Consider the following 144,179-nt stretch of genomic DNA (forward strand, 5'->3'; position numbering starts at 1 on the left):
CGATCTTCTGTTTCCTTCATTTGCTTAACTAGCTAGCGTGTCTAGTCCTCTCTATACGTATAGTACGTAGCGTCGACCAAGCACGGAGATAAGAAAGGACACTTCTCTCTATTAATTAGCATGCTAACACAATATATGAAACACCTAAATTAACCCCCCAAATCTCCCCCCTTTCAAAAAAACAAAAACTCCAGCACCTGAGATGCCGACGCGTGGATGTCTATTGGTCCCGGTTGGTGCCACCAACCGGGACCAAAGGGCCTCCTGCCTGGGCTCGCCGCACCGTCCACGTGGAGGCCCATCTGTCCCGGTTTATGCAAGAACCGGGACTAAAGGTTTAGGGCATTAGTACCGACACTTTAGTCCCGGTTCAAAAACCGGGAAAAATGGCCCTCACGAACCGGGACAATAGGTCCTTTTTCTACTAGTGATCGACGAGGTCCGTGCCTATTATATGGACATGGCACGAGATGAGTAGTTCCGGGAGGCATAGACCAACGCGGTCGACACCCTCCAACTCCTCAAGAAGCACCGACACACGTAGGACCAGCTCGATGCATGTAGGGCGATCGCGCAGACGTGGATGTGGTAGAGCAGGACATCGCTATCTCCGCCAAGGCTGCGCCCCGCCGCCACGACCACGAAGACGTCGCGTTTGCGGACGCCACCGAAAGCGAGGAAGAGTAATGCATGATAGATCGCCACAGCTCGGGTCGTAGGAAGGCCACTACTCTTTCCCTCCGCCTAAAGCCAAGCTTGGCAGGCTGAAAATCATCGTCCGATTAGCCGCTCAAGCTGCGGTGGCGGAGGCTACGGAGACGCATCTGGAGAGCACAGAGGCAGAATTGGAGAAGGCCAAGGCAACTGACGGAGGTTCATTTCTTGGGGCTCATGGCCGGACACGAGGAACAGACGCCGACAATCACTTAGATTAGGAAATTATACCTTCACATTCGGACGAGTTTCTCTTTTAGTTGAAGTATGTCCAAAATGTAATGAATTTTGTCCAGTTCACACGAAATACGTCGTGTTTGCATGAATCGCTTCTGATTTATATGATAAGATGTCTTGTTTGCATGAATTTTATCTAATTTATTAAAAAAGTGTTTGAAATGTATGCATATATCATTGGATGTCACCCTCCGGCATTGTTGTCCGTGGAATAGCCCCTTTTGCCCGTCTGCAGATGCCGAAGCCAACTGGCGGGTCAGGTTGAAGATGCCCTTACTCTGCCAATAATATTATATGGAACATTAATAATAATAATAGACCATTCTGTTTTTTTAGTGGAACGTCTCATGTACTACAGGGTCCAATGGTGATGTTTTGGTGGCCGCCGCTGTTGTCTATTACTCCATCCAGTGTTGCTTTTAAGCGTTCCCTAAAGAAGAGCTTTTGGACAGTTTATTAATACCCAGCACAAAGGCTTTAAAGCGAAGCACGATGCCGAGCCAGTCTTGTTTCCATTACCTCACATGTCCTTTCTCTGTTTTCTAGAGAGTTTTCTTTGACTTGAAAATTAACAGCACCTGACGGGATCATGTGTCACGCACGGCTCATTTCTCCTGGTGTATCGATTCCTTGCGCAAAACATAGTGGAACTGTGATCAACCTCATTACTTATGAAATTTTGATCACCGGTGTCAGAACTGTGATCACATGTATTAGTAGTAATTCCACAAGTTATCCATGTCATTTTCATGTACAAGTTACAACATAAAATATATTAATTCTAATAAATAATTCATGACTATAATAAAAATTAACATGCAACAATCTAGCATATTGGCTGAATAGAGAAACGCGCAGAAAAGCATTACACATAAAACATAAAGTTCTCCGTCACAGTTTAGAAGACAGAGTTTAATTTACATGCATTTCCACAATAGATAAGTTTTAGGGCGCATTGCATTTACTCCTAGCAGCTAATTATTACTCCATTGTACTATTTCTATATGCATGTTTAGTGTGAATGTTATTTTTCAGCCCAACTCACAGCCAATCAATAACCACCTATGTTTTGGAGAATTTTCAAACACGCCTTTTAAACCGTGACGGAGCGAGTACAGTAGAGGTAGTGGTGGAGCTACACTATTAAAGGTGGGCGGGCCAGCTTAAGGGAAATTCATTATCTTTTTGCTCAAAGCCCAATCTACTATGATTACTTCACTGCATTTGCTACAGGTTGGGTGGGCAGTGGCCTATTTTTGTTACACGTAGCCCCGCGAGTGGATAGAGGCATGAACGCATCCTTATGGATGTAATGTTCGTTAGTTGTTGCTGGAGTGACGGTGTTGATGATGAAGTTGATGATGATCTGTTGTTGATGGCGATGAAGACGACGATGAGTAGCGCCACTCGACTTGGATGGAAGACGACCCGTGATGATGAACTTGAGCAGTCGTGCAGAGCGCTTCCCAAAAACCTAATCCATCCTCCCCTGTTGCAGGATGGCAAGGACGAACGTTTCCAAAGACCTTCTCTCCCGGAAGCCGCTGCACGCCGCTGTTCGGGATAGATTAGACTGCGGTGGTGACGCAAGTTGCGAGATGAGGCAGAACCTTAGGTGTTTTTGATGTGATGTTGGCCCATTGCCGGTGAGTAGTATATATAAGAGAACCAGATGAGGTATCGTGTCGCGATCATGAATTCAAACCGACTTGGTTTCAGAGTAAAACTTATTGAACAAGAAAACAGTGAACTTATCCATCAAAACACCCTAAAAATAAGACAACAAAAAGAAAGGTGCGCCCCTGCATGGCAACATACCCAATTTCGACGGACCATTCACGAAGCGAGCGCGTCCAGTATTCTATTTCTATCCTTTACACATCACTAAGTGTGGTGCACAGAACTCGCTATATAAAAAGGTCCAACACTTTCTCAATTTTGGGGTGGGAGTAAACTTAGACCCACCACTTGATATTTTATTCATGTGCCACTATTTGAGATTTCTGAAATTGTTATGGGCCTCGCCCGTTTATTTCTAACAACCCCCACCAGATCTCAAATACCCATTTAAAGATTTACCTTTTCTTACCACTTGTTTAATATACGAGTGTTTCACGAGAATGTTAAGTTAAACCTTCGCCTAGAACTTTAAACTACACTAATCCACAACTTGACAATGGACTATGCCTTCAATTCTAGTTATGTGTGAACATGTTTCATTCAAGGTCTTAACCAGTATCTGGATGCTAGTAGGCTACCCCATAGTTTGGAGCATACACGTCGTACTTACTGGTCTCTTCGTGAGCTTACTTAGAGATCACCCAAGTCTCATAGACAACAATGTTTACAATCAGATTTCATATATGTGCGTTCTTTCAAGACTGCTCTGTAGGACAACAACTTTGCTAATCATAGACAATAGAATCACATTAAGGCATATTGCCAACCTTCCTTATAGCTCCGAGCCTTACAACTCTTAGAGTTTTGCATCTTTACCTAAAGACAATCATGTATACTCTCCTCAGTAAACCAATAGCATGTTCTTTCAAGGTCCTAATTCACGGGATATCCGATCACAAAGGTTGGGTTACTACTATGATGTAACATCTATTGGTATCATACCCACCCCTCGATGCAATATCTATCACATTTTGTGATAGTCCCTTTGTCAAGGGATCTACCAGGTTCTGTGTGTTTGAATATAGGTAACAACTACTATTCTGGAGTTTCTCAACTTCCTCATAGATTTCAAACGTCTATTCACGTGTCTTGATGACTTTGCATTGTCCTTAGAATTGTTCACTTTAGCGATAATCGTTTGGTTGTCACAATTCATAAGAATAAGCTCTATAAGTCTTTTAACCACATGCAAGTCTACCGAGAGGTCTCACAACCATTCCTCCTCAACAATGGATGTGTCTAAAACAATAGTTCTGCTTTCATAGTTGACCTCGTCAACATGGTGTGTTTGGAAGACCTCCATGAGCAAAATACATACCCACTTGTGGTGTAGAGTACATCAACATTAGAGATCCTGTTCGAATCACTATAACCTTTTAGCACATCAGGATGCCTTGAATCGTGAATTTCGTAACTCATACTACCTCTAAGATAATGCAACACCATTTCTAGCACATGCCAATAATCATCACTCGGGTTGTACATGAACGTACTCAGTTTGCTCAGAGCAAACGAGATATCTCGCCTTGTTACGCTTGCATAGTACATGAGTGAACCGACAATTTGAGTGTATCTTAATTGACCTCTTGATTCTTTCTTGTTATTTCTAGGTGTCACACTAGGGTGATAAGGTGTTGTAGATGGCTTTATATTCATAAAGCTAAGCCATCTCAAAACCTACTCAATATAGTGAAATTGCGTTAGAATCACAATGGCTTCTCCGAGACCTTTCATGTCACAACTCTTTGATAGAAAAGACTTGACCTCATTGATCGCATCAATGCTTGTACCAAAGATCAGTATTTCATTAATGTCTACTACACACCTTTATTCTTGAAGACTTGGTTGGGCCTCCAAGGCAGAGTTTTGTAGGACGAAGCAAATTTCCCTCAAGTGGATGGCATAAGGCTTATCAACCCACGAGGGATGTAGGATGAAGATCATCGCTCTAAAACAACCCTGCGATTAAATACAAATAATCTCTTGTCTCCCCAACACACCCAATACAATGGTAAGGTGTATAGGTGCACCAGGACGATAGAGATATGGTGATACAAGTGTAATAAGGATCGTATATATATATATATATATATATATATAGGTTTTCGTACATAAAATAATACAAACATCAAGGTAGCAAGCAATAAAAAGTGAGCACAAATGGTGTTGCAATGTTTGAAAACAAGGCCTAGGGTTCATAATTTCACTAGTGCAATATATCAACATCACTAACATAATTGTATCGTAAGACAATCCCTCAACATGCGATAAAGAATCACTTCATATTCCTATCTATAACAGAGAAGATAAGATGAAATTGTTAGGTAGCAAAAGCACCTCAAAGTTATCTTTCCAATTAATCTATTGAACCACCCCAAAGTGTGAGAATAATTCTATAAATCGTACAATGATAAGACCATGTGATACACATAAACAACTCTAATATCACCTAGATGCCCTAATGTCACCACTAGAGTATCTATGAGTTAATTATTCGATATGCATCAAACAATTTCAGATTCGTAATATTCAATCCAACACAAAGAACTTCAAAGAGCGGCACTCTATTCATCACAACAAAGATATAGAGGGAAGAACACCACATGATCCGACTACATTACTAAAGCTCATGGTACATCAAGTTCGTGCCCTATCAAGATCGCAAGAGAGATAGATAAATAGATATATAATAGATAGATAGATAGAGAGAGGGATCAAATACATAGCTATTGGTACATAAACCTAGCCCTGAGGGTAAACTACTTCCTCCTCGTGATGGAGGTGGCGAGGACGATGAAGATGGCCTCCAGTGATGGATTTTCCCCTCTGCCAGGGTGCCGGAACAGGGCTCCAAATAAGATCGCTTCAGTACAGAGGCTTCCAACGGTGGAATAAAAGTTCTAGCTTTAGTTTTGGTTGTTTCTCAATTCATTGAATTTTTCGGCTTTCGAATCACGCCAATTGGAGTTATGATGGACCCACAAGCATAAATGGCACGCCCGGACCCGTAGGGCATGGCATGCAAACTTGTGGCATCCTCGTGGGGCTTCTGATCCTTCCCCAAAGCTTCATGGGTCTCTTATGTTCCAAAAAGAACACCGTATTTTTTATCGCGTTTGGACTTCATTTGGTATGGTTTTTCTCCAAAACAAAGAAATAAGAAAAAAAATAGGAAATCAGTCATGGAACTAAATTAATAGGTTAGTCCATAAAAATAATATAAAAGTGCACCAAAACCATGTAGAAATCATCTAAATAGAGCATGAATACTTCATAAATTATAGATACGTTGGCGATGTATGAGCATCCCCAAGCTTAATTAGTGCTCGTTCATGGGTAGTTACATCATAAAAGGAATAATTTATGAAGTGCGAGTGCTAGAATAAAATAGTGTTTGATCACATAGGGAATGATAATCTATTAACAAGTAGCATCACTCTAATAAGTTCAACATATCATAAAGTGGCAATGAAGTATCTTGCAACCTTTCAATATTATGTAGTGAACATAAAGCAATCGATGAATTAAAGATGACGACTAGGTACCCAAATTTGAAGATAAACATCATGCTTATAAAATGCTCAACTCATTTCTATAATAAAAATGCACACAAAGCTAAGAGTGACCCCCATGCTCAGTACGTGGTGCCAAAAGAAAGAAAGATGGAATTGACTCAACATAAAAAAGCAAATTGATAGTCTCTTCATAGAGGGAAGCAAGGATGCTCTTATGTGCCAGATCTCATTGCTTAAAAGAGATATAATTTCGTTTGAGTGGTGTACTTTTCCTATCAATGGTTTAACTACAAAGTTTCTAATATCTTCCATGCTAAACATGTTAATGGTGGTTCCCATGTTTTTACACCCCACCTCCATCATACTAACACAAACCATGGCTTGGCAAATCCATGGGCGCGTGCCAACTTTCAACTTTTTCAGGGTAGTGTACTTTATATATTTTTTTGTTTGGATGAGGCATCCCTTTTTCCAGCCTCTTTCATAATTGACGAGTGAATAAACTCTTGTCACGAGTAAAACACACTTAGCATGGAACATATTAACTACCCCACCACTTCCAAATAGTGCTTGTTCATTTGACGGTTTTAGAGATGGCACATGCAAGTCTACTTGGAACCGGAACATAATACCGTATATAGGCAGATATGATGGACTCTTTTGGCATAATTTGTTTTCAATATTTGGATGCACAAGCACTATTTTCGTTTAGTACAGGATAAGGGTAGCAAAAGACTAGGGCAACCACTTTAGTGAGCATAAAAACCACAATAATGCATTCCTTAACAGTAACATAATGGGTAAAATATAAACATGATGATAACCTACAAATCATTAACACCATCAAGGATGAATTTGGAATTTATCAAACATGTGTAAACATGTGCCAAGTCAAGCATTTTTTCCTTCATTGGGAGATATTTATGAAAACAACACAATAGGTTCAACTCTATAAAACTAATGCTCATTGTCATTATAATATAACTCCCTTACCCGATTAAACATATATACTATCATAGTATGACTTCTACTTTATATGTCTAAATGGAGGATGCATATGTACTTCTCAATATACATATAATGAATGAAGCACATGACATTCATTTCATTCATAAATTTCTTTAATTAAAGATATAAGTGAAGCAGACGAGTAAGCAATAAACTAATCAGAAAGATATAAGTGAAGGTAAAAGAGTACTTAAGTAAATAGGTACTTATGTAAATATTCTCTCCAAATTAAAAGTTTCGGATCAACAAAAATACGCTCCAAGAAAAACACACATTATGTGATGAATTAAAATATAGTTCCGAGTAAGATATACCGATAGTTTTGAAGACGAAGGAGGGGTGCCTTTTGGGCATCCCCAATCTTAGACGCTTGAGTATTCCTTGAATATTACCTTGGGGTGCCTTGGGCATCCCCATGCTTAGGGTCTTGCCTCTCCTTATTCTCCTTCTCTTCTCATCTCACCGAAAATTGAGAACTACATTCACACAAAACTTAACGGAACTCATGAGATGGGTTAGTACAATAAAAATAAATCATTCGCTTAGGAACTTTTAAAAAAGATCCATAATTATTCTCACAAAATGCTTATTGTATTATATCATTCCCAGAGATTATATCACTCAATATAAGCTATTTACCCTTCAAAACAAGCAAACTAAGAAAACAAAACACAAACTGTCAAAAACAGAACAATCTGTAAAGATCTAGTTAATTATAATACTTATGTAACTCAAAAAATCTGAAAATTACCGCATAACACATAACTCATATATGCTTACTTTGTAAACTGTGTAATAATTTATCATGCTCCAGTAAAGAAAAAACAATTCATGTACTGGACGTAAAAGTTTCTGTTTTCAAACAACAACTCATGAACTTGCAAACTAAGCATGGTAAAGGGTAAACTTTGTATTTTATTGAAATAAAAGACACAAAACATGATTACTATAGTAGCATAAATCATGTAAACACACAAAAAGAGAAAGTATAAATATTGGGTTGCCTTCCAACAAGCTATTTTCTTTAATGCGTTTTTAGCTAGGCATGCTAATTTTAATGATGCTCACACTAGTGGAGAAACGGCTAGCTAGAACTCTTGTTGGTGGCGCATCATTTCCAACCAATGCCAGCACTATATTTTTCAAATAGCGCTCGCATCGCCCATTTTCATACAACATAGATAATTACATAGTGCCAACGTTGAAATTTCGCGGAACGCCACTTGTATGTGGGCTCAAACTTTGTTTGTAGGCGTAACTTACTATTGCCGTAGCAGATCTATGCCACGCTAGCAATATTCCCTACATCGACGATGTTGCTTTCTTCCAAACGCTAGCAGTATGTTTTGTGGGTCCATATTTATCAGTTCACTTTGTGGCCCATGTAACACCAGCGTTGCCTAATATGACACGCTAGGAATATACATTGTAGTGCTGTTGTGGCCCTGGTTTGCAACATGAGCAATAAAGTCACATCACTATTAACATGTGATAACACTTGTGTATCCACCTAGTATATTCCCTTCTTTTGCTTCCTCTTACTCTTCCTCTTCCTCCTCTCTCTCCCCTCTTTATCTTGAGAAACCCAATTATTTTATAAGCTTGATTCATAATTAGGTAGTTAGATCTAGCTAAGTGATGCATTAATTAAGTTTTTTAGACTCCACACATCCATTCTCTAAGCTATCTAGCTAGATCTCCTCTCCACCCACTTGCATTATTTTTTTCTCCATCGTCCATTAATGGCACCCTCCAACCTACGCATGATCGATCAGCTTATCGCGCGATCAATCGAGGATAGCTCGACTCATGTCTCTTCTCTTTGAGGTAATTACCACAAACTATTTCTTTTTATTTAATTATGTGTGTATGATTGCTACATATAAATGGTGAAACATGGATGCAAAAAATTTGTAGAGAGTGATCGTCCTCGTCACGTCCGACCACTCACTCCCTCTGTCGTCCTGTCCAACCGCTCTGTCCGACCTGTCAACTCTGCACCCCAACCCATCGCGGAGTCTTCATGGGCACCCCTATCAATCCGGAAGGTACAAAACTTACTCTACCATTTGATGAAATGCATTATATATTTATTTGTGAATTGGTGAAATGCATTATATATGTGTTGCATCGTGTGTTCTTCGAATTGTATTGCACTATGCTTCTATTTGCAAGGAAATTTGAGATAGTTGCCAATGTTTTGGCAAAACATGGATTCATTTCCATTTCATAAATTTTTAGCACTCAATATGTCCATTTTTTACCAACGGTCATGTCGTTTTTTCCGTTGATTTTTTGTTCTATGAATGCAGCAGAAAACGGAAGAATGTTTGTATTGTTCCGACACAACGAGTATATGCGACGATCCTCACCTTGACAACAATAAATGTTTCTCCATCATGATACGATGTGACTACAAATATTATACGGTAAACAATATTAACATTACTGGTAAATATAGTTTTCTGTTTTTCCTTCGCAGTGTAATTTATGCTTCTTATTTTTCAATTAGTGTGTCTCTTCCTATGCATGACCTTTTCTCCTAGACATGTTTTTTGTCCGCGACATGGAGGAGGTGACTCAGATGTAACTGCTTGCCTCAAGAAGAAGGATGGTTTCAATTTCAAATGTATGATCTATAATGAGGTGGATAACTGGCTCCTCCCTCATTGCGTTGGTTTCCCTCCAAGCTTAAAGGGTGATGTAGCACAACGACAAAAAGTATTTCCCTTAGTTAGGAAACCAAGGTATCAATCCAGTAGGAAGATCCACAAGACTATGTAACTGGTACCTGCACACAAATAACAAATCCTCGCAACCAAACGTGTTTAGGGGTTGTCAATCCCTCATGCGTAAAGTTAAAGGATAGATTGATAGATGTAAATAAAGTGATGGCAAATAAAATCGTGCAAGGTATTTTTGGTTTTTTTATAATACGCATCTGAAAATTAAAGAGAAAATAAAATGGAAACCCGAATAGCAAAATAGAGATTGCAAAAAGATGATATGAAATAGACACGGGGGTCGTAGGTCTCACTAGTGGCTTCTCTCGAGAAAATAGCAAACGGCGGGTAGAAAAATTACTGTTGGGCAATTGATAGGAAAACAAATAATTATGACGATATCCAAGACAATGATCATCTATATAGGCATCACGTCCAAGACAAGTAGACCAACTTCTACCTGCATCTACTTCTATTACTCCACACATCGACCGCTATCCAGCATGCATCTAGTGTATTAAGTTCACGGAGAAATGGAGTAATGCTTTAAGAACGATGACATGATGTAGACAAGATCTATTCATGTAGGAATAGACCCCATCATTTTATCCTTAATAGCAATCATACATGCGTGTCATGTCTCCTTGTGTCACTGAGATTGAGCACTGCAAGATCGAACCCATCACAAAGCACCTCTTCCCATTGCAAGATAAAAGATCAAGTTGGCTAGACAAAAATGAATTATCTAAGAAGAAATACGAGGCTATAATAATCAAGAATGCATATAATTTCATAGATCTGATCATAAACTCACAATTCATCGGATTCCAACAAACACACCGCAAAAGATAGAGTTACATCAAATAGATCTCCAAGAGACAATTGTATTGAGAAGCGAAACGAGAGAGAGAGCCATCTAGCTATTGCTTATGGAACCGTAGGTCTAATATGAACTGCTCACGCATCATCGGAGGAGAACCAATGAGGATGATGAACACCTCCATTATCGTGTTCCTCTCCGAAACGGGTTCTAGATTGGATTTCGTGGCTTTTGGAACTTGCGGCAGCTGAAATGATGTTTTGTTGACTCCCCTAGGGTTTATGTAATATTGGGGTATTTCTAGATCTCACAAGCAGTGGAGGAGGCTCCCGAGGCCCCCACTAGACGTTAGGCCGCGCAAGGGTCCGTGGGCACGTCTTGCTGCCTAGTGGGCCGCCTGGGCCTCCTGTGGCGATCATGCTTGGTCCCCAAGTTTCCTTCTAGTCCAAAAAAAATCTGCAAAAAGTTTCATGGCATTTGGACTTCATCTAGTTTTGATTTTCTATGAAGGAAAAAACAACAAAAAACAACAACTAGCACTAGGCACTGTGTCAATAGGTTAGTACCAAAAAATGATATAAAGTTGCTATAAAATGATCATAAAACATCCAAGAATGATAATATAACGACATGGAACAATCAAAAATTATAGATACGTTGGAGACGTATCAATCACACATATTTCCGTTGTGCTAATTGGAAAGGATTTAACAAAGCTTACGGTTTTGAGCCTGGTATGAAAATAACATTTGATATCGACACCTATTCTCTAAGAGAACAAGACATATGGGTGGATTTAGAATTGATGCACATTCTTTCTCCATATAAGTTTCGTAAATAGAGTTGTTAAATAACATTTAGATTACACTCCTAAATAGATGTTATTCAAGCATAACTTATCCTTTTTATCTTAAAATTGAAGCTTATTTCTATCTCCAAGAGACATATGGAACATAGTAGACGACGCCTACTACACTGCCCGCAGTATGCTTCCTTGACATGAAAAATGTTACCTTATGTTCTTTGTTGCTGACACTGAGTCCCTTAAGGGCATTTATCAGGATGGTCCAAATGATGCACGCTACGTGCCACTTGTCCATACCTTGAACAAAGGCAACATTTGTAGAAAATTCTTGGTAAGAGTTTCGACTATAACATGTCTTTCACATATATCCAGTCTTCTTAGACAAGTCAAGTGTGGGTTACTATATATTGCACACTATGTTACTATTTTGTTTAAGGACAGTAGCTCCCAATATGTGTTGTGCCTCCGGTGATGGATGACCACTAGAGTGATATGACAATTATTTTCGCCGACAAGATCTATTTCAGAGGTACATACTTGAATGCACGACATGTACACTGATACGTCCATTTTGCATCATGTTTTGTCATTGTTATTTACAATGTTTTTATGAATTTTGCCACTTGGTGGAGTAATTCTAATGCATTTTCTCTCAAAATATGCAAGGTTTACATCAAGTGGGAGAATGCCCGTGGATGGAATTCTGGAGATGAAAAAAGCTGCGCCAGAGATACCTATTCTTCACATCTCCAATTAGAGTGAACCTTTACGGAGATTTCTTTTATAATAAATAAAAAATACTGGAGCAAAAAAGTACTGGAGGGGGGCTACCAGGTGCCCACTAGACACCAGGGCACGCCAGGCCCCTTAGTGCAGCATGATGTTTAGTGCCCCCTGGCCCACCTCTGGCGATCATCTTCTCGTATAAATTCCCTTTTACCCTAAGAAATTAAGAGGAGGACTTTCATGACGAAGTGCCTCCATCTCGAGGAAGAACCTGAGTAGGAGCACTTTTGCCCTCCGATGGAGGGATTCCACGGGAGCTACTTCCCTCGCGAAGGGGGAAATCAAGGCCATTGCCATCACCAACAATCCTCTCATCTTGGGGAGGCCAATATTCATCAACATCTTCATCAGCACCAACTCCTCATAACCCTACTTCATCTCTTGTGCTCAATCTTGTACCGGAACCTCACATTGGTATGTGGGGTGTGACTAGTAGTGTTGATTACATCTTGTAGTTGATGCTTTATGGTTTATTTGGTGGTAGATCATATGTTCAGATCCATTATGCTATTTAATACCTCTCTTATCATGAACATGTTTATGACTTGTGAGTAGTTACTTTTATTCTTGAGGCCAAGGGAGAAATCATATTGCAAGTAGTCATGTGAAGTTAATATTCGTTCGATATTTTGATGATAAGAATGTTGTGATTCCCTTAGTAGTGTTATGTGAACGTCGACTACATAACACTTTGCCATATTTGGACTTAAGGGAATGCATTGTGGAGTAGTAATTAGAGGGTGGGTTGTGAGAGTGACAAGAACTTAAACCCTAGTCTAGGCACTACTCCGTAAGGGGCTGATTTGGATCCCTATGTTTGATACTATGGCTAGAATTTATTCTTAATACTTTTCTCGTAGTTGCAGATGCTTGCAGGAGGGTTAATCATAAGTGGGAGGTTTGTTCAAGTACGAAAAACACCCAAGCACCGGTCCACCCACATATTAAATTATCAAAATACCGAATGCGAATTAACCAAACATGACGAAAGTGACTAGATGAAATCCCTGTGTGCCCTTAAGAACACTTTTCCTACTATAAGAATCTATTTCAGCCTGTCCTTTGCCACATAAGAATTTGTCTACATTGTTGTACCTATTTTTACTATTGCTACATGTCACTTGTTACAATTATCTTGCTATCAAACAAATTGTTACCACTATTCCAGTGCTTGCAGAAATTACCTTGCTGAAAACTGCTTGTCATTTCGTTTCGCTCCTCGTTGGGTTCGACACTCTTACCTATAGAAAGGAGTACGATTGACCCCTATACTTTTGGGTCATCAAGACTCTTTTCTGGGTCCATTTCCAGGGATTGAAGCGCCTTTGGTAAGCGGAATTTGGTAAGGGATAATTTATATTACGTGCATAAATTTACTGTTACTTGTTGCTACTTCTCAAACAACAGTGCCAGAATTGACACGCCGACGAAGATTGGGCTTGCGTTGGTTTTTCCCTTGAAGAGGAAAGGGTGATGCAGCAAAGGAGCAATAAGTATGTCCCTCAGTTTGAGAACCAAGGTATCGATCCAGAAGGAGGGTCTCGTCAAGTCCAGAGTACCTGCGCAAACACAAACAAGCTTGCACCCAACGCTTCAAAGGGGTTGTCAATCCCTTCAAGATTGTTTGCAAAGTGAGATATGAAGGTGGAAAGTGCAACGAAGTAAAAGTGTAAGGCTGAAAATATGGTGTGGAGTAGACCCTGGGGGCCATAGTGTTCACTAGAGGCTTCTCTCAAAATAGCAAATATCACGGTGGGTGAACAAATTACTGTCGAGCAATTGATAGAACCGCGCAAAGTCATGACGATATCTAAGGCAATGATCTAGCATATAGGCATCCGAGACAAGTAGACCGATACTTTGTGCATCTACTACTATAACTCCACACATCAACCGCTATCCAGCATGCATCTAGTGTATTGAGTTCATGACGAACAGAGTAACGCTTTAAGCAAGATGACATGATGTAGAGGGATAATCTCAAACCAATGATGAAAACCCCATCTTTTTACCCTTGATGGCAACAACATGATACGTGCCTCGCTACCCCTTCTGTCACTGGGTGAGGTCACCCCACGGTATGAACCCAAAACCAAGCACTTCTCCCATGGCAAGAATCATAGATCTAGTTGGCCAAACAAAACCCACAACTCGAAGAGAATTACAAGGATATGAAATCATGCATAAGAGAGATCAGAAGAAACTTAAATAAGATTGATAGATAATGTGATCATAAATCCACAATTCATCGGATCTCGACAAACACACTTCAAAAGAAGATTACATTGGATAGATCTCCATGAAGATCATGGAGAACTTTGTATTGAAGATCCAAGAGAGAGAAGAAGCCATCTAGTTACTAGCTATGGACCCGTAGGTCTATGGTGAACTACTCACGCATCATCGGAGAGGTCATGGTGTTGATGGAGAAGCCTTCCGTGTCCGAATCCCCCCTCCGGCAGGGCACGTGGACGTGCCCCAGATGGGATCTTGCGGAGACAGAAGCTTGCGGCGGCGGAAAAGTGATTACGATGCTCCCTTGATTTTTTGGGAATATTTGGGAATTTATAGGCGCAAGATCTAGGTCAGGAGACCTCCAGGGGGCCCACAAGCCTGGATGGTGCGACCCTCCTGGCCGCAGGGTGGGGGCTTGTGGGGCCCCTGGGCTCTTTTGGCTTGGCTCCCAAGTCCCCCGATCTTCTTCCGTTCCAAAAAAAATCTTTTCGGGGATTTTCTTCCGTTTGGACTCCGTTTAAATATCTCCTCTAAAAGGGGTCAAAACATGGAAAAAACAGGAACGGGCACTTGGCACTGAATTAATAAGTTAGTCCCAGAAAATAAATAAAAGGCATGCAAAACATCCCAAGTTTGACAAGATAATAGCATGAAACCATAAAAAATTATAGATACGTTGGAGACGTATCAAGCATCCCCAAGCTTAACTCCTGCTCGTCCTCGAGTAGGGAAGTGTAAAAGAATGAATTTTTGATGTGGAATGCTACCTAGCATAGTTGTCCTTTGCAACTTCTTTCAAGTGGCATGAATGTTCAGATCCATAAGATTCAAAACAATAGTTTGATGTTGACATGAAAACAGTAATACTTCTAGCAAACTAGCAAAGTAATCATGAACTTTCAAAATAACAAGGCCAAAGAAAGTTATCCCAACAAAATCATAAAGTTTGGCTATGCTCCATCATCCTCACACAACTAATGTAAATCATGCACAACCCCGGAATTGGCCAAGTAATTGTTTTCACACTCTTACTTTCTCAAACTTTTTATAACTATATCACAATACATGAGCGCGAGCCATGGATATAGCACTATAGGTGGAATAGAGTGTGGTGGCGGCTGTGAGACAAAAAAGGAGGAGATGGTCACACTGACTCGGCGTATCAATAGTATGGAGATGCCCATTAATAGATATCAATGTGAATGAGTAGGGATTGCCATACAAGAGATGCACTAGAGCTATAAGTATGTGAAAGCTCAAGAGGAAAACTAGTGGGTGTGCATCCAACTTGCTTGCTCACGAAGACCTAGAGCAATTTTGAGGAAGCCCATCATTGGAATATACAAGCCAAGTTATAAAACGAAGATTCCCACTAGCATATGGTAGTGACAAAGCAAGAAGCTCTCAATCATGAAGAACATGGTGCTACATGAAGCACAAGTGTGGAAAAAGATAGTAGCATTGTCGCTTCTATCTTTTTCTCTCTTTTTTTGTTTTTTATTTGGGCTCTTAGGCCTCTTTTTTTTCTCTTCTCTTTTTTTTGGGGCTCTTTGGCCTCTTTTTTTATTTCCTCACATGGGACAATGCTCTAATAATGATGATCATCACACTTTTTAGTTACTCACAGCTCAAAGATCACAATGATGATGACTCCATAGGAAATGCCTCCTGCAGTGTACCGGGATGTGCAAAGATCTAGTATGATCATGCAATGGGAATATGAGAGTGACAACACAAGTCATGAGATGGAACGGTGGTAGTTGCATGGCAATATATCTCAGAATGGCTATGAAAATGCCATGGTAGGTAGGTATGGTGGCTGTTTTGAGGAAGGAATTTGGTGGGTTTGAGTACCGGCGAGAATTGCGCGACACTAGAGAGGCTAGCAAGGGTGGCAGGTGAATGTGCATCTATACCATGGGCTCACATTAGTCATGAAGGACTCACATACTTATTGCGAAAGTTTTTATTAGAAATCGAAACAAAGTGCTAAACGCATACTCCGAGGGGAAGGGTTGGTAGGTGTAAACCATCGCGCGATCCCGACCTCAACACAAAGGATGACAATCAATAGATCAATTATGCTCCAACTTCCTAACATAGCGGTTCACCATACGTGCATGCTACGGGAATCACTAACTTCAACACAAGTATTTCTAGATTCACAACACCCTACTAACATAACTTTTAATATTACCAAATCCACGTCTCAAAACTAATTGAGAGGAATCAAAACTTCTCTTTCTACTCAATGCACATGAAGATGGAGGTTTTTGCATCCTCTTTGGGTACCTAGCATATTTGGGACTACTTTCATAGCATAAGCCAACTACGAAATCACGCACCGCCGTGCTCTAAAGATATAAGTGAAGCACAAGAGCAAAAAGTATCTAGCTCAAAAGATATAAGTGAAGCACTAGATCAAAAGTATCTAGCTCAAAAGATATAAGTGAAGCACAATGAGCATTCTAGCAAAATCACGATGACTGCATGTCTCTCTCTCTCAAAAAAGGTGTGCAGCAAGGATGATTGTGACACAACAAAAAGAAAAGACTCCTAATATACAAGACGCTCCAAGCAAAACACATATCATGTGGTGAATAAAAATATAGCTCCAAGTAATGTTACCGATGGATTGAAGATGAAAGAGGGGATGCCTTCCCGGGGCATCCCCAAGCTTAGGCTTTTTGGTGTCCTTGAATTTGGCTTGGGGTGCCTTTGGCATCCCCAAGCTTGAGATCTTTCCACTCCTTATCTCTTTGTCCATGAGAACGTCACCCAAAACTTGAAAACTTCACAACACAAAACTTAAACAGAAACTTGTGATAACATTAGTACAAGAAAACAAACTACCACTTCTTTTGGTACTGTAGCAAACTTGAATTCCATCTATATTGATGATGGGCTACTGTATTCTCACTTTTCCATGGCTAGTACCCCCCGATACTAACCATAGTTTCATCAAAACAAGCAACCAATCCAACAAAAACAGAATCTGTCAAAAACAGACCAGTTTGTAGCAATCTGTATACTTCGTATACTTCTCGTACCTCAAAACATCTGAAAATTTACGAGGGTCTAGGAAGAAGGCATATCAATCAGCAGCAAAAAGAATCAACTCAAAATATCTTTTTGAATAAAAATGAAAAATCATCTCGTGAGCGAAAAGTTTCTATATTTTTCCAGCAAGATCGAACAACCATCACCAAGACTAATCATAAAGGTTTTGCATGGCTCAAACACAAAAAACACAATCACAATAGAATTATGAAAGTGTGGACGCAACAAAATAGAAAGAAAAAGATAAATTCATTTGGTTGCCTCCCAACAAGCGCTATTGTTTAACGCCCTTAGCTAGGCATAAGGATTTCAATGATGCTCACATAAAAGACAAGAATTGAAGCACAACGAGAGCATCATAAAGCATGTGAAAATCACTTCTAAGTCTAACATACTTCCTATGCATACGCATTTTATAGGAGAACAAATTGGCAAGAGAACCAATAGTTACCAATTGCAAGTTAGAAGACAGAGACAATAGCAATGTCAACATAACGAGAGGTAATTTGGTAACATGAAAGTTTCTACCACAATATTTTCCTCTCTCATAGCAATTACATGAGGGATCATAATCAAATTCAACAATATAGATATCACAAAGGATATTCTTTTCATGATCCACATGCATGCAAAGTTGACGCTCTTCAAAAATAGTGGGATAATCATCAACTAAAGTCATGACTTCTCCAAACCCACTTTCAATATTATTGCAAATATCGTAATCATCATGAGGATTGAACATAATTTCAAGATCATAAGAAAGATCATCACCCCAATCATGATTATTGCAACAAGTAGGGGACATAGCAAAACTAGCATCCCCAAGCTTAGGGTTTTGCATATTTTTAGCATGGTTGTCACTAATAGGATTTATAGTGAAACCATTACAATCATGCTTTTCATTCAAGGAGCCCTCGTGAATCACTTCATGAATTTCTTCATCACGATTTTCAGATTCACACATCTCAAGCAAAAGTCCATAGAGAAAGTCAAGTGCACTCAACTCACTATCAATTGGTTCCACATAAGTGGATCTCTTAAAGAGATTGGATGAGGATCCAGATCAATAGATTTTCAGCAAGCGAAGATGCAAGCATATTGAAGGCACATGGCAACACAAGCAAATAGAAAGCAAGCGAAAGAAAGGGAAAACGAAAAAGGAAAATGAAAAAGGCAAACGAAGAAACGGGCAAATTGGTGAAGTGGGGGAGAGGAAAACGAGAGGCAACTCGCAAACAAAGTAAATGCAAGAGATGAGTTTGCGACACCTACTTGGATGAGTTCTTGACTTGATCTTCCTCCCCGACAACGGCGCTTGAAATCCTTCTGCTACTTCTCAAACAACAGTGCCAGAATTGACACGTCGACGAAGATTGGGCTTGCGTTGGTTTTTCCCTTGAAGAGGAAAGGGTGATGCAGCACATGAGTAGTAAGTATTTCCCTCAATTTGAGAACCAAGGTATCGATCCAGAAGGAGGGTCTCGTCAAGTCCAGAGTACCTGCGCAAACACAAACAAGCTTGCACCCAACGCTTCAAAGGGGTTGTCAATCCCTTCAAGATTGTTTGCAAAGTGAGATCTGAAGGCGGAAAGTGCAACGAAGTAAAACGTGTAAGACTAAAAATATGGTGTGTAGTAGACCCTGGGGCCATAGTGTTCACTAGAGGCTTCTCTCAAAATAGCAAATATCATGGTGGGTGAATAAATTACTGTCGAGCAATTGATAGAACCGCGCAAAGTCATGACGATATCTAAGGCAATGATCTAGCATATAGGCATCACGTCCGAGATAAGTAGGCCGATACTTTGTGCATCTACTACTATTACTCCACACATCGACCGCTATCCAGCATGCATCTAGTGTGTTGAGTTCATGACGAATAGAGTAACGCTTTAAGCAAGATGACATGATGTAGAGGGATAATCTCAAACCAATGATGAAAACCCCATCTTTTTACCCTTGATGGCAACAACACGATACGTGCCTCGCTACCCCTTCTGTCACTGGGTGAGGTCACAGCACGGTATGAACCCAAAACCAAGCACTTCTCCCATGGCAAGAATCATAGATCTAGTTGGCCAAGCAAAACCCACAACTCGAAGAGAATTACAAGGATATGAAATCATGCATAAGAGAGATCATAAGAAACTCAAATAAGATTCATAGATAATCTGATCATAAATCCACAATTCATCGGATCTCGACAAACACACCACAAAAGAAGATTACATCGGATAGATCTCCATGAAGATCATGGAAGACTTCGTATTGAAGATCCAAGAGAGAGAAGAAGCCATCTAGTTACTAGCTATGGACCCGTAGGTCTATGGTGAACTACTCACGCATCATCGTAGAGGTCATGGTGTTGATGGAGAAGCCTTCCGTGTCCGAATCCCCCCTCCGGTAGGGCACCAGGACGTGCCCCAGATGGGATCTTGCGGAGACAGAAGCTTGCGGCGGCGGAAAAGTGATTACGATGCTCCCCTGATTGTTTTGGGAATATTTGGGAATTTATAGGCGCATGATCTAGGTTAGGAGACCTCCAGGGGGCCCACAAGCCTGGATGGCGCGCCCCCCCTGGATGCGGGGTGGGGGCTTGTGGGGCCCCTGGGGCTCTTCTGGCTTGGCTCCCAAGTCCCCCGATCTTCTTTCGTTCCAGAAAAAATCTTTTCGGGGATTTTCTTCCGTTTGGACTCCGTTTCAAAATCTCCTCTAAAAGGGGTAAAAAACATGGAAAAATAGGAACTGGCACTTGGCACTGAATTAATAAGTTAGTCCCAGAATATAAATAAAAGGCATGCAAAACATCCCAAGGTTGACAAGAGAATAGTATGAAACCATAAAAAATTATATATACGTTGGAGACGTATCACTTGTCACTATGGAAAGTAATCCTTTGAGGGTTTTTTCGGGGTATCTTCACCTTGACCGGAAACACCAAGAGTTGTCCCTCAACTTGCTGAATCTACTAAAAATGTTTACTATGATATTCCTTCGGGTATGATAGAGAAATTGCTAACTAATCCTTATGTAGGAGATGGAACAAAACATCCCGATATGCACCTAATATATATGGATGAAGTTTGTGGATTATTTAAGCTTGAGGTCTATACGGAGATGAAGTCAGGAAGAAGGTTTTCCCTTTATCTATGGGGAGGGGATCATTGACATGGTATAGGATGTGTGATGATACAAGATCTTGGAACTCGAATCGAATGCAATTGGAGTTTCACCATAAATTCTATCATATGCATCTTGTTCATCTTGATTGGAATTTTATCTAAAATTTTTGGCCTCATGATGGAGAAAGTATCTCTCTAGATTGGTGGAGTCTAAAGTCAATGTTACATTCATGCCCCAATCATGAGCTCCCAAGGGAAATTATTATTTATAATTTTATGCTCGGCTTTCTCTAATGATCAAACCATGCTCGATACTTCTTACTTTGATTATTTTCTGAAGAAGACTATTGAATTCAGGTGGGATCTTTTAGAAAGAATTAAACACAACTCTAAATATTAGGAACTCGACGAAGGTATAGAGTTACATACAAAACTTAAGTTTGATTGTGTTAAATATTTTATGAATACCGATGCTTTCAATGATTTTAGCACTAAGTGTGGACTTGACTCTCAGAAAGTAGACCCATTCTATGAAACTTTTGCTGCACATGTTGGTATCCCTAAAGATAAAGGGTTTAAATATCATCCACATATTAAAGAAAAAGTTGAAGAACCAATTAACGTTGAGGATGAAACTATCATTTATAATGTTGATCCAGTTGTGCCTACTTCTTATATTGAGAAACCACATTTCCGTGTTAGGATAAAGGAACATGCTAAAGCTTCAACTGTGGTTAACAGAAGTTATGTTAGAACAACCAAAACCTCTGAGAAAATCAAGGTGGAACCTATTAATGCTATGGTTAAAGATCTCTTGGTAGACAATATTGATGGGCGTGTTATTTATTTCTGTAATGAAGCTGCTAGAATTACCAAACGTGGTACTAAAGATAAGAATAGACCCGTTGTTGGCATGTGTGTCGTTTCAATCAAAATAGGAGATCATTGCTATCATGGTTTATGTGATATGGGTACAAGTTTTAGTGCTATTACTTTTACCTTATATCAAGAAATTATGCATGAGATAGCACCCACTGAGATAGAAGACATAGATGTTACTATCAAACTTGCTAATAGAGACACCATCACACCACTTGGGATTGTTAGAGATGTTGAAGACTTGTGTGTAAAATTAAAATACCCTACTGATTTTCTAGTACTTGGCTCACCACAAGATAATTTTTGTCCCATAATATTTGGTAGACCCTTCTTGAGTCAATGTTCAAATAGATTGCAAAAAGGAAACTGTCAGTGTTAATTCTGTTGGTATGTCTCATGAGTTTCATTTCTCCAAGTTTAGTAAGCAACCCCATGATAAAGAATTGCCTAGTAAAGATGAAGTAATTGGTCTTGATTCTATTTACATTCCTCCTAGTGATAAATTAGAACAGTATTGCCTAGACCATGAAAATTTAATGCATATGCGTGAAAGAAATGAACTAGATAATATGTTCTTTGAGCAAAAGCGTACCCTTAAAAACAACTTGCCTATTGAAACTCTAGGAGGTCCTCCTCCACCCAAGGGTGATCATATGTTTGAATTAAATAAATTACCTAACACTTTGACATATGCTTATCTTGATGAAAATAAGATATATCCTGTTATTATCAGTGCTAACCTTGCAGAGCATGAAGAATAAAGATTGTTAAAAACTTTAAGGAAGCACCGAGATGCTATTGGACATACTCCTCATGATCTTGAGGGCATTAGTCCCACTCTATGTGAGCACAAGATTAATATGGAACCTGACACTAAACCCGTTGTTGATCACCAATAAAGACAGAATCCCAAAATGAAAGAAGTGGTAAGAAATGAAATATTAAAACTTCTGGAAGCACGTATAATTTATCCCATAGATGATAGTAGATGGGTAACTCATGTTCATCCTAAGAAACTAGGTATTACTATCGTTCCAAATGATAAAAATGAACTCATTCCAGAAAGAATTGTGACTGGTTATAGAGTGGTAATTGATTTTAGAAAATTATAAAAAGCTAATAGAAAATATCATTATCCTTTACCTTTCATAGACAAATGCTAGAAATATTATCGAAGCACACACACTTTTGCTTTCTAGATGGTTATTGTGGTTTCTCTCAAGTACGTGTTCACAACCTGATCAAGAGAAAACCACTTTTACTTGTCCTTTTGGAACCTATGCTTATAGACGTATGCCTTTTGGATTATGCAATGCACCTGCTAGCTTTCAAAAATGTATGACTATTATATTCTATTATTTTTGTTAAAAGATTGTTGAGGTCTTCATGGATGATTTTTCCGTTTATGGTACTTCCTTTGCTGATAGCTTGAACAACCTTGATCGAGTTTTGCAGAGATGTGAGCAAACTAACCTTGTCTTGAATTGGGAGAAGTGACAGTTTATGGTAAATAAAGGTATTGTATTGGGCCATAAAATTTCCAAACGAGGTATTGAGGTGGATAAGGCCAAAGTTGATGCAATTGAGAAGATGCCATGTCCTAAAGATATTAAAGGTATCTGTAGTTTCCTTGGTCATGCTGGTTTGTATAGGAGTTTTATTAAGGACTTCTCTAAAATTTCTAGGCCTCTTACTAATTTATTACAAAAGGATGTTCCTTTAATTTTTTATGATGATTGTGTAGAAGCCTTTGAAACACTTAAGAAAGCCTTAACTTCTGCACCTATTGTTCAACCACCTGATTGAAACTTGCCTTTTGAAATTATGTGTGATGCTAGTGATTATGCTTTTGGTGCTGTTCTAGGACAAAGAGTTGATATGAAACCAAATGTTATTCATTGTGCAAGTAAAACTCTAGAAAGTGTCCACAGAAAATATGCTACCACTGAAAAAGAATTCTTAGTAGTTGTATTTGCTTGTGATAAATTCAGATCTTATATTGTTGATTCTAAAGTAATTGTTCACACTGATCATGTTCATATTAAATATCTTATGGAAAATAAAGATACTAATCCTAGATTTATTAGGTGGATTCTTTTGGTACAAGAATTTGATTTGCATATTATTGCTAGGAAAAGAGCTGAGAACCCCGTAGTTGATATCTTGTCTAGGTTAGAAGATGTTCTTGATGACCCACTACCTATTGATGATAGCTTTCGTGATGAACAACTAGCTGTGGTCAATGTTTCTCATAACACATCATGGTTTCCTCATTATGCTAATTACATTTTTGCTAAATACATACCACCTACTTTCACCTATCAACAAATGAAAAAAAATCTTCTTTGATTTAAGACATTACTGTTGGGATGACCCACATCTTTATAAAGAGGGAGTAGATGGTATTATTAGATGTTGTATACCATAGCATGAACAGGAAAAAAAATCCTTTGGAAGTGTCACGCCGAGGCCTATGGAGGACACCATGCGGGAAAAATAACTGCACACAAGGTATTACAGTCTGTATTTTATTGGCCTACTCTTTTCAAAGATGCTCGTAAGTTTGTCCTCTCTTGTGATCAATGTCAAAGAATTGGTAATATAAGTAGAAGTTAGGAAACACCTATGAATTATTCACTTTTTATTGAACCATTTTATGTTTGGGGATTTGATTATATGGGGCCTTTTCCTTCCTCTAATATGTATACACATATTTTGGTTGGCGTTGATTATGTCAGTAAATGGGTTAAAGCTATTCCAACCAATGGTGCTGATCATAACACCTCTATTAAAATGCTTAAGGAAGTTATTTTCCCATGATTTGGAGTCCCTAGATACTTAAGGACTGATGGTGGTTCACACTTTATTCATGGTGCTTTTCGTAAGTTGCTTGCTAGATATGATGTTAACCATCGAATTGCATCTCCGTATCATCCTCAGTCTAGTGGTCAAGTAGAATTAACCAATAGAGAAATAAAATTAATATTGCATAGGTCCCGAAAGAAGTGGCCTAAGAAAGTAGATGATGCACTGTGGTCCTATAAAACAACTTATAAAACCCTATGGGTACGTCTCCTTATAAAATGGTTTATGGGAAAGCATGTCATTTACCTCTTGAGTTAGAACATAAAGCTTATTGGGCAATTAAAGAACTCAACTACGATTTCCAACTTGCTGGTGAAAAGAGGTTATTTGATATTAGCTCCCTAGATGAATGGAGAACCCAAGAATCGTGGGAATGACCCTGACAATAGTACCTAGGGGTATGAATGAAGGGGCGAAGTCTAACTAGGCTCAGCGGATACACTCGGGTGTATGAGTTCAGGCCCCACTCGGAAGTGATAATAACCCTACGCCTCGAGCCGTGAGGCTAATGTTTTCTTATGGGGTATGAAATATTACAAGGTGTTGAACCCTTGAGCTAGAGCCTCGGAGTGTATTATATAGTTGCTGCCACGACCGGTCGAGCTTCATTACAAGGTAATTAATGCTAATAAATAGGGAAGTTACTAGAAACGACACCTATAACTCCCCGCATTACTGGCAACACGGGCCTTCACTGCGCTTCATTTGATGGATTAAGTCCTTAGCCGTTGCCGCCTCTTCGGTGCCTTCACCTTGCTATGGTTCGTGTTCCAGGATGCGTCTGACTGACACAAGGTGATCCGAGTGACTCCACGCGGGCCGAGTGACGGTTGCTGAACCGAGTGAGGTCGAGGATACAACAGTGACTTTAAGGACACTGATGTCCGTCAGCTGTCCTAGGTGGGCCTAGGGAAGCAGGTTCATAGGTCTACCCCTAATGTACAACCCCATTAGTAGCCTCTGAATCGGTTGAGGTTTTAAAAACCGAGTGAATGACTTACTTCGATGTCTGCAGTGTTTTGGAAATTCTAGGGTTGTAGCTCGGTACTGCGTCATTCAGACTCTCGGAAAACCTCCAGGTATTTAAGAGTGATGAATTCCGAATGCGCGGTCATACAGGTATGGCCGTAGTCAGTAGTGATCGACTATCTTTCGGGAAGATAGATGCCACAAGTTGGGACGATGAGAGCTTTGAACTCTGTGTGCTCAATCGGCGATTTGAGACACATCCCCACTCGCATTGAGGCAAGGACGATCAGGTCGCCCTCACCGATTTCCCAAATGATCGGGGTCCCGCGGGGAGACGAGGGAAAAGAACATTAGGCTCACCTTGTCACACGTCGTGGATACGAAATGCGGTTGGGGAATGAGGCAGGATGGGATTTTTCGCAGCTTTTAAATTGAGGGAGCGCGCGCAGGTGACGGTTTCAGCGAAGACACAAGTAGTGGATCTAGTGGGGTGACACCCCGATTTCCGTGTGTGTGATGTCATGTTCATGCTATAGTGTGTGCCATCCTCGGGATACTATAGATCTTCTTCGGGCCGGTGATGTACTTGATGGGGAATATTCCCGTCCAGTATTTAAGACGCGAGGGGAGAGGAGGCCGCGCCTCAGAATCGGGTCCTTTCCATCTCCACTTCCTCCTCTTGCCACCAAGAACTAGAAGTGCCTTCTGACCCCATCAATTCTTGGCTCCGACCTCTCTGCCGCCCAGCATGGTGAAGGGAGCGGTCTCGAAGTCTGAGCGGGCAAAGGAAGGGTCGCGTGGATCTTCCTCGGGCTCCGGAGTGCTCCAGCGAGGGTGGATCCAGGGCGACTCGATGCCGTTCCGAGTCTCGAAGTGGCAGCTGCTAGAGCTGGAGGGCGAACACCTGATCGCCCAAGGGAGTTGGTAATTGCCTAGGGACAACAAGATAGAGCCAGCACCCCAGAACGACGAGCTAGTGCTCTTGGTCACCCACATCAAGGGAGGTTTTTCTCTGCCTCCCCACCCCTTTTTTCGAGTGTTTCTTGCTTTCTTCGGAGCTGAGCTCCATCACCTACCTCCCAATGTTGTCTCATATCTAGCTGCATTCGTGTCTCTGTGGGCGCCAACTTTCGTGGGAATGATCCTGACAATAGTACCTAGGGCTACGAATGAAGGGTATAAGTCTAACTAGGCGCAACGGATACACTCGGATGTATGAGTTCAGGCCCCACTCGGAAGTGGTAACAACCCTACGTCTTGAGCCCTGAGGCTGATGTCTTCTTATGGGTTATGAAAGATTATGAGGTGCCGAACCCTTGAGAGGGAGCCCAGGAGTGGCTTATATAGTTGCTGCCATGATCGGTCGAGCTTTATTACAAGGTAATTAATGCCAATAAACAGGGAAGTTACTAGAAACAACATCTATAACTCCCCGCGTTACTAGTAACGCGAGCCTTCACAACACTTCTTGTGATGGATTAAGTCCTTAGCCGTTACAGCCTCTTCGGTGCCTTCACCTTGCTGTGATCCGTTGTCACATCGTGTGTTTGTACCACCTTGTCACGAGTGTTTTACTTTTCAAAATATGGACTCAATAAAAACTTTTTTAGTGAGTGCTATGATTGTCTTGATTGCCATGGCTTGCATGTTTGCTTGTAGCTCACCCAAAACAATTTTTCCTCTAAGGAACTTGCACCTTGACTCCAAACTCCTGCCCTATAGTCATGCCATGGGATTAGCACCAGGAACCAGTTTTTTGTAAAATATTAATCCAACGAAACCCTTTTTCTCATTTTATAATTTCCATAACCCCCGGACTGGGATTTGTTCTACAAGTCCCTAATCTAAGGGAGCTAATTGGCCCAAAGGTTCAATTATGTTCATAAATCCTCAAATCATTATGTTCATAAATCCTCAAATCATTATGTTCATAAATCCTCAAATCAGTTCTCTGCATATTCATATGAGTACTTTAATCCCCCTAGTGTTAAGAGAAGTGCATTAGCTTCAATGCCACCTTTCTCATATGATGCTCGCGGGATGATGAACGCTTTGCCACCCCTTCAGATGTGGGTGGTGAAGAAATCAAACTAATCACTTCTGCAGGACAGGTCTCCAGATGAAAATCATCATCTGAAGAATTTGCTGGAGACCCGAAGAAATGCTTGATAGGACGCAAGCTAATGATTGTTGAAATAGAAATATTTCACACGTCCTTACATTTCTGTTATGATGAAATTACTGATCTGATGAAATTAGTATCATATTCTTCAAATCTGAAGCATATGAGATGGTAAGCTGTACTAATTCATCTGCAGGATGACAAACCCAAAAATACTGAGTGGGTTCTCGATAGTGGCTGCACACATCACATGACTCGTGATCTTGATATGATTGTTATCTTTGGTAGATATAGTGGCTGCACACATCACATGACACATCACATGCTTACTGATGAATATGCCACTAACTTCATCACCTCTGAAGCAAATCACATATGCTGATAAAGGTAAAAGCAAGGTATCGGGACTTGGAAAAGTGGCTATTTCCAAGGATAGGCATATGGACAAAGTGATGCTTGTTGAATCCCTTGGTTTTAACCTTATGTCAGTCTCAATGCTTTGTGATCTTGATATGATTGTTATCTTTGGTAGATATAGATGTGTAGTCATCATGGAATCTGACAGATCCAAAGTCTTCGAAGGTGTAAGAAGAGGGGATTTGTACATTGTTGATTTCTCTACAGGTCCTCAACCAGCCACTTGCTTACTAGCAAAAACCTCAGAAGGATGGCTGTGGCACCGAAGACTAGGTCATGCAGGCATGAGGAATTTGCACACGCTCGCGAAGAAGAAGCATGTCATTGGCATCGAATCAGTCAAATACCTCAAGGATCATCTCTGCGGTGCTTGTCAATGTGGGAAGATGACCAGATCCAAGCATCCCTCCAAAACCATCATGACCACTACACGACCAGTCGAATTACTTCATATGGATTTGTTTGGAACTACTCACTATGCCACACTAACCAATGCAGCATCTCTATATGGCTTTGTCATAGTTGATGATTATTCCAGATACACTTGGGTGCATATTATAGTGTATAAAACTGAAGTGCAGGAAATCTTCAAACGATTTTCTTCAAGGGCCTCGACGAACTTTGGCATCAAGATCAAACATATCAGGAGTGATAATGGAACCGAGTTCAAAAACACGGGTCTTGATGATTATCTTGATGAACTTGGTATTACTCACGAATTGTCTGCTCCTTATACTCCTCAGCAGAATGGTGTCGTCGAAAGGAAGAACATGACTCTGGTTGAAATGGCGAGAACCATGCTTAAAGAATATCAGACTCCTCGTCGCTTTTGGCCTGAAGCAATCAACACTGCATGCCATATCATCAACAGGGTATATCTTCACAGATTCCTCAAGAAAACCTCATATGAACTCCTCACTGACAAGAAACCCAATGTAAGTTATTTCAAAGTCTTCGGTGCAAAATGCTGGATTTGAGATCCTCACCACAGCTCAAAATTTGCACCTAAGGCACATGAAGGTTTTATGCTTGGTTATGGAAAGGACTCGCACACTTACAGAGTCTTCAACAACTATCACAACAAAGTTGTTGAGACTGTAGATGTGCAGTTCGATGAAACTAATGGCTCGCAAAGAGAGCAATTGCCTTCTGATCCAGATAAGCTGTCTCCTGAGGAAGCAATAAAGCTCAAGCCTACTAAAGACATCGTTCCATCTGAGGAAATTGATGAAGAAACTATCCCCATCACTGATAAAAATCAAGAAGATGTTCCTGAGGAAATTGCATCAGCACCACTTCCTCAGCCCAGACAAAATCCTCAACCAGCTCATCCGAGGATTGCAAACGAAGTTGAACTTGACAAAATCCTCAACGACATCAACGCGTCAGGTTCTCTCACTCGCTCAAAAGCTTCACACTTAGTTAACTTTTGTGGGCATTTCTCCTTTGTATCCATCACAGAACCCTCAAAAGTTGCTGAGGCTTTTCTGGAACCGGAGTGGATCCAAGCTATGCAAGACGAACTTCTTCAATTCAAGCTGAATGACGTATGGGAGCTCATTAAACGACCAGATCCTCGCAAGCACAACATCATCGGCACCAAGTGGATTTTCCGAAACAAGCAAGATGAGGACGGTCAAGTGGTGAGGAACAAGGCACGACTTGTAGCCCAAGGCTACACCCAGGTTGAAGGAATAGATTTAGATGGAACTTTTGCACCTGTTGCTAGACTTGAAGCTATTCGAATACTACTTGCTTATGCTAATCATCATAACATCACCTTATATCAAATGGATGTGAAAAGTGTATTCCTCAATGGTAAGCTTGAGGAAGAAGTATATGTTGCTCAGCCCCCAGGTTTTGAGGATCCAAAGAATCCAGACAAAGTCTTCAGACTCAAAAAGGCTCTGTATGGCCTCAAGCAAGCCCCTCGGGCATGGTATGATACATTGAAGGAATTCCTCATGAAGAAAGGCTTCAAACCTGGTTCACTCGATCCAACTCTTTTCACTAAATCCTATGATAATGAGCTATTTGTGTGTCAAATATATGTCGATGATATTATATTTGGTTGTACTGACAAAAGATACAGTGATGAATTTGCCTACATGATGAGTGACGAATATCAGATGTCCATGATGGGGGAGCTGAAATTCTTCTTAGGTCTTCAAATTCGTCAACAAAGCAATGGAATCTTCATATCACAGGAGAAATAGCTCAAGGATGTTCCGAGGAAATTCGACATGCACGAATGCAAAGGTGCCAAGACTCCGATGCCTACCAACGGCCACCTCGGCACTGATGAAAATGGTAAAGATTTCGATCAGCAGGTATACCGTTCTATGATTGGCTCTTTATTGTATCTATGTGCATCTAGGCCAGATATAATGCTTAGTGTTTGCATGTGTGCACGTTTTCAAGCAAAACCGAAGGAATCACACCATAAGGCTGTGAAACATATTCTTCGATACTTAGCTCACACACCAACACTAGGATTATGGTATCCCAAGGGCTCCAATCTTCATCTGGTAGGGTATTCTGACTCAGACTATGCTGGTGACCGTGTGGATCGCAAGTCAACATCTGGCACATGCCATTTCCTCGGAAGATCACTAGTTTGCTGGTCCTCAAAGAAGCAGAACTGCGTATCACTCTCCACTGCCGAAGCTGAGTACATTGCTGCTGGTTCTTGCTGTGCTCAATTGCTATGGATGAAGCAAACCCTCAAGGATTACGGCATCAACATGAAGAATGTACCTCTCTACTCTGACAATGAGAGTGCTATCAAGATTGCATACAACCCAGTACAGCACTCGAAGACCAAGCACATCCAGATTCGTCATCATTTTCTTCGGGACCATGTCCTCAAGGGCAATATCCTCATCGACCATGTGAAGACTGATGATCAACTGGCAGATATCTTCACAAAGCCCTTGGATGAGAAAAGGTTTTGCAAGTTGCGGTGTGAGCTAAATATCTTAGAGTCTTCAAATGTTTTGTAAAAACATGCACACATCCTAACACTTATGCAAAGTTGATGACTTAGATGTGCAACACATGATGAAACAATTTTCTTGAACTCATGAAGAAAGTCACTCTGAATGTGAAGAAATTAACGAAGAAATTGATTCTCAGGGCCCTACGACAATTGTACGCGGCGCCTGTAATCAACATTCTTATATGATGGGTAACGCCACCGCCCAATGTGAAATTCCTCAAGTTGATTTTCTTCAATTGATCAATTTCCTCACAATGCATTTTTCTTCAATAGCTGTTCTTCATTGTGATGATCTATTAAAAAATCTTCAAAAACACTTGATGACTTTCATTTGCCTAGGTAGAATATGATTTCTAGTCCTCAACAGCATTCACTTATTGCTATTTCTTCAAGTTGATGTTTTTGCTAAGTGAATGTGATCGGACCCCACTTTCCCTCTATGCTATACTTATCCAGTCTATTCAATTCTTCATATGCGTTCTATTTGAAACTTTGTTCAAAATCCTCACTTCATCCTTGTCAGCTGATGATTTTGTAACGAAAATCCTCAAATCTTCAAAAATTGTTTTCTTTAAAGGCACAGTAACTGAACCCCCACTTCCCACGATCGGATAACCACGATCTCCACTATCTCCACCGCATCGTACGGGAGCTACACGTGTCCTGCGGAGACGTAGAGGCAGGGGCTATTTGGTCCAAAACTTTCGCGCCAAACAATAACTTTCAGGCTATAAATATGTCCTTATCCCCCTCGGTATCCTCTTCTTCGCCTCATCGCTCTCCTGCCACAGCACACTCCACCGAACCCTAGCGCCACCGCTGGTAGTCTTGTCGCCGGTAAGGAAGAGCTTCACTGCCTCGACCTTTTCGTCGCCAGGATCACGCCGGAGTCGGACCATCTTCGTCCCCCACCGCCGTAGACGTCCTCTGCCGCCAAGTTAGGGTGCATTGGACACTCGAACGAAGAGCCTCTCCAGCACTACTTTCTGTGTTCTTCGTACGAACCTTCCAGGGTAAATACATCCCATTTTTACAGCAGATTAGATCTGAAATTTTACATCTTCTATGTGAAATCTGTTTTTCCTCAATATACGATGCGCACATGATTCCTCAAACACTACCTATCACCACAATCATTGATGAACTAGCTAAGCATCTAAGATTTTCACGAGATTCCTCAATTGTGCGAATTTTCGGATCTGTACAATTCTGGAACCCAAGAACAGTATGCTTAGGCAAATTCCTCAACCACTCGTTATATTCCTCAAACTGTCAAACTTTTTCATTTTCTTCAAATCTGAGAACGCATATGACCTCTCCAAATTCCTCGCAACTATACTCTGTTCACAGGTACACACATGTCAGCTGATGAATCTCTCGGTTCTCATCACATTAACTCATTTGCAGCGTTTCTGGAAGAAACTCTTCAAGGCTCATCAGAATCCTCAAGAGTTCAAAATCATCAGCAAAGTCCTCAACTGAAGAAAATGGAGGAAGAGAGAAAAAAGAAGGGAGGGAAGAAACTGGAGCAAAACACAGCTGCTGATATCCTTGAGGACATATACTTGGACTACTATACGCCTGATGAAGAACATGAGACAATGGCCAAGAGAAAGATAAGGCTGCAGAAGATTGAACGCAGATGGGCGAAGGAATGGAAGGAGTACAGGTTTGTGACTCCAAAATATGCGAAGAAATTCGCTTTGAAGCCTCCTGACAGAAGGGCCCCACTTGAGGATCATCAAGAAGCACATCCCTCTAGTCTTATGACAATTGATGACTACCCAGATGAGAAAGAAAAGCATCTGGCCAAGCTCAAGAAGCAAGCAGAAGCTGCAGTGAGGAAATTTAATGAATCCTCAGCTGCTGCCTCCGGTGCTGCTAATTCCTCAGCGGCAGAAACCTCAGGCTCAGAAATTCCTCACACGCAGTCTGTGCCAACAAAGCAAAGGGCTTCAAAGCCTCAAGAGAAGTCTGCTCAGGCTTCTGTCACAAAACCCTCAGCTACAAAACCCTCAGCTCCAAAACCCTCAGCTCCAAAACCCTCAGTTCCAAAACCTTCAACACCAAAACCATCAGCGCCTAAACCCTCAGCACCAATCTCCTCTGCACCAAAATCGTCAGCTCCACCTCCAAAGCCTCAAGAAAAACCAGTACAGAAGCATGTCGTGAAGCCTACGACTGCCAGCTCCAGCTCCTCACTCCCAGCTGCAACTAGCTCGGAGACAAAGTCTTCAACACCAATTGTGAAGACTTTGGCAACTACTGAACGTGCGCCTCTGCCCTGCCCCAGCAAAGTCATCGCAGTCCCGTCTACATCAGAGGGAAGTGATGAGTATGATGATGAAACCCTGCAAGCCATCATCAGAAACAAGCAAGAACGGGTAGCACGAGCATCAGGCAGTGCTATTCCTCTGGCCATGGACCCCAAGGTCCTCCTCGACTACATCAATATATGGTATGAGGACCCAAACACACCCATTGATGATTTGAAACTTCCTCCTGGCATCAGCCACATGGTGGCCACCTTCATAAATGAAGACAAGTGGAAAGAACAGCAGGCCCGGCAGGCAAAGGTTGCAAAGGCCAAAAAGGAGAAATTCCTCAGGCAGAATCTCCTCAAGCTGACTCCTGATGCACTGGTGTCAACCCAGGCAGAGCTGCAAGTATTGACTGACAAGTATGACAAGCTGTCAGATCGCAAAAGCATCAAGCGCAATTTCATCAAGCTAGCCACTAGTGCTGTTGATGATTACAACAAAAGAAACCCACCACCAGCACCAACTCCTCAGCCCCTGGTTGAACAACCAGCAGATGCATCTCCTGATGAGGAGGAAACTCCTCAAGCTGAGGAAGAACACCAGGAGCGTTGTGCTGACGAACCGGCCATTGAAGAAATCATCACGGAAACTGCAACTGATGGAATTGCAACCACTGATGAGTCTGCTCCTGATCCAGCTCCTTCATCAAAGCAGGCTGATGACTCTGTTCTAGCTGGTTCCTCACTACCAGCTGAAGAATCTGCAGAAAGAACACCTTCACCAAAAGCTTCAAAGGTGAAGAAGATAATCGCGTCTGCATCAGACGCGAAGAAGACAAGGGCTGCTAAAAAGGAAGCAAAGAAGAGAAAAGCCTCCTCAGCAGTAGAAATGACCGAGGCAAAGCGCCTCAAAGAAACTGAAGAAACTGCTCCTCTGGATCCAGTACCTCTAAATGTCGCCCCCTCATATGAGATGGTCGTCATTGATGACCCAGCTACAAGGGCCGATGAGGAAATGAAGGATGTCGCCTCTGAGGAACACACTGATGAGGAAATCCAGATTGATGACAGTCCTCAACCCCTCATTCCTCAGACAGAGACCACTCAAGCATCAGCTGCAGCAGCTGATGAGACTCCTTCCGCCAGAAAGCCAGCTGAAGAAAAACAAGCTGAGGAAAATGTACATTCTGAGCAGACTCCTCAAGATGAGGAACAGGCTGACCCAATTCCTCAAGCTGAGAAAGAAGAAGAAATTCCTCAGCATGAAGTTCAGCCAGAACAAGCATCATCTCCCCCGCAAGAACTACCAGCTGATGAAATTCCTCAACTTGAGGAAATTGCTGAAGAAAATGTACCCGCCCAAGACAATGAATTCATTGTGCTCAACCCAGAGACTGCCATGGTTGTCTCCCCTCTCATTCCTCAGCAGAATCTTAAGCCAGTTCAGCGCCAGCCCTTCTCCAAGCGTCCAAAGTTTCAGAAAGAAAATTTCTTTGAGGAACGCATGTATTTCATCGGAGAGAACCTTTATGACAAGCCTCAAATGAAGCATCTGAAGTTTTGGACAAGGACTCAGATGAACTACTATGCCAATGTGCTCTGTGGACGCAACAAGATATTCCAGCACCGGCACATTCCGCATGTTGAGCTTGAAGAAATACCTTGCATGGAACCAGTCCTCAGTGTACTCCACGATGCAGGTTTGCTTCCTATGTGCTCTGACATATCAGACTGGAATAGTGAGCTTATTCCTCAGTTCTATGCCACTCTTCATATATCTAGCAACCCTGAAGACATCAACACTTGGGTGTTTGATTGGATGACCCAAAACACTCACTACAAGGCTCCTGCTTCTGAACTCCTCAGAGAACTGCCCGTACCAATTCCTTCAGATGGGGCAGTGAAGCTTTATGGTGAGCGTGAGCTGCCAAATGGAATGATGGAAGTCCTCATGAAGCCTTTGGCTGCAGGAAAACCCTCAAGAACCACATTCCTCATCCATGAGCTCAAGTACACACCCTAGTCTGTCTACAGAATCCTCTGCAGTGTGCTCGCGCCAATGAAAGGGCATGACGATGAAGAAGATGTGGTAGGCCTCATGAAGAATATCCTCTTCAACATCATTCACGGTATTCCTATCAATATTCATGACTTCTTCTTGAGGACTTTGGCTGACAATGCCATGTGCGCCTATGATCACAAGATATATGCCCCGTGGATCATGAGATTCATCAGGACAAGGACACGCATCAACTTCCATGCTGATTTCCAAAACCATGTTGGTTATATGCCTTGTATCCGGGTCAACAAGAAGACTTTTGAGCCCATTGAGGGAAAAGGAAAATTTGTGATTGAAGAAGGCAACACGCCCCTTGATGGCCAGTTTAAAGAACCAGAAGCTTATTCCTCATGGGACGATACTGAGACTCGTCCAGCAAGCCCAGTTCCTCCTCGCGTGCTGAATACCAGAGAGCTCCTCCTCAGTCTTCACCAGAAGGTGGATCGCAACCACAAATGGGTCAAACGCCAGTTTGGTGCCATTGTGAAAACCCTCACTGAGACTCAGAACTCTGTGAAGCTTAATCATCACTATCTGCATGAGGTTTTCGATCGCACCTGGGCTACACTTGCACATCTGAAGACTCAGACTGAGCTTGAAGAAATGAACTTTGAGCAGAACTTTGACTGGTCGTGGCCTCCCAAAAGGAAGTTCAGGCCCATTCCAGTGCCAGACCTTGAAGACAGCTCCTTTTCTTCATTCCGCACTGCTGAATCTGACGAGGAACAACTCGACACTGCAACCGGCCCCAGGAAGAAGACTACTCCCAATAAGCATCACGGCTCTTCCTCGACCGCCAAGAAATGAAGTCTTCACGGGCGTTAGTCCTCAGTTTGTCCCTTTTTGTCACTTGATGACAAAGGGGAGAAACTCGAGAGTTAGTCTTCAAGCGGGATATTTTTGGGGCTTATAAACTATATTAAGTTACAAACTCTTGGCTCTTCTGAAGTTTTTATGTAATGAGTTGTAACTTAAGCCCGATGGTACTCTGACGCTTTTGAACGTTTTTCTTCGCATGCTTATTCCTCAAGTTTTAATGCACGCATGCTGAAATTCGTCAGATACCATTTGCCATCATGCATCTTCATTTTCTTCATATGATATGTTATATGTATGCATGATTTACAAGACTCAGGGGGAGATCTCCATGATATAAATCATCAATGTGCATTTGTTGTAAAAGCAAAATCCTCAAGATATGCACATCTTCAGGGGGAGCCTCTCTGAATCTTGCTTTCAAATTCCTCAAATGAGTATTTACACTTCATATTTTTGATCCCTGTTGAAGACTTAACCTAATTGTCATCAACCACCAAAAAGGGGGAGATTATAAGTGCATCTAGTGCCCCTTAGTGATTTTGGTGGTTTGAAGACTTATAGGTTAAGTATCTAATGTGTTTGTGAGTGTACACAGGATCTATAAGTCATTGAGGAGTTTGAGATATTTGAAGAATATCGACCCCGAAAAATATATGTCTTCAGTTCAAGAAATTGGTCTGAAACTGAAGAAATGAATCGCGAGGAATCTGCGATGAAATTGATATTCCTCATGAAGATATTGATATTGAGAAGATCGGTGGTTCCTGAAGAAAATCGTTCTGAAGAAATTGAAGCATGAAGATTTACGTTTTCTGTTTTACTTTCTTCGCATTTGATGAATAGGAACACCGTACTGTTAAAGGGGGTCGAAGTTACACTATGGAATGAATTTCCTCATGATGCTCAACCCAAGCCTAATCCTACCAAAAGCCTCAAGTGAGGAATATGAGTGACATGAGGACTCTTACAGTTGAGGGTTCCGACCGTTTCGATAACCATGCCAAGTCATTGGTCTTATCCACTCCAACGGTCATATTATTTAAGGGCATTAGTGTAAAATCATGTCGGGATGCTCCCAGGCTATAAATAGCCACCCCCCACAACCACTAGCTGGTTGGCTGCTCCGTTAGAAACTGACACTTGTCATGAGAGCAACCCAAATTCCTCAAAGCTTTCGAGAGTAATTCATGAGTGAGGAAATACCCCATACAACGAAACCACAAACCAAACCTAGTGATTGAGCATCACTGAAGAAGTTGTTCTTGTGTGGGACTGAAGCCTTTTACCTTTGAGGACTGTGCATCCTCCAGACGGTTAGGCGTCATGGTCTAGAGCAATCCAGCAGTCAATTGTGGATCGCCGGGTGACCAAGTTTGTGAGGGTTTGGAAGTCTGCCCTGAAGACTTACCACGAGTGTTGGGCGAGGACTGTGTGTCCTTAGCTCAAGGAGAAAACGGTAGGGACTGTGTGTCCCAGGACTGGGTGTCCTTTGGTTTCAATACCAAGCCGCTCCAAACCAGATGTACAACTATCACAGCAGTTGGAACTGGGTCATCAACAACAGTCTTCACTGAGAAACGGGTTCTAATTCCTCAACTCTTTACTTTTCCTGTATTGTGTGTTCATGCTTTCACTGTGACTGTTTGAAGAATTTGCTGAAGATTTTCTCTGAATTTCCTCAACCCCAAATTCTTCAAGATAGGTAATCATCATCTGTATTCTGCGTGCCTGCTTACTGTGCAATCTGTTTTCACATTCTTCACTCTGTAATACTGCTGTTGTGAACGTTTGCACGTCTGATCCTTAACTGTTTCCGCTATAAGTTAGTCATCAGTGAGGAATTTCCTCAAAAAGAATTTCCTCAGTGATGAAATTCTAAAAATCTCCTATTCACCCCCTCTAGTCGATATAACGCACTTTCAAAGCTGCCTTGCAGGAAATATACAACTTTGCTCAACTCCAAGAAGAGAGTCTTCCACAAGCTTGGGGGAGGCTCGTCCAGCTACAGAATGCTTTGCCTGATCACCCTCTTAAGAAGAACGAGATACTTGATATCCTGTATAACGGACTTACCGATGCTTCTAGAGACCACCTAGATAGTTGTGCGAATTGTGTTTTTAGGGAACAGACTGTAGAACAAGCTGAGACCCTACTGAATAACCTCTTGATCAACGATAATGCTTGGACTATTCCCGAACCACCTCCTAAGCCAACTCCTAAGAAAAGATGTATTCTATTCCCGAGTCCCGAAGATATGCAAGAAGCCAAGAAATCTATGCAAGAGAAAGGCATTAGATCTGAAGAAGTCAAAAATCTACCACCTATCGAAGAGATCCACGGTCTCGATAACCCGATACACGTAGTAGAAGTGAATTCTCTGCGTAGGTTTGACGAGAGTGATATTCCTTTTGATAAACCTGCTAGCCTATGCTTTGATGAGTTTGACAACTTTGTTGCCAAACAACAGAGTTTCAATGATTATGTTAGCAGACATTTGGAACAAAGTACTCGTATGCTTAGCCGTCTAAGTGCTTGTGTAGATAGAAATGTCAATGCTGTGAAGCTTCTGAGTAAACATGCCTCTATGATTACTACTCAGGTAGAACAAGTACTTAAAGCTCAGAATGACTTGGTCAATGAACTAAATGACAACTCTGTCAGTCATTACTAGAGGAGGCAAAATGACTCAGGAACCTTTGTATCCTGAAGGTCATCCTAAGAGAATTGATCAAAATTCTCAAGGAATCAATGCTGATACACCTAGTCATCCTAAGGAGAAGAAGAAGGATGATAGAAACCTGCACGCCAGTTCACCAAATACTGTCACACCTGAAGAACCTAATGATATTTCTGCTTCTGATGCAGAAACACAATCTGGTGATGAACATGAACCTGGTGAAAATGTGGACAGCGATGTTCATAATAATGCTCAACCTAGCCATGACAAGGATGTGGAGATTGAACCTACGGTTAATCCTGATAATCCACAACCTAAGAGATACGACAAGAATGACTTCACTGCTAGGAAGCATGGTAAAGAAAGAGAGCCATGGGTTCAGAAACCTATGCCCTTTCCTCCTAAGCCATCCAAGAAAAAGGATGATGAGGATTTTGAGCGCTTCGTTGAGATGATAAGACCCGTCTTTCTGCAGATGCGGTTAACTGATATGCTCAAGATGTCTCCGCATGCCAAGTACATGAACGATATCGTGACTAATAAACAGAAGATACCAGATCTTGAGATCTCCACCATGCTTGCCAATTACACTTTCAAAGGTGGAACTCCTAAGAAACTTGGTGATCCCGGAGTGCCCACTATACCTTGCTCCATTAAAGGAAACTACGTAAGAACTGCCTTATGTGACCTTGGAGCCGGTGTTAGTGTTATGCCACTCTCTCTTTAACGTAGACTTGAGTTGGATAAGTTGACACCCACTGAAATTTCTCTACAAATGGCCGACAAATCAACTGCTTTCCCTATCGGCATTTGCGAGGATGTGCCTGTTATGGTTGCTAACACCACTATCTTAACAGACTTTGTTATGTTGGATATTCCCGAGGACGATGCCATGGCTATCATCCTCGGAAGACCCTTTTTAAACACTGCAGGGGCTGTTATAGATTGCAACAAAGGCAATGTCACTTTCCATGTCAACGGTAATGAGCACACAGTGCACTTTCTGAAGAAACGATATCCAGTACATTGCATCAATGCTATCGAAAAGACTTCATCGATTCTTATTGGGAGCTTTGAATGCCCTATTCCTCGTGTCAAGATGAAGTATGATTTGCTTGTTGGGGAGATACATATCCCCATTGAGGTTACTAAGTGGCTATTCGAAAATTCTCCGTTCTCTCTTGCGATTCGAGAAGGTTTTGTTATAAGGACTTGATCAATCCCATTGACGGATTTCTTTCGATGACCATGAAACGGATAAATCAGAGAGTCACATACCTCTGTTTTGAGTTTTCCTTTTCTGTTGCTTAGAAGAAAAATGATAGAATTAGTTTAGCTTTTCCTATTTTCTGTTTTAGCGTCCCGAAGAAAAATACCTCGAAAATAAAAGTTCTCCGATGGTCTTGAAAATTTAGTATGATTTTTTCTGGAATTTTTGAAAATTTCTGGGCCTGAGAGCTGGCCTGGGGGCCTGACCAGTGGGCCACAAGCCCTTGCTCCGCCACCACCCCCCTGGTGGCACGGTGCAAGATTGTGGGGCCCACAGGCACCCCTCCACTCATTCCAGCTCCCAGCCTCTTCTTCCACCTCCAGAAAAAATTGTTTCGCAGCTCAAACCCGTGTTCTTGCTCATTTGGCTGTGATTTTCGATCTCCTTGCTCAAAGCACCATTCTCCAAACTGTTTTGGGGAAATTACTCCTTGGTAAGTGACTCCTCCATTAGTCCAATTAGTTTTTGCTCTAGTGCTTTATCCTTCGCGTATTCTTGCTACCTTGATGACCCTGTTCTTGAGCTATAAATGTTGATTTTAGCTGGTCCCAAGTAGTTTTAGCGCGTGATACGGTCTCTAGGCACTAGTAGGAGTAGTTTCTACAAGCTGGGTTAATCCTTATTCACTTTTCTTCCGAAGTTTCTAAAGATTTCAGAATTTTTCAGAGCTAAAAAAAGGAAAAGATGAGGAGGTTCTTGAGCGGCTCTTCAAGCCGTAACACCAAGGAGGATGAGAAGAATCACCCCAAGTACATAGTCCCTCGAGTCACAGAAGTTCGAGCGTGCGAGTGGCCAAGTGATGAATTTTTGCGTGCTGTCGGACTTTTTGAAGACTTTTATTACTTGGTGGAGAACGCAGGTCTTACTGCGTTCGTTGAATATAAGTGCCCACAATATCTCCTCCTCACCAATATTTTCGTTCAAAGCTTCAACTTTTATTCGAGGAAGAATCCTCCCATGGTTGAGTTCATGATATAGGATGTTCGCTAGTGCATGACGCTGCACGACTTTTGCAATGTATGCAAATTACCTTATGTTGGGGATATCCGTGACCCTCGTCCACGGGACTTGGAGGATTTCATTGGTTCTATTGCTGTTGGAGAGGAGAGAGGAGTGTCTCCCGCTAGAATTGCTAGCATACATTTTCCTGCGCTCCAGTACTTCTCACTATTTGTGTGAAAATCTTTGATTAGCCGTCGGGAGGCTGGATCACTTAGTTCTCCAAACCTTGCGGTTCTGCGCGAAGGCCTTTATAACGATAAGACTTATAGCTTGGGCGCTATAGTAGCTCAACGGTTGAACCTGAACCGTTCTAAAGGTGTTGTCTATGGAGGTATCTATGCTACCCGTCTTGCCAGACACTTTGAGATACCGATTAGACTGGGAGAGGAAGGAGAGATGCTTCTCCCTGAGAGATATCTGGATTATGACAGCATGGTTCGCCATGATTTTCTGGATAGAGATGCTAGTAGACGGATGATTTATAACCCGGTGTTTAGTCAGGGTAGTCGAGAGACTATTACTTTGCCTGCTCCTTCTTTGTTTGATCTTCATGCAGGAAGGTACACTATTATGCCCGCAGACATCTACGCATATTGGGGCTTGGCCCAACCACAGGCGCCCGTGCCCGAGCCGCCAGTCGAGTACCAGATGCCAGTTTATCAGTGGGAGCCAGAGGAGCTCACACAGCAGTGGCATCCACAGTCTACTCTGGAGTATCCTGGAGCTGGTTATTTCCCACCATGGGAGTCGACCAAGCTAGGCCAAAAGCCTAAGCTTGGGGGAGTACGTGTTCTCACCGACTTTACATTCATGCTTATGCTTTCACTCTGTTAGCCGGTGTTTACACTTTGCCACTGTATTATCCATGCTAGTTTCTTTTCGTTTTCTTGTTTTCTTGTTTTGTGTCCTTTTGAGAAAACCCAAAAAGATTTTTCTTTCTTCTTTTGCTTGTTGGGAGCTTTCCCATGTAAATAGTTTTCTTTTTCTTTGGGTCAAGGTAGAAGATATTGGTTACAATGTTCATTGGTTCTTACATGCTTACCTCTTTAGCTTTCAAAGAGCCATATTATTTTGTCTTCTCCTTTGTGTTTGCCTGCAGATTCAGCTTAGTCCAATGCACTTATTTGCGGCAGGTAGATAGCGCAAATAGGTAGATATATGATGAAGTGACTGAGACTGAAAAGTTGGTATGAACTCTATCTATTTCGTTTTTGTAAATATGACTAGCTTGTCGACCCAGATTTAGCTTTGTTGTGAGAGAACCATGTTTGCAATGACAACTTAGACATCTTAGTTTCTGATGCCATGCTTATTTAGCTGAGAGCTTATAATGGTTTGTCTTGAATGCCAGCATAGATTTTGAGATGACTGTGATGTAGTATGATAGGATGGTATTCTCATTTGAATGTTTCAAGTGGCCTGACTCGGCGCATGTTCATGCATGTAGTTGAAAAAAAATCAACATAGCCTCTATGATGTTCGTGTTCATGGTGATTTATATCCTGTTCATGCTTGCATTTAATGTTAGTCAAACTCATTGCATCTTGATGACTGTTGTCGCTCTCTAGTTGGTCGCTTCCCAGTCTTTTTCTAGCCTTCACTTGTACTAAGCGGGAATACTGCTTGTGCATCCACTTCCATAAACCCAAAAGTTTTTCCATGAGAGTCCACCATACCTACCTATTTGCGGTATCTACCTGCCGTTCCAAGTAAATTTGCATGTGCCATTCTCTAAACCTTCAAGAAATAATCTGTTTTGCATGCCCAAACCGCTCATCTGGTGACAGAGGGCTATTGGTATCTTCCATGTTAGGAGTGTTATCCTCGACATGTGTTTATTCACAGTCATTCACGAGAAAGGGGCCGGTATTTGGAATGCCCAGTTCCACGCTTAAATCGAAAACATAACTGTAAAACAAGACTCCCCCCGGATTGATGTTAGTATGGACGGTACCTGAGGATTCGGCTAGCCGTGGAGTGTGATTGATTGGTGGTGGGGGAGTTAAAACTTTACTTTTATGTTTGGGAACCGCCTATAGCATGAGTAGCATGGAAGATATTGAGAACTCTTGGTCATTGCGTTGACAATGAAAGCATGCCACCCAAAATTATTATCTCTGTTTTCAAAGCTTGAGCTCTGGCACCTCTGCAAATCAATGCTTCCCTCTGCGAAAGGCCTGTCTATTTATTTTCCTGTCGAGTCATCCTCCTCTTACATAAGCACCAATTAGAGAGCACTTCTGTCATTTTTATGCTTTTCTTTTGATTGATATTGAGTATGAATATGACTGAATCTTCGTTGCTATGAATTACAATGTTTAGTCAGCCCTTGATCTTTGAAAGTGCTCTGCATTTATGTTTTACGGTCTCAGAAAGAGCTAGCGAGATACCACCTATTCATATTGCTTCATGCTTGTTTTGATTGAAGTGTCGGTATTTGAAACTCATTATTATTTGCTCGTTAGCTGATTATGCCATTGATATTAGTTTACCGTGAGACCTTTGTGTCATTTGCTTATGTGGTTAACTTGTGATCTTGCTGAAATTCTGGTTATCAGTTAGACATAGTTGCAACAACAAGATCAAACATATTTTGTCAAAGTTTTTCTTTCTCTCTCAGTTTGTCAACTGAGTTACTTGAGGACAAGCAAGGTTTTAAGCTTGGGGGAGTTGATACGTCTCCATCGTATCTACTTTTCCAAACTCTTTTGCCCTTGTTTTGGACTCTAATTTGCATGATTTGAATGGAACTAGCCCGGACTGACGCTGTTCTCAGCAGAATTGCCTTGGTGTTATTTTTGTGCAGAAATCAAAGTTCTCCAAACGTCCTAAAAATTTATGGGGAGCAGTTTTGGAAAATATCAAAAATATGTGCGTCAAGTTCCACCTTAGGGGGTGGGCCAGTGGGCCACAAGCCCTTGCTCCGCCACCACCCCCTTGGTGGCGTGGTGTAGGCTTGTGGGGCCCACACGGCTCTGCCGCCCCCAACTCCAGCTCTATAAGATCCCTTTCGTCCCAGAAAAAATAAAAAAGAGAAGTTTTCGTCGCGTTTGCGATATGGAGGCGCCGCCACAACCCGTTCTTCATCTGGAGGGCAGATCTGGAGTCCGTCTTGGGCTCCGGAGAGGGGAAATCGTCGCCATCGTCATCATCAACCTTCTTCCCTCTCCAATTCCATGAAGCTCTTCGTCGTTCGTGATTAATATATTCGTAGGCTCGCTGGGCGGTGATGAGTAGGATGAGATCTATCATGTAATCGAGTTAGTTTTGATGGGGATTGATCCCTAGTATCCACTATGTTCTGAGATTGATGTTGCTACTACTTTGCCATGCTTAATGCTTGTCACTAGGGCCCGAGTGCCATGATTACAGATATGGAATTGTTATGTTGTCACCAATATATGTGTGTTTTAGATCCGATCTTGCAAGTTGTAGTTACCTACTATGTGTTATGATCCGGCAACCTTGGAGTGACAATAACCGGAACCACTCCCGGTGATGATCATAGTTTGAGGAGTTCAGGTGTTCACCAAGTGCTAATGCATTGGTCCGGTTCTTTATTAAAAGGAGAACGTTAATATTTCATAGTTTCCTTTTGGACCCCGCTGCCACGGGAGGTATGGACAATAGATGTCATGCAAGTTCTTTTCCCTAAGCACGTATGACGACACACGGAATGCATGCCTACATCACATTGACGAACGGGAGCTAGCCACATATCTCTCCGTGTTATAGCTGTTGCATGATGAATATCATCCAAACAAATCACAGACCCATTGCCTACGAGTTTGTCCTACTGCTGTTACTTGTCTTGCTCTGCTCTTGCTGCTACTACTGTTGCTACTTGTGTTACTTGTTTTGCTCTGCTGCTACTGTTGCTACTGCTGTTACTTGCTACTGCTGTCACTACTCGCCTTTCCTTGCCGCTGCTACTGCTCGTTACACTACCGTTACTCGCTACTTTGCTGTTACTACTTTGCTTGCATATACTAATCTTTCAGGTGTGGTTGAATCTGACAAATTCAGCTCCTAATACTCGAGAGTATTCTCTCACCTCCTGTCGTGCGAACCAACAAATTTGGGTTGAATACTCTACCCTCGAAAACTGCTGCGAACCCACGCGCTAGTGGGCCATCAACAACATTCTTCTAGTTTCATTGCCGGGGAGTGCTAGGAGCATTCTTCTGGTGCCGTTGCAGGAGAAGGTTTGTTGTCATCAGCATTCGTCTAGCTAGCGCCAGAGATTGCAAATCAGCCGCAGGGCCCCGCGTGTGAGGTTTAAACCTGACGGCGTGCGCTCGCCTAGGCTGGTTGGCTGGCCAGCCAGTTGGGCCAGCCCAGCTTTTGGTTGGCTCAGGCGTGGCCACTTGGCATTTCCCCTTTTTCTTTTTAGGATTTAATTAGTTAAATACCACAAGGTTTTTAATATTGCAATTCAAATAATTTTTCCACCATAATTCTTGTTTAAATGTAGATAATTTAATAAAACTATTTTTGTAATTTTTAGAGAAACTTTTGTGTATAGGTTTATTTTAAAACCTAGTTTAAAGTTATATCAACCTATGTTAAAAAGGTTTATTTAAATATTTTCATCTCCAAGGTATGAAACAAATATTTTTATAAGTGAAGTTGGTATTTAAAAAAATTGGATAACATTTTAGAAATGGATTGTGTGCTTTGTTTTTTATGTGCTCCTTATTATTTTATATTTTACCGTGATGATAGATCACGTGATTAACGAATGAATTGGACCCGAAGACCTTGAAGACCGAGGAGACTTTGCTAACCAAGGCAAGAAGCCCTTTGACCATGTACGAGGAAATATTTTATGCATGCCATGTTTAATATTCCATTCCGATGCATATCGTCATGATGGATTTGGTAAACCCCTCGGTAGGGGTTTCCGATGGATTTTCGATAATACTTGCACGAGAAGCATGACCCTACCATCTATGAGGGTCATGCTGATAAAAAAGTTGATAAGTAGATAGTGATGTTACGCTTAGGATGAGCATATGCATGGTGATGGTAACACAGAGGTGATTTCAAAAGCTTCTCGAAAACCCCGTCGGGTGCCACTAATGACCGAGGGTGATGGTGTGAGGTGGTGACCACTTGAGGATAAGTGGTGTACGAGGAAGGATTTGGTGTGTGTGGTTTCTGAGATGGGATTAGATGTAAGATTTGTTGACCATCCCAACTTTACATGTGCGACCATGATACCACTTATGGGTGAGGGCTTTGTTGATTACTCTAGTCGGTGCTATCTAAGAGCCCACATTACTAGTGACGGGAGTGACATGGTCACTCTCAGGACGGGGTCGTGCCAGGTAGGACGACTATGCTGTTTTCACAGGTTCCAGGCACATCGTTGGTCCCCGCATGGATGATACGATCTAGAGTTGGTGCTCGTAAGATGTACACCATGTGGGCTAGATACTAGTCGAGTGGACTATTTGTCTAGTGTCCCTAGGGGAAAGGCATTGATCGGGTACTTACCTCGGGTATGGCAAATACCACGAGTCGTGGGTGGCACAGAAGTTTCCTGAATCTCGTGGGTACAACGCGCAACCTCTGCAGAGTGTAAAACTATTCAAATAGCCATGTCAACGGTCAAGGACGGTTGGGTGGTGCTGCTTAAAGTACGTCTAGTGGTTTCCGCATAAAGCAAGTGTGCGTGTGTGTTAAAGGTGTGACACGAGAAAGAGGTTACTTGAGTAAAGTCGGGTGACTTGGCATGGAGGGTGAACATGAGGTGTTCATCCCTTAGAATAAATGTTGATATATGTAACCTGTTCAGGTGATTACCATTTACCTTATGATGCATAACCATACAAGTAGTTGACTGTGTTGTTGCATTTAAGGAAAAACTTGCTTTCCGCAAAGGGTGTAGTCAACAATTATATCATGCTTCATTCTGCATTGTCCGCATCATGGGTTTCTTGAAGTACATTCAATGTACTCATTATTGGCTTGCCACATGTTATTTAATTGGCCAGGTTTGGAAGAACCGGAGTACGGAGAAGAGTTCATCTTTGGACACGAACACGCGGTCTAGGACGCATCCCAGTCAGAATGTCTCTAGATTGGCAGATGGCATGGGTTCACATTATCAACCAAGTTATCCGCAGCTAGTAGTATCTTGTTGTGTCTGCTTGATAAGCCGTATTTATGTAATGACTTGGCCATAATGGCCCTATGTGTATCAGACGTTAATTATGGATGTAAGACGTTTGTTATTCAGTATCTATTTGTTCAGTGAGCATTGATCTCTGGGATCACTGTACATGTGCATTTCGGCGACCTACGCCTACAAGTCGGGGTCCCCACAGAGCTGGTATTAGAGCCATCATGACTGTAGGAAGCCATAGGTAGCATGGATGTCACACGAGACGAATAATATTCCCACCCATCACACATAGGGTTATATACACCCTCACCAATACCTTGTAGATGGCTGATACGTCCATTTTGCATCATGCTTTTATATTGATATTTATCACATAATGGCATGTTATTACACATTATGGTACAATACTTATGCCTTTTCTCTCTTATTTTATAAGGTTTACATGAAGAGGGAGAATGCCGGCAGCTGGAATTCTGGGCTGGCAAAGGAGCAAGTTTGAGATACCTATTCTGCGCAACTCCAAAAGTTGTGAAAATCAGCGAGGAATTATTTTGGAATATATAAAAAATACTGGGCGGAAGAAATACTAGAGGGGAGCCACCAGGAGGTCACGATCCTGCCAGTCGCGCCCCCCCCATTGGGCGCGCCTGGGCTCGTGGGCCCCCTGTTACCCCTCCGGCTCCCATCTTCTTCTATATGGAGGGTTTCGTCCCAGAAAAATTTGAGAGGGAGCTTTCGGGAAGAAACGCCACCGCCACGAGGCGGAACTTGAGCAGAACCAATTTAGAGCTCCGGTAGGGCAGTCCTGCTGGGGAAACTTCCCTCCCGGAGGGGGAAATCATCGCCATCGTCATCACCAACACTCCTCTCATCGGAGGGGACTCATCTCTATCAACATCTTCATCAGCACCATCTCATCTCCAAACCCTAGTTCATCTCTTATACCCAATCTCCGTCTCGCGACTCCGATTGCTACTTGTAAGGTTGCTAGTAGTGTTAATTACTCCTTGTAGTTGATGCTAGTTGGATTACTTGGTGGAAGATCATATGTTCAAATCCTTAATGTTATTCAATACCTCTCTGATCGTGATCATAGTTATGCTTTGTGATTAGTTACGTTTGTTCCTGAGGACATGGGATAAGTCTTGCTATAAGTAGTCATGTGAATTTGGTATTCATTCGGTATTTTGATGCGTTGTATGTTGTCTTTACTCTAGTGGTGTTATGTGAACATCGACTATATGACACTTCACCATTATTTGGGCCTAGAGGAAGGCATTGGGAAATAATAAGTAGATGATGGGTTGCTAGAGTGATAGAAGCTTAAACCCTACTTTATGCGTTGCTTCGCAAGGGGCTGATTTGGATCCACCAGTTTAATGCTATGGTTAGACTTTGTATTAATTCTTCTTTTATAGTTGCAGATGCTTGCGAGAGGGGTTCATCATAATTGGGATGTTTGTCCAAGTAAGGATAGCACCCAAGGACCGGTCCACCCGCATATCAAACTATCAAAGTAGCGAACGCGAATCATATGAACATGATGAAAACTAGCTTGACAGAAATTCCCATGTGTCCTCGGGAGCGCTTTACCTTATATAAGAGTTCGTCCAGGTTTGTCCCTTGCTACAAAAGGGATTGGGACATCTTACCGCACCTTTGTTACTATTGTTACTTGTTACCCGTTACGAATTATCTTATCCCGCAACTATCTGTTACCAATAATTTCAGTGCTTGTAGAGAATACCTTGCTGAAAACCACTTGTCATTTCCTTCTGCTCCTCGTTGGGTTTGACACTCTTACTTATCTAAAGGACTACGATAGATCTCCTATACTTATGGGTCATCAAGACTCTTTTCTGGCGCCGTTGCCGGGGGAGTGAAGCGCCTTTGGTGTCTGGAATTTGGTAAGGAAACGTTTATATAGTGTGCTGAAATTTATTGTCACTTGTCACTATGGAAACTAATCCTTTGAGGGGCTTGTTCGGGGTATCTTCACCTCGACCGGAAGCACAAAGAGTTGCTCCTCAACATACTGCACCTACTGAAAATATTTATTATGAAATTCCTTCGGGTATGCTAGAGAAACTGTTGGCTAATCCTTTTACAGGAGATGGAACATCACATCCCGACTTGCATCTAATCTATGTAGATGAAGTTTGTGGTATATTTAAGATTGTAGGTTTGCCCGAGGATGAGGTCAAGAAGAAGGTCTTTCCCTTATCTTTGAGGGATAAAGCATTGACATGGTATAGGCTATGTGATGATACTGGATCATGGAACTACAACCGATTGAAATTGCAATTTCATCAAAAGTTTTATCCTATGCATTTGGTACATCGTGATCGGAATTATATCTATAATTTCTGGCCTCGTGATAGAGAAAGTATCGATCAAGCTTGGGGCAGGCTTAAGTTAATGTTATATTCATGCGCCAACCATGTAGCGACCCGACTCAAGACGAGTCAAGCCTCTGTGTTTCTGTGCCATCCCTGGATCAGTATGCTGGCACACACAGTACATCAATGTATATATCAAAGTGCAATCACATGTAAATAGCGTAAAACTGATATATACCTTAATTATCTCAGCGGAAGCAGTCAAGGGAGTGGAGTCCCAATGAACACCAACGGCAAGTTGAGTGTAGACCGTAACCCTGAATCGTACTCTTACTCGTCGAAGAAAAATATCTGCAACATAAGACGTTCAACCGTGTAGGTCAGCATATTGAATATGCCGGCAAGTCACATAAGAGAGGGGTGAAAAGTAATCATCTATACTATATGCATATATGGCAGGTGGGGCTATAAGTTCTTAGCGAAAAGCAAGTTTTCTCCAACATCAAGAGAGGGCTAAAAGCAAAATGTTACTACCCTGTTGGTTGTTAATGAGATGGTTCCGCCAACCAGTTCTGATACCCGAGTTATCAATATTACCCTCATCAAATATTATAATGGTGTTGAGAAATCCAGATAACTTCAATTCCTTTGGCTCAAGTTGTCCATGACCGTGGACACGGCTAATCGATTAGGTTTGAGTACTCTGCTGAGTTTTGCACACGTTCCCCACAAGATTTGATCGCCTCCGTGTATGTCCTCGCACTTCAGGGTGTTTGAAGACCAGATGATCAAAACATGGTCTTTCAACGGGTCCCTCTGAATCCCTGTCGGTGCCCATCCATTCCTACCGTTCTTCTACATGTGCTAGCACTGTCTGTCCAGAGTCGCCGCGTTGTCCAACCAAGCCAGAGCCCATAATGACTTGTGGCTGTGCAGGTAAGCCTTGGGTCTTGAAAATATCCGTCCGTCTCTTTGAGCCTGGGTGAAGCTTTCCGCAGGATGTCATGGCCGTCTCCAGCATCTCGGGTCATCCACTGGGTTCTCCAGGGAGCCGATCAACCGTCCTTCACCCAGAGTTGCGTTGCGTCCTGAGGTCTTGAAAAGTCTTGACTTAACCGGTCTTGGTTATTAAATTATTCTCGCATCACTCGTGATAAACTCTCAACCAGAATCCCGTCTACTCAAGCATAGCAATATGAAATTTGTCGTCCCGGACAAAGTAACGGGTTGTTGGGTGCCTACCACATGATACTACAATATGTAACCATAATTTCCAAGTACCTAGTCAGCATGCAAATTGGGCATAGGATGGTATAACTATGATGCATAAAACATAGGTGATACATGATCAAATGACTTGCCTGGCGATGTTGACGAAGAAGAATTTCTCGAGAAATAACTTGATAGACTACTCGTCACTCTCCGATGAAATCTATATAACAAACATATCATTCACATAAGCACTCATACTAGCAATCATTCTAGCAATCAAAACAAAAGAGAGAGCGAATAGGAATCCGAAGGAAACTTCAAATAAGACTAGGGAGTCTTCTACTACATCAAACACTAAAATAGTTTTTTTGTCTAGCAGGAAATAATAACAGGGAACTAAGATATAAATTTAACTAAGATAAAATAGAGTATTTTTCACAATTTGTTTTGAAAGTATTTCCAAACGGGATTTGAAACAGTGGAGAAACCAATTGCAAGTTACTAGGGGACTAGAATTGATTTCATGATAACATATAAAAATAAAAATCAAAACTTGTTGCAAACCTACTGTTAACTAACAGAAACAAGACATAATATTTCCGAAATATAAAAGAAAATAATTTAAAATCAATTATAGAAAAGGAATTAGCCATAATCCTAAAAGAGGTGAAACAGAAATTGTTTCACAAGAAACAATGAGCTAAAATAGTCAAACAAATCTGAACTTTTTACCACTGATAACTAAGATCACTAGTGATTAGTAGCAAAAAGAATCAAATTAAAAGCTATTTTTAAACTCCCATAATAACCAAAACAAGGTTTACACTAATTCTGATCTAATTCAAATTCGAAAATTTCAAGCATAGACAATTTACATGTTTTTAAAAACTACAGAAAAATTGTGATCTATTGGAAAAAGAATCAACCTCATTGGAGTTGTGGATCAAAAGTTATGAGCAAAACAAAATTGAAATACTCTCTGTTTTGGAATTAAAACAGAAAGAGAAAAACAGATTTCTAATCGGACATGGTACACGTGGCGCTGTGTGGTTGGTTGGGATTGTGTTTTCTGGGAGTCCTATTAGCAAACGGCCGCAATCTCATAAAAACTCTTTGGCTAACTAATAAGTGACGGAAAACCGTTCGGTTTTATCTAAAAAACCGAAGGGTTATCTATACTCTAATCTACACCGCAGATGAAAGATCTAACGGCTACCGGAGTTAAAAGAAAAAGAGAGGAGGAGTTACCTGCTACAGAGGAGCTCCGGCGAGGTCCTGGCCGGCCGAGGTGGAGGTGGCAACGGCGAGGCCGTTCTGGTGGTTCTCCGGCGAGGCCGAGGGGTGGGGGCGACTGCGGCTGGCCTCCCGCGTCCAATGGTGGTGTCGGCGAGTCAAGGCGAGGCCGGGGCGAGCTGCGGGGCGCTGGGGAGCTTCGGCCGGCTCGGCGAGCTCCGGTGAGGTGCGGGGTGGCGATGAAGTGGAGGGGCTTAGGTGCAGGGGGAAGAAATGGGGCGCGGCGGTGGCGGCGAGCTCGCTGGTGGGGTCGGACGGGGTGGGGAGGCGAGGGTGGTGAGGCAGGGGAGGAGGGGCTTCTCTGGAGTTGAGGTGGCAACGACGAGCAGCAAGGCAGGGGCAGGGGTGGCGAGCGGCTCGGGCTGGGGCAGGGGAACGGGTGCGGTGGCGAGGGGGGAAGCTTTATAGGGGAGAGGGGGTCCTCGGGAGGGCAAGTGGAGGGAGATCCGGCGAGGGGATCGGGCTCGGGCGTTCTCGGCTGAGAGAAGGAAGGAGAGAGGGAGCGGGTGTTGGGGGTGACCGAGGGTAGGGGAGGTTTCGGGCGGTGGGGCCCGCTGGCAGGGAGAGGGGTGCTAGGAGCTTCGGTCAGTTGACCGATTTGGAAGGAGAGAGGGATCCCGGGCTGAGGGGATTCGGCCTAGGGCACTAAATGCCGCCCATGCGCTTTTCAAAAAAACAATATCTTTCCTATTTTCTATTTTAAATAAAACAGAAAGAAAAATACAAAAAAGGAAATAAAATAAAATCTAGATATAAGGGTATTGTATACCAAAATTTTCAGAGGAATATTTCCTATTTGTTTATCATTTTTCCGAGACCAAAATAAAAAACAAAAAAAAATGTTTTTTCAGGAAAAACCCCTAAAAGCTTTGTTTTCTTTTAGCAAATAATTTTCGAATAAAACTTTGGTTTTTCTTGGCTCAAATATTTTCAAAAATACCCCTGATTTTGGGAGGGTCATTTTCCTCTACTCTTTCTTGCTTGCAAGAATTTATTTTCGGGGTATTTCTCGGGGAAGAAAAAAACAGAGAATGCAAAAGCAAAAATTTGAAAGAATTCAAATGCAAAACTCCGTTCAAATTCTTTGTAGTTGAAGAAGTCATGTCATCTTCTCTCTTTGCTTTTACATGATTGAATTTGAATTCACCGGAGAAGGGGAAAGTCATTTTATTCCTTCTCATTCAAAAGTTTTGAAAAGTTTCAAATTTCACTCAAGTTTCAATCACTCAAACAAACAATCAATCTAATAATTATATCAACGTTCCAAAATTTATAATTTTGGGATGTTACAAACTACCACACTTAAAATGAATCTCGTCCTCGAGATTCGAAGAGGCTTGAAAGAAAGGTTAGGTTTTGGGGGTCTTCTAACAAATCCAACTTCCGGCAAGGTGGGATGCTACCACACTTAAAATGAGATATACTGGTCCCTTCAGATTTTAACAATCCTCTGGGGTTTTGGCATGTGACTCCTCACAGCCTTCATACTAACTCATCTGGTGAAGCTCTTTCGTTATATTCATAACGTTTTCCATCAAAATCGAGTGCTCTTCCGTTGATATAAGCTTCTTCCGTTACTGGGTCTTCTTAACTGACAGGTCTCGTGATCATTCTAAATAACATATCGATGGTTCTCATGGTGGTCTACCATTTGTGGTTATCCTGCAGAGAGAGGGGTCTTGTCTTCATCCTCACCGTAAAATTTCCTACGCGTGACAACAAGTGCCATGTACATGGGGCTTTCATCATACCATTCTAAGGCTTAAACAAAAGCTTCAAAGGACGTCGTCTCTCACTATGGGTAAGTCTCTCAGATTTACCATTCCGAATAGCAAGAGAATGATAATAGTAAGTCGTCATGGTGGCCAAGCCATGTCGCACTGAAATCATTACCTTGTATAAGGCTTAGTGAATCTCGTATTCTAACACTTGGGCATCCTCACAAGCGTTGCAGAGTTCTCTTGTCCACGAAAGCAGTTCGGATAATCCATTGGTTCTGCAAGCTGAACAAAACATCTACCGTATCTTCACAACTCTCTGGCTTTCATATGCTCCTAAGAAAACGTTTGTGGATCCATCATAGCTTCTTCCATAAATCATATTCATTTCATAATCAATCCTTTATTACCTCCTTAATTTCTCCTCAAAAACTCCAATTCAAAAGTACTCTATTACAAATGCTGCCATCCACATTGTTCGGTATGGTCGAGCATTTCTGCCAACTTTATTCATCTGCCTCTCTTGGAGGTACTTTAGTTCCACTCGAACTTTCTGAGGTGCTCCTTGAAATCATCCATCTTTTGCTTCATCATGGTGGTCATGAGCTTCAACTCCATCATCTCCGCACGTACCTCACTCAGTTATTCCTGGGTATGACGGAGTCTTGCTTCAAGTATTTCTCCAATCTGACGTATGGCTTCCATGGCAGCTTCACGAACAGCATCAAAGAAGGTTGCTCGTGGTACACGTGAAATGAAAAAGTATTGCCCCATAGTCCTTGGACAAACTCCTTTCACAAGGTGGAGGTGTACTTCCACGTACCAAAGTTCCACTCCATTTTCCACGAATGGGTAGCCTTTGTAGACTGCATCTCCTTTAAGGTGAATGTGCTTCATCATGTCCTTCAGGATTTTCGGGTAATCATGATCACTAGTCAGAGTCATGATCGTTTCTGGGCCCTTGAGGAATGACTCGTAGAGAGTTGTCATATGCACGTGTCAGTAAATAGGTACTCAGAGGAGTGTATGTGTCTCCTTGGTAATCATGGTACATTCCTACTCAGTGGATCCTGTGGGTTTACCGATTACTACCACAATTAAATGAATTATACTCATGCCTGCATAGACCATATTTTCTCTTATCCTCATAAAGGATTAGAGATCTTTGCTCGTAGAGAAACAACGCATACATTTTCAACATAGGCAATCATGAGACAATAAATTCCATTTATTCATGATGTTATTACAATCTCGGGGACGTCTGTTACAAAAAATTTCACTCCATGATCTCATGAAAAACAAGAGTGCTTCAGATTACACTTATTGCCATGGTCAAAACTTAACTACTCCATTCTAGCTTTCTTCCTTTGCGGACAATCGCTAGCAAAATGTCCTGCTTCCTTGCAACGAAAGCAAATGAGTTCTAACAAGTCTCGAGGCTTCTTAGCTTTTGCTTTTGCTCCTTGGATTTCCGGCTTCCTTCCTGAGCACATGTACTTGTGGTGGCCAAATTCCATACACTTGTAACATCTGACATGACTCAGGTCTATGTCTGCAGAGATTTGGCTCTTTCGAGGGTACTTTTTAATCTTTCCGGACTCCTTTATTTTGGCCAGTTCTTCTATTTCAAGTGGATCAAACTCCACTTTTTCCGTCGGGAAGTTTCCCAGATACTCTTGGCTTCTCTTCGTGCAGTCCTGTGAATAATGTCCTTCTTCTCCACATGAGTAGCATGCATTAGAGAAAAATCTGGTCAGACCTTGTCCATCAGGGTCTTCTATATTTTCGTTCATCATCGGTTCTTCTAGAATCTTCTTCTTGAGAGTTTCCTTCACTGCATCTTTCTGCTTCTTGACAACCTGTTGCACCTTGGGGTAAATGTGACACTGAGCTGGGTAGTGCGTGGTTCCTTCACAAAGGAAACAAGTCACCTGACTACTTGGGCACTCCTCAGCTGGGTGATTTTCTTCACAATGAGTGCATCCATCCTTGTGTTCTTCCTGGGTGTGTCCTATTTCTCCACAGATCTTTCATGCACAGGTCTTGTCCTTCGGATTGTCATAGCACTTCTGAATAAGTCGGGATCTTAACAGAGTGTTCTTGAATTCGTCCCAAGTTTCTGCTCCACTAAATCCTTGTATGGCATGATGCATTTTCCACCAGATAGCAGCACTTTGGGTAAAGTACTGGAGAGCGTGTTCCACTTCATATTTCCTTGAGATCAAGTTGCTCCCGAAGTGGTTCTCCATGTTCTGAATCCATGTTTCAGCCTCTAGCTGGGTCATTGGTCTAGAGACTACAAGTCCAGCTTCATACTCCATCTGGTAGGGTTGAGGTTTTGGGGATGAGACAGGTAAGAGAGGGAGGGAGATACACACAATACAAACAATATTTTTGAGAATAGGTTTTATTTGTGGCCGTCGGAAAACACACACCAACGACGGCTCACAAATCATCGTAACTAACGTGGGTATATAACAGGGGTTTGGACTTCTAATTGTCATATAAATGTTCGAATGTTTCGGGGTCTTCGAGTCCTTCGGGTCTTGAGAGTCTTCAATTGGTGTAGCTTCAATTGCATGATGAAAACCTCTTTACTTTGAAGTAGAACTCCGTTGATTCTTCATGAGATCAAAGGGGTAATGGGATTGTATAACTATTTTAGGTGAGAGAGAACATTTGATGAAATCAGAAGAGATGAGGAGTGAAAGGTGTTCTCGAAAATAAGATTTTTGAGAGATCCTATCCTAAGAAGTTTCCAGTTTCTAGGGTCACGTCCTACAGTCAACATGTGCTCTGATACCATTTCTGTAGCGACCCGACTCAAGACGAGTCAAGCCTGTGTGTTTCTGTGCCATCCCTGTATCAGTATGCTGGCACAAACAGTACATCAATGTATATATCAAAGTGCAATCACATGTAAATAGCGTAAAACTGATATATACCTTAATTATCTTAGCGGAAGCAGTCAAGGGAGTGGAGTCCCAATGAACACCAACGGCAAGTTGAGTGTAGACCGTAACCCTGAATCGTACTCTTACTCGTCGAAGAAAAATATCTGCAACATAAGACGTTGCAGCCGTGTAGGTCAGCATATTGAATATGCCGGCAAGTCACATAAGAGAGGGGTGAAAAGTAATCATCTATACTATATGCATATATGGCAGGTGGGGCTATAAGTTCTTAGCGAAAAGCAAGTTTTCTCCAACATCAAGAGAGGGCTAAAAGCAAAATGTTACTACGCTGTTGGTTGTTAATGAGATGGTTCCGCCAACCAGTTCTGATACCCGAGTTATCAATATTACCCTCATCAAATATTATAATGGTGTTGAGAAATCCAGATAACTCCAGTTCCTTTGGCTCAAGTTGTCCATGACCGTGGACACGGCTAATCGATTAGGTTTGAGTACTCTGCTGAGTTTTGCACACGTTCCCCACAAGATTTGATCGCCTCCGTGTATGTCCTCGCACTTCAGGGTGTTTGAAGACCAGATGATCAAAACATGGTCTTTCAACGGGTCCCTCTGAATCCCTGTCGGTGCCCATCCATTCCTACCGTTCTTCTACATGTGCTAGCACCGTCTGTCCAGAGTCGCCGCGTTGTCCAACCAAGCCAGAGCCCATAATGACTTGTGGCTGTGCAGGTAAGCCTTGGGTCTTGAAAATATCCGTCCGTCTCTTTGAGCCTGGGTGAAGCTTTCCGCAGGATGTCATGGCCGTCTCCAGCATCTCGGGTCATCCACTGGGTTCTCCAGGGAGCCGATCAACCGTCCTTCACCCAGAGTTGCGTTGCGTCCTGAGGTCTTGAAAAGTCTTGACTTAACCGGTCTTGGTTATTAAATTATTCTCGCATCACTCGTGATAAACTCTCAACCAGAATCCCGTCTACTCAAGCATAGCAATATGAAATTTGTCGTCCCGGACAAAGTAACGGGTTGTTGGGTGCCTACCACATGATACTACAATATGTAACCATAATTTCCAAGTACCTAGTCAGCATGCAAATTGGGCATAGGATGGTAGAACTATGATGCATAAAACATAGGTGATACATGATCAAATGACTTGCCTGGCGATGTTGACGAAGAAAAATTTCTCGAGAAATAACTTGATAGACTACTCGTCACTCTCCGATGAAATCTATATAACAAACATATCATTCACATAAGCACTCATACTAGCAATCATTCTAGCAATCAAAACAAAAGAGAGAGCGAATAAGAATCCGAAGGAAACTTCAAATAAGACTAGGGAGTCTTCTACTACATCAAACACTAAAATAGTTTTTTTTTCTAGCAGAAAATAATAACAGGGAACTAAGATATAAATTTAACTAAGATAAAATAGAGTATTTTTCACAAACTTTTTTGAAAGTATTTCCAAACGGGATTTGAAAAAGTGGAGAAACCAATTGCAAGTTACTAGGGGACTAGAATTGATTTCATGATAACATATAAAAATAAAAATCAAAACTTGTTGCAAACCTACTGTTAACTAACAGAAACAAGACATAATCTTTCCGAAATATAAAAGAAAATAATTTAAAAACAATTATAGAAAAGGAATTAGCCATAATCCTAAAAGAGGTGAAACAGAAATTGTTTCACAAGAAACAATGAGCTAAAATAGTCAAACAAATCTGAAATTTTTACCACTCATAACTAAGATCACTAGTGATCAGTAGCAAAAAGAATCAAATTAAAAGCTATTTTTAAACTCCCATAATAAGAAAAACAATGTTTACACTAATTCTGATCTAATTCAAATTCGAAAATTTCAAACATAGACAATTTACATGTTTTTAAAAACTACAGAATTTTTTTGATCTACTGGATCAAAACCTCATTAGAGTTGTGGATCAAAAGTTATGAGCAAAACAAAATTGAAATACTCTCTGTTTTGGAACTAAAACAGAAAGAGAAAAACAGATTTCCTATTTTCTATTTTAAATAAAACAGAAAGAAAAAATACAAAAAAGGAAATAAAATAAAATCTAGATATAGGGGTATTGTATACCAAAATTTTCAGAGGAATATTTCCTATTTGTTTATCATTTTTCCAAGACCAAAATAAAAAACAAAAAAAATGTTTTTTTCAGGAAAAACCCCTAAAAGCTTTGTTTTCTTTTAGCAAATAATTTTCAAATAAAACTTTGGTTTTTCTTGGCTCAAATATTTTCAAAAATACCCTTGATTTTGGGAGGGTCATTTTCCTCTGCTCTTTCTTGCTTGCAAGATTTTATTTTCGGGGTATTTCTCGGGGAAGAAAAAACAGAGAATGCAAAAGCAAAAATTTGAAACAATTCAAATGCAAAACTCCGTTCAAATTCTTCATAGTTGAAGAAGTCATGTCATCTTCTCTCTTTGCTTTTAAATGATTGAATTTGAATTCACCGGAGAAGGGGAAAGTCATTTTATTCCTTCTCATTCAAAAGTTTTGAAAAGTTTCAAATTTCACTCAAGTTTCAATCACTCAAACAAACAATCAATCCAATAATTATATTAACGTTCCAAAATTTATAATTTTGGGATGTTACAAACCATGAGCTCCCTAGAGAAATTATTATGATGAACTTTTATGCTCGGCTTTCTCATGACAATCGCACCATGCTTGAAACTTCTTGTACCGGGTCTTTTATGAAGAGAGATATTGATTTCAAATGGGATTCTTTGGAAAGAATTAAACGCAACTCTGAAGATTAAGGTAAGGAGTCACGTATGAATCTTAAGTTCGATTGCGTTAAATCCTTCGTTGAAACAAATACTTTTCGTGATTTTAGCGCTAAACATGGAGTTCACTCTAAGATAGTAGCTTCTTTATGTGAATCATTTGCTTATATTAATCTCCCTAAGGAGAAGTGGTTTAAATATCATCCTCCCATAGAAGTTAATGTAGTAATACCCAATCCCGTTGAAGAGAAAGTTATTGCTTATAATGATTCTATTGTTCCTACTGTTTACATTTAGAAACCACCTTTCCCTGTTAGAATAAAGGATCATGCTAAAGCTTCAACTGTGATACGTAAGGGCCACATTAGAACACCCACACCCCCTGAGCAAATTAAAGATGAACCTAGTATTGCTATTATTAAAGATCTCTTGGCCGATAATGTTGATGGGCATGTTATTCAATTATGTGAAGCTGCTGCTAGAATTGCTAAATCTCATGCTAGAGACAAACATAAACCTATTGTTGGCATGCCTGTTGTTTCTGTTAAGATTGGAGATCATTTTTACCACGGTTTATGTGACATGGGTGCTAGTGTTAGTGAAATACCTCAATCTTTATATAATGAAATTAAAGATGAGATTGCACCTGTCGAGATGGAATTTATTGATGTTACTATTAAACTTGCTAATAGAGATACTATCTGCCCTGTGGGAATTGTTAGAGATGTTGAAGTCTTATGTGGTAAAACTAAGTATCCTACTGATTTTCTCGTTCTTGCTACCACACAAGATAGATTTTGTCCCATCATATTTGGTAGACCTTTCTCAATACTGTTAATGCTCATATTGATTGTGAGAAACAAACTGTTACTGTTGGCTTTGGAGGTGTGTCAGATGAATTTAATTTTTCTAATTTTGGTAGACAACCTCATGATAAAGAATTTTCTAGTAAGAATAAAATTATTGCTCTTGCTTCTATTGCTGTGCCTCCTACTGATCCTTTAGAGCAATACTTGCTTGAACATGAAAATGATATGCATATGGATGAAAGGAATGAGATAGATAGAGTTATCTTTCAACAACGTCCTATCCTTAAGAATAATTTGCCTGTTGAATTACTTGGAGATCCACCTCCACCAAAGGATGATCCTGTGTTTGAGCTTAAACAATTACCTGATACTCTTAAGTATGCTTATCTTGATGAAAAAGAGATATATCCTATTATTATTAGTGCTAACCTTTCAGAGCATGAAGAAAAGAAATTATTGAAAACTCTGAGGAAGCACTGTGCTACTATTAGATATACTCTTGATGATCTTAAGGGCATTAGTCCCACTCTATGCCAGCATAAAATTAAAAATAATCCTGATTCTAAACCAGTTGCCGATCACCAACGAAGATTAAATCCTAAGATGAAAGAGGTGGTAAGAAAGAAATACTAAATCTCCTGGAAGCAGGTATTATTTATCCTGTTGCTCATAGTGATTGGGTAAGTCCTGTGCATTGTGTCCCTAAGAAGGGAGGTATTACCATTGTCCCTAATGATAAAGATGAATTGATCCCATAAAGAATTGTTACTGGCTATAGGATGGTAATTGATTTTAGGAAATTAAATAAAGCTACTAAGAAAGATCATTACCCTTTACCTTTTATTGATCAAATTCTAGAAAGATTGTCTAAACATACACACTTTTGCTTTCTAGATGGTTATTTTGGTTTCTCCCAAATACCTGTTGCACAATCGATCAGGAGAAAACCACTTTTACTTGCCCTTTCGGTACCTTTACTTATAGACGTATGCCTTTTGGTTTATGTAATGCACCTGCTACCTTTCAAAGATATATGATGGCTATATTCTCTGACTTTTGTGAAAAGATTGTTGAGGTCTTCATGGATGATTTCTCCGTTTACGGATCTGCTTTTGATGAGTGCTTGAGCAACCTTGATTGAGTTTTGGAGAGATGTAAAGATACTAACATTATCTTGAATTGGGAGAAGTGCCACTTTATGGTTAATGATGACATTGTCTTGGGACATAAAATTTCTGAAAAAGGTATTGAAGTCGATAAGGCTAAAGTTGATGCGATCGAGAAAATGCCATGCCCTACAAACATTAAAGGTATACGAAGTTTCCTTGGTCATGCTGGTTTCTATAGAAGGTTTATTAAAGACTTCTCTAAGATTTCTAGGCCTCTCACCAATCGCTTGCAAAAAGATATTCCATTTGTTTTTTATGATGATTGTGAAGAATCATTTGAAATACTTAAGAAGGCCTTGATAACTGCACCTATTGTTCAACCACCTGGTTGGAACCTACCTTTTGAAATTATGTGTGATGCTAGTGATTATGCTGTTGGTGCTGTTCTAGGACAAAGAGTTCATAAGAAATTAAATGTTATTCATTATGCTAGTAAAACTCTAGATAGTTCCCAAAGAAACTATGCTACTACTGAAAAATAATTTTTAGCAGTTGCGTTTGCATGTGATAAGTTCAGATCTTATATTGTTGATTCCAAAGTTACTATTCACACTGATCATGCTGCTATTACATATCTCATGGAAAATAAAGATGCTAAACCTAGACTTATTAGATGGGTTCTCTTGCTACAAGAATTTGATTTGCATATTGTTGATAGGAAGGGTGCTGAGAACCCCGTAGCAGATAACTTGTCTTGGTTAGAGAATGTTCTTGATGACCCACAACCTATTGAAGATAGCTTTCCTGATGAACAACTAAATGTCATCAATACTTCACTTAGTACACCATGGTATGCTGATTATGCTAATTATATTGTTGCTAAATATATACCACCTAGTTTCACATACGAACAAAAGAAAAAGTTCTTTTATGATTTGAGACATTACTTTTGGGATGATCCTCACCTTTATAAAGAAGGATTAGATGGTGTTATTAGACGTTGTGTACCTGAGCATGAACAGGGACAGATCCTACAGAAGTGTCACTCCAAGGCTTACGGAGGACACCATGCGGGAGATAGAACTGCACACAAGGTATTGCAGTCCGGTTTTTATTGGCCTACTCTCTTCAAGGATGCTCGTAAGTTTGTCTTGTCTTGTGATGAATGTCAGAGAATAGGTAATATCAGTAAACATTAGGAAATGCCTATGAATTATTCACTTGTTATTGAACCATTTGATGTTTGGGGTTTTGATTATATGGGTCCTTTTCCAAAGTCCAACGGGTATACTCATATTCTAGTTGCTGTTGATTATGTTGCTAAGTGGGTAGAAGCTCTTCCAACTAGTAGTGCTGATCATAACACCTCTATTAAGATGCTTAAAGAAGTCATTTTTCCTAGATTTGGAGTCCCTAGATATTTAATTACTGATGGCGGTTCACATTTTATTCATGTGTTTTTTGTAAAATGCTTGCTAAGTATGATGTCAACCATAGAATTGCGTCTCCTTATCATCCTCAGTCTAGTGGTCAAGTAGAGTTAAGTTATAGAGAAATTAAATTAATTTTGCAAAAGAATGTTAATAGGTCTAGAAAGAATTGGTCTAAGAAACTTGATGATGCACTGTGGGCTTATAGAACTGCTTATAAGAATCCCATGGGCATGTCTCTGTATAAAATGGTTTACGGTAAAGCATGTCATTTACCTCTTGAGCTAGAGCATAAGGCTTATTGGGAAATCAAAGAGCTCAACTTTGATTTCAAACTTGTTGGTGAGAAGAGGTTATGTGATATTAGCTCCCTTGATGAATGGAGAACTCAAGCATATGAAAATTCTAAGTTGTTTAAAGAAAAAGTTAAGAGGTGGCATGATAAAAGGATATGAAAACGTGAGTTCAATGTAGGTGATTATGTCTTGCTATACAATTTCCGTTTAAGATTTTTTGCACGCAAACTTCTCCCTAAATGGGAAGGACCTTGCATTGTTGAGGAAGTATATCGTTCCAATGCCATAAAAATCAACAACGTCGAAGGTAATTTTCCGTGAGTTGTAAATGGGCAAAGAATAAAGCATTATATATGAGGTACTCCCATAAATGTTGAAAGCAATATTATTAACACCATAACTCCGGAGGAGTACATAAGGGATATTTACCAGCTTGTTTCAGACTCCAAAAACAAAGAGGTATGTGATACGGTAAGTAAACCGACTCCAAAACTTTTCCAATAGCAATTTTTCTCCGTTTTGGAGTATTTAGAAAAATAGAAAAAATTAAAGTAGTCCGGAAAGCTCACGAGGAGGTGACAAGCCTGCCAGGCGCGCCCCACCCCCCTGGGCGCGCCTGGGGGGCTTGTGAGCACCTCGTGTGTCTCCCGGACTACGTTTTCTTGTGGAATACTCCTTATGGCCGGTAAAAAATTTATTATATATTCTCCCGAAAGGTCTGACCCTCGTATCACGCAAATATTCTCTGTTTCAGTTTCGAGCCTGTTTCAGCAGCGGATATAGGGCAAGGATGTCGTCTTAGGAATCTGTCGGGGAGCACGATTTCCCTAAAGTCTATGAAGAAGTAAATGCTGATTTGAAAAGGGTGGAAGTCACGGAGGCTAAGGAAGAGCTGCTGGAAGAAACCAAGGGCAAAACTAAGGAGGAGAATCTGGCGTCGGACGAAGGGCAATCTATGCTCAACAAGGAAGAAGCAGAGGAAGAGGATTTCCTCAAACCCTACCTCCACCAGCTATCCCCATCCTTGATCGAACTCTTGAGGTTATGTGAAATAACTCGTGTTGGCAATACTTATCTCACCCATGAAGTTATTTTGCTGGAGAAACGAATCACAAAGCTCCAAAGTATAAATCGAAGATTGATGGCCCTCTTGGAACTAAAAGACAGGATTGCTTCATCACCATCACCCCCGAAGGAATACAATTAAACAAGGGTATGGGCACTCCCCTTGGCTTGTGCCAAGCTTGGGGAGTTGCCCCGGTATCGTATCACCATCACATCTTTTGCCTTTACCTTTATATTAGTTTGATCCTTTTTGGTAATATCTTTATCTAGTAGAATAAAGTTCTTAGTATGATCTAGGCTTGAGTTTTGCTTTGTGTTACCCCCAATGTAATCGAGTTCGTGAGTTATATAACAAAGAGTGTTTTAGTTAAGGGCTTTGCTTCATGCCATGATATAAAGAAAAGAATAATAATAGAACAAAAGCATGAAAGATCATGTGATGATCCTATGGGAAGTGGTGGCTTCACATATAAAAAGAATGTTGATTGAAACTTGTTGTGGGTGGACAAACGTAGACCTTGGTCATTGTTGCAATTAATAGGAAGTAATAAAGAAAGAGAGGTTCACATATAAATATATCATCTTTGACACCATCTATGATTGTGAACACTCATTAAACTATTACATGCTAAGAAGTAGATGTTGGACAAGGAAGACAACATAATGAATTTTGTTTGCTTGGTTCCGAACTATGTTATATGACTAGAGATCCCTTAGCATGTGACGCTTGCTTCCACCTCATATCAGTCAAAACTTCCGCACTAAGTAGAGATACTACTTGTGCATCCATAAACTCTAAACCCAGTTTTTCCATGTGAGTCCACCATACCTACCTATGGATTGAATAAAATCCCTCAAGTAAGTTGTCATAGGTGCAAGCAATAAAAATTGCTCCCTAAATATGTATGATCTATTAGTATGTGAAAAATAAGCTTTGTATGAACCTGTGATGAGGAAGACATAAAAGCGACAGACTGCATAATAAAGTTCTTTATCATAGGAGGCAATATAAAGTGATGTTCCTTCACACTAAGAGATCACACATCCAAACATCAAAAGCGCATGACAACCACTGCTCCCCTCTACGAAGGGCCTATCTTGTACCTTTACTTTTTATCTTTAAAAGAGTCATGGTGATCGACACCAATTCCTTATTTCGCCATTATCTTGGCAAGTGTCATCTGCTAGGGAAAGATCTATATTCATATATCAACTTGGAAGTAAGTAATCATGAATTATTATTGTTGACATTACCCTTGAGGTAAATAGTTGGGAGGCGAAGCTATGAGCCCCTATCTTTCTCTGTGTCCAACTGAAACTTTGATCTCATGAGTACCGCATGAGTTTTAGCAATTGTAGAAGACTAAAACATGATTGAGTATGTGGATTTGCTTTACAAGCTCTTATTTGACTCTTTCCGATGTTATGATAAATTGCAATTGCTTCAGTGACTAAAGACTATTGGTTGTTAATTCTCGATAAGGTTCTTGACCATACTTTACATTGTGAAGGAATTGTCACTTTAGCATAAGAGATTATATGAAGATATTGCTGTTCTAAATCTGATCATGATGCTTGCATGTCTGTATTTTATTTTATCGACACCTTTATCTCTTAACATGTGGGCATATTTATTGATCTCGGCTTTCGCTTGAGGACAAGCGAGGTCTAAGCTTGGGGGAGTTGATACGTTGATTTTGCATCATGCTTTTATATTGATATTTATCGCATTATGGGCTATTATTACACATTATGGTATAATACTTATGTTTTTCTCTCTTATTTTATAAGGTTTACATGAAGAGGGAGAATGCCGGCAGCTGGAATTCTGGGCTGGAAAAGGAGCAATTTTGACATACCTATTCTGCACAACTCCAAAAGCTGTGAAAATTAGCGAGGAATTATATTGGAATATATAAAAAATACTGGGCGGAAGAAATACTGGAGGGGAGCCATCAGGAGGTCACGAGCCTGCCAGGCGCACCCCACCCCCTGGGCGCGCCTGGGGGGCTCGTGGGCCCCCTGTTACCCCTTCGGTTCCCATCTTCTGCTATACGGAGGGTTTCGTCCGAGAAAAAAAATCGAGAGAGAGATTTCGGGAAGAAACGCCGCCGCCACGAGGCGGAACTTGAGCATAACCAATTTAGAGCTCCGGCAGGGCACTCCTGTCGAGGAAACTTCCCTCCCGGAGGGGGAAATCGTCGCCATCGTCATCACCAACACTCCTCTCATCGGAGGCGACTCATCTCCATCAACATCTTCATCAGCACCATCTCATCTCCAAACCCTAGTTCATCTCTTGTACCCAATCTCTGTCTCGCGACTCCGTTTGGTACTTGTAAGGTTGCAGTAGTGTTAATTACTCCTTGTAGTTGATGCTAGTTGGATTACTTGGTGGAAGATCATATGTTCAGATCCTTAATGCTATTCAACACCTCTCTTATCATGAACATAATTATGCTTTGTGAGTAGTTACGTTTGTTCGTGAGGACATGGGATAAGTCTTGCTATAAGTAGTCATGTGAATTTGGAATTCGTTCGATATTTGATGCGTTGTACGTTGTCTTTCCTCTAGTGGTGTTATGTGAACGTCGACTACATGACACTTCACCATTATTTGGGCCTAGAGGAAGGCATTGGGAAATAATAAGTAGATGATGGGTTGCTAGAGTGACAGAAGGTTAAACCCTAGTTTATGCGTTGCTTCGCAAGGGGCTGATTTGGATCCACCAGTTTGATGCTATGGTTAGACTTTGTATTAATTCTTATTTCGTAGTTGCGGATGATTGCAAGAGGGGTTAATCATAAGTGGGATGTTTGTCCAAGTAAGGACAGCACCCAAGCACCGGTCCACCCACATATAAAACTATCAAAGTAGCGAACGCGAATCATATGAACATGATGAAAACTAGCTTAACAGAAATTCCCATGTGTCCTCGAGAGCGCTTTACCTTATATAAGAGTTCGTCCAGGTTTGTCCCTTGCTACAAAAGGGATTGGGACATCTTGCTGCACCTTTTTTACTATTGTTACTTGTTACCCATTACGAATTATCTTATCCCGCAACTATCTGTTACCGATAATTTCAGTGCTTGCGGAGAATACCTTGCTGAAAACCACTTGTCATTTCCTTCTACTCCTCGTCGGGTTTGACACTCTTACTTATCAAAAGGACTACGATAGATCCCCTATACTTGTGGGTCATCAATGGCCGTCGTACCCGAGACCCTCCTGGAGTCCGGATTTCCCCCACTTCTGGAGGACAGCCTGGAAAAGTGCCGAGTGTGCCGATCACCGGTCTACCTCAACCACGAGCACTGGGTCAATGCCACCACAAATGAGTACCATGTAGATGTGGTCATGAAGGCAAACGACTCTCCGACTAGTTTGTTCTTTCAAGGGACACAAATGGGGACTCTTGTGTTGGCAGTTGAGACGGTAGTGTGAAAGGCACTTATCCACCTTCACGACATCCTTCCCATGCTGGCTCACATACCGGCTACCCATCACTTGCCTTTTGTTAAAGGCGAGGTTGGCCAAAGTTGGACGTTGACCCCATTCCCGGAGGAAGGAACGCTGCTCAGGTTCCAAACCTACTTCAGCCTGTCTACCGATAGCCTGGCTCACAATCTGATCAAGGAGTCACTGAAGCTCAACCAAGAACTCCATCGTGTCCACGAACTAATCCGCCAAGCGAAGATGAAGACTAGCAGGATCGAGAAGTATGGAGCACCCGAAGGATAGCCATCTATCGCATATAGAGGAGGAGTACCACCACTTAGGGTCACCCCATTCGGAGTCGTCACATGAGTGCTGCTACTTCTCAAACAACAGCGCCAGAAATTAGCACGTTGACGGAGATTTGGCTTGCGTTGGTTTTTCCCTTGAAGCGGAAAGGGTGATCCAGCACAGGAGCAGTAAGTATTTCCCTCAGTTTGAGAACCAAGGTATCAATCGAGTAGGAGAATCTCGCCAAGTCCAGAGTACGTGCGCAAACACAAAAGAGCTTGCACCAACGCTATAAAGGGGTTGTCAATCCCTTCAAGATTGATTGCAAAGTGAGATCTGAAGGCGGAGAGTGCAACGAAGTAAAAGTGTAAGGCTGAAAATATAGTGTGAAGTATACCGGGGGGCCATAGTGTTCACTAGAGGCTTCTCTCAAAATAGCAAATAATACAGTGGGTGAACAAATTACTGTCGAGCAATTGATAGAACCGCGCAAAGTCATGATGATATCTAAGGCAATGATCATACATATAGGCATCACGTCCGAGACAAGTAGACCGATACTTTCTGCATCTACTACTATTACTCCACACATCAACCGCTATCCAGCATGCATCTAGTGTATTGAGTTCATGACGAACAGAGTAACGCCTTAAGCAAGATGACATGATGTAGAGGGATAAACTCAAATCAATGATGAAAACCCCATCTTTTTACCCTTGATGGCAACAACACGACGCGTGCCTCGCTACCCCTTCTGTCACTGGGTGAGGTCATCGCACGGTATGAACCCAAAACCAAGTACTTCTCCCATTGCAAGAATCATAGATCAAGTTAGCCAAACAAAACCCACAACTCAAAGAGAATTACAAGGATATGAAATCATGCATATAAGAGATCAGAAGAAACTCAAATAAGATTCATAGATAATCTGATCATAAATCCACTATTCATCGGATCTTGACAAACACACTGCAAAAGAAGATTACACCGGATAGATCTCCATGAAGATCATGGAGAACTTTGTATTGAAGATCCAAGAGAGAGAAGAAGCCATCTAGTTACTAGCTATTGACCCGTAGGTCTATGGTGAACTACTCACGCATCATTGGAGAGGTCATGGTGTTGATGAAGAAGCCCTCCGTATCCGAATCCCCCCTCCGACAGGGCACCAGAACGTGCCCCAGATGGGATCTTGCGGAGACAGAAGCTTGCGGTGACGGAAAAGTATTTTCTTGGATCTCTTGACTTTTTAGGGATTTTAGGGAATTTATAGGGGAAGGAGCTAGGGCAGGGGAGGCCCTGGGAGCCTACAAGCCTGGGAGGTGCGGCCCCCTTGGCCGCGCCATGGGGGGCTTGTGGCCTCCCCCGGGACTCCCTGCCTTGGTTCCCAAGCTTTCTGCGTATCTTCTGTTCCGGAAAAAATCTTTTCGGAAGTTTTATTCCGTTTGGACTCCGTTTAAAATCCTCCTCTGAAAAGGGTCAAAAACACGGAAAAATAGGAACTGACACTTGGCACTGAGTGAATAAGTTAGTCCCAAAAAAGATATAAAAGGCATACAAAACATCCAAAGTTTCACAAGATAATAGTATGAAACCATCAAAAATTATAGATACGCTGGAGACGTATCAAGCATCCCCATGCTTAACTCCTGCTCGTCCTCGAGTAGGGAAGTGATAAAGACTGAATTTTTGATGTGGAATGCTACCTAGCATAGTTGTCCTTGGTAACTTCTTTCACGTGACATGAATGTTCAGATCCGTAAGATTCAAAACAATAGTTTTCTATTGACATGAAAACAATAATACTTTAAGCAAACTAGCAAGGTAATCATGAACTTTCGAAATAACAAGGCCAAAGAAAGTTATCCCTACAAAATCATATAGTCTGGCTATGCTCCATCATCCTCACACAACTAATTTAAATCATGCACAACCCCGGTATTGGCCAAGTAATTGCTTTCGCACTCTTACTTTCCCAAACCTTTTATAACTATCACGCAATACATGAGCGTGAGCCATGGATATAGCTGTATAGGTGGAATAGAGTGTGGTGGTGGTTGTGAGACAAAAAAAAGGAGATGGTCACATTGAATCGGCGTATCAAAGAGCTATGGAGATGCCCATTAATAGATATCAATGTGAATGAGTAGGGATTGCCATACAAAGGACACACTAGAGCTATAAGTATGTGGAAGCTCAAAAGGAGAACTAGTGGGTGTGCATCCAACTTGCTTGCTCATGAAGACCTAGGACAATTTGAGGAAGCCAATCCTTGGAACATACAAGCCAAGTTATATAATAAATATTCCCACTAGAATATGGTGGTGACAAAGCAAGAATTTCTCAAACATGAAGAACATGGTGCTATTATGAAGCACAAGTGTGGAAAAAGATAGTAGCATTTTCCCTTCTCTCTTTTTCTCTCTTTTTTTATTTGAGCTCTTTGGCCTCTTTTTTTTATGTGGGCAACTTTGGCCTCTTTTTTTTCCTCACATGGGACAATGCTCTAATAATGATGATCATCACACTTTTATTTACTCACAGCTCAAAGCTCAGAACAATGATGACTCTATAGGAAATGCCTCCGGCAGTATACCAGGATGTGCAACGATCTAGCTTGGCGTATGACGTTGAAACATCTCGCTACCTATCTTACGATCATGCAATGGCAATATGAGAGTGACGACACAAGTCATGAGACGGAACGGTGGGAGTTGCATGGCAATATATCTCAGAATGGCCATGAAAATGCCATAGTAGGTAGGTATGGTGGCTGTTTTGAGGAACGCATATGGTGGGTTTGTGCACCGGCGAAAGTTGCGCGGCACTAGAGAGGCTAGCAATGGTGGAAGGTGCAAGTGCATCTATACCATGCACTCACATTAGTCATGAAGAACTCACATACTTTTTGCAAAAGTTTTTATTAGTAATCGAAACAAAGTGCTAAACGCATACTCCTAGGGGAAGGGTTGGTAGGTGTTAACCATCGCGCGATCCCGACCGCAACACAAAGGATGACAATCAGTAGATCAATTATGCTCCGACTTCCTAACATAGCGGTTCACCATACGTCATGTTACGGGAATCACTAACTTCAACACAAGTATTTCTAGATTCACAACACCCTACTAACATAACTCTTAATATTACCAAATCCACGTCTCAAAACTAATTGAGAGGAATCAAAACTTCTATTTATACTCAATGCACATGAATATGGAGGCTTTTGTATCCTCTTTGGGCACCTATCACCTTTGGGACTACTTTGATAGCACAGGCCAACTACGAAGTTACGCACCACCGTGCTCTAAAAGATGTAAGTGAAGCACATAGACCAAAATTATCTAGCTCAAAAGATATAAGTGAAGCACGATGAGCATTCTAGCAAAATCACGATGAGTGCATGTCTCTCTCAAAAGGTGTGCAGCAAGGATGATTGTGACACAACAAAAAGAAAAGACTTCTACGATACAAGACTCTCCAAGCAAAACACATATCATGTGGTGAATAAAAATATAGCTCCAAGTAATGTTACTGATGGATTGAAGACGAAAGAGGGGATGCCTTCCCGGGGCATCCCCAAGCTTAGGCTTTTTGGTGTCCTTGAATTTGGCTTGGGATGCCTTGGGCATCCCCAAGCTTTAGCTATTTCCACTCTTTATCCCTTTGTCCATGAGAACATCACCCAAAACTTGAAAACTTCACAACACAAAACTTAAACAGAAACTCGTGATATCATTAGCACAAGAAAACAAACTACCACCTCTTTAGGAACTGTAGCAAACTTGATTTCTATTTATATTGGTGTGAGATTACTGTATTCTCACTTTTCCATGGCTAGTTACCCCCGATACTATCCATAGTTTCATCAAAACAAGCAACCAACTCAACAAAAACAATATGTGTCAAAAACAGACCAGTCTGTAGCAATCTGTATACTTCGTATACTTCAGGTACCTCAACAATTCTGAAAATTACGACTGCCTGGGAAAAAGGCATATCAACGAGAAGCAAAAGAATCAACTAAAAAGCTCTTTCTGAATAACAATGAAAAATGATCTCGTGAGCGAAAAGTTTTTGTATTTTTCCAGCAGGATCAAACAACCATCACCAAAACTAGTCATAATGGTTTTGCTTGGCTCAAACACAAATAAGAAACACAAAAGACACTATCATAACAGAATTATGATGGTGTGGACGCAACAAAACAGAACGAAAAAGATAAATTCATTGGGTTGCCTCCCAACAAGCCTATTGTTTAACGCCCTTAGCTAGGCATAAAGCGATAGAATCACGTATCGTCGTCTTTGGTGCTCAAACCATAAGTAGCCCTCATGATGGATTCATAAGGAAATCTTATTTTCTTTCTAGGAAAATGCTCCATGCCCTTCTTTAAAGGAAATTGAAATCTAATATTCCCTTCCTTCATATCGATGATAACACCGATAGTCCTTAGGAAAGTCTACCAAGAATAATAGGGCATGTAGGATTGCAATCAATGTCAAGCACAATGAAATCCACGGGTACATAGTTCCAATTTGCAATAATAAGAACATCATTGATCCTTCCCATGGGTTTCTTGATAGTAGAATCCGCAAGATGCAAATTAAGAGAACACTCCTCAATCTCATTAAAACCCAGAACAAAACATAAAGACTTTGGAATCGCAGAAACACTGGCACCCAAATCACACAGAGCATTGCATTCATAGTTTTTGATTTTGATTTTGATAGTAGGTTCCCACTCATCATGAAGCTTTCTAGGGATAGAAACTTCCAATTCAAGCTTCTCTTCAAGAGATTTTATCATAGCTTGGACGATATGATCGGTACAGGCCTTGTTTTGGCTATAAGCGTGTGGAGAGTTTAGCATGGATTGCATCAAGGAAATGCATTCAATCAAGGAGCAACTATCATAATTGAATTCCTTGAAATCCAAAGTAGTAGTTTCATTACTACTCAAGGTTTTAATATCCTCTACTCCACTTTCAATGCTTTTAGCATCAAGATAGATGGACTCCGAATCATTGGGGCATTTTTCAACCAAAGTGGATTCATATCCAGCCCCATCATCATTAGGTTTGACACAACAAAACAAAGATTCAATGGGAGTCATGCAAGTGCATCTAGTGCCCCTTAGTGATTTTGGTGGTTTGAAGACTTATGGTTAAGTATCTAATGTGTTTTTAAGTGTACACAGGATCTATAAGTCATTGAGGAGTTTGAGATATTTGAAGAATATCGACCCCTAAAAATATATGTCTTCAGTTGAAGAAATTGGTCTGAAGCTGAAGAAATGAATGGCGAAGAATTTGCGATGAAATTGATATTCCTCATGAAGATATTGATATTGAGAAGATCGGTGGTTCCTGAAGAAAATCTTTCTGAAGAAATTGAAGCGTGAAGATTTTCACTTTCTGTTTTACTTTCTTCGCATTTGATGAATAGGAACACCGTACTGTTAAAGGGGGTCAAAGTAACGCTATGGAATGAATTTCCTCATGATGCTCAACCCAAGCCAAATCCTACCAAAAGCCTCAAGTGAGGAATATGAGTGACATGAGGACTCTCACAGTTGAGAGTCCCGACCATTTCGATAAGCCACGCCAAGTCACTGATCTTATCCACTCCAACAGTCATATTATTTAAGGGCATTAATGTCAAATCATGTCGGGATGCTCCCAGGCTATAAATAGCCGCCCCCCACAACCACTAGCTGGTTGGCTGCTCCATTAGAAACTGACACTTGTCATAAGAGCAACCCAATTCCTCAGAGCCTTCGAGAGAAAATCATCAGTGAGGAAATACACCACCCACCGAAACCACAAACCAAACTTAGTGATTGAGCATCACTGAAGAAGTTGTTCCTGTGTGGGACTGAAGCCTTTTACCTTTGAGGACTGTGCATCCTCCAGACGGTTAGGCGTCATGGTCTAGAGCAATCCAGCAGTCAATTGTGGATCGCCGGGTGACCGAGTTTGTGAGGGTTTGGAAGTCTGCCCTGAAGACTTACCACGAGTGTTGGGCGAGGACTGTGTGTCCTTAGCTCAATGAGAATACGGTAGGGACTGTGTGTCCTGGGACTGGGTGTCTTTTGGTTTAAATACCAAGCCGCTCCAAACCAGATGTACAACTATCACAGCAGTTGGAACTGGGTCATCAACAACAGTATTCACCAAGAATCGGGTTCTAATTCCTCAACTCCAAATTCTTCACTTGAGTAAATCATCATCTGTATTCTGCGTGCCTGCTTGATGTGCAATCTGTTTTCATAATCTTCACTCTGTAATACTGCTATTGTGAACGATTGCACAACTGATCCTTAACTGTTTCCGCTGTAAGTTAGTCATCAGTGAGGAATTTCCTCAAAAGGAATTTCCTCAGTGATGAAATTCTAAAAATCTCCTATTCACCCCCTCTAGTCGATATAACGCACTTTCAATTGGTATCAGAGCAAGGTACTCCCTTGTTCTGTGTGATTTTGGTTTAACCACCTGGAGTTTTAGTTATGTCGAGTGCAGGCATGTTTAAGGTGACTGCAGCATCTCCTACCTACGAGGGAAAGAATTATCCCTTCTGGAAGAACAAAATGGAAATGCATCTACAAGCTATAGACAATGATCTCTGGTATATTGTGGAAAATGGTGTCCCCATCATTTCTGCTAGTGTCACTGCAGCTGATGTGAAGAAATTCAAGCAACTCGATTCTCAAGCGAAGAACATCATCTGTGGTCATCTGAGCCCTAGCTAGTTTGGAAGAGTAAGTGCCTTAGGCTCTGCAACACTGATCTGGGAGAGACCGTGCAAGGTAAATGAAGGAGTATCAACCCAACGCGACTCTCGTGTTGATATTCTTCGAAATCTCTTTAATCGCTTCAAGAGACATGACAATGAAAGCTGCCAAGACACCTTTGATCGCCTCACTGACATATGAAATGAACTGCAAGCACTGGGAGCTCGAGACATCACTGATCATGAAGTTGTGAAGAAACTGCTGAGATCGTTGGATTCTTCATTTGACACTTTAGTTCTGATGATTCAAGAAAGACCAGACTACAAGATGCTAGATCCTGCTGATATCCTTGAAAGGCTAAATACTCATGAATTCCAGCTAGAAGAAAAGAGAGATCTATATGGACAAAGCTATTCCAGACCACGTGCACTAAAGGCAAGAGCAATCTCCTCATCTGAAGAAGACACAGATGACAGCAGTTGTGACCCTAAAGAATTTGGTCAGGAACTTGCAATGCTTGTGAGGAAATTCCAGAGATTTACACGACGAGGCCAGTTCGGTAAATCATCAAGAAGAGACATGAGGAAATCAAAATCTGCATCTGAGGACTACAAGAAACGTACCTGTCACAAGTGCAAGAAATCAGGTCATTACATTGCTGATTGTCCTCGCTGGGGAAAGGAATCAAAGAAGAAGAAATACAAGGATGACAGTTCTGATGACTCAAAGAAGAAGAAGAAATCTTCAAAATCCTCCTCTTCAAAGTCCTCCTCACACAAGAAGACTAGCTTCAGAAAGGCTCGGGCACTTATTGGCAAGGAAATGGATTCCGAGGCAGAATCAGAAGAATGCGATGATGAAGAAGGCTCTGGAGAAGATTCAGAATCCGGACAGGCTAGCATTGCACTAGAAACCAATTTCGTCAGCAAGTCAATCTTCAATCTTGAAGAAAATGAGTGCACCATCCATACTGATGACTATGCTGATGACTTCGCTCCAACCTATTGCTTCATGGCAAAAGGTTCAAAGGTATCACATAATGCCTCCTCATCTGATTCAAGTGATGGTGAACATGATGATTACAAAAAACCCAGTTACAGTAAACTTGCCATCATTGCCACTAAACAACAAACTGCTCTGGAAAAGCTTCAAAAACTGCTAGACAAAAGTGATGATCTGTTGAATGATGAAATGAATCTTAATCAAATCCTCGCTGATGACATGAAAAATCTTCAGTGTAGATTTGATATTCTTCAGGATCGTTATGATACACTACTCACTGATCATGAGAAGCTTTCCTATGAATTTCTTCAAAGGAAACTTGATCTTGAGAAGCTGAGGATGTCTTATGATGATCTTCGTACGAAAAATGATTCATTACTAGCTCAACAGATCAGCGCTAGTCAAGTTGAATTCATTCCTCCATGTCTTAAATGCATTGATCGTGAAACTGCTAATTCTTCACCAGAATCTTCAAATGCTACCACTGCTACAAATTCTTCAACTGCACCTGTTGTGTCTATTTCCTCACTTGAGGAAAACAAAAATGTCACTGATGAAAATGCAGGGCTGAAGGAATTGTACTTGACAGGCATGTACAAAAGCCTCAAAGGACATCAAATCCTTTGTGATGTGCTCAAAAAGCAGATCTTGAACAGGATCCCGAGGAAAGAAGGAATTGCCTTTGAGAGGAAATTGAATGCTGATGGATCTTATTGGAAACCTGAGCAGTATCCCAAAACCTCATGGGTTGCTGCTACTGGGCCTCCTGTTGATCCATCTAATCTAACTGGTTTCTCATGTGAATTATCCTATTCCTCTGATGAGTCATTTGATTCCAACTATAAACTGTTCAAAGATCAATCTGGTAAAGTATTTGCTCGATATGTTGGAACTAACTGCAGGAATGGCCCTCCTTTGAGGAAAATCTGGGTTCCCAAAAATTGTCTTGAAAACTTCAAGTAAATGTCCTCATAACATCACCTCTGAAGAATCTGAACCCCAGATCAAATTCCTCAGGAGGACCAAAGTATTCAAGAGGATCAAAATCCTCAACTGGTCAAAACTATGCTCATACCCGTGCTTATGCGTCTAACATGCAGGGAAACTACAAGGAATATGATTATGAGCGCTATTCTTCAAATCATTATGTTCATAAATCCTCAAACCAGTTCTCTGCATACTCATATGAGTACTTTAACCCCCTTACTGTTAAGAGAAGTGCATTAGCGACAATGCCACCTTTTTCATATGGTGCTCGCAGGATGATGAATGCTTTGCCACCCCTTCAAATGTGGGTGGTGAAGAAATCAAACTAATCACTTCTGCACGTCAGGTCTCCAGATGAAAATCATCATCTGAAGAATTTGCTGGAGACCTGAGGAAATGCTTGATAGGACGCAAGCTAATGATTGATGAAATAGAAATATTTCACACGTCCTTACATTTCTGTTATGATGAAATTAGTATCATATTCTTCAAACCTGAAGCATATGAGATGGTAAGCTGTACTAATTCATCTGCAGGATGACAAACCCAAAAATACTGAGTGGGTTCTCGATAGTGGCTGCACACATCACATGACTGGTGATAAAAGCCTACTGATGAATATGCCACTAACTCCATCACCTCTGAAGCAAATCACATAAGCTGATAAAGGTAAAAGCAAGGTATTGGGACTTGGCAAAGTAGCTATTTCCAAGGATAGGCATATGGACAAAGTGATGCTTGTTGAATCCCTTGGTTTTAACCTCATGTCAGTGTCGATGCTTTGTGATCTTGATATGATTGTTATCTTTGGTAGATATAGATGTGTAGTCATCATGGAATCTGACAGATCCAAAGTCTTCGAAGGTGTAAGAAGAGGGGATTTGTACATTGTTGACTTCTCTACAGGTCCTCAACCAGCCACTTGCTTACTAGCAAAAACCTCAGAAGGATGGCTGTGGCACAGAAGACTAGGTCATGCTGGCATGAGGAATTTACACACACTTGCAAAGAAGAAGCATGTCATTGGTATTGAATCAGTCAAATTCCTCAAGGATCATCTCTGCGGGGCTTGTGAATCTGGGAAAATGACCAATTCCAAGCATCCCTCCAAAACCATCATGACCACTACACGTCCATTCGAATTGCTTCATATGGATTTATTTGGACCTACTCACTATGCAACACTAACCAATGCAGCATCTCTATATGGCTTTGTCATAGTTGATGATTATTCTAGATACACTTGGGTGCATATCATAGTGTATAAAACTGAAGTGCAGGAAATCTTCAAACGATTTTCTTCAAGGGCCTCGACGAACTTCGGCATGAAGATCAAACATATTAGGAGTGATAATGGAACCGAGTTCAAAAACGCTGGTCTTGATGAACTTGGTATTACTCACGAATTGTCTGCTCCTTATACTCCTCAGCAGAATGGTGTCGTCGAAAGAAAGAACAGGACTCTGGTTGAAATGGCAAGAACTATGCTTGAAGAATATCAGACTCCTCGTCGCTTCTGGCCTGAAGCAATCAACACTGCATGTCATATTATCAACAGGGTATATCTTCACAAATTCCTCAAGAAAACCTCATATGAACTCCTCACTAACAAGAAACCCAATGTAAGTTATTTCAAAGTCTTCGGTGCAAAATGCTGGATTAAAGATCCTCATCATAGCTCGAAATTTGCACCTAAGGCACATGAAGGTTTTATGCTCGGTTATGGAAAGGACTCACACACCTACAGAGTCTTCAACAACTATCACAACAAAGTTGTTGAGACTGTAGATGTGCGGTTCGATGAAACTAATGGCTCGCAAAGAGAGCAATTGCCTTCTGATCCAGATAAGCTGTCTCCTGAGGAAGCAATAAAGCTTAAGCCTACTGAAGACATTGTCCCCACTGAGGAAATTGGTGAAGAAACAATCCCCATCGCTGATGAAAACCAAGAAGATGCTCCTGAGGAAATTGCAACAGCACCACTTCCTCAGCCCAGACAAAATCCTCAACCAACTCATCCGAGGATTGCAAATGAAGTAGAACTTGACAAAATCCTCAACGACATCAACGCGCCAGGTCCTCTCACTCGCTCAAAAGCTTCACACTTAGTTAACTTTTGTGGGCATTTTTCTTTTGTATCTATCACAGAACCCTCAAAAGTAGCTGAGGCTTTTCTGGAACCAGAGTGGATCCAAGCCATGCAAGACGAACTTCTTCAATTCAAGCTGAATGACGTATGGGAGCTCGTCAAACGACCCGAGCCTCGCAAGCATAACATCATCGGCACCAAGTGGATTTTCCGAAACAAGCAAGATGAGGACGGTCAAGTGGTGAGGAACAAGGCACGACTTGTAGCCCAAGGCTACACCCAGGTTGAAGGAATAGATTTCGATGAAACTTTTGCACCTGTTGCTGGACTTGAAGCTATTCGAATCCTACTTGCTTATGCTAATCATCATAACTTCATCTTATATCAAATGGATGTGAAAAGTGCATTCCTCAATGGTAAGCTTGAGGAAGAAGTATATGTTGCTCAGCCCCCAGGTTTTGAGGATCCAAAGAATCCAGACAAAGTCTTCAGACTCAAAAAGTCTCTGTATGGCCTCAAGCAAGCCCCTCGGGCATGGTATGATACATTGAAGGAATTCCTCATGAAGAAAGGCTTCAAACCTGGTTCACTCGATCCAACTCTTTTCACAAAATCTTATGATAATGAACTGTTTGTATGTCAAATATATGTTGATGATATCATATTTGGCTGTACTGACAAAAGATACAGTGATGAATTTGCCTATATGATGAGTGAAGAATATCAGATGTCTATGATGGGGGAGCTGAAATTCTTCTTAGGTCTTCAAATTCGTCAACAAAGCAATGGAATCTTCATATCACAGGAGAAATACCTCAAGGATGTTCTGAGGAAATTCGACATGCATGAATGCAAAGGTGCCAAGACTCCAATGCCTACCAACGGTCACCTCGGCACTGATGAAAATGGTAAAGAATTCGATCAGCAGGTATACCGTTCTATGATTGGTTCTTTATTGTATCTATGTGCATCTAGGCCAGACATAATGCTTAGTGTTTGCATGTGTGCACGTTTTCAAGCAAAACCGAAGGAATCACACCATAAGGCTGTGAAACATATTCTTCGATACTTGGCTCACACACCAACACTAGGATTATGGTATCCCAAGGGCTCCAATCTTCATCTGGTAGGGTATTCTGATTCGGACTATGCTGGTGACCGTGTGGATGCAAGTCAACTTCTAGCACATGCCATTTCCTTGGAAGATCACTGGTTTGCTGGTCCTCAAAGAAGCAGAACTGCGTATCACTCTCCACTGCCGAAGCTGAGTACATTGCTGCTGGTTCTTGCTGTGCTCAATTACTATGGATGAAGCAAACCCTCAAGGACTACGGCATCAACATGAAGAATGTGCCTCTCTACTGTGACAATGAGAGTGCTATCAAGATTGCCTATAACCCAGTACAACACTTGAAGACCAAACACATCCAGATTCGTCATCATTTTCTTTGGGACCATGTCCTCAAGGGCAATATCCTCATCGACCATGTGAAGACTGATGATCAACTGGCTGATATCTTCACTAAGCCCTTGGATGAGAAAAGGTTTTGCAAGTTGCGGTGCGAGCTAAATATCTTAGAATCTTCAAATGTTTTGTAAAAACATGCACACATCCTAACACTTATGCAAAGTTGATGACTTAGATGTGCAACACATGATGAAACGATTTTCTTCAACCGATGAAGAAAGTCACTCTGAATGTGAAGAAATTAACGAAGAAATTGATTCTCAGGGCCCTACGACAATTGTACGCGGCGTCTGTAATCAACATTCTTATATGGTGGGCAACGCCACCGCCCAATGTGAAATTCCTCAAGTTGATTTTCTTCAAATGATCAAATTCCTCACAATGCATTTTTCTTCAAAACAATTGTTCTTCATTGTGATGATCTATTGCAAAATCTTCAAAAACACTTGATGACTTTCGTTTGCCTAGGTAGACTGTGATTTCTAGTCCTCAACAACATTCACTTATTGCTATTTCTTCAAGTTGATGTTTCTCCTAAGTGAATGTGATCGGACCCTATTATCCCTCTATGCTATACTTATCCAGTCTATTCAATTCATCATATGCGTTCTACTTGAAACTTTGTTCAAAATCCTCACTGCATCCTTGTCAGCTGATGATTTTGTAACGAAAATCCTCAAATCCTCGAAAAATTATTTTCTTCAAAGGAACAGTAACTGAACCCCCACATCCCACGATTGGATAGCCACGATCTCCACTATCTCCACCGCGTCGTACGGGAGCTACACGTGTCCTGCGGAGACGTAGAGGCAAGGGCTATTCGGTCCGAAACTTTCGCGCCAAACAGTAACTTTCGGGCTATAAATATGTCCTTAACCCCCTCGGTATCATCTTCTTCGCCTCATCGCGCTCCTGCCACAGCACACCGAACCCTAGCGCCACCGCTGGTAGTCTTGTCGCCGGCAAGGAAGAGCTTCACTGCCTCAACCTTCTCGCCGCCAGGATCACGCCGGAGTCGGAACATCTACGTCCGCCGCCGCCGTAGACGTCCTCTGCTACCAAGTTAGGGTGCATTGGACACTTGACCGAAGAACCTCTCCAACACCACATTTTTGTGTTCTTCGTTCGCACCTTCCAGGGTAATTATATCCCATTTTTACAACAGATTAGATCTAAAATTTTACCTCTCCCTTGTGAAATCTGTTTTCCTCAAGATACGATGAGCACATGATTCCTCAAACACTATCCATCACCACAATAATTGATGAACTAGCTAAGCATCTAAGATTTTCACGAGATTCCTCAATTGTGCGAATTTTCGGATCTGTACAACTCTGGAACCCAAGAACAAAATGCTTAAGCAAATTCCTCAACCACTGGTTATATTCCTCAAACTGTCAAACTTTTCCATTTTCTTCAAATCTGAGAACGCATATGACCTCTCCAAATTCCTCGCAACTATACTCTGTTCACAGGTACACACATGTCAGCTGATGAATCTCTCGGTTCTCATCACATTAACTCATTTGCAGCATTTCTGGAAGAAACTCTTCAAGGCTCATCAGAATCCTCAAGAGTTCAAAATCCTCAGAAAGTTCCTCGTGTGAAGAAAATGGAGGAAGAAAGGAAACAGAGGGGAGGAAAGAAACTGGAGCAGAACACAGCTGTTGATATTCCTGATGACATATACCTGGACTACTGCACGCGTGATGATGAACCTGAGACTATGCCTAAAAGAAAAATTAGGCTGCAGAAAATTGAACGCAGATGGTTAAAGGAGTGGAAGGAGTACAGGTTTGTGACTCCAAAGTATACGAAGAAATTCGCTTTGAAGCCTCCTGGCAGAAGGGCCGCGCTTGAGGATCATCAAGTAGCTCATCCCTCAAGTCTTACGACACTTGATGACTACCCAGAGGAAAAAGAAAGGCATCTGGCCAAGCTCAAGAAGCAAGCAGAAACAGCAGTGAAGAAATTTCATGAATCCTCAGCTGCTGCCTCCGGTGCTGCTCATTCCTCAGCAGCAGAAACCTCAGGCTCCGAGATTCCTCAACCAAAGTCTGTGCCAACAAAGCCAAAAGCTTCAAAACCTCAAGAAAAGTTTGCACAGACTTCAGTCACCAAACCCTCAGCTCCAAAACCCTCGGTTCCAAAACCCACAACACCAAAACCATCAGCGCCAAAACCTTCAGCACCAATCGCATCTACACCAAAGTCCTCAGCTCCACCTCCAAAGCCAGTACAGAAGAAAGTCGTGAAGACTACGACTGCCAGCTCCAGCTCCTCACTCCCAGCTGCAACTAGCTCGGAGACAAAGTCTTCAACACCTCTTTTGAAGACTTTGACAACAACTGAACCTGCACCTCTGCCCAGCCCCAGCAAAATCATCATAGTCCCATCTGCTTCAGAGGGCAGTGAAGAATATGATGATGAAACTCTGGAAGCCATCATCAGGAACAAGCAAGAAAGGGTAGCACAAGCATCAGGCAGTGCTATTCCTCTGGCGATGGACCCCAAGGTCCTCCTCGATTTCATCAATGTGTGGTATGAAGACCCAAACACACCCATTGATGATTTGAAACTTCCTCCTGGTGTTAGCCACATGGTGGCTACTTTCATAAACGAAGCCAAGTGGAAGGAACAGAAGGCCAAGCAGGCAAAGATTGCAAAGGCCAGAAAGGAGAAATTCCTCAGGAAAAATGTTCTCAAGCTGACGCCTGAAGCATTGGTGTACACCCAGGCAGAGCTGCAAGTTTTGACTGACAAGTGTGAGAAACTGTCAGATCGCACAAGCATCAAAAGCAATTTCATCAAGCTAGCCACCAGTGCTATTGATGACTACAACAGACGTCACCCCCCACCAGCACCAACTCCTCAGCCCCTGGTTGAACAACCGAAAGATGCATCTCCTGTTGAGGAGGAAATTCCTCAAGCTGAGGAACAACACCAAGAGCGCCGTGCTGATGAGCCGGCCATTGAAGAAATCATCACTGAGACCGCTCCTGATGAAATTGCAAACCCTGATGAAACTGGTACTGATCCAGCTACTTCACCAAAGTAGGATGATGACTATGTTCCAGCTAGTTCCTCACTGCCAGCTGAAGAATCTGTTAAGAAAACACCTTCACCAAAAACTTCAAAGGTGAAGAAGTTAATCCCATCTTAATCAGACGCGAAAAAGACAAGGGCTGCTGAGAAGGAAGCGAAGAAGAGAAAAGCTTCCTCAGCAGAAGAAAAGATTGAGGCAAAACGCCTCAAGGAAACTGAAGAATCTGCCCCACTAGACCCGGTGCCTCTTAATGTTGCACCCTCATTTGAAATGGTCGTCGTTGGTGACCACACTACGAGGGCAGATGAGGAAATGAAGGATGCTGCCACTGAGGAGCATACTGATGAGGAAATACAGATTGATGACAGTCCTCAACCTCATATTCGTCAGAAAGAGACTACTGAAGCCTCAACCAAAGCAGCTGATGAATCTGCTTCTGCCACAAAGTCAGCTGATGAAAATCAAGCTGAAGAAAATGTCCAGTCTGAGCAGGCTCCTCCCACTGAACAGGATGACCAAACTCCTCAAGCTGAGAAGGAAGAAGAAATTCCTCAGTCTGATGCTCAGCCAGAGCAAGAAATTCCTCACCCTGACCATGAATTCATTGTCCTCAACCCAGAATCTGCCATGGTTGTTTCCCCTCCCATTCCTCAGCACAATCTCAATCCAGTTCAGCGCCTGCCATTCTCGAAGAGGCGAAAGTTTCAGAAAGAAAATTTCTTTGAGGAATGCATGTATTTCATCAGAGAGAATCCTTATGACAAGCCTCAAATGAGGCATCTGAAGTTTTGGACAAGGACGCAGATGAACTACTATGCTTCTGTGCTCTGTGGCCGCAACAAGATATTCCAGCATAGGCACATTCCTCATGCTGAACTTGAAGAGATTCCCTGCATGGAACCAGTTCTCAGTGTACTACATGATGCAGGTTTGCTCCCTATGTGCTCCGACATATCAGATTGGAATAGTGAGCTAATTCTTCAGTTCTATTCAACTCTGCACATCTTGGGCAATGCTGATGACATCAACACTTGGGTGTTCGACTGGATGACCCAAAATACTCACTACAAGGCTCCAACGTCTGAACTCCTCAGAGAACTACCCGTACCAATTCCTTCAGAAGGGGCAGTGAAGCTTTATGGTGAGCGTGAGCTGCCAAATGGAATGATGGAAGTCCTCATGAAGCCTTTGGCTGCAGGAAAACCCTCAAGAACCACATTCCTCGTCCATGAGCTCAAGTACACACCCCGGTCTGTCTACCGCATTCTCTGCAGTGTGCTAGCGCCAATCAAAGGCCATGATGATGACGAAGATGTCGTCGGCCTCATGAAGAATATTCTCTTCAACATCATTCACGGTATCCCCATGAATATCCATGATTTATTTTTGAGGACTTTGGCTGACAATGCAATGTGGCCATATGATCACAAAATTTATGCACCATGGATCATGAGATTCCTCAGGACAAGGACAGGCATCAACTTTCATGCAGATTTCCAGAACCATGTTGGTTATATGCCTCCTATCCGGGTCAACAAGAACGCTTTCGAGGCTATTGAGGGAGCCAGAAAGTCTGTAATTGATGAAGGAAGCAGGCCTCTTGATGGTCAATTTAAAGAGCCAGATGAATATTCCACATGGGACGATACTGAGACTCGTCCACCAAGCCCAGTTCCTCCTCGCGTGCTAACCACTAGAGAGTTTCTTCTCAGTCTTCATCAGAAGGTGGATCACAACCACAAATGGGTCAAACGCCAGTTTGGTGCCATTGTGAAAACCCTCACTGAGACACAGAACAGTGTGAAGCTTAATCATCACTATCTGCATGAGGTTTTTGATCGCACCTGGGCTACCCTTGCACATCTGAAGACCTAGACTGAGCTTGAAGAATTGAACTTTGAGCAGGACTTTGACTGGTCGTGGCCTTCCAAGAAGAATTTCAGGCCCATTCCAGTGCCAGATCTTGAAGACAGCTCCTTCTCGTCCTTCCGCACCGCCGAATCTGATGAGGAACAACTTGACACCGCAACAGGCCCAAGGAAGAAGACCACACCCAAGAAGCGCCAAGGATCTTAATCAACCGCCAAGAAATGAAGTCTTCACGGGCGTTAGTCCTCAGTTTGTCCCTTTTTGTCAATTGATGACAAAGGGGGAGAAACTTGAGAGTTAGTCTTCAAACGGGATTTATTTTTGGGGGATTATGAACTATATTTAAGTTACAAACTCTTGGCTCTTCTGAAGTTTTTATGTAATGAGTTGTAACTTAAGCCCGATGGTACTCTGACGATTTTGAACGTTTTTCTTCGCATGCTTATTCCTCTAGTTTTAATGCACGCATGCTGAAATTCGTCAGATACCATTTGCCATCATGCATCCTCATTTTCTTCATATGATATGTTATATGTATGCATGATTTACAAGATTCAGGGGGAGATCTCCATGATATAAATCATCAATGTGCATATGCTATAAAAGCATAATCCTCAAGGTATGCACATCTTTAGGGGGAGTCTCTGTGAATCTTGTTTTCAAATTCCTCAAATAAGTATTTACACTTCATATTTTTGATCCCTGTTGAAGACTTAACCTAATTGTCATCAACCACCAAAAAGGGGGAGATTGTAAGTGCATCTAGTGCCCCTTTGTGATTTTGGTGGTTTGAAGACTTATAGGTTAAGTATCTAATGTGTTTTTAAGTGTACACAGGATCTATAAGTCATTGAGGAGTTTGAGATATTTGAAGAATATCGACCCCTAAAAATATATGTCTTCAGTTGAAGAAATTGGTCTGAAGCTGAAGAAATGAATCGCGAAGAATTTGCGATGAAATTGATATTCCTCATGAAGATATTGATATTGAGAAGATCGGTGGTTCCTGAAGAAAATCGTTCTGAAGAAATTGAAGCGTGAAGATTTTCACTTTCTGTTTTACTTTTTTCGCATTTGATGAATAGGAACACCGTACTGTTAAAGGGGGTCAAAGTAACGCTATGGAATGAATTTCCTCATGATGCTCAACCCAAGCCAAATCCTACCAAAAGCCACAAGTGAGGAATATGAGTGACATGAGGACTCTCACAGTTGAGAGTCCCGACCGTTTCGATAAGCCACGCCAAGTCACTGATCTTATCCACTCCAACGGTCATATTATTTAAGGGCATTAATGTCAAATCATGTCGGGATGCTCCCAGGCTATAAATAGCCGCCCCCCATAACCACTAGTTGGTTGGCTGCTCCATTAGAAACTGACACTTGTCATAAGAGCAACCCAATTCCTCAGAGCCTTCGAGAGAAAATCATCAGTGAGGAAATACACCACCCACCGAAACCACAAACCAAACCTAGTGATTGAGCATCACTGAAGAAGTTGTTCCTGTGTGGGACTGAAGCCTTTTACCTTTGAGGACTGTGCATCCTCCAGACGGTTAGGCGTCATGGTCTAGAGCAATCCATCAGTCAATTGTGGATCGTCGGGTGACCGAGTTTGTGAGGGTTTGGAAGTCTGCCCTGAAGACTTACCACGAGTGTTGGGCGAGGACTGTGTGTACTTAGCTCAAGGAGAATACGGTAGGGACTGTGTGTCCCGGGACTGGGTGTCTTTTGGTTTAAATACCAAGCCGCTCCAAACCAGATGTACAACTGTCACAGCAGTTGGAACTGGGTCATCAACAACAGTCTTCACCAAGAATCGGGTTCTAATTCGTCAACTCCAAATTCTTCACTTGAGTAAATCATCATCTGTATTCTGCGTGCCTGCTTGGTGTGCAATCTGTTTTCATAATCTTCACTCTGTAATACTGCTATTGTGAACGATTGCACAACTGATCCTTAACTGTTTCCGCTGTAAGTTAGTCATCAGTGAGGAATTTCCTCAAAAGGAATTTCCTCAGTGATGAAATTCTAAAAATCTCCTATTCACCCCCCTCTAGTCGATATAACGCACTTTCAAGTCACACCAAGCACTTTAAGATCTTCGTGATTCTTATCACGAGAACACGCCTTTTTAAGCCAATCATGTCTAGCATGAATTTGGGCGGTTCTTTCTTTGCTCTCACTCATGGAAACACGCATAGCTTTCAAAGTTTCATCCATATTGATCTTGGGAGTAGCACATCTAACTTTCAAAGCATCAATATCACTAGACATTCTATAAACGCTCCTAGCCAAATCCTCATTTTTGAGTAGTTTTTCCTCTATGGACGCATTGAAAATCTTTTGTGAGTTGATAAACTCTTTGATATTACTCTCTAGTTCAGAGGGTAATCTATTGTAATTTCCATGAGTATTGTTGTAGGAGTTGCCAAGGTTATTAGTGGGGTTACTAGGAAAAGGCCTAGGAACATAGTTTCCTCTAAAAGCATTGTTGTTGCCAAAATTATTCCTACCAACAAAATTAACGTCCAAGCTAGCGTTGCTACTCTCAATCAAGGAAGACAAGGGCATGTCATTAGGATCTAAAGGAGCACTTATACTAGCAACCAAATTCATTAACTCATCCATCTTAGCACTTAACGAGTTAATTTCTTCTATAGCGTGTACCTTTTTACTAGTAGGTGACCTTTCAGTGTGCCACTGAGAGTAGTTCGTCATGATATTTTCTAGGAGTTTTCTCGCTTCTCCTAACGTGATTTCCATGAACGTTCCACCTCAGGTGGAGTCCAAGATATTTCTAGAAGCAAAATTCAAGCCAGCGTAGAAGATTTGTATAATCATCCAAAGACTCAAGCCATAAGCGGGACAATTTATAATCATCAATTTCATTCTCTCCCAAGATTGTGCAACATGTTCATGATCAAGTTGCATAAAATTCATGATATCATTACGGAGAGAAATAATCTTAGCCGGCCGAAAATACTTGGATATATAAGAATCTTTGCACTTGTTCCAAGAATCAATACTATTTTTGGGCAAAGACGAAAACAAAGTTTTTGTTCGATCTTGCAACGAGAACGGAAAAAGCTTCATTTAATCACATCATTATCCACATCTTTCTTCTTTTGCATATCGCAAAGCTCAATGAAGGTATTAAGATGGGATGTGGCATCTTCATTAGGAAGGCCGGAGAATTACTCTTTCATAACAAGATTCAGCAAAGCAGCATTGATTTCGTATGATTCCACACTAGTGGCGGGAGCAATCAGAGTACTAATAAAATCATTATTATTAGTATTCGAGAAGTCACAAAGTTTGGTGTTTTCAGTCATGGTGACTTCAGCAAGGAAGCAAGCACACAAGTGAACTGAAAGCAAGCAAGAGAAAAGGGCGAAGGAAAAAGGCAAATATTTTTGTAAATTTTTGTTATTCAGAAGTTGGGGAGAGGAAAATGAGAGGCAAAAAAAGTAATTGCAAGAGTTGAGTTTGCGACACTTACTTGGATGAGTTCTTGACTTGATCCTCCCCAGCAACGGCGCCAGAAAAGCTGCTGCTACTTCTCAAACAACAACGCTAGAAATTAGCACGTTGACAGAGATTTGGCTTGCGTTGGTTTTTCCCTTGAAGAGGAAAGGGTGATGCAGCAGAGGAGCAGTAAGTATTTCCCTCAGTTTGAGAAGCAAGGTATCAATCCAGAAGGAGAATCTCGCCAAGTCCAGAGTACCTGCGCAAACACAAAAGAGCTTGCACCCAACGCTATAAAGGGGTTGTCACTCCCTTCAAGATTGATTGCGAAGTGAGATCTGAAGGCGGAAAGTGAAACGAAGTAAAAGTGTATGGCTGAAAATATAGTGTGAAGTAGACCCGGGGCCATAGTATTCACTAAATAGCAAATAATACGGTGGGTGAACAAATTACTATCGACCAATTGATAGAACCGCGCATAGTCATGATGATTTCCATGGCAATGATCATACATATAGGCATCACGTCCGAGACAAGTAGACCGATACTTTCTGCATCTACTACTATTACTCCACACATCGACCGCTATCCAGCATGCATCTAGTGTATTGAGTTCATGACAAACAGAGTAACGCCTTAAGCAAGATGACATGATGTAGAGGGATAAACTCAAACCAATGATGAAAACCCCATCTTTTTACCCTTGATGGCAACAACATGATGCGTGCCTCGCTACCCCTTCTGTCACTGGGTGAGGTCACCGCACGGTATGAACCCAAAACCAAGCACTTCTCCCATTGCAAGAATCATAGATCAAGTTGGCCAAACAAAACCCACAACTCGAAGAGAATTACAAGGATATGAAATCATGCATATAAGAGATCAGAAGAAACTCAAATAAGATTTATAGATAATCTGATCATAAATCCACAATTCATTGGATCTCGACAAACACACCGCAAAAGAAGATTACACCGGATAGAACTCCATGAAGATCATGGAGAACTTTGTATTGAAGATCCAAGGGAGAGAAGAAACCATCTAGCTACTAGCTATGGACCCGTAGGTTTATGGTGAACTACTCACGCATCATCGGAGAGGTCATGGTGTTGATGAAGAAGCCGTATGTATCCGAATCCCCTCTCCGGCAGGGCACCAGAACGTGCCCCAGATGGGATCTTGCGGAGATAGAAGCTTGCGGCGGCGGAAATGTATTTTCGTGGATCTCTTGATTTTTTTAGGGATTTTAAGGAATTTATTGGCGAAGGAGCTAGGGCAGGGGAGGCCGAGGGAGCCCACAAGCCTGGGAGGTGCGGGCCCCCCTGGCCGTGCCATGGGGGCTTGTGGCCTCCCCCGGGACTCCGTGCCTTGGTTCCCAAGCTTTCTGCTTATCTTTTGTTCCGGAAATAATCTTTTCGGAAGTTTTATTATGTTTGGACTCCGTTTAAAACCCTCCTCCGAAAAGGGTAAAAAACAAGGAAAAAACAGAAACTGGCACTTGGCACTGAGTTAATAAGTTAGTCCCAAAAAAGATATAAAAGGCATACAAAACATCCAAAGTTTGACAAGATAATAGCATGAAACCATAAAAAATTATAGATACGTTGCAGACGTATCAAGTGCCAAAGAATTACGAATCACATCTCCGCAGAGGAAGCCCACGAAGACCCGGACTACATAGTGGGTACGTTCCTCGTCAACTCAACCCCAGCAACAGTATTGTTTGATTGTGGTGCGTCACATTATTTTATCACCAAGGTTGACAGAATCGCGTTTCTATTGTATGATTCCACGACCTTACGATCTAAACTATCGCCTCCGATTCTACGATTTTGGTTCAAAGAATGTATGTTTTTACTATCCTGATAGTGAAGATTCTATGATTTTCGATCCTGCCATCAGAGCTCCGATCTGATTCAGAATCATGATTCTGACAACCTTGTTTGTCACTCAAAAGTTTGCGATGAAGAGTGGTTTGTTACATACATTACCAAATGGTCAAATGGCAGTACAAACACCGGGTGCAGTATTAAGGACCAACATAGGATGTAGGGGAGTTGGCGTCAATATTAATGGGGTAGACTTTGTAGTAGACCTTATCATTCTTATGTCGCAAGGGTTGGACATGATCCTTGGTATGGATTGGTTAGCCAAGCACCAAAGCATATTGGACTGTGCCAGGAGAACCATCACCATGACCAGTGATCAAGGAGTCGAAGTAAAGTATATTTGGGAACCTGCCTCCACCACAGCCCCTCAGGTTAACTGCCTCACGAGGAACAAGTTGGATTAGGTGCGAGTGGTATGCGAGTACCCAGATGTCTTTATTGATGAACTGCCCGAGATGCCTCCTGACAGAGAGATCGAGTTCATCATTGAGCTCATGCCTGGATCCAGACCTATCTATAAGAAACCATATAGGATGGGATCAAAGGAACTGGTAGAGTTGAAGAAGCAACTGGCCGAGCAGCTCAGGAAGGGATTTATTTGCCCTAGTTCCTCTCCTTGGGGATCACCTCTTATATTCGTGTCCAAGAAGGATGGGACTATCACGCTCCGTCTCGACTACCGTTCCCTTAATTAGGTCACGATAAAAAACTAGTACCCGTGCCCCAAGGTTGAAGACCTGTTTGATCAGTTGAATGGTGCCAAAGTAATCTCCAAGATCGATCTCAGGTCTGGGTACTACCAACTAAAAAACCGGCCCGAAGACATACCCAAGTCGACATTCGGTACCAGGTATGGCCTGTACGAATGCACGATCATGTTGTTTGGGTTAACCAATGCCCCAACCTACTTCATCTATCTCATGAACAAGGTCTTCATGGAGTATCTGGACAAGTTTGTTGTTGTATACATCGATGCCATACTCATCTCCTCCAAGTTTGAAGAAGAACATGAGCACCACTTGAGGATGGTATTAGAACAACTTCGAGAGCACCAACTCTACGCCAAGTTCAGCAAATGAAAATTTTGGCTACATGAAGTTGGATTCTTGGGTCATACCATGAGGGTAGATGGGTTGTCCGTCGATCCTACCAAAATTACTACAGTAAAAAAGTGGAGTTCGCCAGTCGATGTTACGGAAGTTAGAAGCTTCCTCGGACTCGCGTGATACTACCGCAAGTTCGTAGAAGGATTCTCGAGAATCGCCTGACCAATGACTCAATTCTGGAAGAAGGGCAAGAATTTTGAATGGACGCAGAAGTGCGAAGAGAGCTTTCAAGAACTAAAGAAGAGGTTGACAACCGCCCGAGTATTGGCCACTCCTGATGTTAACAAGGTGTTTGTGATATAGTGTAATGCATCAAGGACCGGGCTCGGTGGTGTGCTGACGCAAGACGGTAGAATTGTGGCTTATCTGTCATGGCAGCTACGCCCTCATGAGTAGAACTACGCCACTGACGACCTCGAGATGGCGGCAGTGGTTCATGCCTTGAAGACATGGCTGCACTACCTTCTGGGAAATCAATGTGAGATATACACTGACGACAAGAGTTTGAAGTATATTTTCACTCAGAAGGAATTGAATATGAGGCATCGGAGATGGTTGGAATTAATCAAAGATTATGACCTCAGTATTTAATACCACCCCAGAAAGGCCAACGTGGTAGCGGACACCTTGAACCAGAAAACTAGCACCCTGAATGCTGCAAGTAAGGAAATTCTATGTGCCTTGTATAGCGAACTTGAGAGCTTCGGGTTGGAGCTAGTGGAAACGGGTTTCCTAGCGAACCTCAAGGAAAATCCTACGCTAATGGACGACATCAAGGAAGCCCAGAAGGGACACGAGATCATTGAGGGTATCAAGAGGAAGATCAAGGAAGACAAGGCCCTAGGATTCTTAGTGGATAAGCAAGGAGTTGTATGGTTTGGGAATCGCACCTACGAACCCAATAAGTTGAGCTCAAGAATCTGATCTTGCAAGAAGCACACAACACTCCATACTGTATTCACCCTGGAGGGACCAAGAAGTATCAAGACCTCAAGGAAAGATTCTAACGGCATGGCATGAAGAGGGAAATAGCCTTATACATCGCTAAATGTGATGTATGCGAGAGGGTCAAGGCTGAGCACCAGCGACGTTCTAGACTACTACAACCTCTCCAAGTGCCTGAATAGAAGTGGGACAAAGTCGACATGGACTTCATCACGGGTCTGCCCAAGTCGTGCAAGGGGCATAAATCCATATGGGTCATCGTCCACCACCTGACCAAGGTGGTGTTGCGGAACGTTGCATGGGAAACAAAAAATTTCCTACACACACGAAATACCTATCCATGGTGATGATCATCTACGAGAGGGGAGAGTGAATCTACATACCCATGTAGATCGCTAAGCGGAAGCGTATATAACGCGGTTGATGTAGTGGAGCATCTTCACGATCCAAACTGCAGCCCATCCTGCGATCTCATCACGATCCCTCCCACGATCCCATCATGATCCATCCCGATCTAGTGCCAAACGGACGGCACCTCCGCGTTCAGCACACGTACAGCTCGATGACGATCTCCGCCTTCCTGATCCAGCAAGAAGGACAGAGAGGTAGATGAGTACTCCAGCACGGTGGCATGGTGGTCGTGGTGGTGAACTAATCCAACAGGGCTTCGCCTAAGCACCGTCGAACTAGACTAGAGGAGAAACACATCTAGAGAGAAGTAGAGGGTGTTGGGGAACGTTGCATGGGAAACAAAAAATTTCCTACGCACACGAAGACCTATCATGGTGATGTCCATCTACGAGAGGAGATTAGATCTACATACCCCCATAGATCGCTAAGCAGGAAGCGTTAAGAAACGCGGTTGATGTAGTGGTACAGCTTCGTGATTCAAATCACCGTCGTCCCACGATCCGTTCCGATCTAGCGCCGAACGGACGACATCTCCGCGTTCAGCACATGTACAGCTCGATGACGATCTCGCACTTCTTGATCCAGCAAGCAAGACGAAGAAGTAGATGAGTTCTCCGACAGCGTGACGGTGCTTCGGTGGTGGTGATGATCTACTCCTGCAGGGCTCCGCCCGAGCTGCGCAGAAATCCGATCTAGAGGTAAAACTATGTGGAATAGGCTTGAGTTGCACGGGGCAAAGTTGTGTCTCAGAAAGCCCTAAACCACCAATATATATAGGAGGACGGGAGGGGCTAGCCTTGGGGCACAAGGGCCCCAAGGGTGCGCCGGCCGAAGGGTGGAGGAGGACTCCTCCTTCAATTCGGTTTGGGAAGGAGGAGTCCTCCTCTTCCTTCCCACCTCCCTGTTTCCTTTTTTTTCTTCTTTTCTTTGGTATTTTTGCTTATGGGGCCATAGCCTTCTTGGGTTGACTCCACCAGCCCACTAAGGACTTGGTGCGCCACCCTAAGTCCATGGGCTCACTCTCGGGTGGGTGGGCCCCTCCCGGTAAACACCCGGAACCCATTTGTCACTCCCGGCACACTACCGGAAATGCCCGAAACTTTCCGGTGACCAAATGAAACCATCCTATATATCAATCTTCGTTTCTGGACCATTACGGAAACCCTCGTGACGTCCGTGATCTCATCCAGGACTCCGAACAACATTCAGTAACCACACATATAACTCAACTATACTAAAACATCATCGAACCTTAAGTGTGCAGACCCTGCGGGTTTGAGAACTATGCAGACATGACCCGAAACACCCCTCGGTCAACATCAAATAGCGGGACCTGGATGCCCATATTGGATCCTACATATTCTCCGAAGATCTTATCGGTTGAACCTCAGTGCCAAGGTTCATATAATCCCGTATGTCATTCCCTTTGTCCTTCGGTATGTTACTTGCCCGAGATTCGATCGTTGGTATCCGTATACCTATTTCAATCTCGTTACCGGCAAGTCTCTTTACTCGTTCCATAATACAAGATCTCGTGACTTACACTTAGTCACATTGCTTGCAAGGCTTGTTTGTGATGTTGCATTACCGAGTGGGCCCCGAGATACCTCTCTATCATACGGAGTGAAAAATCCCAGTCTCGATCCATACTAAGTCAACGGACACCTTCGGAGATACATGTAGAGCACCTTTATAGTCCCCCAGTTACGTTGCGACGTTTGATACACACAAGGTATTCCTCCAGTGCCAGTGAGTTATATGATCTCATGGTCATAGGAATAAATACTTGACACGCAGAAAACAATAGCAACAAAATGACACGATCAATATGCTACGTTCATAGTTTGGGTCTAGTCCATCACATGATTCTCCTAATGATGTGATCCAGTTATCAAGTGACAACACTTGCACATAGTCAGAAAACCTTGACTATCCTTGATCAACTGGCTAGCCAACTAGAGGCTTTCTAGGGACATTGTTTTGTCTATGTATCGACACATGTATCTATGTTTTCATTCAATACAATTATAGCATGGATAATAAACGATTATCTTGTAACAGGAAATATAATAATAACTATTTTATCATTGCCTCCAGGGCATACTTCCAACAGAGGGAGCACGTGGCAATTAGGGTTGGGGCTTCCTCTAATTCCTCTAGTATAATAGGAGGGACGGAGGGAAGGAGGCAGCCTCAAACCCTCAAGATTCAGCCGAAATTGGAGGTGGAGGAGTCCTACTCCAATCCTACTAGGAGTATGATTCCTCCTCCCCACTTGGAAACCCTTTCCTCCTCTTCCACCTTTGGGTTTTTTCGTTCTCAAACCTCATGGGCCTTAGTGGGGGCTTAGGACAGCCCACTAGGGGCTGGTTTGTCTCCTTCCACAGCCCATGAGGCCCCTCGGGGCGTGACACCCTCGTGATGGTCCCCGATACCCTCCCGGCATTCCCGGTACACTACCGAAGTACCCGAAACTTTTTGTGTGACCAAAATAGGACTTCCTATATATCAATCTTTACCTCCAGACCATTCCAGAGCTCCTCGTGACGTCCGAGATCTCATCCCGGACTCTGAACAACTTTCGGTTACCAGCACACATAACTCAAAAATACCGAAACGTCACCGAACCTTAAGTGTGCAGACCCTGCGGGTTCGAGAACAAGGTAGACATGACGTGAGACATTCTGTGGTCAATAACCAATAGTGGGACCAGGGTGTCCATATTTTCTTCTACATATTCTATGAAGATCTCTATCGGTTGAACCTCTATGTCAAGGATTCAGTTTATCCCGTATGTTGTTCCTTTTGTCCTTCGGTATGTTACCTGCCCGAGATTCGATTGTTGGTATCTCCATACCTAGTTCAGTCTCGTTACTGGCAACTCTCTTTACTCGTTCCGTAATACAAGATCCCGTTACTAACTCCTTAGTCACATTGCTTGTAAGGCTTGTTGTGATGTTGTATTAACGAGTGGGCCCCAAGATACCTATCCGTCACACGGAGTGACAAATCCCAGTCTTTATCCATGCCAACCCAACACACATCATCGGAGATACCTATAGAGCGCCTTCATAGTCACCCAGTAACATTGCGACATTTGATGCACACAAGGTATTCCTCCGTTGTCCGGCAGTTGCATGATGTCATGGTCGTAGGAACAGATACATTGACATGCAGAAAATAGTAGCAATAAACTGACACGATCATATGCTACGTTTGTAGTTTGGGTATTGTCCATAACATCATTCTCCTAATGATGTGATCCCGTTATCAAGTGACAACACTTGTCTATGGCCAGGAAACCTGGACCATCTTCGATCAACGAGCTAGTCAACTAGAGGCTCACTAGGGACAGTGTGGTGTCTATGTATCCAGACATGTATTTGAGTTTCCAACCAATAAAATTATAGCATGGATAATAAATGATTATCATGAATAAAGAAATATGATAATAACCAATTTATTATTGCCTCTAGGGCATATTTCCAGCAGGTGGCCCACTTCACCCCCTTCAGTACCACATACGATGGTAGCGAGCTGGCCAATCTCTACATCCATCGTATCATGAGTATTCATGGGGTTCTAAAGGAGATTGTGTCTGACTGAGGCACACAATTCACCTCAAGATTATAGAAAAAGTTCCAAGAGGCCTTGGGGACCAAGCTCTCCTTTAGCACCGCCTTCCACCTGCAGACCGGCGGGTAGACAGAACGAGTAAATCACATACTTGAGGCTATGCTCCGTGCTTGTGTCTTGGCCTACGTAACCAAATGGGAAGATTGTCTACCCTTCAACGAGTTCTTGTACAACAAAAACTATCAATCCGGTCTCCAGATGGCACCATTCGAGGTACTGTAAGGGCGCAAGTGTCGCACGCCCCCCAACTGGTCCGAGACCGGGCAAGGACTGATTTTTGGGCCAAACATCCTCCGCTAAGGCGAATAGCAAGTTCATCTTGTTAGGGAGCATATGGAATCAACCAAATCACGACATAAGAGCTACGTGGATACAAACCGCCGAGAAGTGGAACACAACCGAGGAGACCATGTATATCTCCGCGTCACGCCTCTCAAAGGTACGAAGCGCTTCCACGTCAAGGGGAAGCTTGTCCTAGATACATTGGCCCCTTCAAGATACCTGCAAGATGAGGGGAAGTAGCTTACCAGCTGGAGCTACCTCCCGAGCTTTTGGGTGTGCACAACGTCTTCCATGCATCACAACTCTGAAAGTGCCTCCAAGCTCCCAACCATCCGGATCACTACAAGGATATCAGTCATCAAGCCATCAAACTTCAACCAGACCTTACTTATCGCGAGAGACCGGTCCACATCCTGGATGAAGAAAAACTTCATACTCGCAGCTGCACCATCAAGTACTTCAAGGTGCAAGGGAGCAACCACACCGAGGCAGAAGCAACATGGGAACGCGAGGACTACCTTAAGTCCGAGTTTTCGTACCTTTTCAGTGCTTAGCTTAGGAATCTCGAGGACGAGATTCTTGTAAGGGGGATAGGTCTATCTCACCCTGTGTTTGTACCACCTTGTCACCAGTATTCTCCTTTTCAAAATTTGGAGTCAATAAAAACTTTTTATGTGAGTGCTAAGATTGTCTTGATTGCCATGACTTGCATGTTTGCTTGTAGCTCACCCAAAACAACTTTTCCTCTAAGGAACTTGCACCTTGACTCCAAACCCGTGCCTTATGGTCATGCCATGGTATTAGCACGAGGAACCAATTTTTTTGTAAAATATTAATCCAACAAAACCCTTTTTTCATTTTTTTAATTTCTAAAACCGCTGGATTGGGATTTGTTCTACAAGTCCCTAATATAATGGACATAATTGGCCCCAAAGGTTTTAAATTGTTTCCATTATTAAAATAAATTCTAAAAACCCTAAATTTTTTATTTTAAAAGTTATTTTTCTATTTTACTTGACTAACTTTTTCTCAGGCCAAAAATGGTATTTCATATGGGAAAATTATTTTCCTACCATAAAAATTCTGGGAAAAATTAGGAAGACTAAAAGGACATATATTTTCCATATATGTGAGTTTCAACCCATGGTCATGTTCAAACTATTGGACTAATCACTTGAAAACCATTCCTGTCTATTATGAACTTTTGAAATATTTTCAAAGGAAATATTCTCAATAAATTCCAAGAAAATTCCACCATGTCCCACATATTGTATATGATGACCATGCCAAGTTTCATCCCCATCCAAGATGGTTTGGTTTACCAAATAATCCAGAAAACATTTCTGTTGAGAACCAAGTTGAAACAACTCTACATTACCAAGTTCGTCCATTTGATGTCAAACTTTGAGGAGTGTTCAAAGCCTAAAATGAGGAGGGCAGGCCAAGTTTTGCGTTTGTGGGTGTTCATTTAATCACACTTGCCCACAGGAACGTGATTCTGCCTATTTTTTTGCTTTTCCAAGTCTACATTGTCAAACTGACTCAACTGAGCTCAAACTTGGTAAACTTGGTTATTTTTGCCCATTATGCAATCTTGTTAAGTTTCAGTGCAGTTGGAGAACATTAAATTCTCCAAACCAGCATCAAACACCTTCTGCTGATTTTGTAAATCAGCCACAAACACCCCTTAAACACCACTCCTTCACTCTGAATCTCCACCAAAGGTTACCAGTGTTACCCCACACCTGCAACCAAGAGTTTTTGCTCCAGCTCAAAGTGGAGCAAGACAAAACTTCAGTATTCACTCTTAATGCTCCCTGGCATCATCTGTTCTTCACTCCTCCCTTTGACCAGCATTGTTCCCTCGATGCCAAAGCATTCAAAGGGCATCTCCAAAACCTCCATGTGATACCAGACACACTATAGACACGCCAGAGCAAGCCAGCATGCCATGGCATGCCAAAATGGTGCTCTGGACACGCAACAGAGCGCACCTACAGTGAGGGAGTCTAGCCCCGGCTAGGCCTCGCCCCCACAACCTGCCCAAAGGCTCCTGCATAAACAACCGGCTTGAGCACGACACAGGGCCCCTCTCCTCCCTCCTTTTCCCTGTTGTGGCGACGCGTCCCCGCGCGCACTGAAGCCCGTCAGTCCGGAAACACTACCGCGACTTGTCAAAGATGTGTCTCACTCCCGCTTTGACCCTCTCAGTTCGCGTTGGCGTTGCCCACGAAGACCCCAGCCGCGCCCCAGGGGTCTCTCTCCCTCTCCAGCCATCGATGCACCCTCGCCAACGCACCACCATTCAGTGGACCATGGAGCTCCTATATATAGGCCTCCATCGGTTGTGCTCTGACCCCCCCCTTCAGCCTCACCACACCCCCAATCGACTCCCTGCCCACTCCAATCGAGCTATCCCACCACTAGTGCTCGAGATCGACCGAGGCGCTGCTGCGTCGGAGCTCGGTCGATCTCGGGACACAAGCCTGCTCCAGCTAACCTTTGTTCCACCTCTTCCCCGACCATCTCCACTCTATAAACATCATCGTCGTCTATCTCTAGAAAGCCTCCGCCTCGGCCAACTCTTCTCTGGCGATTCCATCCACCTGTGGCTCTCCCTCGACCACCACCCAAAAAGAGGAGTGCAAGGAACCCATTCCTGCACTTGCCTTTCCTCGCCATCGTCTTTTCTGTGGCTAGTGAGCACCTGCCCCTCTCTTTCCCGAGGTTGAAGACGACCTGACACGGGCACCCCACCTGTCAGCGTCTCCCCCTCTCTCCCCTTTCCCCCTCGTAGTCATTGGCCGCAAGGCTCCGTGCGTCGGGTTTACACCTGACAGCGCATGCGCGCCTGGGCTGGTTGGATGGCCGGCCAGTTCGGCTAGCCCAGCTGTTGATTGGCTCAAGCCTGGCCACTTGGCCTTTTTCCCTTTCCTTTTTAGGATTAATTAGTTAAATCCCATAGGGTTTTAAATATTGCCAATTCAAATAATTTTTCCACCACAATTCTTGTTTAAATGTAGAGAATTTAATAAAACTATTTCTATATTTTTAGTTAAACTTTTATGTATAGGTTTATTTTAAAACCTAGTTTAAAGCTATATCAACCTCTACTAAAAAGGTTTTATAAATATTTTATTCTCCAAGGTGTGAAACAAATATTTTTATAAGTGAAGCTGGTATTTTGAAGAATAGTGTAACATTTTAGAAATGGATTGTGTGCTTCGTTTTTGCTGTGATACTTATTATTTTTTATTTTACTGTGACGATAGATCACATGATTGCCGAAGGACTTGGACTCGAAGACCTCGAAGACCCAGGAGACTTTTCTGACCAAGGCAAGGAGCCCTTTGACCATGTCCGAGGAAATATTTCATGCATGCCATGTTTAATATTCCATTCCGGTGCATATAGTCATGGTGGATTCGGTAAACCCATCGGTAGGTTGTTTCCGATAGCTTTTCGATAATACTTGAATGAGAAGCATGACCCTACCATCTATGAGGGTTACACTAATAAAAAACTTGATAAATAGAAAGTAATGTTACGCTTATGATGAACATATGTATGGTGATGGTAACAGAGAGGTGATTTCAAAAGCTTTTCGAAAACCCCGTCGGCTGCCACTAATGCCCGATGGTGATGGTGTGAGATGGTGACCTCTTGAGCATAACTGGTGTACTGTTGGAATTATGCCCTAGAGGCAATAATAAATATAGTTATTATTATAATTCCTGTATCAAGATAATTTTTTATTATCCATGCAATAATTGTATTGAATGAAGACTCATTTACATGTGTGGATACATAGACAAAACACCGTCCCTAGCAAGCCTCTAGTTGGCTAGCCAGTTGATCAAAGATAGTCAGTGTCTTCTGATTATGAACAAGGTGTTGTTGCTTGATAACTGGATCACGTCATTAGGAGAATCACGTGATGGACTAGACCCAAACTAATAGACGTAGCATGTTGATCATGTCATTTTGTTGCTACTGTTTTCTGCGTGTCAAGTATTTATTCCTATGACCATGAGATCATATAACTCACTGACACCGGAGGAATACTTTGTCTGTATCAAACGTCGCAACGTAACTGGGTGACTATAAAGATGCTCCACAGGTATCTCTGAAGGTGTTAGTTGAGTTAGTATGGATCAAGATTGGGATTTGTCACTCCGTGTGACGGAGAGGTATCTCGGGGCCCACTCGGTAATGCAACATCACACAGAAGCCTTGCAAGCAATGTAACTTAATGTAAGTTGCGGGATCTTGTATTACGGAACGAGTAAAGAGACTTGCCGGTAAACGAGATTAAAATAGGTATACGGATACTAACGATCGAATCTCGGGCAAGTAACATACCGAAGGACAAAGGGAATGACATACGGGATTATATGAATCCTTGGCACTGAGGTTCAAACGATAAGATCTTCGTAGAATATGTAGGATCCAATATGGGCATCCAGGTCCCGCTATTGGATATTGACCGAGGAGTCTCTCGGGTCATGTCTACATAGTTCTCGAACCCGCAGGGTCTGCACACTTAAGGTTCGACGTTGTTTTATGCGTATTTGATTTATATGGTTGGTTACCGAATGTTGTTCGGAGTCCCGGATGAGACCACAGACGTCACGAGGGTTTCCGAAATAGTCTGGAAACAAAGATTGATATATAGGATGACCTCATTTGATTACCGGCAGGTTTTCAGAGTTACCGGGAATGTACCGGGAATGACGAATGGGTTCCGGGAGTTCACCGGGGGGGCAACCCGCCCCGTGGAAGCCCATAGGCCATAAGGGTGGCGCACCAGCCCTTAGTGGGCTGGTGGGACAGCCCAAAAGGGCCCTATTCACCATAGAGATAAAAATCAAAGAGAAAGAAAAAAAAAGGGAGGTGGGAAGGAACGGAAGGACTCCCACCCACCAAACCAAGTCCAACTCGGTTTGGGGGGGGGAGTCCTCCCCCCTTGGACTCGGCCGACCCCCTTGGGGCTCCTTGAGCCGCAAGGCAAGGTCCCCTCCCTCCCACCTATATATACGGAGGTTTTGGGGCTGATTTGAGACGACTTTTCCACGGTAGCCCGACCACATACCTCCACGGTTTTTCCTCTAGATCGCGTTTCTGCGGAGCTCGGGCGGAGCCCTGCTGAGACAAGGTCATCACCAACCTCCGGAGCGCCTTCACGCTGCCGGAGAACTCTTCTACCTCTCCATCTCTCTTGTTGGATCAAGAAGGCCGAGATCATCGTCGAGCTGTACGTCTGCTGAACGCGGAGGTGCCGTCCGTTCGGTACTAGATCGTGGGACTATTCGCGGGATTGTTCGCGGGGCGGATCGAGGGACGTGAGGACGTTCCACTACATCAACCGCGTTCACGAACGCTTCTGCTGTACGATCTACAAGGGTACGTAGATCACTCATCCCCTCTCGTAGATGGATATCACCATGATAGGTCTTCGTGCGCGTAGGAAATTTTTTGTTTCCCATGCGACGTTCCCCAACATGTACCAGGAAGGATTTTGTGTGTGTGGTTTCGGAGACTGGATTAGATTTAAGATTTGCCGACCATCCCAATCTTACATGTGCGACCATGATACCCCTTATGGGACTGGGCTTTGTTGGTTACTTTGGTCGGTACTAGCAAGGAGCCTGCATTACTAGTAATAGGAGTGACATGGTCACTCTCGAGATGGGGTCGTGCCAGGTAGGACGACTATGCTATTTTTACAGGTTGTGGGAACATCGTTGGTCCCCGCATGGATGATACGATCTAGACTTGGTGATCGTAAGATGTACATCATGTGGGCTGGATACCAATCGAGTGGACTAATTGTCTAGTGTCGCCAGGAGAAAGGCATTGATCTGGTACTTACATCGGGTATGGATAATACCGCGAGTCGTGGGTGACACGGTGTTGGAAATATGACCTAGAGGCAATAATAAATTGGTTATTATTATATTTCCATGTTCATGATAATCGTTTATTATACATGCTAGAATTGTATTGATTGGAAACTCAAATACATGTGTGGATACATAGACAACACACTGTCCCTAGTGAGCCTCTAGTTGACTAGCTCGCTGATCAAAGATAGTCAAGGTTTCCTGACCATAAACAAGGGTTGCCACTTGATAACGGGATCACATAATTAGGAGAGTGATGTGATGGACAAGACCCAAAGTATGAACGTAGCATATTACCGTGTCAGTTTATTGCTATTGTGTTCTGCATGTCAAGTATGTGTTTCTATGACCATGAGATCATGCAACTCCCGGTCTCCGGAGGAATGCCTTGTGTGTATCAAACGACACAACGTAACTGGGTGACTATAAAGGTGCTCTACAGGTATGTCCGAAGGTGTCTGTTGGGTTGGCATGGATCAAGACTGGGATTTGTCACTCCGTGTGACGGAGACTATCTCGGGGCCCACTTGGTAATACAACATCAGAATAAGCCTTGCAAGCAATGTGACTATGGAGTTAGTCACATGATCTTGTATTACGGAACGAGTAAAGAGACTTGACGGACTTCACGAGCATCTCCTAAATGGTCTGGAGGTAAAGATTGATATATTGGAAATTTGCATTTGGCTTCCGGAAAGTTTTCACGCATTACCTGTAAAGTACGGGGAGTGACGAATGTGTTCTCGGGTTTTACCGGGAGGGGCCACCCACCCAGGAGAGAACCCAATAGGCCTAAAGGTGGTGCACCAGCCCTTAGTGGGCTGGTGCGGATATCCCAAGAGGGCCTATTTCGGCCAAGGAGCAAAAGAAGGGAAAAACCCCGAAAGGACAGGACGTTTCCATGTAGGAGGAGTGCTACTTGGAGTAGGATTGGAGGTGGACTCATACACCTCCACCTATTTGACTGCGCTAAGGAGAAGCCTTTTGGCTGCCTCCTCCCCACCTCCTTCATATATATACTAGAGAGGGGCAGGATTGGAGGTGGACTCATACACCTCCACCTATTTGACTCATATATATCCCCTCTTTCGTCTTCAATCCATTTGTAACATTACTTGGAGCTATATTTTTATTCACCACATGATATGTGTTTTGCTAGGAGCGTCTTGTATGGTAGGAGTATTTTCTTTTTGTTGTGTCACAACCATCCTTGCTGCACATATTTTTGAGAGAGAGAGACATGTACCCATTGTGATTTTTGCTAGAATGCTCATAGTGCTTCACTTATATCTTTTGAGCTAGATACTTTTGCTCTATGTGCTTCACTTAGATCATTTAGAGAATGGCGGTGCGTGATTTGGTAGTTGGCTTATGGTATGAAAGTAGTCCCAAAAGTGATAGATACCGAAAGAGGATGCAAAAACCTCCATCTTCATGTGCATTGAGTAGAAAGAGAAGATTTGATTCCTCTCAAATAGTTTTGAGACATGGATTTGGTAATATTAAGAGTTATGTTAGTTGGGTATTATGAATCTAGAAATACTTGTGTTGAAGTTTGGGATTCCCATAGCATGCACGTATGGTGAACAGCTATGTTAGGAAGTCAGAGCATAATTGATCTATTGATTGTCATCCTTTGTGTTGAGGTCGGGATCCCGCGATCGTTTACACCTACCAACCCTTCCCCTCGGAGTATGCGTTTAGCACTTTGTTTCGATTAGTAATAAAAACATTCGTAACAAGTATGTGAGTTCTTCATGACTAATGTGAGTCCATGGTATAGATGCACTTCCACCTTCCACCATTCCTAGCCTCTCTAGTGCCGCGCAATTCTCGCCGGTGCACAAACCCACCAAATTCCTTCCTCAAAACAGCCACCATACCTACCTACTATGGCATTTTCATAGCCATTCCGAGATGTATTGCCATGCAACTCCCAACGTTCCATCTCACGACTTGGCCGTCACTCTCATATTGCCATTGCATGTTCGTAAGATAGCTAGCGAGATGTTTCAACGTCATACGCCATGCTAGATCGTTGCACATCCCGGTACACTGTCGGAGGCATTTCCTATGGAGTCATCATTATTGTTGATCTTTGAGTTGTGAGTAAATAAAAGTGTGATGATCATCATTATTAGATCATTGTCCCATGTGAGCAAATAAAAAAAAGAGGCCAAAGAGCCCAAAAACAAAAAAAGAGAGAAACGAAAAGAAAAGAAAGGAAAAAAAGAGGCCTAAGAGCCCAAATGAAAAAAAAGAGAGAAGGGACAATGCTACTATCTTTTTCCACAATTGTGCTTCATGATAGCACCGTGTTCTTCATGATTGAGATCTTCTTGCTTTGTCACTACCATATTCTAGTTGGAATCTTCATTATATAACTTGGCTTGTATATTCCAATGATGGGCTTCCTCAAAATTGCCCTAGGTCTTTGTGAGCAAGCAAGTTGGATGCACACCCACTAGTTTTCCTTTTGAGCTTTCACATACTTATAGCTCTCGTGCATCTTTTGTATGGCAATCCCTACTCATTCACATAGATATCTATTAATGGGCATCTCCATAGCCTATTGATATGCCGAGTCAATGTGACCATCATCTCCTTTTTGTCTCACAACCACCACCACACTCTATTCCACCTATAGTGCTCTATCCATGGCTCGCGCTCATGTATAGCGTGATAGTTATAAAAAGTTTGATAAAGTAAGAGTGCGAAAACAATTACTTGGCCAATACCGGGGTTGTGCATGATTTACATTAGTTGTGTGAGGATGATGGAGCATAGCGAGACTATATAATTTTGTAGGGATAACTTTCTTTGGCCTTGATATTTTGAAAGTTCATGATTACTTTGCTAGTTTGCTTGAAGTATTGCTGTTTTCATGTCAATAGGAAACTTTTGTTTTGAATCTTACGGATCTGAACATTCATGTCACGTGAAAAAACTTGCAAAGGACAACTATGCTAGGTAGCATTCCACATCAAAATTTCATTCTTTATCACTTCCCTACTCGAGGACGAGCAGGAGTTAAGCTTGGGGATGCTTGATACGTCTCCAACGTATCTATAATTTTTGATGGTTTCATGCTATTATGTTGTCAAACTTTGGATGTTTTGCATGCCTTTTATATATTTTTTGGAACTAACTTATTAACTCAGTGCCAATTGCTAGTTCCTGTTTTTTCCATGTTTTTGACCCCTTTCGTAGGAGATTTTGAAACGGAGTCCAAACTGAAGAAAATCCTCGAAAAGATTTTTTCTGGAACGGAAGAATATCGGGGAGCTTGGGAGCCAAGGCAGGGGAGCCCCAGGGGCCCCACAAGCCCCCACCCCGCGGCCAGGTGGGAGGCCGCGCCATCCAGGCTTGTGGGCCCCCTGACCATCCCCTGACCTAGGGGTTGCACCTATAACCTCCCTAAAAATCCCAAAACAATCAGGAGATCATCGCAATCACTTTTCCGCCGCCGCAAGCTTCTGTCTCCGCAAGATCCCATCTAGGCACGTTCTGGTGCCCTTCCGGAGGGGGCTTCGTACACGGGGGGCTTATTCATCAACACCATGACCTCTCCGATGATGCGTGAGTAGTTCACCATAGACCTGCGGGTCCATAGCTAGTAACTAGATGGCTTCTTCTCTCTCTTGGATCTTCGATACAAAGTTCTCCATGATCTTCATGGAGGTCTATCCGATGTAATCTTCTTTTGCGGTGTGTTTGTCGAGATCCGATGAATTGTGGATTTATGATCAGATTGTCTATGAATCTTATTTGAGTTTCTTCTGATCTCTCTTATGCATGATTTCATATCCTTGTAATTCTCTTCGAGTTGTGGGTTTTGTTTGGCCAACTAGATCTATGATTCTTGCCATGGGAGAAATGCTTGGTTTTGGGTTCATACCGTGCGGTGACCTCACCCATTGACAGAAGGGGTAGCGAGGCACGTATCATGTTGTTGCCATCAAGGGTAAAAAGATGGGGTTTTTCATCATTGGTTTGAGATTATCCCTCTACATCATGTCATCTTGCTTAAAGCGTTACTCTGTTCGTCATGAACTCAATACACTAGATGCATGCTGGATAGCGGTCGATGTGTGGAGTAATAGTAGTAGATGCAGAAAGTATGGGTCTACTTGTCTCGAACGTGATGCCTATATGCTAGATCATTGCCTTAGATATCATCATGACTTTGCGCGGGTCTATCAATTGCTCGACAGTAATTTGTTCACCCACCGTGATATTTGCTATTTTGAGAGAAGCCTCTAGTGAACACTATGGCCCCTAGGGTCTACTACACACCATATTTTCAGTCTTACACTTTTTACTTCGTTGCACTTTCCGCCTTCAGATCTCACTTTGCAAACAATCTTGAAGGGATTGACAACCCCTTTGAAGCATTGGATGCAAGCTTGTTTGTGTTTGCGCAGGTACTCTGGACTTGACGAGACCCTCCTTTTGGATCGATACCTTGGTTCTCAAACTGAGGGAAATACTTACTGCTCCTGTGCTGCATCACCCTTTCCTCTTCAAGGGAAAAACCAACACAAGTCCAATCTCCGTCGACGTGTCAATTCTGGCACTTTTGTTTGAGTTGTAGCAGAAGGATTTCTGGCGCCATTGCCGGGGAGGAAGATCAAGTCAAGAACTCATCCAAGTAAGTGTCGCAAACTCATCTCTTGCATTTACTTTGTTTGCTAGTCGCCTCTCGTTTTCCTCTCCCCCACTTCACCATTTTCCATTTTCTTCGTTTGCCTTTTTCATTCGCCCTTTCTTTTGCTCGCTTTCTGTTTGCTTGTGTTGCCATGTGCCTTCAATATGCTTGCATCTTCGCTTGCTGAAAATCTATTGATATGGATCCTCATCCACTTGATAATCTCGTTAAGAGATCCACTTATGTGGAACCAATTGCTAGTGAGTTGAGTGCACTTGACTTTCTCTATGGAGTTTTGCTTGAGATGGGTGAATCTGAAAATCGTGATGAAGAAATTCATGAAGTGATTCACGAGGGCTCCTTGAATGAAAAGCATGATTGCAATGGTTTCACTATAAATCCTATTAGTGGCAACCATGCTAAAAATATGCAAAAACCTAAGCTTGGGGATGCTAGTTTTGCTATGTCCCCTACTTGTTGCAATAATCATGATTGGGGTGATGATCTTTCTTATGATCTTGAATGTTTTTTCAATCCTCATGATGATTATGATATTTTTAATAATATTGAAAGTGGGTTTGGAGAAGTCATGACTTTAGTTGATGATAATCCCACTATTTTTGAAGAGCGTCAACTTTGCATGCATGTGGATCATGAAAAGAATATCCTTTGTGATAGTTATATTGTTTAATTTGATTATGATCCCTCATGTAATTGCTATGAGAGAGGAAAATATTGTGGTAGAAACTTTCATGTTACCAAATTACCTCTCGTTATGTTGAGATTGTTCTTGTCTCTGTCTTCTTCCTTGCATTTGGTAACTATTGGTTGTCTTGCCAATTTGTTCTCCTATAAAATGCCTATGCATAGGAAGTATGTTAGACTTAGATGTGATTTTCACATGCTTTATGATGCTCTCGTTGTGCTTCAATTCTTGTCTTTTATGTGAGCATCATTGAAATCCTTATGCCTAGCTAAGGGCGTTAAACAATAGCGCTTGTTGGGAGGTAACCCAATGAATTTATCTTTTTCTTTTTGTTTTGTTGCGTCCACACTTTCACAATTCTGTTGTGATTGTGTTTTTTGTTTTTGAGCCAAGCAAAACCTTTATGATTAGTCTTGGTGATGGTTTTTTGATCTTGCTGGAAAAAGACATAAACTTTTCGCACATGAGATGATTTTTCATTTTTATTCAGAATGATCTTTTGAGTTGATTATTTTTGATGCTGATTGATATGCTTTTTCCCTAGACCGTCGTAATTGTTCAGATGTTTTGAGATACCAGAACTATAAAAAGTATACAGATTGCTACAGACTGGTTTGTTTTTGACAGATTCTGTTTTTGTTGGATTGGTTGCTTGTTTTGGTAAAACTATGGTTAGTATCGGGGGGTACTAGCCATGGAAAAGTGAGAATACAGTAGCCCATCATCAATATAGATGGAATTCAAGTTTTCTACAGTACCAAAAGAAGTGATAGTTTGTTTTCTTGTACTAATGTTATCACAAGTTTCTGTTTAATTTTTGTGTTGTGAAGTTTTCAAGTTTTGGGTGACGTTCTCATGGACAAAGAGATAAGGAGTGGAAAGAGCTCAAGCTTGGGGATGCCCAAGGCACCCCAAGCCAAATTCAAGGACACCAAAATGCCTAAGCTTGGGGATTCCCCGGGAAGGCATCCCCTCTTTCGTCTTCAATCCATCGGTAACATTACTTGGAGCTATATTTTTATTCACCACATGATATGTGTTTTGATTGGAGCGTCTTGTATCTTAGGAGTCTTTTCTTTTTGTTGTGTCACAATCATCCTTGCTGCACACCTTTTTTGAGAGAGAGAGAGACATGCACTCATCGTGATTTTGCTAGAATGCTCATTGTGCTTCACTTATATCTTTTGAGCTAGATACTTTTGCTCTAGTGCTTCACTTATATCTTTTGAGCTAGATACTTTTTGCTCTTGTGCTTCACTTATATCTTTAAAGCATGGCGGTGCGTGATTTGATAGTTGGCTTATGCTATGAAAGTAGTACCAAATATGCTAGGTACCCAAGAGGATGCAAAAACCTCCATCTTCATGTGCATTGAGTAGAAAGAGAAGTTTTGATTCCTCTCAATTAGTTTTGAGACGTGGATTCGGTAATATTAAAAGTTATGTTAGTAGGGTGTTATGAACCTAGAAATACTTGTGTTGAAGTTAGTGATTCCCGTAGCATGCACGCATGGTGAACCACTATGTTAGGAAGTCGGAGCATAATTGATCTATTGATTGTCATCCTTTGTGTTGAGGTCGGGATCGCACGATGGTTTACACCTACCAACCCTTCCCCTCGGAGTATGCATTTAGCACTTTGTTTCGATTACTAATAAAAAGTTCCGCAATAAGTATGTGAGTTCTTCATGACTAATGAGAGCCCATGGTATAGATGCACTTTCACCTGCCACCTTTACTAGCCTCTCTAGTGCCGCGCAATTCTCGCCGGTACTCAAACCCACCAAATTCCTTCCTCAAAACAGCCACCATACCTACCTACTATGGCATTTTCATATCCATTCCAAGATATATTGCCATGCAACTACCACTGTTCCGTCTCATGACTTGTGCCGTCACTCTCATATTGCCATTGCATGATCATACTAGATCGTTGCACATCCCGGTACACTGCCAGAGGCATTTCCTATGGAGTCATCATCATTGTGATCTTTGAGCTGTGAGTAACTAAAAAGTGTGATGATCATCATTATTAGAGCATTGTCCCATGTGAGGAAATAAAAAAGAAAAAGAGGCCAAAGATCCCAAAAACAAAAAAAGAGAGAAAAGAAAAACAGAGGCCTAAGAGCCCAAATAAAAAAAGAGAAAAAGAGAGAAGGGACAATGCTACTATCTTTTTCCACACTTGTGCTTCATGTTAGCACCATGTTCTTCATGATTGAGAGCTTCTTGCTTTGTCACTACCATATGCTAGTGGGAATCTTCGTTCTATAACTTGGCTTGTATATTCCAATGATGGGCTTCCTCAAAATTGCCCTAGGTCTTCGTGAGCAAGCAAGTTGGTTGCACAACCACTAGTTTTCCTCTTGATGTTTCACATACTTATAGCTCCAGTACATCTCTTGTATGGCAATCCCTAGTCATTCACATTGATATCTATTAATGGGCATCTCCATAGCCTTTTTATACGCCGAGTCAGTGTGACCATCTCCTCCTTCTTTGTCTCACAACCACCACCGCACTCTATTCCACCTATAGTGCTATATCCATGGCTCGCGCTCATGTATTGCGTGATAGTTATAAAAAGTTTGAGAAAGTAAGAGTGCGGAAACAATTACTTGGCAAATTCCGGGGTTGTGCATGATTTACATTAGTTGTGTGAGGATGACGGAGCATAGCCAGACTATATGATTTTGTTGTGATAACTTTCTTTCGCCTTGTTATTTTGAAAGTTCATGATTACTTTGCTAGTTTGCTTGAAGTTTTACTGTTTTTATGTCAATAGCAAACTATTGTTTTGAATCTTACGGATCTGAACATTCATGTCACGTGAAAGAAGTTGCAAAGGACAACTATGCTAGGTAGCATTCCACATCAAAAATTCATTCTTTTTCACTTCCCTACTCGAGGACGAGCAGGATTTAAGCTTGGGGATGCTTGATACGTCTCCAACGTATCTATAATTTTTGATGGTTTCATGCTATTATCTTGTCAAACTTGGGATGTTTTGCATGCCTTTTATTTATTTTCTGGGACTAACTTATTAATTCAGTGCCAAGTGCCAGTTCCTATTTTTTCCATGTTTTTGACCCCTTTCAAATGAGATTTTGAAACGGAGTCCAAACGGAAGAAAATCCCCGAAAAGATTTTTTCTGGAACTGAAGAAGATCGGGGGACTTGGGAGCCAAGCCAGAAGAGCCCCAGGGACCCCACAAGCCCCCACCCCGCGGCCAGGGGGGCCACGCCATTCAGGCTTGTGGCCCCCTTGGAGGTCTCCTGACCTAGATCTTGCGCCTATAAATTCCCAAATATTTCCAAAAAAATAAGGGGAGCATCGTAATCACTTTTCTGCCACCGCAAGCTTCTGTCTCCGCAAGATCCCATCTGGGGCACGTCCTGGTGCCCTGCCCGAGGGGGGATCCGGACACGGAAGGCTTCTCCATCAACACCATGACCTCTCCGATGATGCGTGGGTAGTTCACCATAGACCTACGAGTCCATAGCTAGTAACTAGATGGCTTCTTCTCTCTCTTGGATCTTCAATACAAAGTTCTCCATGATCTTAATGGAGATCTATCCGATGTAATCTTCATTTGCGGTGTGTTTGTCGAGATCCGATGAACTGTGGATTTATGATCAGATTATGTATGAATATTATTTGAGTTTCTTCTGATCTCTCTTATGCATGATTTCATATCCTTGTAGATCTCTTCGAGTTGTGGGTTTTGTTTGGCCAACTAGATCTATGATTCTTTCCATGAGAGAAGTGCTTGGTTTTGGGTTCATACCATGCGGTGACCTCACCCAGTGACAGAAGGGGTAGTGAGGCACGTATCATGTTGTTGCCATCAAGGGTAAAAAGATGGGGTTTTCATCATTGGTTTGAGATTATCCCTCTACATCATGTCATCTTGCTTAAAGCGTTACTCTATTCGTCATGAACTCAATACACTAGATGCATGCTGGATAGCGGTCGATTTTTGGAGTAATAGTAGTAGATGCAGAAAGTATCGGTCTACTTGTCTCGGACATGATGCCTATATGCTAGATCATTGCCTTAGATATTGTCATGACTTTGCGCGGTTCTATCAATTGTTGACTGTAATTTGTTCACCCATCGTGATATTTTCTATTTTGAGAGAAGCCTCTAGTGAACACTATGGCCCCCAGGGTCTACTCCGCACCATATTTTCAGCCTTACACTTTTTACTTCGTTGTACTTTCCGCCTTCAGATCTCACTTTGCAAACAATCTTGAAGGGATTGACAACCCCTTTGAAGCGTTGGGTGCAAGCTTGTTTGTGTTTGCGCAGGTACTCTGGACTTGACGAGACCCTCCTTCTGGATCGATACCTTGGTTCTCAAACTGAGGGAAATACTTACTGTTCCTGTGTTGCATCACCCTTTCCTCTTCAAGGGAAAAACCAACACAAGCCCAATCTCCGTTGACGTGTCAATTCTGGCACTGTTGTTTGAGGAGTAGCACACATCTCAAGTAGAACACGAAAAAGTTTGTGGGTGTTGATGTTTAATTTGCTGCCCTCCTTAGTCTTCTCTTGATTCAGCGGTAATTTTGGATTGAAGCGGCCCGGACCAACATTACTCGTACGCTTACGAGAGACCGGTTTCATCGACTAATATGCAACTTTTTGCATAAAGATGATTGGCGGGTGTGTGTTTCTTCAACTTTATTTGAATGGGATTTGACCGAGGTTGTCCTTGGAGAAGGTTGAATGGCAATTTGCATATCACCTTTGTGGCTTTGCGTAAGTAATATGTGATCATACTAGACACCCATAGCAGCCACGTAAAATTTGGAACAACATATTGGAGGACGTCTAACTTGTTTTTGCAGGGTATGCATGTGATGTGATATGGCCAAAGACATGATATTCGATGCTACGTCAACCGGCAGGAGCCATAGGGTTGTCTTTAATTATTTTGTGCTTGGTGATGCTTTGCTTTATCGCTAGTAGTAGCTTTAGTAGTAACAACATAGTTAGCGCGACAACTTTGATGGCAGCACAGTGATGGAGATCATCCTGATGGAGATCATGGTGTGGCGCCAGTGACGATGGAGATCATGCTAGTGCTTTGGTGATGAGATCAAGAAGCACAAGTTCATGGCCATATCATGTCGCTTATGATTTGCATGTGATGTTAATCCTTTTATGCACCTTATTTTTCTTAGGACGACGGTATCATTATAAGGTGATCCCTCACTAAAATTTCAAAATAAAATTGTGTTCTCCCCGACTGTGCACCGTTGCTACAGTTCATCTTTTCGAGACACCACGTGATGATTGAGTGTGATAGATTCTACGTTCACATACAACGGGTGCAAAACAGTTGCACATGTGGAACACTCGTGTTAAAATTGACGAGCCTAGCATGTAAATACATGGCCTCGAAACACAGGAGACCGAAAGGTCGAGCATGAATCATATAGTGGATATGATGAACATGGAGATGTTCACCATTCAAGCTAAACTCAACTCACGTGATGATCAGACTTGACTTAGTGAATTTGGATCATGTGTCACTCGAATGACTAGAGGGATGTCAATTTGAGTGGGAGTTCATAAGTAATATGATTAATTGAACTCATTACAATGAAAATAGTCAAAATGTATTTGCAAATTATGTTGTAGCTTGCGCTGTAGCTCTACTGTTTTTATATGTTCCTAGAGAAAACTTAGTTGAAAGATGATAGTAGCAATTATGCGGACTCGGTCCATAAACTGAGGATTGTCCTCATTCCTGCACATAAGGTTTCTGTCCTTAATGCACCGATCGGTGTGCTAAACCCCAAGCGTCGTTTGTAGATGTTGCAAACATCTGACATACACATTTTTTATGACTTCATGATAGTTCAGTGAGTAATGCTTAAAAGGCTTAGAATTGAGGCGTCGAAGATGTTTCAAACGTTATGGGACCTATGAGATATTCCAAGAGATGAAATTAGGATTTCAGGCTCGTGCCCGTGTTGAGAGGTATGAGACCTCCGACAAAGATTCTTTGCCTACAAAGTAAGGGAGAAAAACTCAATCGTTGAGCAGGTGCTCAGATTGTCTGGGTACTACCATCGCTTGAATCGAGTGGGACTTGATCTTCCACATAAGATAATGACTGACATAGTTCTCCAAAGTCACTGCCACTAAGCTACCGAGCTTCGCGATGAACTATAACATGTCAGGGATAGAAATGATGACCCCTGAGTTATTCACGATGTTTGACACCGCAAAAGTAGAAATCAAATAGGAGCATCAATCGTTGATGGTTAGTAAAACCACTAGTTTCGAAAAGGGCAAGGGCAAGAAGGGATACTTCATGAATGGCCAACCAGTTGCCGCTATAGTGAAGAAACCCAAGATTGAACCCAAACCCGAGATTAAGTGCTTCTAATATGAGGGGAACGGTCGTTGAAGCATCACTACCCTTGATACTTGGTCGATGAGGAGGCTGGCAAAGTCACCGAAAGTATATTGGATATAGATGATATTGATGTGTACCTTACTAGTACTCCTAGTAGCACCGGGGTATTAGATACCGGTTCGGTTACTAAGTGTTAGTAACTCGAAATAAAAGCTACAGAATAAACAGAAAATAGCTAAAGGCGAGGTGAGAATGTGTGTTGGAAGTGTTTCCAAGGTTGATGAGATCACCATCACTTGCCCCCTCTACTTTCGAGATTAGTGATGAACCTAAATGTTGTTTGGTGTTTGCGTTGAGCATGAACATGATTGTATTGTGTTTATTGCAATACGGTTATTCATTTAAAGAGAATAATGGTTTTTTACTTGAATAATACGTTCAATGGTCATGCACCTAATATGAATGGTTTATTGAATCTTGATCGTGGTATTACACATGTTCATAATATTTGATGCCAAAAGATACAAAGTAGTAATGATAGTACCACTTAATTGTGGCACTACCGCTTCAGTCATATTGGTATAGAAGACATGAAGAAGCTCCATGCTGATGGATCTTTGGACTCACTCATTTTTTGAATGGTTTGAGACATGCGAACCATGCCTATTGGTGTAAACGCATGAAGAAACTCCATGCAGATAGATCGTTTGGACTCACTTGATTTTGAATAACTTGAGACATGCAAATCATGCCACATGGGCAAGATGACTGAAGGCCTCGTTTTGTACTAAGATGGAACAAGAAAGTAACTTATTGGAAGTAATACATTTTGATGTATGCAGTCCAATGAGTGCTGAGGCACGTAATGGATATAGTTATGTTCTTACTTCACAGATGATTGGAGTAGATACTAGTATATTTACTTGATGAAACACAAGTCTGAATTATTGAAAGCTTCAAGTAATTTCAGAGTGAAGTTGAAGATTGTCGTGACAAGAGGATAAAATGTCTACAATATGATCATAGAGATGAATATCTGAGTTGCAATTTTGGTACACATTTAAGACAGTGTGGAAATTGTTTCACAACTAATATCACCTGGAACACCGTAGTGTGATGATGTCTCCGAATGTTATAACCGCGCCCTATTCGATGTGGTTCATACTATGATGTCTCTTATTGAATTACCACTATTGTTATTGGGTTAGGCATTATAGACAACCGCATTCACTTTAAATAGGGCACCACGTAATTCCGTTCAGCTGCTACCGTATAAAATATGGTTTGAAGAAACCTAAGCTGTCGTTTCTTAAAAGTTTGGGGCTGCTACACTTATGTGAAAAAGTTTTAGCCTCATCAGCTCGAACCCAAAGCGGATAAATGCATCTTCATGGGATACCCAAAGGAAACAATTCGGTGTTCCTCCTGTCTCAAATCCGAAGGCAAAGTGTTTGTTCCTAAGAACGGATCATTTCTCGAGAAAAGGTTTCTCTCGAAATAATTGAGTGGGAGGATGGTGGAACTTTTATATCATTTTGCACATACTTCGACTAACCTACTAACTCAGTGCACCCAGTGCCAGTTTCTGTTGCTGATGTCTATTTTGCAGGGGCTTTTACCCAATTTCCGAAGCCTGAAAAATTCCAGGAAAAATATATAAAAAATCAGCGTAACGGAAGCTTCCAGATCACCGAAGATGGGCAAGAGGCGACCTGCTCGCGCGGCCTACCCCCTAGTCGCGCCAGGAGGCCGCTTGGGTGGGCCCCACCTCCTCTGATGCCCTCTTTAGGCCTATATTTAGTATTTCGAGAGGAAACCGTTCCACAACTTCGAGAATCGCGAATTTCTCCATCGTTCCTCCGTTGCAGTGCTTCCGAGATCGGGAGCGTTAGGAGACCTCTTCCCGACACCTTGCCGAAGGGAGGATTGACCTCGGGAGCTTCTCCACGACCATGGACGCTTCCCGGACGTGTCGTGAGTAGTCCTACGTGGACCATGGGTCCATGACCACTAGCTATGTGATGTCTTCTCTCCAATCTTGTGCTTCAATGGTTAGTCCTTGTGAGCTGCCCTACACGATCAAGGCATCTATGTAATTCTCTTGCTATTGATATGCTTGGTTTGTTGGGATCCGATGGATTATGAGATTATGTTCAGATTGTTATGAGTTATATATTTGATTATCCTGTTATATTATGTTCCTTAGTGATTCATGCATGTTCTTCGTTGCTATTTATTGCTTTGGCCGAGTATTAGATCGTAACTCCAAGAGGGAGCGTTATGCATGATTGTGGGTTCATGCCCCTCGATGTCTAGATTGAGTGACAGAAACATGAGACTAGGGGATGTGCTATTGCCACCAGGGAGAAAAAAATGGTGCTTGTGACCATGGTTGCAAGGATTGTTTACCTTACGCATAGTTCCTTAATGTAGTTGTCCATTGCTTTGAGTTTACACTTTGGGTGGGGCTCGCAACTTAATACCGGCGAGATCTTCTGGATAGGTATCTGAAGGTGGATGATTAGTAAGTAGATGTTGATGAATAAACGGTTTACTTGTCTTGGCGTACTGCCCATTATTATTGAACCTAAAACTATCAAGTAGCATAATTAGCATTGCAGTGCGTTCATAATTCTGTCAGTTGCCCAATTGTGATTTGTTTACCCAAGTATAGTTGTTTATCGTCTTTTGGGAGAGAGACATCACTAGTGAACATCATGTGACTCTGGTCCATATCACCATCATTGTTTACACCTCCTTCATTTACCGCTTTCATTTAATTTTCCGTTGCAATCACTAGTACTTTCCCGCTTGTGTTTCGATCCTTTGCAAACTACAAGGCCGGAGAGATTGACAACCTCTCTGTACTCGTTGGGAGCAAAGTTATTTGTGTCTGTGTGAAGGTCAACGTCTTCTGCTAGCGCCAGGGTGGAAGACACCTAACTTTTGATCCTAGGTGTCCTCCTTGTTCGATAAGCCTTATAGTCTGTGTGTGGGGGAAAACTTGCTGGTGACTACATCTCAACCTTCCACTTGCGGTAACCAATGAGGTGCGAGAATTATAGACATCATCTCGTCATCAACATATTGTTGATCAGAAATAATGTAGAATTTTTGGAAAGCATAAAGGGTTGTTTGAAAGGAGTTTTTCAAAGAAAACCTGGATTGACTTACTTGAAATTGAGTATCAAGATCTATCACTATAGGAATCAACTTCTTTGCCGTCTGCCATCATAGACGGCAAAGAGTAAATCCCGGACGGCAAAGATAATACCACAGATGGCAAAGAATCTCACGGCCGGCAAAATTTCCGCGTCAGCCTACGACGGCATCGTACCTTCTTTGTCGTCTCTCTCCCCAAAGCGGACGGCAAAGTGATCGAGACGGAAGCCGACAGGCGTTGCCTCCATTAGGGGTTAACGGAGGCATTGCCGTCTGCCTCCCCCCTCTTCTTTGCCGTCTGCCTCCCCCCTCTTCTTTGTCGTTTGCCTCCTACTCCTCCCCCCCTCCACTCTTTGTCGTCTGCCCCCTCCTCCTCCCCCCTCCTCTGTGCCCTCTTCTTTGCCGTCTGCCCACCCTGGAAACAGACGGCAAAGAACCTATATAGACACCCCAGGATGCACAGCTGGGTGCCATGTGGCACCTTTGCCGTCTGCCAGCTGATGGCATAGGTCTTTGCCATCAGCTGGCAGACGGTAAACAACCCATATAGTACTTGTTTTTTTTGTTTTATATTATTTCGCAGCAGACACACACACACACACACACACACACATATATATATATTTGACAACACATTTCTATAATTCACCACACATATATGATATATAGTTCACCACACATATACTTGGCAACACATATATATAATTCGCCACACATATTTGATATACATATAAATCAATGTACATCCCCATATATAGAAAGAACCAACATACAAAGTATTGCACAGTTTATCCATATATACATATACATATAGTTCGACATTGTTCATCAACTCAAATGAAAACTAGATGATATACATATAAAGTTCATCCATCGACATTGTTCAACTCCATGAATGCCACCTTCCATGCATGTAGTATATCCAATCTGCAAAAATGTGAATAAGAAAGTCATAAGAAGAACAAAATATGATGTTTTTGAGCTAATTATGTCATTTTAGCGGAAAACAAGCTAAGAATATAATATTCATGAGCTAACCAAGGTTCTGATGCCATTTTTAGTTTATTATGGCATTTTGAGCTAAATGGGTTAATTATGTCATTGTTGGGGAAATTAAAGCAAGGAGAATATGAAAGAGGAGAACAAAGAGGAGGAGGAGGAGAAGAAGAAGAAATCAAGAAGAAGGAGAAGGAGGAGAAGGTCCTCGGCCTTCTCCTCCTTCTCCTTCTCCTCTTCGTCCTCCTCCTTCTCCTTCTTCTCTTCTTCTTCTTCTTCTTTCTTTTCATTTTTCCTATTTCTTCTCCTCTTCTCCTCTTTTTGGAGCTAAATTACCTAATTATGTCTTTTTGGAGCTATATGGGCTAATTATGCCATTTTAGAGGAAAACAAGCTAAGAATATAATATTCATGAGCTAACATGGGTTCTTATGCTATTTTGAGCTTATTATGGCATTTTGGAGCTAAATGGGCTAATTATGTCATTGATGGGGAAATTAAAGCAAGGATAATATGAAAGAGGAGAAGAAAGAGGAGGAGGAGGAGAAGAAGAAGAAATTAAGAAGAAGGAGGAGAAGGAGGAGAAGGAGGAGGAGGAGAAGGACTTGAAGGTCCTTGGCCTTCTCCTCCTCCTCCTCCTTGTCCTTCCTGTCTTCTTCTTCGTCTTCTTCTTCTTTCTTTTCATTTTTCCTATTTATTCTTATCTTCTCCTCTTGTTGGAGCTAAGTTACCTAATTATGTCTTTTTGGAGCTATATGGGCTAATTATACCATTTTAGAGGAAAACAAGCTAAGAATATAATATTCATGAGCTAACCAAGGTTCTTATGCCATTTTGAGCTTATTATGACATTTTGGAGCTAAATGGGCTAATTATGTCATTGTTGGGGAAATTAAACCAAGGATAATATGAAAGCGGAGAAGAAAGAGGAGGAGGAGGAGGAGAAGAAAAAATCAAGAAGGAGGAGAAGGAGGAGAAGGAGGAGGAGGAGAAGGACTAGAAGGTCCTTGGCCTTCTCCTCCTTCTCCTTCTTCTCTTCTTCTTCTTCTTCTTCTTCTTCGTTCTTTTCATTTTTCCTATTTATTCTCCTCTTCTCCTCTTGTTGGAGCTAAATTACCCAATTATGTCTTTTTGGAGCTATTTGGGCTAATTATACCATTTTAGAGGAAAACAAGCTAAGAATATAATATTCATGAGCTAACCAAGGTTCTTATGACATTTTGAGCTTATTATGGCATTTTGGAGCTAAATGGGCTAATTATGTCATTGTTGGGGAAATTAAAGCAAGGATAATATGAAAGCGGAGAGGAAAGAGGAGGAGGAGGAGAAGAAGAAAAAATCAAGAAGAAGGAGGAGAAGGAGGAGGAGGAGAAGGACTAGAAGGTCCTTGGCCTTCTCCTCCTTCTCCTCCTCCTCCTCCTGCTTCTCCTTCTTCTCTTCTTCTTCTTCTACTTCATTCTTTGCATTTTTTCTATTTCTTCTCATCTTCTCCTCTTGTTGGAGCTAAATTACCAAATTATGTCTTTTTGGAGCTAAATGGGCAAATTATCCGATTTTAGAGGAAAACAAGCTAAGTATATAATATTAATGAGCTAACCAAGGTTCTTATGCGATTTTGAGGTTATTATGGCATTTTGGAGCTAAATGGGCTAATTATGTCAATTTTAGGGAAATTAAGGCAAGGCGAATATGAAATAGGAGAAGAAAGAGGAGGAGGAGGAGAAGAAGAAGAAATAAAGAAGAAGGAGGAGAAGGAGGAGGAGGAGGAGAAGGACTAGAAGGTCCTTGGCCTTCTCCTCCTTCTCCTCCTCCTCCTTCTCCTTCTTCTCTTCTTCTTCTTCTTCTTCTTCTTCTTCTTTCTTTTCATTTTTCCTATTTCTTCTCCTCTTCTCCTCTTCTTGGAGCTAAATTAGCTAACTATGTCTTTTTGGAGCTAAATGGGCTAATTATCTCATTTTAGAGGAAAACAAGCTAAGTATATAATATTAATGAGCTAACCAAGGTTCTTATGCCATTTTGAGATTATTATGGCATTTTGGAGCTAAATGGGCTAATTATGTTATTGTTGGGGAAATTAAGGCAAGGAGAATATGAAATAGAAGAAGAAAGAGGAGGAGGAGGAGGAGAAGAAGAAATAAAGAAGAAGGAGGAGAAGGAGGAGGAGGAGGAGGAGAAGGACTAGAAGGTCCTTGCCCTTCTCCTTCTTCTCCTCCTCCTCCTCCTTCTCCTTCTTCTCCTCCTCCTTCTTCTCCTTCTCCTTCTCTTCTCTTTCTTCTCTTCTTCTTTTTGTTCTTCCTTTTCATTTTTCCTATTTCTTCTCCTCTTCTCCTCTTCTTGTAGCTAAATTAGCTAACTATGTCTTTTTGGAGCTAAATGGGCTAATTATGTCATTATAGAGGAAAACAAGCTAAGTATATAATATTAATGAGCTAACCAAGGTTCTTATGCCATTTTGAGGTTATATTGTCTTTTTGGAGCTAAATGGGCTAATTATATCATTGCTGGGGAAATTAAGGCAAGGTGAATATGAAAGAGGAGAAGAAAGAGGAGGAGGAGGAGAAGAAAAATAAATAAAGAAGAAGGAGGAGAAGGAGGAGGAGGAGGAGAAGGACTAGAAGGACCTTGGCCTTCTCCTCCTTCTCCTCCTCCTCCTCCTCCTCCTTCTTCTCTTCTTCTTCTTCTTCTTTCTTTTCATTTTTCCTATTTCTCCTCCTCTTCTCCTCTTCTTGGAGCTAAATTAGCTAACTATGTATTTTTGGAGCTAAATGGGCTTATTATCCCATTTTAGCGGAAAACAAGCTAAGTATATAATATTAATGAGCTAACCAAGGTTCTTATGCCATTTTGAGGTTATTATGGCATTTTGGAGCTAAATGGGCTAATTATGTCATTGTTGGGGAAATTAAGGCAAGGAGAATATGAAATAGGAGAAGAAAGAGGAGGAGGAGGAGAAGAAGAAGAAATAAAGAAGAAGGAGGAGGAGGAGGAGAAGTACTAGAAGGTCCTTGGCCTTCTCCTCCTTCTCCTCCTCCTCCTCCTTCTCCTTCTTCTCTTCTTCTTCTTCTTCTTTCTTTTCATTTTTCCTATTTCTTCTCCTCTTCTCCTCTTCTTGGAGCTAAATTAGCTAACTATGTCTTTTTGGATTTAAATAGGCTAATTATCTCATTGTAGAGGAAAACAAGCTAAGTATATAATATTAATGAGCTAACCAAGGTTCTTATGCCATTTTGAGCTTATTATGGCATTTTGGAGCTGAATGGGATAATTATGTCTTTTTGGAGCTAAATGGGCTAACTATGTCATTGTTGGGGAAATTAAGGCAAGGAGAATATGAAAGAGGAGAAGAGAAACTTACCGTAGTGGTCATCAAGGAGGAGAAACACGTGGAGAAGGGTCGTGCGATGCCGCTTGGGAGTTATTCTGCAGAATATATATTTTGCAATGCCTCAGTTAGCATGATGACACTCAATTATTAATACTAGTTTATAATGAAACTCACCGTGCCAATCGAAGAGAAGACGCATCGGCGGAGGGACTTGACCGCTCTTCTCTCACAGACCGTGAAGAGTGGGTCGTATTAGTTAGTAATGAAACAGAAATTACACAAATGACTTGGCTAATGTGAAAAAAAACTTAGCACAAAAAGCTCGTATACGGCCCGTTGACCCGCCTATTTTCGGGACCTCTCCTCCTCAATCAATCATGCCGTGGTCTGGTCCCTCTCATCAAGAGCAGCCTGACTTGCCAATCTCTCTTTCGCAAGAGCAGCCTCAAGAGAAGCCTGGCTTGCCAATCTCTCTTTCTCAAGATTGCCAATCTCTCTTTCTGAAGAGTAGCCTGAAACACCATTCCTCGTTACCACAGTAATGATCCATGGTGACACACATAATAAAATGGATGAAAGTGTTCTTATTCCGTACAACTAACCTCGATGGCAAGATCGACTAGCCGTGGACGACGGATTATCTCAGGACAGCTGCTCGACTGGTGCGCCTTGATCTCCGGGAGAGTGAGTGGACAACGTATTATCCCATCTCCAATGGCTATCGAGCCATGGGGCCTCCCGCCACCAGATATCATCACCAGCTCTGGATCCAAAGGTTCCTGGCTAGGGTTAAAGTCATCCCCTTTCGTAGCCTTTCCCGCGTCCCTGTATGCCACGAGCTTCTGGTGGGATGATATGTTGGTGAAGTTATTGGGATCGTCCAGGTCAGACTCAGAGAATGCCTTCGCCTTCTTGTACGAGACAATATGGGCCATGCCATAATGGTCGTACAAGTGTGGCATCTCCGTCTTATTGTGATGCGCCTAGAAGAGAGGAACAAAATATTAGCACCAAGAATGAATTGCATGAATCATGAAGCAAATCACATACCCAGTTTCGTCCGAACTGAAGTAAGTTGGCGTTGCCTTGATGGTGTGGCACACCAACCATTTGGCTACGCCGATCCTTCGCATTCTCGTGGACGGCTCGCGAGCTGCCTGCGCACCACTCATCAACCAACGCCTCCCAACAATCCATCTTATCCGCACACCATCTCGGGGGCACCTGTAAGTTATTAGAAATAATTTTCAGCGCTACGCCTATGAATGAAATCAAGAAAACTACGTAGAAGGACTTAATAATAGGTAATTACCTTCACATATTGCTCCTTCTTCAGAAACTTTCCGTGGCAATCCTTCTTCTGCTTCTTAATACCACGCGTGGCGTAGTAATCTCGAATAGCCTGCGGCCGAGCCTCGTGGCGCAAGTTCTGTAGTAACCGCCTACACTCGGCCTCGAGAACCCTGGCCGCCTCCTCCTCATATCCATCCTCAAACCTATAGAAATTCTGCAATCAAACGTGAAAACACCGATTAGTACAATAATTAGCTATATTGTTAATTTTAGATTATGTAAAAGGATAATTTACCCAAAAGCTCTTGATCACCATCTCGGCCCTCGTGTGGCACAAGAGACCATCTATAAATTCCTCCGGCGGGGCCTGTGCAGCCTGGTAGTGCTCCCAGGAAAATCCTACTGTAGGAACCTGGCCCTCACCAAGCAACATGACAAAACCCCGGGAAATTTGTCCGACAAAGCACACCAGGGACGGAGTTCGGCCTGCGGACTCCAAGAGGGTGTACCCATTCCCTGCAGTATGATAAGGTCAACGCATTATATATTTGAACAAACTTGAAGGAAAAAGCTAAAAAGAGTAAATGTACTTACCTATCTCCTTCAGGTTTAATCACCGGCCTCTGCTCGCGGGTAGCTGGCGCGACCGGGAGACGTGTACTAGTACGCTTGTACACGGTGGCCCCATCCACCTGCACATCGCCCTCACTATCCGTAAGCTCATCCCCTCCGGACCCTCGGTCCAATCTGGCAACTCGGTACAATCCGGCCAGGTCTCCCATCCGGACCTCTCCACGTCGTGTGAAGCCTCCGGAACCGTAGTCTCGTGGGCCGAATGCACCTCGACCCGAGGCTGCTCCTGGATCGGAGTCTCATGCGACGAATGCCCGTCAACACCAAGGTCGTGGAACGGAGTCCCCGTAGCCTCCTCCGCAAATGGGTCGACCATAGTAGTCCTATGCTCGGGTGAATGAGCTGGTGGTGGTGGCGAGGAAGGCTCAACAGTCCTCCTGGATCTTCCGCGGCTACCACCTCTCCCTGTACCCTTCCCCTTCTTCCCTACCCGACCAGCACCTCTCCCAGTGGGCAATGCCGCCGACGAAGAAGAACCCACGGGTGGTGTCGACAAACTGTCTGCCTAGGCTCTACGGAGAGATAGGGATGGAAGGGAAGTACCAACCCTCATGCGGGGCGCCTGGGAAGAACCCGTCGAGCAATCTGGACCAGTGCCCACCATCTTTCCACACCTCGTGACCTCCATGATAAAGATAAAAAAAATAGTACAACATAAAAAAATTGAATAACTGACATGAATAATAATATGTACATGAATAATAAAGATTAAAATATATATAATTTAAGTTGTGAATCATACAAACTAATAATCATCATCAATAAATGCATCATCATCATCACTATCACGCATGTCTTCATGAATGACGTGCTCGTCGGGTTCAATGGCGTGAAGTTGTGAAAGGCCTTCCTTTAATCATTGATGCATTGACAGGTCATCCGCATCAGTAACCTCCACGAGTTCCAGGTCTTCTGGTTCCAGCTCAGGGCTGGAGTCGGATTCATTGTCGCTGTCTACTTCCATGTTGTTGGGTGAAGCAAGCGGTTCTTGAAATGTTTCTTGGAAAAACGTGTTTCTTGGAAGAATTCTCCATCATATGTGTCTGGGTTAATGTGAGGTTCATAATCCTGTTCATTTGGGAGAGGTGGTCTGACATGTGGCGGCACTTCATAAACAACATACCAACCTTCCAGATTCTTATCCGTTTGGCATGCCCATGGTAGATAGAAAACATGGGTCGCCTGTTGAGCCGTAATATAGACATCGGGAACATCTAAATCGGTGTTTGGATTGATTTCGACTAGTCCTATATGTTCATGAGTCCTTCTAGTGTTCTTCGGCTGGAACTAATAACATTTGAAGACTACGACGTTCGGTGGGTTTTAACCATAGAATTGAAGTTCATAAATTGCTTCAATTCTTCCATAGTAATCGATAACACCTTCGCCGATAGCAGAGACACCACAATTTGTAGATTTCCGGTCGGGCATAGATAGCTCTTTGCCAAAGGTACGAAAGAGATACCCGTTGATGTTGTATTTCTCAAATGAACGGACCTTATAGTCAAAACCATTAGCGACTTGTCTCAATTCAGCGTCCATAGACTCGGAATTAGCCTACAAGTTTAATACGAAACGATTGTTGCATTAGTCGCAAGTTAGACCAAGAAATGAAATGGTCCATTCTTGATAATTACCGTTTGTTTGAACCAAGAGATGAAACCGGGATAGTCGCCTCCTGTCTTTGACAGAAGCTCATACTCTTCGATGAAATCATTTTCGATCACCGCATCATCCGAGAATTTGGCGACATAACGGTTGTTTGAAATATTCAGGAATAAGAACAGTTCAAATGAATTAGAAGTTACGGGAAAATGTGCCAAGAACTCACTCGATGTACGGCCGCACTTCTGTTAGGTTGTTGAAGATATACAACGAAATGTTCCGCCATTCTTCGACATCCAACGTTATTGGTTTCAAAGCACCGGCTGGTGCGAGCTTCCCTTTGAATAGGATGAGTTGGACCCACGTTTTTTAGGGTCTGCATCATTGTGCCGAGGCTTCGGATTATGCAAATGATGATTTTTGGCTTCGTAGTGTGCTGTCACAAAGTTTGCCACCTCCTCAGTAATGAATGCCTCAGCCATCGATGCTTCAATTCTACTCTTATTTTTACATTTAGCTCGAAGGGTCTTCTGCATCCTCTCAGTTGCATAGCACCAACGATCTTGCACGGGCTCACCCAATCTTGCCTCGGTCGGTAGATGTAAATCAAATGCTGCGTTGGATTAAAGAAGCCCGATGGAAAGATCTTCTCTAACTTGCACAACAACCCCGGTGCAAACTCCTCCATGTCTTCTACCACGCCAGGCAACAATTCTTTCGCACAAAGAACACGGAAGAAATAGCTTAGCTCCGCCAGTACTAGCCATTCATCCTCAGGAATAAAGCCACGTAACATCACCGGCATTACCCGCTCTAGCCATATGTGCCAATCATGACTCTTGAGACCAAAGATTTTTATTTTTTCAAGACTCGCTCCCCTCTTTAGATTCGCTGCATACCCATCGGGGAACATCAAGTGCATTTTGACCCACGAGATAATTTCCCTCATAGCTGGCCTTCCAAGATTGAACCAGGCCTTTGGCTTCGACCACTTCTGCTTTCCTTTGCCTTCTCGCATGTTTTGTAACGGTCTATTACATAATGTCTCTTGATCGACTCTAGACTTAATATTATCCATTGACTTCCCATCTATGTCGAACAATATACCAAAAATAGCCTCTCTGATATTTTTTTCAGTGTGCACCATGTCGATATTGTGTGGAAGAAGGAGGTCTTTGAAGTAAGGCAGATCCCAGAAGCATGGCTTGTGAGTCCAGGCGTGTTTTGAATTATACCCCTTGAAATACCCTGGACGCTCTCGATCAGGCTCAAGGGCGTTTAGCTGATCCAGGATCTTTTGGCCTATGAACGCAGGTGGTGCCAAGTTTTTGACAACTTTACCTTTGGTAAAGTTCTTCTTGTCTTTTCTGAACTGATGGTCAGGATCCAGGAACTGTCTATGCAAGTCAAAGCAAGAATACTTCCGACCCTCCTGCAACCAATGAAACTTAAGAGCTGCCTTGCATTGGGGGCACGGGAACCTTCCATGCACACACCATCCAGAGAATAGCGCATACGCTGGCAAGTCATGCATAGAGTACATGTACCACACATGCATTTTGAAGTTTTCTTTTCTAGCGGCATCGTATGTCTTGACCCCATTATCCCAAGCTTCTTCCAATTCATCCTTAAGAGGTTGTAGGTACACATTCATATTCTTCCCCGGATAATTGGGCCCTGGAATTATCAACGTCAGAAATATGTTCTTTCTTTGCATAATCTGCCCGAGGGGGGGAGATTGAGTGGAATGACAAATACAGGCCAACAACTGTATTGGGTTGCCGTCATGCCGAAGGGATTAAAACCATCTGTGGCGGTGCAGACTCGAGTATTCTTTGGATCTGCCGCTTTATCCTGATGCAATCCATCGAAATGTTTCCACGCTTCCCCATCCGATGTGTGTACCATCATCTTATTCCCATCCGCATCTAGTTCGGTTATTTGCCCAATTTGTGCCATGTCATATGTCTGGCTGTCTCTTCGACCATGAAAATACGTTGACGTCTTGGTACGATTGGCATATACCGAAGAACACTAACTGCGATTTTGGTCAGCCTCTTCTCACCCATATCGTTGTCTACCACAAGATACCTCCAAGACTCGCAATTGGGACAATAGTCCAAGTTTGCATACTCCTTCCTAAATAAGACACATCCTTTCTCACATGCATCTATCTTCTCATAGGGCATCTTAAGTACATGAAGTATTTTGTCCGACTGGTATAGGTTTGCAGGCATGACATGGCCTTTGGGTAGGAAACGTCCAAATAGTGTCATCATCGCGTCGTAGCATTCTCTTCTCAAGTTGAACTGAGCCTTCAGAGCCATTACATGTGCAATTGCATCCAGCTGACAGAGCTCAGTGTGCTCATGGAGAGGACGTTTTGAAGACTCCAACATTTCATAAAAGGCCTTTGCAGATTCCTCCATCTCATCTTTCGAATTCTGAGCATCATCAAAGTCTTGCACCATGTTTTCGATCCCGGTACCATGCTCGTTCGTGCGACGACGGACCACCTCAGCTCTTGTGCATTGTATAGACTCACCATGAAATGTCCACACCGTATAATTAGGCTTAAAATCCCTCCTCTGCAGGTGTTTAACCATTACAGCCTCTGTCGTCTTTCTATAGTTGTCGCATCCAGGACAGGTGCAATAGTTTCTTTCCTGGCCATTTGCGAATGCGGCTTTCACAAATTCCTTTGTTTTTAAAAACCATTATTTCGTCATCTCTTCCTGACTAGGGTGACCGGTATACATCCACGCACGATCGGCCATCTTTCCTAGCTACTAAAGACAGAAGAAATATATTTATATATAATTTAGCATTTATATTCATCGGTTAATCAGGTTCGCCATTTTTATTACATCCAGGCAACCTACACGCTAATAGGTAAAGACAGGTCCTAATCCCACCCGAGTATGTGTAGATTGGGTTCGTTTTCCCATGCTCTGCTCCTGATCCAATGCAAAATTTCGGCAGCACCTCCCCGCTGTTCTCCTGATACACGTCTCCGCAATAAACAGAGAGGATGTGCATCCGAAGAACAACAGGGAGGCACTGACGAAATTCCGCATGGGATCCAGAGCATATCATACGGGAAAACGAACCCAATCTACACATACTCGGGCTGTCCATGGATAATGTTGGACAATTCGAAAGGATGGCGGCTATAAATATGCAAAGACATGCATATTTATAGATGTCGCCCTTTAATTACCTAAATCTAGGATGTTTCATCCGGAAACCGACCCACAGTAAATGAAGGGGCGAGGAGGAGATGACATGTGTACTCACCCACGAATGCAGGGGTGGATCTAGTACAACGCACGGGGAGGTCTTCGCACAGCACACCTCACAGTGAAGAGACAACTGTCACATGTAAATCCACCCGATCAACACAAATATGCTAATTATGTCATTTTATAGCTAAATGGGATAATTATCTCATTTTGAGGAAAATAAGGTAAGGAGAATAATAAAGAGGAGAAGAAAGAGGAGGTGGAGAAGAAGAGGAAGAAATCAAGAAGAACGAGAAGGAGGAGGAGGAGAAGAAGGAGGAGAAGAAGGAGAAGGTATTTTTCTTCTTCTCCTCCTCCTCCAAATCACATGTCCACATATGACATGTCCACTTCAAATTTTCATATAATAGGAATAACAATATAGAACTTGAAGAAAAATGCAAGAGTCTTTTTTCTTCGCAATATTTGGAACTAGTGTTAATCAATTCTGTTTTTTTTTCTTTAAATAGCCTATATGAAACTTGAAGAAAAATTTGCAACCTAATAAAAATTAACCTAAGTATCTTAACCTAAGAACCTAATAAAAATTAACCTAAGTAAATTAACCTAAGTAACTTAACTAAATTAACCTAAACAACTTAAAGTAAGAACCTAATAGCAACAAGAACCTAATAAAAATAACCTAGCTAAATTAACGTAAGTAACTTAACTTAACTAAATTACCCTTAGCAAAGAGGAAAAGAGAGGAAAGGAGGGTCGGAGGACTTACAAGGGGCTAGGGGAGACGTCAGCAAGGAGGTGGAGCTCGGGGGAAATGTCGGCGGCACGGTGGACTAGGGGCACGGAGAGGAGGGGGCGGTGGTGGAGCAGGGGTCACAGGGAAGAGGGGGCGGTGGTGGAGCAGGGCATGGAGAGGAGGGGGTGGTGGTGGAGCAGGGGCATGGTGGTGGAGGAGGGGTCGCAGGGAGGAGGAGGGGCGAGCTCCGGCGGCGGGTCGCGGGGAGGAGGGAGGAGGGAGGAGGAGCTCCGGCGGCAGCGCAGGGAGAGAGTTGGGGGCTGTGGTGAGCCATTATGGGGGAGAGAGAGGGGGTGGGGTGGGGGTTGACGATGTTAGGTCTAGTTGCCTCTTTGCCGTCGGCCCCCGACGGCAAAGTGGTAACAGGCTGACGGCAAAGAGGTGGACTGTTTTGGGTTAGAGGGCGGTGTGGGGTGGGTTCTTTGCCGTCTGCGTGCATGTGCTTTGTCGTCAGCTTGCAGACGGCAAAGAAGCAGCAGATGGCAAAGATGATGTTTGCCATCAGCCTGCTCTTTGCCGTCAGGTTTTAGGTAGCTGATGGCAAAGAGTGTCTTTGCCATCAGCCAGCAGACGACAAAGAAGCAGCAGATGGCAAATTCTCTCATTCCAGTAGTGTATAGAGATAGATCAAAACGCTTAATAGAACTTTCAAATGAATACATACCGTGACAAGATTTTGAAGGAGTTGAAAATAGAATAGTCAAAGAAAGAGTTTTTGGCCGTGCTATTAGGTGTGAGTATTGAGTAAGACTCAAAACCCGACCACGACAGAAGTAAGAGAAAGGACGAAGGTCGTCCCCTATGCATTAGTTGTAGGCTCTATAGTATGCTATGCTGTGTACCGCAACTGATGTGTGCCCTGCCATGAATTTGTCAAGGGGTACAAAAGTGATCCGGGAATGGATTACTGGACAACGGTCAAAAGTTATCCTTAGTAACTAGTGGACTAAGTGTCGGCGTTCCGGGAACGGGGGTAGCCAGACCTGCGTGCCTACGGTCGAGGTGTGGCCCACTTCATCAACCAAACACCCGCAGGCCTGACGTCACTTAAGGAAAGGCCCTCACGAGGGGCTAAGCCTCGCGAGGAGGAACGGTATCAAGACCCGCACGGGACCTCCTTAGGACCCCTCTGGAGCGGCGGATATTCCGAGGCGAAGCCCGGCCTCAGGAGTCAAGGGTGACGCAAGGGAAGGACGGGCGAGTAGAAGACAACAGAGCAGTGCAGTTTCCTCTTTGGTGCAAAGGGGGCGTGGCCGTACGCGGGACTCGAAGGCATCTTGCAAAGGTTTCCACGTCGGTATAAACAAGCAACCGCCGCCCGCCATTAGGGCAGACGTTACCCCTGCAACACGGGCAGCCACTTTCCAGGCGAAGACCACCTTTGGGCAAGGGAGCATGTTCCCCTGTTGCCCTTTAAAAATTGGCTATTGTGGGATCCCTTCCTGCTAAAATGATAAGGGAAGAGGACCGGGGCCGCCACTATAAATAGAGGATAGAGTGCTTCGTAGAGGAGAGGGGAGAACCCGAACGATTCACTCATCCACCATCATACCATGAAAGCTACCTAGCGTCAGGAGGCCAAAGAACACTGTATTAGTTCATCCATCAACCTCGAGGAGAGGCAATCCACCAAAGTACGAGTAGGTTGTTACGCTTCGCAGCGGCCCGAACCTGAGTAAACTGTTGAGTTGTGTGTTTCGATCACCATCGAGTGAGGTCCTTGTCTTGTTCATCTAGTAACGAGCTAGGTGAGGCGAGCCTGTGAGAGATCTTCGTACACGCCCCCGATTTTGAATCATTAGGGTTTTGCGAAGCCCGAAATCCGACATTTGGCGCACTAGGTAGGGGCGTGTCGAGGTCACTCCCAGGGCTCGGCCCGCCGAAGCTTATCACGCCCATGGCGGGGAAACGGCGAATCCGCACGGAGAAGCAGGCGGCCGCATATCACGGACGTCGCAAGCAAGCCAAGATGCCCAGCGAAGTTCCGCCACCGTGACGGCCGGCACCCACACTGGACAGGCTTCCGACGGGCACCGTGGGTTGCCAGCTTCACACACCATATGTTGTCCCCCGGTTGCCTCGGCCCTTCACCGCCTCCAGGCAGCTCCTTCCCCCATCCGAGTTTGTCAGCACCTGACGCACAAGCATGTCGCGCTCCTGGTGGCTGATGTCAGCTGTGCTTCCCTTGCAACGGCGCCACAAATTGTCGTGTCGACGGCACTAGGAATCCTTCAGCTGCGGCTATGCCTTAAGGGACTTCCTAGGCAAGTATGCAAAGGATTTCCCCCGTGGCCTTGGAGCCTTGCGTTGGTGTTCCCTCGAAGCGGAAAGGGTGATGTAGCACAGCGATGGTAAATATTTCCCTCAGTTTGAGAACCAAGGTATCAGTCCGGTGGAGGAGTATCTCAAGATCCTACACAAACACAAAAGCTTGCTCCCAAAGCTATGAAGGGGTTGTCAATCCCTTATAGATTGTTTGCCAAGTGAGAACTGAAAGCAACAAAGTAACAAAGCAAAGTAAAAGCGGAGGTGTAAAGGTTGGATGTGAATAGACCCGGGGGCCGTAGTGTTTACTAGTGGCTTCTCTCATGAAAGCAAGTAGACGGTGGGTGAACAAATTACTGTCGAGCAATTGATAGAACCGCGCAAAGTCGTGACGATATCTATGCAATGATTAAATCTATAGGCATCACGTCCAAAACAAGTAGACCGATACTTTCTGCATCTACTACTATTACTCCACACATCGACCGCTATCCAGCATGCATCTAGTGTATTAAGTCCATAAGAACAGAGTAACGCCTTAAGCAAGATGACATGATGTAGAGGGATAATCTCAAACCAATGATAAAAACCCCATCTTTTTACCCTTGATGGCAACTACTTGATGTGTGCCTTGCTGCCCCTACTGTCACTAGGAAAGGTCACCACATGGTAGAACCCAAAACCAAGCATTTCTCCCGTTGCAAGAATCATAGATCTAGTGTGCCAAACAAAACCCAAGACTCGGACAGACTTACAAGGATATCAAATCATGCATATAAGCAATCAAGGATATCAAATATATATCATAGATAATCTGATCTCAAATCCACGATTCATCGGATCTCGACAAACACACCACCAAAGAAGATTACATCGGATAGATCTCCATGAAGATCATGGAGAACATTGTATTGAAGATCCAAGAGAGAGAAGAAGCCATCTAGCTACTAACTACGGACCCGTAGGTCTGAAGTGAACTACTCACGAGACATTGGAGGGGCGATGATGATGATGATGAAGCCCTCCAACACCAATGTCCACTCTAGCATGGCGTCGGGAAGGGTCTCCAGATGAGATCTCGCGGAAATGGAATCTTGCGGCGGCGGAAAAGTATTTTCGAGGCTCCCCTGATTTTTTGGTGAATATTTGGGAATACATAGGCCAAGGATCTAGGTCAGGGGGCGGCCACGGAGGCCACAAGCCCTACCACCACCGCATCCTCCCTGGTGGCGGAGTGGGGGCTTGTGGGCTCCCTGGAGCCCACCTAGCTTGGCCCAAAGGCCCCCTGATCTTCTTCCGTTTGGGAAAAAACCATTTCGGGGTTTTTCTTCCGTTTGGACTCCGTTCCAAAATCAGATCTGAAAAGAGTCAAAAACACAGAAAAAACAGGAACTGGCACTTGGCACTGAATTAATAAGTTAGTCCCAAAAAAGATATAAAAGGTACATAAAACATCCAAGGAAGACAAGATAACAGCGTGAAACCATCAAAAATTATAGATACGTTTGAGACGTATCAAGCATCCCCAAGTTTAACTCCTGCTCGTCCTCGAGTAGGGAAGTGATAAAGAATGAACTTTTGATGCTTTCATGCTACCTAGCATAGGTGTCCTTTGTAATTCCTCTTATGTGATGTGAATGTTCAGATCCATTAGATTCAAAACAATAGTTTGCTATTGACGTGGAAACAATAATAATTCAAGCAAACTAGCAAGGTAATCATGAACTTTCAAAATAACAACGCCAAAAGAAAGTTATCCCTACAAATTCATATAGTCTGGCTATGCTCTATCATCATGGCACAACGAATTTTAATCATGCACAACCCCGGTATTGGCCAAGTAAACTTTTTCAACTCTCACGCAATACATGAGCGTGAGCCATGGTTATAGCACTATATATGGTGTGGAATGTGGTGGAGGTTGCAAGACAAAAAGGAGAAGATAGTCACATTAACTAGGCATATCAATGAGCTGTGGAGATGCTCATCAATAGATATCAATGTGAATGAGTAGGGATTGCTATACAAATGGTGCACTAGAGCTACGAGTATGTGAAAGCTCTTAAAGAAAACTAGTGGGTGTGCATCCAACTTGCTTGCTCACGAAGACCTAAGGCAATTTTGAGGAAGCCTATCATTGGAATATACAAGCCAAGTTATATAATGAAAATTTCCCACTAGCTATATGGTGGTGCCAAAACGAGAGACTCTCAATCATGAAGATCATGGTGCTTTATATGCACAAGTGTGGAAAAAGTGGTAGCATTGTCGCTTCTCTCTTTTTCTCTCATTTTTTATATTTTTTTGGTGGGCTCTTTGGCCTCTTTTTTTTGGTGGGCTTCTTTGGCCTCTTTTATTTCCTCACATGGGAGAATGCTCCACTAATGATGATCATCACACTTTCAACTCATAACTTAGAGAAACAATGACTCTATATGGAATGCCTTCGGTAGTGTACCGTGACAATGATCTAGCATGGCATAGACATCAATGGAAACATCATGCTAGCTATCTTACGATCATGCAATGGCAATGTAGACGTGATGGCACATGTCATGGTGGTAGTTGCATGGCAATATATCTCGGAATGACATTGAAAAAGCCATAGTAGGTAGGTGTGGTGGCTGTTTTGAGGGAGGCTAATGGTGGGTTTTGTGCACCGGCGAAAGTTGCACGGCACTAAAGAGATAGTGGAGGTGAAAGGTGAAAGTGCATCTAAACCATGGACTCAACATTAGTCATGAAGAACTCATATACTTGTTGCAAAAGTTTTATTAGTAATCAAAACAAAGCATTCAACGCATACTCCTAGGGGAAGGGTTGGTAGGTATAAACCATCGCGCGATCCCAACCGCCACGCAAAGGATGACAATCAATATACTAATCATGCTCAGATTTCATCACATAGCGGTTCACCATATGTGCGTGCTACGGGAATCACTAACTTCAACACAAGTATTTCTAGATCCACAACACCTTACTAGCATGAATTCAATATTACCATAACCACAACTCAAAACTTAGTGAGATGAATCAAACTTCTCTAACTATTCAATGCACATGAAGTTGGAAGTTTTCGTATCCCTTTGGATAACTACCCCTTTTGAGACTACTTTCAAAGCATAGATCAACTACCAAGCCACGCACCGCTGTGCTCTAAAAGATATAAGTGAAGCACATAGAGCAAAATTATCTAGCTCAAAAGATATAAGTGAAGTACATGTGAGCTGAATTGTCTACCAAAAGATATAAGTGAAGCTCGACAAAATTATGGTGTGTGCATGTCTCTCTCTCTAGGTGTGCAGCAAGGATGATTGTGACACAACAAAAAGAAAAGACTCCTACGATACAAGGCGCTCCAAGCAAAAACACATAACTTGTGGTGAATAAAAATATAGCCCCAAGTAACGTTACCGATGGATTGAAGACGAGTGAGGGGATGCCTTCCCGGGGCATCCCCAAGCTTAGGATTTTATGGCATCCTTGAATCTCTTGGGGTGCCTTGGGAATCCCCAAGCTTGAGCTCTTGCCACTCTTTACCTTTTTGTCCATAAGAACTTCACCCAAAACTTGAAAACTTCACAACACGAAACTTAAACAGAAACTTGTGATAACATTAGTACAAGAAAGCAAACCACCACTTCCTTAGGTACTGTAGCAAACTTAAATTCTACTTGTGCTGATGTTGGGTTCCTGTACTTTCAATCTTCCATGGCTGATACTCCCCGATACTATCCATATTGTCATCAAAATAAGCAACCAACACAACAAAAACATAATCTGTTAACAGCAGACCAGTCTGTAGCAATCTGTATATTTCGTATACCTCTGTTACTTCAAAAATTCTGAAAAATTACGAAAGCCTGAAGAATTTGTGTAGCAATCAGCAGAAAACATAATCAACTCAAAAACTCTTACAGGAAAAAGGAAAAATCTTTTCGGGAGCAGAAAGTTTCTGTCTTTTCCAGCATGACCAAACGATCATCCCCAAGACTAATCATAACGGTTTTGCTTGGCACAAACGCAAAAGGAAACACAAAAAATACAATCATAACAGAATTATGAAAGTGTGGAAAACACAAAACAGAAAGAAAAAGGATAGATTCATTGGGTTGCCTCCCAACAAGCGCTTTTGTTTAACGCCCTTAGCTAGGCATTCAATGATGCTCTCACAAAAGACAAGAATTGAAGCACAACGAGAGCATCCTAAAGCATGTGAGAATCTCATCTAAGTCTAACATACTTCCTATGCATAGGCATTTTATAGGAAAACAAATTGTCAAGAAAACCAATAGTTACCAAATGCAAGGAAGAAGGAAGAGACAATACCAATCTCAACATAACGAGAGGTAATTTGGCAACATGAAAGTTTCTACCAAAATATTTTCCTCTCTCATAACAATTACATGTGGGATCATATTCAAATTCAACAATATAGCTATCCCATAGGATATACTTTTCATGATCCACATGCATGCAAAGTTGACGCTCTTCAAAAATAGTGGGATTATCATCAAATATAGTCATGACTTCTCCAATCCCACTTTCAGTATTGTTGCAAATATCATATTCATCATGAGGTTTGAACAAATTTTCAAGATCATAAGAAAGATTATCACCCCAATCATGATTATTGCAACAAGTAGTGGACAAAGCAAAACTAGCATCCCCAAGCTTAGGGTTTTGCATATTTTTAGCATGATTGTCACTAATAGGATTTATAGTGAAATCATTGCAATCATGCTTTTCATCCAAGGAGCCCTCTTGAATCTCTTCATGAATTTCTTCCTCACAATTTTCAGATTCACGCATCTCAAGCAAAACTCCATAAAGATAGTCAAGTGCACTCAACTCACTAGCAATTCATTCCACACAAGTGGGTCCCTTAAAGAGATTAACAAACGAAGATGCAAGCATATTGAAGGCACGTGGCACACAAGCGAACAAAAAGCAAGCGAGAGAAAAGGGCGAACGAAAAAAAGGCAAATGAAAACGGCAAATGTGAAGTGGGGGAGAGGAAAACGAGAGGCAACTGGCAACAAATGTAAATGCAAGAGATGCGTTTGTGAGACCTACTTGGATAGATCTTCATTTCTCCTCCCCGACAACGGTGCCAGAAATACTTCTGATGAAAGTTGTGCTTCCCTTGCAACGGCGCCAGAAATTGTCGTGTCGATGGCACCAGAAATCCTTCAGCTGCGGCTACGCCTTAAGGGACTTCCTAGGCAAGTATGCAAAGGATTTCCCCCGTGGCCTTGGAGCCTTGCGTTGGTGTTCCCTCGAAGCAGAAAGGGTGATGTAGCACAGTGATGGTAAGTATTTCCCTCAGTTTGAGAACCAAGGTATCAGTACGGTGGAGGAGTATCTCAAGATCCTACACAAACTCAAAAGCTTGCTCCCAAAGCTATGAAGGGGTTGTCAATCCCTTATAGATTGTTTGCCAAGTGAGAACTGAAAGTAACAAAGTAACAAAGAAAAGTAAAAGTGGAGGTGTAAACGATGGATGTGAGTAGACCCGGGGGCCTTAGTGTTTACTAGTGGCTTCTCTCATGAAAGCAAGTAGACGGTGGGTGAACAAATTACTGTCGAGCAATTGATAGAACCGCGCAAAGTCGTGACGATGTCTATGCAATGATTATATCTATAGGCATCACGTCCAAAACAAGTAGACCGATACTTTCTGCATCTACGACTATTACTCCACACGTCGACTACTATCCAGCATGCATCTAGTGTATTAAGTCCATAAGAACAGAGTAACGCCTTAAGCAAGATGACATGATGTAGAGGGATAATCTCAAACCAATGATAAAAACCCCATCTTTTTACCCTTGATGGCAACTACTTGATGTCTGCCTTGTTGCCCCTACTGTCACTGGGAAAGGTCACCACATGTTAGAACCCAAAACCAAGCATTTCTCCCATTGCAAGAATCATAGATCTAGTTGGCCAAACAAAACCCAAGACTAAGAGAGACTTACAAGGATATCAAATCATGCATATAAGAAATCAGCAAAGACTCAAATATATATCATAGATAATCTGATCACAATTCCACAATTCATCGGATCTCGACAAACACACCACCAAAGAAGATTACATCGGATAGATCTCCATGAAGATCATGGAGAACTTTGTATTGAAGATCCAAGAGAGAGAAGAAGCCATCTAGCTACTAACTACGGACCCGTAGGTCTGAAGTGAACTACTCACGAGTCATTGGAGGGGCGATGATGATGATGAAGAAGCCCTCCAACTCCAATGTCACCTCCAGCAGGGCGCCGGGAAGGGTCTCCAGATGAGATCTCGTGGAACCGGAAGCTTGCGGCGGCGGAAAAGTATTTTCGAGGCTCCCCTGATTTTTTGCTGAATATTTGGGAATACATAGGCCAAGGATCTAGGTCAGGGGGCGGCCACGAAGGCCACAAGCCCTACCACCGCCGCATCCCCCTGGTGGCGGAGTGGGGGCTTGTGGGCTCCGTGGAGCCCACCAGGCTTGGCCCAAAGGCCCCCTGATCTTCTTCCGTTCGGGAAAAAACCATTTCGGGGTTTTTCTTCTGTTGGGACTCCGTTCCAAAATCACATCTGAAAAAGAGTCAAAAACACAGAATAAACAGGAACTGGCACTTGGCACTGAATTAATAAGTTAGTCCCAAAAAAGATATAAAAGGTACATAAAACATCCAAGGAAGACAAGATAATAGCGTGAAACCATGAAAAATTATAGATACGTTTGAGACGTATCTGTGGTGCACAAGCTCATGCGCCAGCATACCGCCCGCCGCCGCCGCGCCGGAGGCCATGCGCGCCATCTCGGGCAAAAGTTTGCCCATAGGCTGGGGCCCATGTCACGCGTGCGGGTTTTGTTCGGTTGCCAGCAGGTGTTCGGGTAAACGTTTGCCCTTAGGCTGGGCTAGCCTGGCCTGGTGGCATGGCCCAGGGTAACAACATACGAACCTGGGAGGCCCCAGCGAGGGGCGCTAGGGCATCACCCGAGAGACTCAGGACCCACCGTCTAGGCGAGCCTTCCGGCCAGCGGGGGTTGGGGGCTCCTCCCATGCTCGAGGGCTCACTCACGGCGGGCCACACCACGCCTGTCGTGGTTTTGTCACGGCAGATGTCCTCGTGAAAGGACTTAGTGTTGGAGCCATCGCACCTTGGTGGCGACTCAAAAGGGTTAAACGGGAGCGAGACAGAGATTTACCCAGGTTCGTCCCCTCGTGAGGAGGTAAAAGCCTACGTCCTACTTTGTGTTGTATTGATGGAGTTTCGATTACAAGGAGGGCGTAATTCGCCTGACCTAGCACTCGATGATTTCTAACCTGCACTCTTCTTCCCTGGGACTCGCCTTTATATACAGGTCGTGTCCCTAGGGTTTACAAGGTTCCTTTCCTTTATACAAATCGTGACTCTTACGATCTCTAAGTCGCCCTCTTTCCAAAGCTTGGAGATCTTTTCTATTATGGACTCTTTCCGGAAGTAGTAAACCGCCATACAACTTTCGGTCTTACCAGGCCAAGGCCCAAATAACATTTTAGATGAGTCGCCAGCTTTGGTGACCCAGCCCAACTAGGGAGGGTTATCAACAAATAATATCCCCAACAACGTCGCTATGAGCCCGGGTGCTACGAGCGGGGCCCGCGCCCATGGGGCATGGGGCTCCCAAAACGTCCTCGGGACCTGCATCAACCCGTAACACCTATGCACCGCCGCTGCTCCGGTTCAGCACCGCCTCTGCATCAACCCTGCATCATCCTTCAATTCTTCCGTAACCTACTTCATCCCATGACACTCTCACGTAATAACGAGCCGAGGATGCAAAAGGGGTCCACACCACGCCTAGTGGAGAAGATGGAGGAATAAACGTAGTCCACCAATGACTCCCGGAATCAGGTGCCTAATGCCTTGGGGGTAGGGACACTCGCGAGGCCAAAGCGTCCTCGCGACCTCCCAGATACACCCCATCGTGACACTCTCACGTAATAATGAGTCAAGGTTGAATACGCCCAGGGGCCCCCAAGGAGGCGGAAGGGGTCCACCCCATGCCTAGGGGAACCCTATGCTCAGCGCTGGGGGAGACGGAGGCGGTGAATAGCTAGGGTGCCGGACGCGGCTGTTTCTCATTCCTTCCTTGCGTTTTAAGTTGTGGCCCACCAGGGCCTCCCCCTTTCTTCTATATTTTGAGCTATCGAAGGCTCGAAGGCTTTTGTGCTTAATATTTTGAAAAGAGAAGAAGGGCGGGGATTTGTTCTCTATGTTCTCTCGTTTTACCAAACTTTCGTTATCCTTCTTCCGTTGTTCTGGTTGGTGATTCATGGGAACCTCGGGAGACCCCCAGGCCTCCCGAGGCAACCGCAAAAAGGGGCAGCATGGGGAATTGCTCGCGGGTCAAAGGGGGCTCCTGAGCATCGAGCCTTCGGAGCCTTACCGATCACAAGGCCACTCACCACCCCTGGTCTCGTCCTGGGACACAGATCGATGCCAGGAGCGGCGGGTCCCCACCCTGTGAAGTGCGTCAAACCTAACGGCGGTGGGGAAATGTGCGGGACTGGGACCTGTCGACGTAGAGCGGTTTGAGAGTCATGGGGGACTCCTGAGCAATACGCCTCCGGAGCCTTACCGGTCGCAAGTCCAGTCGGCCACCCAGGTGTCGCCCATGTTGGCACCCAGGGCGTCGGGGCCTTGCCTTGTTGGGGGTAACCTTGGTAACGGGTTGTGGCACATGATGACAGGGAAATGTGCGGGACCAGGACCAGCAGACATCGAGTGCCGAAAGGGTCCTCAAACCGCCCCAAAATCACAGAGGAGGCGCCATGAACGAAGCAACGCTCGCGGGCTAGATCATTAGCATGGCGACATCACGGGCTGGCAACAGCCACGACCAGAAGGGAATCATCATGCACACCTCGTCTTTAGGGAACACGTTAAAAGGTACCCACGAGACACATCCAAGTTGCTGTTAAACTTAGTACATAACCCTATCAGGATAGAAAGGCGGCGGATCAGGAGGACGCATCATCGTCGGAGTCCAGGCCATGGTCCTCGGGAGCAAGCCTTGTCACCACGTCTTCCACGTTAATCTCGACCCATTTGGCCAGGGCAGCGCGGATTGTCTCTAGCACCGGATCCAGCACCATTGAGAAGTCAAAGTCTGGGTCGAGGCGAAGGAGGTGGCTGAAGACGTCCGAGGCCGCTTGACCCAAGAGGTCACGACTCTTCTCCTACACAAGCCCGAGGGCCTTCCTGGCACCCGCCTCAAGGTGCTCCATGACGCGGTAGAAGAAGCCCAAGTACCCAGCATCGTTGGGAACCAGGGGACCGGAGACACTCTCGCCATAGATGTCGCTCAGAGCATGAGAAGCTCTCCTCTCGAGCGATCGAAACATCCGGGAACGTTCAAGTTGGAGGCTGCGAGCGCGCCGCTTCTTCGGAGACCTCTCCAACCAGGCAAGCCATGTGTTTCACCTGTTTGCAAACATGAGACAGTTTACCTTCGGCGGTGGCCTGGGCGTCCAGCGCGACCTCTCGGTGTTTCACTTCCGGATCCAACCTCCTTCGGAGGGCATTGACCTTGTTTTGCAGGTGACTGCGGCGCTCGAGGAAGCGGGACTCGTGGAGCCTTCGCACGGTAGTCGAGAAGAAGGGAACGTTGAGCCTCCGCCACCCCGTTGTCTATCACCTCCTGAACCTTCGCTTCACGAGAGGCAAGGGATTCCTCGGCAAGGGACACCTGGTGCTCCCTCATCTCCAGACGCTCCTGCTCCAGGCTTTGCTCCACGTCTACAAGTGCCAGCAAATCGGCGAACGCTTGATAACCCGCAAGGAAGGACTCTGCCGGCGGACCCCCTAGGGAGGCTGTCAGCGGGACTTGCTCTTCGAGATTGGCGATGAGGGCGCAAAGCTCCTTTTGGCGATCTTCGGAGGCCCTGCGTCGACAATCACCCTCCTGAGCCTCAGCAAGAGCGCGCTCGCGGGCTTCTACCGCCACAGCAAGGGACGCCTCTATCTCTGCGCGGGCGCGCTCCCTCTTCAAGCGACCAAGGTTCACGGCGACCTCAAGCTGGCGCCACCTTGCCGTAAGGTCCTCGCGCTCACCTTCCCGGTGGGCTTCGTGATTGGCAAGCCCCGCCCCCAAACGTTGAAGCGTGACCAACACGGTGCAGAGCAAGCCCCACGGCGTGGCAGGCGAACCTGCGGTAGGCTCCAGAGGCTTGCAAGAATTCTCACCTTCTGCACAACGAACGGGAGAGGCACGCGAGGAGTCACCCGGCCCGTGTCCATGCTCGGGGGCTAGGGGCTCGCGTGCGGGCGCTTTGTTGGCAGTAAGCGTTCCTTGTAGCCCCACATCACCAAGCAGAAGGGGTCCAAAAGGAAGACACAACACGGCCCTAGGAGGGGCCACAGGTGATGGGAGTGGCACCCTTCCAGGGTACCGGTGGTCGCCACCAAGGGAGACCACGGAGTGCGAAGGAGGAAACGGCAGGATGCTCGGTGACCTCAGGGGTAGGCAGGACTATCCCACCTCCTCGGTCGCTGGTGGGAAGCCTGCAGGACCTTAGAAGATTGGCCCATAAAGGAAGCACGAAGGAGAATGCAGGCACTTACTCGTCAATGGCGACCCACTTCTTCCTCATCGGAGCCCGCCGCGTCGGGGGGCGGCCTCTCTCGGGCGACATCCTCTTCCGACCGGGAAGGGTAGCCTGGCGCGGGGACACGGCAGTCCTCGAGTGAAGCTTGGAGGCGGGGTCGGTGACTTCCACCGCCAACCGGCCGCCACCACCAGCCCCGACTCGGGAGTGTCGACATGACCAGAGTCCCCGCGGGGCTGAACCCCAAGGGTCGAGGACCCCAGGGGATGCTCTGTCCCCCCAGGGAGGATCCCCCACTCATCAAGTAGCAACATCTTCACGATGAGAGCTCCCTAGGCCTTGAAGCTGTATAGTGGGAGGCCATTTGAGGGAAGCTCATCAGGATTGTCATCGGTTAGGTGATGGAACAGCTCGCGCAAGACGTCACGGGATAGAGGCATGATTTGAATCCTCATTGAGTTGCTAGGCCCCGCGTAGGCCCACATTGGATGGGAGTGGCGCTGAAGAGGCGTAATCCGTCGGCAGAAAAACTCTCGCACCACCATCGCCATCGTCACCCCCGCACGCCTTAGCTTCTTGAGCAGGATTAAGACCAGCGCGAGCCGGGGGTTGATACGTCTCCAACGTATCTATAATTTTTGATGGTTTCATGCTATTATCTTGTCAAACTTTGGATGTTTTGCATGCCTTTTATATATTTTTTGGAACTAACTTATTAACTCAGTGCCAAGTGCGATTTCCTGGTTTTTTCCATGTTTTTGACCCCTTTCAGAGGAGATTTTGAAACGGAGTCCAAACGGAAGAAAATCCCTGAAAAGATTTTTTCTGGAACGGAACAAGATCGGGGAGCTTGGGAGCCAAGGCAGGGGAGCCCCAGGGGCCCCACAAGCCCCCACACCACGGCCAGGGGGGTGGCCGCGCCATCCAGGCTTGTGGGCCCCCTAAGCATCCCCTGACCTAGGGGTTGCGCCTATAAATTCCCTAAAAATCCCAAAAAAATCAGGAGATCATCCCAATCACTTTTCCGCCGCCGCAAGCTTCTGTCTCTGCAAGATCCCATCTCGGGCACGTTCTGGTGCCCTGCCGGAGGGGGGATTCAGACACGGAGGGCTTCTTCATCAACATCATGACCTCTCCGATGATGCGTGAGTAGCTCACCATAGAACTACGGGTCCATAGGTAGTAACTAGATGGCTTCTTCTCTCTCTCTCTTGGATATTCAATACAAAGTTCTCCATGATCTTCATGGAGATCTATCCGATGTAATCTTCTTTTGTGGTGTGTTTGTCGAGATCCGATGAATTGTGGATTTATGATCAGATTATCTATGAATCTTATTTGAGATTCTTCTGATCTCTCTTATGCATGATTTCATATCCTTGTAATTCTCTTCGAGTTGTGGGTTTTGTGTGGCCAACTAGATCTATGATTCTTGCAATGGGATAAGTGCTTGGTTTTGGGTTCATACTGTGTGGTGACCTCACCCAGTGACAAAAGGGGTGGCGAGGCACGCATCATGTTGTTGCCATCAAGGGTAAAAATATGGGGTTTTCATCATTGGTTTGAGATTATCCCTCTACATCATGTCATCTTGCTTAAGGCGTTACTCTGTTCGTCATGAACTCAATACGCTAGATGCATGCTGGATAGTGGTCGATGTGTGGAGTAATAGTAGTAGATGCAGAAAGTATCGGTCTACTTGTCTCGGATATGATGCCTATATGTATGATCATTGCCTTAAATATCGTCATGACTTTGCGCGGTTTTATCAATTGCTCGATAGTAATTTGTTCACCCACCATGATATTTGCTATTTTGAGAGAAGCCTCTAGTGAACACTGTGGCCCCTAGGGTCTACTCCACACCATATTT

The sequence above is a fragment of the Hordeum vulgare genome, chromosome 3H, assembly GCF_904849725.1.
Source record: "Hordeum vulgare subsp. vulgare chromosome 3H, MorexV3_pseudomolecules_assembly, whole genome shotgun sequence".
In the NCBI taxonomy this organism is placed as follows: domain Eukaryota; kingdom Viridiplantae; phylum Streptophyta; class Magnoliopsida; order Poales; family Poaceae; genus Hordeum; species Hordeum vulgare.